This window comes from Haliotis rufescens, unplaced genomic scaffold (genome assembly GCF_023055435.1).
Source record: "Haliotis rufescens isolate VD_foot unplaced genomic scaffold, xgHalRufe1.0.p SCAF_62, whole genome shotgun sequence".
Classification (NCBI taxonomy): Eukaryota; Metazoa; Mollusca; class Gastropoda; order Lepetellida; family Haliotidae; genus Haliotis; species Haliotis rufescens.
Genome location: NW_025964353.1, coordinates 2014542 through 2126179, shown reverse-complemented (window position 1 = coordinate 2126179; position 111638 = coordinate 2014542). Strand labels below are relative to the sequence as shown.

The 111638-nt window shown below is 42.4% G+C and overlaps 3 protein-coding genes across 4 annotated transcripts in view; 1 reads left to right on the top strand and 2 right to left on the bottom strand.

The window, feature by feature from the left end:
• The first annotated feature begins 587 nt into the window (after positions 1 to 587).
• On the top strand, positions 588 to 50889 carry LOC124110810 (DNA-directed RNA polymerase III subunit RPC1-like). The gene is made up of 37 exons (XM_048386920.1): positions 588 to 746; positions 4718 to 4853; positions 5586 to 5735; positions 6319 to 6478; positions 7929 to 8083; positions 8754 to 8807; positions 9312 to 9433; positions 10194 to 10293; positions 11456 to 11533; positions 16535 to 16672; positions 17752 to 17903; positions 18101 to 18242; positions 18994 to 19134; positions 20097 to 20166; positions 21018 to 21145; positions 21459 to 21594; positions 21941 to 22105; positions 22523 to 22607; positions 23354 to 23441; positions 23632 to 23743; positions 25718 to 25831; positions 26589 to 26746; positions 27429 to 27584; positions 27959 to 28086; positions 28762 to 28844; positions 29238 to 29330; positions 30981 to 31076; positions 37414 to 37565; positions 39687 to 39773; positions 39916 to 39981; positions 40570 to 40686; positions 46215 to 46320; positions 47563 to 47735; positions 48066 to 48134; positions 48711 to 48774; positions 49471 to 49540; positions 50342 to 50889. The coding sequence occupies exons 1-37, from the start codon at positions 703 to 705 to the stop codon at positions 50427 to 50429; spliced, it is 4176 nt and encodes a 1391-aa protein (XP_048242877.1). The 5' UTR covers positions 588 to 702; the 3' UTR covers positions 50430 to 50889.
• Positions 50890 to 58053: 7164 nt separating this feature from the next.
• Positions 58054 to 67949, bottom strand: LOC124110859 (alanine racemase-like). Its single transcript, XM_046470325.2, has 10 exons — positions 67890 to 67949; positions 67471 to 67624; positions 65253 to 65411; positions 64953 to 65083; positions 64563 to 64652; positions 62767 to 62888; positions 62253 to 62362; positions 61063 to 61192; positions 60664 to 60761; positions 58054 to 58548 (listed from the first exon to the last, which is right to left on the bottom strand). The coding sequence occupies exons 2-10, from the start codon at positions 67601 to 67603 to the stop codon at positions 58304 to 58306; spliced, it is 1218 nt and encodes a 405-aa protein (XP_046326281.2). The 5' UTR covers positions 67604 to 67624; positions 67890 to 67949; the 3' UTR covers positions 58054 to 58303.
• Positions 67950 to 106394: 38445 nt separating this feature from the next.
• Positions 106395 to 111638, bottom strand: part of LOC124110813 (alanine racemase-like) — a 7521-nt gene continuing 2277 nt past the window's right edge. Inside the window, exons 2-9 of one of the 2 annotated variants that reach the window (XM_046470234.2) lie at positions 110822 to 110983; positions 110171 to 110355; positions 109931 to 110020; positions 109536 to 109657; positions 108714 to 108823; positions 107485 to 107614; positions 107032 to 107120; positions 106395 to 106710 (exon numbers count right to left, since the gene is read on the bottom strand). In XM_046470234.2, the coding sequence (XP_046326190.2) occupies positions 106448 to 106710; positions 107032 to 107120; positions 107485 to 107614; positions 108714 to 108823; positions 109536 to 109657; positions 109931 to 110020; positions 110171 to 110355; positions 110822 to 110983 (1151 nt within the window). In that variant the 3' untranslated portion in view covers positions 106395 to 106447. The remainder of the gene's footprint in view (positions 106711 to 107031; positions 107121 to 107484; positions 107615 to 108713; positions 108824 to 109535; positions 109658 to 109930; positions 110021 to 110170; positions 110356 to 110821; positions 110984 to 111638) is intronic. The other variant, XM_046470235.2, reaches the window with a different exon arrangement.

Sequence of the window (111638 nt, the reverse complement as noted above, 5' to 3'; positions counted from 1 at the left end):
TAAGGTTTTGTAAGGATGACATATATGGATGAACAACTACTTTATAATATTACAATTAGGAGCGACGTTTAGATGTAGGTTCTTACACCGAAACCTCGGTCCGAATTGTAATAAGATTTTTCTGTGTCCCCATAAGATTATCCCCATGTGTTAATAATATGTGAAACAACTGATCAGAATCGATTATTGCCCAAATGAATGGTAGAATTCACTATTACTCTATCTAAAAGTATAACACACTTAAATTCTTTAAAAATATCTTACTTTAAAATATAAAACTAGAAATGAAAGCATAATTTGACGATTGTCCAATTTAATTAAAATCAGATCTTAGTTCTCGCTACCGCTTAACAGAGATCTTTGTTTATCGTAGCGAGAACGAAGATCTGATTTTAATGAGATTGACGATTGCCGAGTATGATTGTACTTTCTTCTTTGATTTTGTTTTAAACGTGTCTCTTGTCCGTTTTGAGTTAAATTCTCTTGCCATTTCGCTGCAATGCTGTTTTGGCCGGTTCCTTCGTTATCTGACTGGTGCCTGTCTAGTTGCGATATTTTAGCGCAAATCTTCAATCGGAAAGCATACACGGATATAGGTCAAATGGAAAATGACGAAAACATGTGCAAAGTCTTAGAAACAGGAGTACTTGTCGAAATATTGTGATGCTACCAAAACAAGTGGGCTGACAAAACTAAACAACAATGGTGAAGGAACAATTCAGAGAGGCCGATGTGGCCAAGAAAATGTAAGACATACTTCAAGACATCTAGGCGTAGATCTACCAAGTGACACGAGAAACTATTCATCTCGGGAACATTTGCAATTCCAAAAGCGTTCTTGAGAAAGTGAATTCGCAAATTAAATATATGAAAGGATGTATTATGTTAAGAATAAAGGACTCTTTTTTCACCGTAATTTTATACAATGATCCCGTATTTATAACCAAGTCAAGATTCAGTCACATTTTGAAAATCTATCTTGATAATCTTCAAACAATCCCAAGGTTTCTAATACCGTTCTCTGTCAGTTGGTCATCACTTGTTGTGAAGCTTCAACACTTCCGGATGCAATGACATATAACAAGTATTGACGTTAATTAAATAGTATTTCTGGATTTGTTTTTGGCATTGCAATCTCTACGAACATATGGTCGTTAGTATGCCTACTCCGATATATTATAAGGGTAACGCTGTTTTTCAGGGCATTATCATTTGCAGAAGCCCGAGTTCTTTCATTAACTGCCCGACGAAGGAGTGCAGTTGAAAAGACCGAGGGCTTCTGCAAATGATAATGCCCTGAAAAATAGCATTACCGTTATTATAGCCAAAATGGATGGAATTTGTTATCAAATAAAAAGAAACAACAATATCGGTTTTGAAACATTTACTGCAATCAACACGAATGTCACTGACCCACTTTTACAAATATGGAAACGTCATAGAACAAACCATATGACGTCACTACTGAACGTGACGTCACCTATCCCTATCCTATGACGTCACCTAACAATGGGCGTGATAATGGCCCGTAGTCAAGCAATATGAGGGCATTATCAAGTTACAGTTGCCCGCTCATTTCTGATAAAATGCGGGCGGTTTAATGATAATTCTATCCATTTTAGCTATAATTTATCTAAACAAATTTGTGGATGTCACTTTGTCACACAAAAGTGTTGTTAAAATCTGAATGGATACCATTTGCTCTGGAGCTGGGATATAGATGCAAGCCATTTCAACCCTATTAGCAAAGTTTTATGTATTTTAAATTCCATAACTCACTTAAAATAGAACCTTGGAATGGCAATGACATAATTAACATGTGCATAGTCCCTGACAGTAGATGATCATGCTTGGACAGTCATTACCTGATTGTTATTAGACGGACATAGGACAAATGCATAGGCAGCTCAAGGGCCAGTAATTTCAAAATTGAAGTGAATAGAATAGTTCACAATTTGAAATGTCAGTTTACCTTTTATTAAAATGTAATTTAACTAAATTGTATCCATATGAACTGAACGGTGAAGCATGCAATCTGAATGTATCAGTTTAAAGCACTTTAATTCCTGAAAATAATGTTGGGCAGTTGGCCAATAGAATAGTTCACAATTTGAAATGTCAGTTTACCTTTTATTAAAATGTAATTTAACTAAATTGTATCCATATGAACTGAACGGTGAAGCATGCAATCTGAATGTATCAGTTTAAAGCACTTTAATTCCTGAAAATAATGTTGGGCAGTTGGCCAATAGAATAGTTCACAATTTGAAATGTCAGTTTACCTTTTATTAAAATGTAATTTAACTAAATTGTATCCATATGAACTGAACGGTGAAGCATGCAATCGGAATGTATCAGTTTAAAGCACTTTAATTCCTGAAAATAATGTTGGGCAGTTGGCCAATAGAATAGTTCACAATTTGAAATGTCAGTTTACCCTTTATTAAAATGTAATTTAACTAAATTGTATCCATATGAACTGAACGGTGAAGCATGCAATCGGAATGTATCAGTTTAAAGCACTTTAATTCCTGAAAATAATGTTGGGCAGTTGGCCAGTAAGTTATCTGTAGGACCACTAGTGTGTATATGTTATAACATGTATTAGTGAAACACACCCATACATGTATACCAATGTGAATGATTTACTTATGTGAGGGATAAAACACGACTTGTAGGTTTTGGTGGAAACAGTAAGACCTGAAGGCAGCAGTGACGGAGCTAGTAAAATTGAGGGTGTTAACACTTTACTAGCCAGGGCCCACTTGCGCAAAGCGATCTTAGCACTACAACTATAGTAAGACTATGTTAAAGTATTGGAGTTACGATCATCTTAGCGCTAAGATCGCTTTGTGCAAGTGGGCCCAGGTCTCTGACTCATGTTTTACTATGTCAACCAAAACCGACGAGTTGTGTTTTATCGGACTTATGATCTGTAAGAACAATATAAATTAATATTTGTTTAATATTATGTATGAAAGTGTGTCATGACAGTCAAATGAAATGCTCATAAATATATATGGCCAGGAAATATACACTCAACATGGCACCTTCTGTTTAACCACCTGTCTTCTACCAGCTCTGTAGTCTAAAGGTTGGAGTGCCTGACTGCTGACCAGGAGGTTGTGGGTTCGATCCTGTCATCCATAATGAAGTTTCAACACTGAGGCCAAACTTTATCTGCTACTCAGCTCATCAAGTCTTACTTGGAAAAAGTAAAACCTCAAAGCCAGTCCTACTAGGAAAAAGGAAAACCTCAAAGCCAGTCCTACTAGGAAAAAGTAAAACCTCAAAGCCAGTCATACTATGAAAAAGTAAAACCTCAAAGCCAGTCATACTAGGAAAAAGTAAAACCTCAAAGCCGTCATACTAGGAAAAGGTAAAACATCAAAGCTATTCGTACTAGGGAAACGTAAAACATCAAAGCCAGTCATACTTGGAAAAAGTAAAACCTCAAAGCTATTCGTACTATGAAAACGTAAAACATCAAAGCCAGTCATACTAGGAAAATGTAAAACATCAAAGCCAGTCATACTAGGAAAACGTAAAACATCAAAGCCAGTCATACTAAGAAAGTGTAAAACATCAAAGCCAGTCATACAAGGAAAACGTAAAACATCAAAGCCAGTCATACTAGGAAAAAGTAAAACATCAAAGCCAGTCATACTAGGCAAAAGTAAAACCTCAAAACTATTCATACCAAGAAAACGTAAAACCTCAGAGCTCTTAGTAGGAAAAAGTAAAACCTCCTAAAACTAAGAGGTTATTATGAAGAAACAAGTAGTGTCCAAACCAACAGTGAACATCTATGAAAGGTTTATAAGCAGAGAAGTCACAGGTGCAAGCCAACTACACGTTTGTTATTTATGATACCCAATTTTCCACATGTTAGACATGAGCTCATATGTGCATCATTTTAACCATTGTTTATTATGGTTTCCTCTTCATTTGTCTTCTCATGACACTGCAGTAGAGTGGTAGGGTAGGTTAGGGGTTAAAGTATTAACTTGTCACACCACATGTCCGATGCTGAAGCCCCCTCTTGGTGTCCCTGCCTTGATTTGGCTGGAATATTGTTGAAAGTAGGTGTTACAATAGGTATCTTGTATCAGCTGTATATTGCAGCATGCATATCGTGATGCTTTCTTGTGTTTGCCTCCCCTTTCATTGGGATGAGGGTGGAGAACAGGTGCCCATGTCCCATGCTGTTTGTAAGAGCTGCTGAAGAAGATCGGGTGACCAAGTGTCATCATGCCAGAATGGTGTGACCCACTGCTAAAGCTTTCAGTCAATTGTTTGCCTGGTCCAGACTTGATTGTTTACAGGTCCATGTAATATATCTGGAATAATGCCAAGGATTTATATAGGATTCCAAACTAAGTGACCTTGGCAGGTAAATTGGAAAAAGAAATAATTATTTTGATCCAAATTGGGATGTTAAAACAAATTTGCTTTTAACATTTCATTCAATGTAATTATTAAGCGTAAAGTCTCTTCCTTTTTATTGGTCCTGTTATCAGTGAAAAGTCAACTTAATAAATTCATAACATGTATTGGGAATATCTTTATTCCAATTTGGTTTATTCCAATTTGGTTTATTCCAATTTGCTGCCGACTTGGGTCTGAATATTGGCCATGGAGCAGAATTACATAAATCCCTGATTGCTGACTGTGGTGTTGAACAACATGAGTTACTGTCACTGTGTCACTGTTCCAGCTCCCACGTCACGTTTGGGATGATGACTCCCCAGGAGATGCAGCAAGTCGCCCACATACAGGTGACCTGCAAGAACCTCTACAATCAGGACGGAAGCAGGAAACCTGTCTCTTTCGGGGTCCTCGATCACAAAATGGTGGGCGTCATACAAGTTGTCATGTTTTTACTGAACTACCATTTGGACATGCTTCAAAAGCTTAAATACCTTTTGCAAGATTTGTCACTATGGACAGGCTAGAGAATTGCACAGTGCTAGAATTGCCTAAATCATCCTAATATAGATCTTGTATGATTACTTTACATAAGATGCTACGTGATAAATCGCAAAGAACAATGAAGAATGAAGCGTTGTTTATTCAACGATATAAAATTGTTCTACCATACATCATTTCTGGAGATTTGAACATAAGCTTGAACTTGCTGGTGTCGTAGATTTGACGATGGTTTTTTTTAGAGGGAGATATAATTTATTCTCCTTGCAGTGTCTTATCGATGATAAACAACAACCACGAGTTGTTTATTTCTTTAAAGCATCTCTATTAGCTAATGTTCTATACAGACATAACATCATGTGTTACCACGACCTAATGGACCAGACCTGTGAATTGGTTCATTGCATGTTGTCATGACCTGATGGCTGGGTTATTGCTCATTATAGCAATCTCTGGATTGTCTGGCCCAGACTTCATTATTTACTGGCCAACTTATATCGGGAGTATTGCCGAGTGTGGTGTTACACTACAACAAAACAAAAACAAACATAATACAGGCAATATCATAAGTGATATTTGTAATCAGATCATTTTTTTATGTCTCCAGTGCATTTGTTTTATTTGTATTTCGCTTCAGTAAATCTTTGTTCTTACAGGGGACCAGTGAGAAGGACAACACATGTGACACGTGTGGCAAAGGCCTGGCAGACTGTACTGGTCACTATGGCTTTGTAGAACTGGAACTCCCTGTTTTCCATATTGGATTTTTCCGGACAACTATAACAGTATTACAAATGATTTGTAAGGTAGGGAGACAAATAGCATCTTACCTCGTCTGGCCACATTCGGTTTGGTGTGGTTTATCCCATCATGCACCTCTGTCACATCTAATCCGTGGGGATTCCGGGAAATAATATAGTTCCCCAGAAAGATATGCTTGCTGTAAGGTGACTAAATGGATTGGGTGGGAAGGCTGGTTGATGCAGGTCATTGTATCCCCATTGTGTTCCATGCCCGAATCAGCAGAAGTTTGAAATTTTTTTGTAAGTAGACATAGCAGACAAGTGAAAACTTTGCCATCAACTAAAATGAAATGTATATACACAATGGTATTTGAGTTGCATCACTTAGCTTTCCCAGATAGTTGATAAATGGCATGCTGATTCTGCAAATGTGGCACTGTCGGTGACCTGTGTCATTTAGGGATTTCTTTCGACATTAAAGTGAGTGAGTATAGTTTTACGCCGCTTTTAGCAATATTCCAGCAATATCACGGCGCGGGACACCAGAAATGGGCTTTCGGCATTAAAATGGCACTGATATGTTTAGTCTGAAACCACTCACTTCATAGTCATTTCTTCATGATAATAATCCATTGATTTCTCTCAGAATTGCAGCCACCTACTGCTGCATGCTGCTGATAAGAAGTCCTTCCTGGAGTCTCTGAAGAGGCCAGGGATGACCTACCTTCAGAAGAAAGCTATGAGGAAGAAGATCTACGATGCTGCCAGGAAGGTGCCAATATGTCGTTCCTGTGGAACATATAATGGTGAGATGTTATGGCTTTCTGGAACAAGTAACTTTCGAGTCCAACATTTCCATATCCCCCTCAAGTTTGCCTGCGGCTGGATTATTTACAGATAGTTGAATACAGCTGGATTAATGCTGACTGCAGCATAAAACAGCGTTCAATCATTTATTCCTTTATTTTTTGTGTTTTTGTGTCAGAGGAACAGGTGTTTATTGATCAAGGCACCCCAATTTGCTGTGCAGTGTTGCATCCCTTAGCTGTGTCAGGATTTGCTGTACCTGAGTTTGATTTCAAATTTTGCCTTAATCATGATCCTTGGTTTGTCAGTGACATGCTCGTGGTATTCTACATGAGTCAAGGCACTTAAGACATTATTCAGACTGTCTCCGTGGTTTAGGGGATAGAGCTTCTGCCCAGAGGGTGAAAGGTTGGTGGTTCCAACCCCGGCCGTATCATGTCAAAAGACGTTAAAAGATGTTACTTGTTGTTACCCTGCTCAGAACTTGGCAATAAGGTCGCTCGGAGTCAGTATACCGTGTCTGACTGAAGTATCCATGTTAAACTGTGGCATGGTATATCTGTGTGCTAGCCGGTATTAATCTCGACTAGTACAAGCTGGACCACACTCACGTGCATGCATGTCACTATATAAGTATGATAATCTTATACACCACGTTAAACCCCTTGACACAAGGACATACGGTGAGGTCCTGGGCCCACTTCCACAAAGCAATCTTAGCGCTGCGATGATCATAAGCCTATTTTAGTGCGTGGGTGTCACGATCACCTTAGTGGTAAGATTGTTTTGTGGAACGTGTGCTGTAACCTCGGGGCTGGCATTTCCACCTGAGAATGCCCTCTGAGATAAACCAGGGTAAAGGCTGTGTTTTCAATCTCAACTACATATCAGCCTCCAAGTCTGTATCCTAGGAACAGCCACTGAATCACACAGCCACTGAATCACAGAGCCACTGAATCACAGAGCCACTGGATCACACAGCCACTGGATCACAGAGCCACTGGATCACACAGCCACTGGATCACAGAGCCACTGGATCACACAGCCACTGGATCACACAGCCACTGGATCACAGAGCCACTGGATCACACAGCCACTGGATCACACAGCCACTGGATCACAGAGCCACTGGATCACACAGCCACTGAATCACAGAGCCACTGGATCACACGGCCACTGGATCACACAGCCACTGGATCACACAGCCACTGGATCACAGAGCCACTGGATCACACAGCCACTGGATCACACGGCCACTGGATCACACAGCCACTGGATCACACAGCCACAACGTCACACGGCCACAAGGTCACCCAGACAATGGAGTTCCTGTGGTTTGCTGCTGTAGTGTTTGAATCTAAGGATGCCAACTTTTGTAACATTTAACAATGGTTCTGACAAGGACCCTTGGCTTAATTTGAACACTGCTTTATCTGGTTACTCTTACAGGAATGGTGAAGAAATGCGGCCTCTTAAAGATTATACATGACCGTTACAAACAAAACAGAAAAGGAGGAGAGCCTGTTTTTACGGAGTTCGTTGGTTCGTTTCAAAGTGCCAATGAAAGCAATAAGGAACTTGAAGGACTCTTGCCTAAAACACAGGTGAACTATTTACTTAGTTGGGTTATGATTCTTGTCATTTCTTAAACATGGTAAATACTGTATTCGACGTAATAAGCGCCCGGGGCGTCTCAAAATTAGGAATAGGGGGCTCTTATTAGAATATAAGTTTGGTAAGAAATAAACAGAGTTGAAAGGTTGTAAATTTTGTAGTTTATGCTGACAGTCTGAAAGGATACAAAAGAAAAGTCTGTGTTTATTATACACGACATATATTTTCCAGAATTTAATTGCCCATAATTAAGGGTGCATATAACACACGAGTGCGTATTATACACGAACAAATAAGCCTTGTGTACATTGATCAATCGAAAGGGGTGCTAACTGGGATTGTTCACTAGCCAATATATTAGGAAATATCGCCGTGGGCGCTTATTACGTTGAATTCTGTACTTTAATGTGATCAGATAGGAAACTATTTTACGGAATCATCATATTTTCTTTTCGTAGATTTTGAAGTTGAAATATTTCCATATTTTGGGAGTTTTAACATGGAGTTTTTCCTCACCGTGTCCTTTTCGTGTTAATCACACAAGGTTTAACCCTTCTTGTGTTTTTATCTCAGGTCAGCCTTTCTTTTGTTTTAATCTCAGGTCAGCCTTTCTTGTCCTCCTGTAACATTAAAGAAGTATAATATTGTATTGGCTTGCAGGAGGTGCTCAATCCATTGTCAGTGCTTCATCTGTTTGAGCGTATACGAGATGAGGTAAGCTTGCGTTCACTGAATGGGGAGAGCATCTTTATACCAGAAGGAGGGGTAGCCGAGTGGTTAAAGTGCTTGCTTGTCATGCTGAGGGTCCTGGTTTGATTCCACACATGGTGTCCACAGATGTAATATTTCTGGGATATTGTTAAAAGCTGCTTAAAGCTATACTCACTTAGACAGAAGGATGTATGTATCACAGGGAGACTGAGAACTTCAACTGTATACTGACACAGCTGACATTGTAAGAATCTGCGAACAATATACTTCACTTCCGATTCACCTGGGGGGTGGGGTAGCCTAGTGGTTAAAGCGTTCGCTAGTCACGCTGAAGGCTAGGGTTTGATTTACCACTTGGATACGACGTGTGAAGCCCCATTTCTGGTGTCCCCTACCGTGATATTGCAGAAATATTGCTTAAAGCGGTGTAAAATCCAAATCAATCAATCAATCAATCAATCAATCAATCAATCTGTAGTTTTGTGACTGTTGGTGTGTTTGTTACAGGATATTCCCCTGTTGTTGATGAACCCAACAGTGGGAAGGCCAGAAAACCTCATCCTCACTCGCATCCTTGTCCCACCCATCTGCATACGGCCTTCCGTTGTCTCGGACCTCAAGTCGGGCACGTGAGTAACAATGTTGTCCCTCACACATACTGATGCCACCCAAACTATTGTGACCCCTCTCTTGTTGATTATCCGACATACTGGCAGTCAGCTTTACCAAACTGTCCAACTGTAATCATGGTAATACGTAGGAGATATTTCTTGTGTTCAAGTGGCAATAAATGCTGTGATGCATTAGTACTGTGTTGGGGAAAGAATTCTGTTTCTGTATATATGTCTGTTAGTTTAGCCACGATGACGTCATACACTCGTGTGGCCGCTTTCTAATGGATGGCCTGTTTCTTGCTTCGAACAAGGCCGTAGCATGTCTTGTTTGTTGTTTAATGCTGCACTCAGTATATTCAAGCAATATGACAATTTCTGTAATATGAGTCTGGACCCTACAATCTAGTGATTGACGTCGCGAAAATCATCTTAATTAAGATACGATGAGATGCATCAACCAAGTCAGCCAGTCTGACCACGTGTTAGTCGCTTCTTATGACAAGCATGGGTTGCTGAAGACCAATTCTAAGCCAGATATTCAGTCATGATATTACCAGTGCATGTGAAAACCTTTTGAGTATTATCCCAGACTTGTATTTTGACATTAGTTTGACTGTTTTATACTTTAAGTTCATGGACTTATGAAGTTATTTTACTAGACTCTGGACTGGTGTTTTTATTACAAAAGTATGTTTGGCGATTGTCTTGAACCTGTAAGCTGGACTGTCACGGGGAGGGACAATATGTCATCCACTTTCAACATTGTATGTTGCAGGAATGAAGATGATATTACAATGAAGCTGACCGAAATCATTTTCCTGAATGATGTGATTCAGAAACATCGTGCTACTGGGGCCAAGATGCAGATGATTATGGTAAGAATGTCCTGGTCTTGTAGTGCCCTGCACAGGCACTGCTTTGTTCAATTCACCTGCGTCATGGTAAGAATGTCCTGGTCTTGTAGTGCCCTGCACAGGCACTGCTTTGTTCAGTTCACCCGCGTCATGGTGAGAATGTCCTGGTCTTGTAGTGCCCTGCACAGGCACTGCTTTGTTCAGTTCACCCGCATCATGGTGAGAATGTCCTGGTCTTGTAGTGACCTGCACAGGCACTGCTTTGTTCAGTTCACCTGCATCATGGTGAGAATGTCCTGGTCTTGTAGTGCCTGCACAGGCACTGCTTTGTTCAGTTCACCTGCATCATGGTGAGAATGTCCTGGTCTTGTAGCGCCCTGCACAGGCACTGCTTTGTTCAGTTCACCTGCATCATGGTAAGAATGTCCTGGTCTTGTAGTGCCCTGCACAGGCACTGCTTTGTTCAGTTCACCCGCGTCATGGTGAGAATGTCCTGGTTGTAGTGACCTGCACAGGCACTGCTTTGTTCAGTTCACCCGCGTCATGGTGAGAATGTCCTGGTCTTGTAGTGACCTGCACAGGCACTGCTTTGTTCAGTTCACCCGCGTCATGGTGAGAATGTCCTGGTCTTGAAGTGAACCAGGCACTGCTTTGTTCAGTTCACCTGCGTCATGGTGAGAATGTCCTGGTCTTGTAGTGACCTGCACAGGCACTGCTTTGTTCAGTTCACCCGCGTCATGGTGAGAATGTCCTGGTCTTGTAGTGACCTGCACAGGCACTGCTTTGTTCAGTTCACCTGTGTCATGGTGAGAATGTCCTGGTCTTGTAGTGCCTGCACAGGCACTGCTTTGTTCAGTTCACCTGCGTCTTGAACTGCTTAAGATATATATACTATGACAACAACTTGCACGTCGAGTCAACACATGGGATATATGATGTCTTTATTCATTCTTCGTCAACAATATCAGCGTCAGTTGCAGTTAATGTCAGTCAGTTGGTGTTGCTATAAATGAGTTGGTGGGATTGCTTCAAATAGAGTTTGGCGTAAAATGATACAGATTTAAATGAATACAGTACTTACATTACTGAAATTAAATAAATATATCTCTGCTGCAACATAACGACTTATGATGGGACATCATCACCGCTCACTGAGTTCCTGACGTGATGCCTTCGTTTGCAGGAAGACTGGGATTTCCTGCAGCTGCAGGTGGCGCTGCTATACAACAGTGAGACGTCCGGCATCCCCCTCCACATGCAGGTGAGTAATTAGGGGCAGGTACAGTGAATAGGACCAGTCCAAACTAGGCCTGCCTTGTTGTGTGAGACAACTAGGCCTACCTTGTTGTGTGAGACAACTAGGCCTACCTTGTTGTGTGAGACAACTAGGCCTACCTTGCTGTGTGAGACAACTAGGCCTACCTTGCTGTGTGAGACAACTAGGCCTACCTTGCTGTGTGAGACAACTAGGCCTACCTTGCTGTGTGAGACAACTAGGCCTACCTTGCTGTGTGAGACAACTAGGTCTACCTTGCTGTGTAAGACAACTAGGTCTACCTTGCTGTGTCAGACAACTAGGTCTAGCTTGCTGTGTGAGACAACTAGGTCTAGCTTGCTGTGTGAGACACTTAGGCCTAGTTGCTGTGTGAGACAATTAGGTCTAGCTTGCTGTGTGAGACAACTAGGTCTAGCTTGCTGTGTGAGACAACTAGGCCTACCTTGCTGTGTGAGACAACTAGGTCTAGCTTGCTGTGTGAGACAACTAGGTCTAGCTTGCTGTGTGAGACAATTAGGCCTACCTTGCTGTGTGAGACGACTAGGTCTACCTTGCTGTGTGAGACGACTAGGTCTACCTTGCTGTGTGAGACAACTAGGCCTACCTTGCTGTGTGAGACAACTAGGTCTAGCTTGCTGTGTGAGACAACTAGGCCTACCTTGCTGTGTGAGACAACTAGGTCTACCTTGATGTGTGAGACACCTAGGCCCAGCTTGCTGTGTGAGACAACTAGGCCTAGCTTGCTGTGTGAGACAACTAGGCCTACCTTGCTGTGTGAGACAACTAGGCCTACCTTGCTGTGTGAGACAACTAGGCCTACCTTGCTGTGTGAGACAACTTGGCCTACCTTGCTGTGTGAGACAACTAGGTCCAGCTTGCTGTGTGAGATAACTAGGCCCAGCTTGCTGTGTGAGACAACTAGGTCTACCTTGCTGTGTGAGACAACTAGGCCAACCTTGCTGTGTGAGACAACTAGGCCTACCTTGCTGTGTGAGACAACTTGGCCTACCTTGCTGTGTGAGACAACTAGGTCCAGCTTGCTGTGTGAGACACCTAGGCCCAGTTTGCTGTGTGAGACAACTAGGTCTACCTTGCTGTGTGAGACAACTAGGCCTAGCTTGCTGTGTGAGACACCTAGGCCCAGCTTGCTGTGTGAGACACCTAGGCCTTGCTTGTTGTGTAAGACAACTAGGCCTAGCTTGCTGTGTGAGACACCTAGGCCCAGCTTGCTGTGTGAGACACCTAGGCCTAGCTTGTTGTGTTAGACAACTAGGCCTTGCTTGCTGTGTGAGACACCTAGGCCTAGCTTGTTGTGTGAGACAACTAGGCCTACCTTGCTGTGTGAGACACCTAGGCCCAGCTTGCTGTGTGAGACACCTAGGCCTAGCTTGCTGTGTGAGACACCTAGGCCCAGCTTGCTGTGTGAGACAACTAGGCCTACCTTGCTGTGTGAGACAACTAGGTCCAGCTTCCTGTGTGAGACACCTAGGCCCAGCTTGCTGTGTGAGACAACAAGGCCTACCTTGCTGTGTGAGACAACTAGGCCTACCTTGCTGTGTGAGACACCTAGGCCTACCTTGCTGTGTGAGACACCTAGGCCTACCTTGCTGTGTGAGGCATCTAGGCCTACCTTGCTGTGTGAGACACCTAGGCCTACCTTGCTGTGTGAGACACCTAGGCCTACCTTGCTGTGTGAGACACCTAGGCCTACCTTGCTGTGTGAGACACCTAGGCCTACCTTGCTGTGTGAGACAACTAGGTCCAGCTTGCTGTGTGAGACACCTAGGCCCAGCTTGCTGTGTGAGACACCTAGGCCCAGCTTGCTGTGTGAGACAACTAGGCCCAGCTTGCTGTGTGAGACAACTAGGCCCAGCTTGCTGTGTGAGACAACTAGGTCTACCTTGCTGTGTGAGACACCTAGGCCCAGCTTGCTGTGTGAGACACCTAAGCCCAGCTTGCTGTGTGAGACAACTAGGCCTAGCTTGCTGTGTGAGACAACTAGGCCCAGCTTGCTGTGTGAGACACCTAGGCCCAGCTTGCTGTGTGAGACAACTAGGCCCAGCTTGCTGTGTGAGACACCTAGGCCTACCTTGCTGTGTGAGACACCTAGGCCCAGCTTGCTGTGTGAGACAACTAGGCCCAGCTTGCTGTGTGAGACAACTAGGCCTAGCTTGCTGTGTGAGACAACTAGGCCTACCTTGCTGTGTGAGACACCTAGGCCCAGCTTATTGTGTGAGACAACTAGGCCTAGCTTGCTGTGTGAGACAACTAGGTCTACCTTGCTGTGTGAGACAACAAGGCCTACCTTGCTATTTGAGACACTTAGGCCTAGCTTGTTGTGTGGGACAACTAGGTCTACCTTGCTGTGTGAGACAACTTGGCCTACCTTGCTATTTGAGACAACTAGGCCTAGCTTGCTATTTGAGACACTTAGGTCTAGCTAGCTGTGTGAGACAACTAGGTCTAGCTTGCTGTGTGAGACAACTAGGCCTACCTTGCTGTGTGAGACAACTTGGCCTACCTTGCTATTTGAGACAACTTGGCCTACCTTGCTATTTGAGACACTTAGGTCTAGCTAGCTGTGTGAGACAACTAGGTCTTGCTTGCTGTGTGAGACAACTAGGCCTACCTTGCTGTGTGAGACAACTAGCTCTACCTTGCTGTGTGAGACAACTAGGTCTAGCTTGCTGTGTGAGACAACTAGGTCTAGCTTCCTGTGTGAGACAATTAGGCCTACCTTGCTTTGTAAGACGACTAGGTCTACCTTGCTGTGTGAGACAACTAGGCCTACCTTGCTGTGTGAGACAACTAGGTCTAGCTTGCTGTGTGAGACAACAAGGCCTACCTTGCTGTGTGAGACAACTAGGTCTACCTTGCTGTGTGAGACACCAAGGCCTACCTTGCTGTGTGAGACAACTAGGCCTACCTTGCTGTGTGAGACAACTAGGCCAATCTTGCTGTGTGAGACAACTAGGCCTACCTTGCTGTTGAGACAACTAGGCCTACCTTGCTGTGTGAGACAACTTGGCCTACCTTGCTGTGTGAGACAACTAGGTCCAGCTTGCTGTGTGAGATAACTAGGCCCAGCTTGCTGTGTGAGACAACTAGGTCTACCTTGCTGTGTGAGACAACTAGGTCCAGCTTGCTGTGTGAGACACCTAGGCCAAGCTTGCTGTGTGAGACAACAAGGCCTACCTTGCTGTGTGAGACAACTAGGCCTACCTTGCAGTGTGAGACAACTAGGCCTACCTTGCTGTGTGAGACAACTAGGTCTAGCTTGCTGTGTGAGACAACTAGGCCTACCTTGCTGTGTGAGACAACTAGGTCTACCTTGCTGTGTGAGACACCAAGGCCTACCTTGCTGTGTGAGACAACTAGGCCTACCTTGCTGTGTGAGACAACTAGGCCAATCTTGCTGTGTGAGACAACTAGGCCTACCTTGCTGTTGAGACAACTAGGCCTACCTTGCTGTGTGAGACAACTTGGCCTACCTTGCTGTGTGAGACAACTAGGTCCAGCTTGCTGTGTGAGATAACTAGGCCCAGCTTGCTGTGTGAGACAACTAGGTCTACCTTGCTGTGTGAGACAACTAGGTCCAGCTTGCTGTGTGAGACACCTAGGCCAAGCTTGCTGTGTGAGACAACAAGGCCTACCTTGCTGTGTGAGACAACTAGGCCTACCTTGCTGTGTGAGACAACTAGGTCTACCTTGCTGTGTGAGACAACTAGGCCTACCTTGCTGTGTGAGACAACTAGCTCTACCTTGCTGTGTGAGACAACTAGGTCTAGCTTGCTGTGTGAGACAACTAGGTCTAGCTTGCTGTGTGAGACAATTAGGCCTACCTTGCTTTGTAAGACGACTAGGTCTACCTTGCTGTGTGAGACAACTAGGCCTACCTTGCTGTGTGAGACAACTAGGTCTAGCTTGCTGTGTGAGACAACTAGGCCTACCTTGCTGTGTGAGACAACTAGGTCTACCTTGCTGTGTGAGACACCAATGCCTACCTTGCTGTGTGAGACAACTAGGCCTACCTTGCTGTGTGAGACAACTAGGCCAATCTTGCTGTGTGAGACAACTAGGCCTACCTTGCTGTTGAGACAACTAGGCCTACCTTGCTGTGTGAGACAACTTGGCCTACCTTGCTGTGTGAGACAACTAGGTCCAGCTTGCTGTGTGAGATAACTAGGCCCAGCTTGCTGTGTGAGACAACTAGGTCTACCTTGCTGTGTGAGACAACTAGGTCCAGCTTGCTGTGTGAGACACCTAGGCCAAGCTTGCTGTGTGAGACAACAAGGCCTACCTTGCTGTGTGAGACAACTAGGCCTACCTTGCTGTGTGAGACAACTAGGTCTACCTTGCTGTGTGAGACAACTAGGCCTACCTTGCTATTTGAGACACTTAGGCCTAGCTTGTTGTGTGAGACAACTAGGCCTAGCTTGCTGTGTGAGACAACTAGGTCTACCTTGCTGTGTGAGACAACTAGGCCTACCTTGCTATTCGAGACACTTAGGCCTAGCTTGTTGTGTGAGACAACTAGGTCTAGCTTGCTGTGTGAGACACTTAGGCCTAGTTGCTGTGTGAGACACTTAGGCCTAGCTTGTTGTGTGGGACAACTAGGCCTACCTTGCTGTGTGAGACAACTAGGTCTAGCTTGCTGTGTGAGACAACTAGGTCTAGCTTGCTGTGTGAGACAACTAGGCCTAGCTTGCTGTGTGAGACAACTAGGCCTAGCTTGCTGTGTGAGACAACTAGGTCTAGCTTGCTGTGTGGATATCAGGAAACAGAAATGATGTTTTCAGGCTAATCTGTTAAACTACAATATTCAGTCATACATGTACATGGTGATGTAAACAATAACATCTTTATTAGATTGTTTCTGATAAGAATTGAGTTCAACTTGATGAAAAAAATTAATCAAGATATTAGAAAATAAGCTGTGATATTTTAATTCATTAACTTGCAGCAGTAATTTTTCTGTCAATTTAGCCAAAGAAGTCGATGCGAGGGTTTGTACAGAGGTTAAAGGGCAAACAGGGTCGTTTCCGTGGAAACCTGTCAGGAAAACGTGTTGATTATTCTGGAAGAACTGTGATCTCTCCTGACCCCAACATGAGAATAGATCAGGTAGGTGACCGAGAAAACGTGTCATACAGTCTCTCAAGGGAGTCGCGTAGGGGACATCTGAATGTTGTAGATGTTGTTACACAGTTAAAGTGTGGTGAGAGCCATGTCACTTCCTGTTTGTTTGTTGTTTGTTTGTTTGTTTGTTTGTTTGTTTGTTGCTTAATGCCACACTCAGCAATGTTCCAGCAAATGATGGAGGTCTGTAAATAATCAAGTCGGACCATCCGTTAGTCACCTCTTACAACATTGGTTGCTAAAGACAAGTTCTAACCTACATCTTTACATGATTCAGATTAGATAACTACCCACCCCTTGTTTTACCTCGGGGGTTGCAGGGCATCATCTGCATGTCATGGGTTCCCAGTCGCAGATTTACCCAAATTACGATCCTCGGGTTCTATGCACCATCATGTATTCATGGGTTTAAAAAAAGTGGCACCTGGGTAAACGTCACATTAAGCTGACATGATGTGACTAAGTACAGTTTTAGCAGAGTTAACCAGAACTCCTCCCGCCACAGATACTCGGATCCCATGGGGAATCTGAGTTAGAACTGGTCCCCAGCAACCGGTGCTGCGGCCAAGTGGTCAAACTTGGTGACTTGATTAATACCGTGTCCTCGTAACCCTGATGTTGTTCACAATATCAATAACTGGAGTGTCTGGTCCAGATTACTCACAGGCTGCCGTCATATAGTAGGAATAGTGCGGAGTGTGGCATGAAACAACAACAAACAAACATTAACGAAGAGACCCCTGACTTCTGTTTGGGGCTCAGGTGACTCCGTGGTCTCAATCTTCCCAACTAAAACTCATTTCAATCCGTGTTAAACCCAACTGAAACATGTTTTAAACAGTGTAAAACCCAACTGAAACATATCTTAAACACTGTTAAACCCAACTGAAACATGTTTTAAACACTGTTAAACCCAACTGAAACATGTCTTAAACACTGTTAAACCCAACTGAAACATGTTTTAAACACTGTTAAACCAAACTGAAACATGTCTTAAACAGTGTTAAACCCAACTGAAACATGTTTTAAACAGTGTTAAACCCAACGGACTGACTGTTTTGTAGGTAGCAGTGCCAGAGCATGTGGCCAAGATCCTGACTTACCCAGAAAAGGTGAACAGAGCTAACATCAAGCTGATGAAGCAGCTAGTGCTCAACGGCTGTGAGGTCCATCCAGGAGCCAACTTCATCCAACAGAGGGACAACAACATCAAGAGGTATGAGACAAGACATTGTGATAGGTTTTCAGGACCAGAGAAGTGCACTTTAAATAGCCAAGTAGTTGTAACAATAGTCATAATATTTTTTAACTTCAGATGCCACTCGGAGCAAAATGAGTGTCTCGTATCTTTTCATTTCCTTCCAAGCAAGAATAGTATTTTGCAATATCTATAGAAATATATGACCCTTTCAGGTTTTTGAAGTACGGAAACCGCCAGAAAATAGCCAGCAGTTTGAAGTTTGGTGACACTGTGGAGAGGCATCTAATGGATGGCGATGTGGTTCTGTTCAACAGGCAGCCGTCCCTGCATAAACTCAGCATACAGGCTTTTTATGTGAGTTGACAGGCTTAGCCAATTAATGAGGCTCCTTAGTTGTTGTTTTAGTGTTACATGGATAACTTGACTTAACATGTGACCAGTTTTTTGTGACCCACAATTGAATGACGTGTCTCTGTTGAGGCAGTCTCATTAAAATCAAATCTTACTTCTCGCTACCGCTAAACAAAGATCTGAGGACATCTCATTACAGGTCATGTAATCGTCACCTACAAGACCAGGAAAGTGACAGTCGGATTGTGTTTTCAAATCATGCAACCTCAAAACATTTAACACAGGGTATATGCTACAGGCTTTATGACTAAATCCATACAATCTAGGACGTCTATTAGCTATTCCAGGATGTCCTTTTGTTCGGTTTTCAAATTTTTAATTGAGAACTTGTCAAAATATGTTTTGAAGCGTAGTCGCCAGTTTGAAACTAGTGCCTTAAAGCTTGAGAAAGCTGCCTTCTGATTGGCAAATGTCGACTTCTTGCAAGTCATTCCATTGGTCAGGTCACGAAAGGTCAGTCTGACATTACCCATAATGGGATGTCCTCAGATCTTTGTCCGGCGGTAGCAATAACTAAGATCTGATTTTAATGAGATTGCTGTTGAGGATAATTCCATATCTTCATGATCTTTACTTCACAGTTTATTTTCATTTCAATTGAAGCGTGAAGTGAAAAAAACGGTTTTACTGTCATTTACACACCTATCAATGTGTTCGCCAAACGAGGTGTGAATGGCTGTCCCCTTTCCTGCAGGCCAAGGTCATGCCAAATCGGACATTCCGTTTCAATGAATGCTGCTGTGGCCCCTTCAACGCCGACTTTGACGGAGACGAGATGAACCTCCATCTTCCCCAGACAGAGGAGGCAAAGGCAGAGGCAATCACACTGATGGGGGTAAGGTGTCCTAGGGAGACGGTCTGATTTCAGTTATGATTTTAGTATTTAAAATTGTGGACATTTTATTGTGAACCCTGGAAGTTGAACGTTGTTGGCTAGTGCTGTGTGTGTCCAAGTTTATGTGTTGGATGTCATGCAGAAGAAACTGGTTCGATCAGAACATGAACCATTGATTGTCTCCTTGTCCTGATAAGTGTCCCATTAGTAAACTCACCATGTGTAGAAATAGGTTGTTAGTCATATAGGGGGCATGAGGGTCCCCGTTGTCTGAGGTGCCTCAATCTAGAAAGTTGCCCCCCTTAGGCATGCTAGGAACATTGTGTGTGTGGTCTTGAATCCCATATCCAGGCTTGTATCTCGGTTGTTACCATCACTTGTGCTTGTGGTTCCACCAAAGTGGTAAGCCTCTAAGACCTGCATCATTTCGGGCTTTCCTTGCATATCAAACTGACATTCTTTGTTATGGCTGAAAAACATGCCCTGTACTGTTGTTGGAAACACAAATCAGTCAAGGTTGGAATATAACGATATATAGATTGTCATGTTGCATGTAGTATCTACGTGAAGGTCCAGGCCATTGTTCCCTGAAATAATATTACCAAGTGTTTTAGGTCTTTAACTATGACCCGTGAAGATCCGGGGTAGAGTAGGTCTTCATCAACCCATGCTTGCCATAACAGGCGACTATGCTTGTCGATCGGGTGGTCAGGCTCACTGACTTGGTTGATGCATGTCATCGTATCCCAATTGCGTGGATTGATGCTGGAATGTCTGGTCCAAACTCGACTGTTTACAGACCGCCGCGTATAGCTGGAATATTGCTGAGTGCGGCGTAAAACAACTAACCAACTAACCAACCAACTTTAACATGTCTAATACTTAAACATCGAAGTAGCACTAAGAAAGGTTTGTGGAAAGTGTCCCCAGTCTTATACTTTCTACTCACGTCTCCACTTCAGTCTAAATCCAACATCATCACACCCAGGAATGGAGAGCCACTGATTGCAGCTATACAGGATTTCATCACAGGTGAGTTATATTTTACAATTTGTAGCAAAGCTTAATGTTCTCATCTTCACTTCAAGACCTGATCTGTGGGATTTAGAAAACAATAGGGATTTGGGGAAACCCTGTGAGAACTGTCTGTGATGGACTAGCTGTCTTTGTTTGTGAGTGGATGTTCTGACAGCCTGTGTTTCTGCAGGTGCTTGCCTCGTGACCCTGTGATGTGATGGACTAGCTGTCTGTGTCTGTGAGTGGATGTTCTGACAGCCCATGTTTCTGCAGGTGCTCACCTCATGACCCTGTTTGTGATGGACTAGCTGTCTGTGTCTGTGAGTGGATGTTCTGACAGCCTGTGTTTCTGCAGGTGCTTACCTCGTGGCCCTGTGAGCACTGACTGTGATGGACTAGCTGTCTGTGCCTGTGAGTGGATGTACTGACAGCCTGTGTTTCTGCAGGTGCTCACCTCATGACCCTGTGAGAACTGTTTGTGATGGACTAGCTGTCTATGTTTGTGAGTGGATGTACTGACAGCCTGTGTTTCTGCAGGTGCTCACCTCATGACCCTGTGATGTGATGGAGTAGCTGTCTGTGTCTGTGAGTGGATGTTCTGACAGCCTATGTTTCTGCAGGTGCTCACCTCATGACCCTGTTTGTGATGGACTAGCTGTCTGTGTCTGTGAGTGGATGTACTGACAGCCTGTGTTTCTGCAGCTGCTTACCTCATGACCCTGTTTGTGATGGACTAGCTGTCTGTGTCTGTGAGTGGATGTACTGACAGCCTGTGTTTCTGCAGGTGCTCACCTCATGACCCTGTTTGTGATGGACTAGCTGTCTGTGTCTGTAAGTGGATGTACTGACAGCCTGTGTTTCTGCAGGTGCTTACCTCGTGACCCAGAAGGACGTCTTCTTTGACCGAAGCCGTGCCTGTCAACTTGTGTCCTCCATGTTGGCTGCCAAAGACATGAAAATCAAAATTGACCTGCCTCCCCCGGCGATCTGGAAGGTAAGTCGTCATCCTTCAGTGTCTCCAAGCAGTTTTGTTCCACTATGTTGAACATGTTTACTAGCACACATGGGGTTGTTGGGTAGCCTAGTGGTTAAAGCGTTCACTCGTCACCCAGAAGAGCCAGGTTCGATTCCTAACATGGGTACAATGTGTGGAGCCCATTTCTGGTGTCCCCGGCGTGATATTGCTTGAATATTGCTTAAAGCGGCATAAAACCATACTCAATCACAGCTAGCACACATATACTCAGAGTTTGGTTGACATGTAAGTTACTGATTCGTTGACCCAATTTCAACTTTTGTCCCTGCAGCCATGCAAGCTGTGGACAGGGAAGCAGATCTTCAGTCTGCTGATGCGGCCCAATAGGTCGTGTCCTGTGAAGGCCAACCTGAGGACCAAGGGCAAGAACTACACCCAGGACGAGGACCTGTGCACAAACGATTCATGTGAGTCTGTTTGGGAAGACATCCTTCAGTCTGATCTAGTACCAGATCCCCTTGATGCTGAAAATTTTCATACTACTTTCCAACAACTTTCACTTAGACCGTATTTTTTTTAATATAATAAAAAATAAAATAATAGTAGTGTCAGCTGTCATATAGCAGGAACATTGCTGAGTGCAACAAACAAAAAGAACAAATATCAAAGATATAAACAAACTTGCTGATGTTTTTTTGTGAGCATTACCTAAATGTTGACTACTATACAACACAACTTAGTTCACTATGTGTGTTTCATCTTGATTATGGTAAGTAAGTTTCAATATGGTGTTTCTGAATGCTTGGTTTTTAGGGGTGGTGATCCGAAACAGCGAGCTTCTGTGTGGATCCATGGACAAGGCCACCTTGGGATCCGGCTCCAAGAACAACATCTTCTACATCATTCTGCGAGACTACGGCCAGGAATATGCAGCTGACGCCATGTCCAGACTCGCTCGACTTTGTCCGGCCTACCTCTGTCAGTATTAATCTCAGTACATATAGTCCAAACATATAGTTACGTCCTATCTTAATGAGGGGCAGCTTCAGTACCCATTGGTTGATATTTTAATTTCCCAGTGGGAGAAACTGATTGTGTATTTCCCCTGATTGTCACCAACGGGATATTTCTTCTAGCGCCCTAAGGCAGCCCGGGTTGTATACTCCCAAGGGAGTTGAGAATGATAACTGGAATGCGAATGGGTCCACCTGCCAGGAAACAAATATAACTGCTTTTGAGCAGATACTAGTTGTTGGATACCTGCGGAATAATAATAATAAAAATTGACAATTATAACAAACCATTTAACATGTTTAGGAGTATATACTCTCTACCATGTTTAGTCCTAACTTTGATGCATTCTGTTAGGGTCAGTTTTTATTATCCGTCTTGCAGCCAACCGAGGGTTTTCTATCGGCATTGGTGATGTCACACCCGGTCTAGGTTTGATCAAGGCCAAGAACGCGCTCCTGGATGATGGGTAAGGCTCACATTGTTATTGGGATGTAACCTACATGTAGAGAATCTCTCGCTTGTGTCTCTTGGTAGCAAGTATATCCACACAAGTCGAGAAAAGTTTAAACCTCTGAGGCTTGTCGTAGATTTTTAAACTTTTATCAACTCGTGTGGCTAAATTTGGTCACAAAAGACACTCGGGTAAGATTCTATTTATCATCCTAAATCATTCTTCCCGCCTTTTGAGTTTGTTAACAGTAATAACCAGTGTCTTGAGTGTAAAAGTAGATCTCACCAGCCTCAGTGGCAGAGAGATTACTGATGTCATTTGATTATGTCACCATGGTAACCGATGATGTCACAATGGCAAAAAGCATTGCAATTACATCTTGTAGGAGATATGGCTTGATCACACTGAAGACATATCTCCTGTGGAAGTCAGTTGTGGATGATAAATCGTGATCTTTGACTGTCTTCTCTAAATATTGATAAGTTATACTTACATTGTTTTGCTGTCTGGTGATTCTTGACCCACTCGTGCCTCTGGTCCGGACCATCTTTGTCAGGTGCTGCGATAGAGCTGTGTTATTGCTGACTGTGATGTAACATTTACACATGTATGTAACGTTGTGCAGCCGATACATGAAATGAAATATGTTCCAATTGTTTTCATAGATTTTACATTCCAATCAGCTGAAAACATTGTATAATAATACCGACAGTGTCAGTGATTGCCAGACTCTGTGTGTGAATGTCTCCGTCTGACTGCAGGTACAGTAACTGTGACAGCTACATCCGAGACCTGGAGGACGGCAAGCTCCAGACACAGCCAGGATGCTCGGAGGAGGAAACACTCGAGGTTCGTGTTTCTGTCATGATCTGGAGGATAATTCCCTACAATGAAATGATCCTCTGTCAGTGATTTCATAAACATATTAATAGGCTTTATGACCTCACAGGAAGTACTTTCGTATTATTTTGTTATATGTTTCCCTCATTGAATCATGCTCCTATGGCAACTCCATGCATGCCCACCTTCCATGCTACAGGCCATGATCCTGAAGGAGTTGTCTGTGATCCGAGACCATGCGGGGAAGGCCTGTCTCCGGGAGCTGCACAAGAGCAACAGCCCCCTCACCATGGCCATCTGCGGCTCCAAGGGTAAGAATACACAGCCATCTGCGGCTCCAAGGGTAAGAATACATAGCCAACTGTGACTCCAAGGGTAAGAATACACAGCCAACTGTGGCTCCAAGGGTAAGAATACACAGCCAACTGTGGCTCCAAGGGTAAGAATACACAGAGCCATCTGCGGCTCCAAGGGTAAGAATACACAGCCAACTGCAGCTCCAAGGGTCAGAATACACAGACAACTGTGGCTCCAAGGGTCAGAATACACAGTCAACTGAGCCTCCAAGGGTAAGAATACACAGCCAACTGCGGCTCCAAGGGTCAGAATACACAGACAACTGTGGCTCCAAGGGTCAGAATACACAGACAACTGTGGCTCCAAGGGTCAGAATACACAGACAACTGTGGCTCCAAGGGTAAGAATACACAGACAACTGTGGCTCCAAGGGTCAGAATACACAGTCAACTGCGGTTCCAAGGGTAAGAATATACAGCCAACTGTGGCTCCAAGGGTAAGAATACACAGCCAACTGTGGCTCCAAGGGTCAGAATACACAGCCAACTGTGGCTCCAAGGATAAGAATACACAGCCAACTGTGGCTCCAAGGATAAGAATACATTGTAACTGTGGCTCCAAGGGTAAGAATACATGGTAACTGTGGCTCCAAGGGTAAGAATACATTGTAACTGTGGCTCCAAGGATAAGAATACACAGAGCCAACTGTGGCTCCAAGGATAAGAATACACAGCCAACTGTGGCTCCAAGGATAAGAATACACAGCCAACTGTGGCTCCAAGGATAAGAATACACAGCCAACTGTGGCTCCAAGGGTCAGAATACACAGCCAACTGTGGCTCCAAGGGTAAGAATACACAGCCAACTGTGGCTCCAAGGGTAAGAATACATTGTAACTGTGGCTCCAAGGATAAGAATACACAGCCAACTGTGGCTCCAAGGGTCAGAATACACAGAGCCAACTGTGGCTCCGAGGGTAAGAAGAGGCAAAGCCAACTCTGGCTCCAAGGGTTAGAATACATTGTAACTGTGGCTCCAAGGATAAGAATACACAGAGCCAACTGTGGCTCCAAGGATAAGAATACACAGCCAACTGTGGCTCCAAGGATAAGAATACACAGCCAACTTTGGCTCCAAGGGTCAGAATACACAGCCAACTGTGGCTCCAAGGGTAAGAATACACAGCCAACTGTGGCTCCAAGGGTAAGAATACATTGTAACTGTGGCTCCAAGGATAAGAATACACAGCCAACTGTGGCTCCAAGGGTCAGAATACACAGAGCCAACTGTGGCTCCAAGGGTAAGAAGAGGCAAAGCCAACTCTGGCTCCAAGGGTTAGAATACATTGTAACTGTGGCTCCAAGGATAAGAATACACAGAGCCATCTGCTGCTCCAAGAGTCAGAATACATGGTAGATGCAGCTCCAAGGGTTAGAATACATGGTAACTGTGGCTCCAAGGGTCAGAATTCATTGTAACTGTGGCTCCAAGGGTCAGAATACACAGCCAACTGTGGCTCCAAGGATCAGAATACACAGCCAACTGTGGCTCCAAGGGTCAGAATACACAGAGCTAACTGTGGCTCCAAGGGTTAGAATACACAGCCAACTGCGGCTCCAAGGGTAAGAATACACAGCCAACTGTGGCTCCAAGGGTCAGAATACATTGTAACTGTGGCTCCAAGGGTAAGAATACATTGTAACTGTGGCTCCAAGGGTCAGAATACATGGTAACTGTGGCTCCAAGGGTCAGAATACATTGTAACTGTGGCTCCAAGGGTCAGAATACACAGAACATCTGTGGCTCCAAGGATAAGAAAAGACAGCAATCTGTGGTTGCAGCTCCAAGGTTAAGAATGGACATGTCTATATATGGCTCCAAAGTGTGGTAAGGTTACATTTCAGTGAATGTATGGCTGTGGCTTAGAGCACTGTCTGGATCATGTGACAGTCTGGCACTAACCACCATGCTTCGTGTGTATGTTCCAGGATCCTTCATCAACATTTCCCAGATGATTGCCTGTGTCGGCCAGCAAGCCATCAGTGGCAAACGGGTGCCCAATGGATTCGAGGACAGGGCTCTGCCGCACTTCGAGAGACATGGTGAGTAACCCTTGGCAGATCTGTGTTCTGTTGAACTACCATAGACATTCAGTGAGTGAGTGCGTGTGTATGGTTTTACACCGCTTTTAGCAATATTTCAGCAATATCATGGCGGGGGACGCCAGAAATGGGCTTAACACATTGTACCCATGTAGGGGGTTGAACCCTGGTCTTCGCCGTGAAGGGCAAACGCTTTAACCACTAGGCTATACTTAATACATGGTGCCATGGCCAATTGTGTTTTTGCCAACAACCCTTCTATTTCTTAAATACAAGTACAGTCAAATCCTGTTAATCCAACATGGTTGGCTGCATATGATTATGTCTGATTAACAAGTATGTTGGAAAAACGAAATTAAGTTGTATCAACTTTAAAGCATTTATTATTTATTGTTAAGCCGTTTAATTGTTAAACTGTTATGCAGCTACAAGCTGACTCGTATCACATGAAAACACGGGTTGTGTACTGGTGGGCAGATGACAGCGGAAAACGCTGATCACTGTGTCGGTTTAACAAGACTGATTAATGAGTAATTTCGGTAATTCGTTGAAAATTAGTGGTGTCAGAGTCTGCGTGCGAGACTGTCGGATTAACTGGTCGAAATAGCACTGATCTAATCGGTTACCATCAGTAGTGTCGGATAAAGCCGATTGTCGGATTAATGAGTGTTGGATTAACGAGACTTGACTGTATGTTGTGTGAAGAACAGATGCTCATGTGTAGGAAAGTATAAACAAATCTCTACTTCCACTTCAGCCAAGGAGCCTGCAGCGCGAGGGTTTGTATCCAACAGTTTCTACACCGGGCTGACTCCAACCGAGTTCTTCTTCCACACCATGGCCGGCCGGGAGGGCCTTGTGGACACTGCGGTCAAGACAGCCGAGACTGGCTACATGCAGAGGCGACTGGTCAAGGTAGGACCATGTGTGCCCTTCTGTTCTGTGTGACCTGTTCCATGTGTGACCTTCTTTTCCAGGTATGACCTTCTGTTACGTGTGACCTTCTGTTCTGTGTGACCTTCTGTTCCATGTGTGACCTTCTTTTCCATGTATGACCTTCTGTTACGTGTGACCTTCTGTTCTGTGTGTGACCTTCTGTTCTGTGTGTGACCTTTCTATTCCTAGTGTGACCTTTCACTTCCTATTGTAGCCTTCTGTCCCTAGTGTGACCTTTCACTTCCTATTGTAGCCTTCTGTCCCTAGTGTGACCTTTCACTTCCTATTGTAGCCTTCTGTCCCTAGTGTGACCTTTCACTTCCTATTGTAGCCTTCTGTCCCTAGTGTGACCTTTCACTCCCTATTGTAGCCTTCTGTTCCATTTTGTACAATGTGTGAAGCCCATTTCTGGTGTCCCCACCATGATATTGCTGGAATATTGCTGAAAGCTGTGTCAAAACCATACTCACTCACTCCAAGTGTAACCTTTCTATTCCTTGTGTGACTTTTCTATTCCTCGTGTTATATTTCTCTTCAGAAGCATTGAGTAGCATTGAGAGCTTTTAATACTCACTCTTGTGACAGAAGAAGTGTTTCCATTAGATTCGGTACTGATGGTGCAGTGTGTTGCTACTGTGACATAGTGCTGCTACTGTTTCAGTCGCTGGAGGACCTGTGCCTGCAGTATGACCTGACAGTCAGGTCATCCACCGGGGAGGTGGTGCAGTTTGTGTATGGAGGAGACAGCCTTGACCCCGCCTCCATGGAGGGCAACGAGAAGCCCATGGTCTTCAAGAGAGTCATGGATCATGTCAGGGTACGGGGAATCACTTGGGGAATCAGAGTCTGTTACTGACAGCTGGACAGTGGTGGAAGTTGAGCTGGCAGTCAAATGGTGTTGGTTGTAACACTGGCTCTTGATGTTTTCATTTATGGGGTACCTAGATTAAAATACTACAGCAGCACACCTGAAAGACGTTGGACCCTAATTTTCTATCATTTTCCTGATCTGGTTAGTGGCGCTCTGATTAGTGAAAGGTCTTTCTGACCCATAATGGGATGTCCTCTGATGTTTATTGAGAGGTAGCCAGAACTAGGATTGATTTTAATTAGATTGTGGGATTGCCACAGTGAGATGTTTGTTGTGTTTCCGAGAGTGTGAGACAGTGACATGTTTGTTGTGTTTCCCAGAGCGTGAGTATGTGGGACTGCCACAGTGAGCCGTCACTGACGGGGAAGCAGTTGCGTGACCTCACCGACTTGATCCTTGAGGAGGAAGCGTGGCACGAGGTCAGCAAGGAGTTCCGGGAGGAGGTCAAGTAAGTGGCGTCAGCAGGGATTTCTCATCTTTTGTTTCCAGTTGTAACTGAACCTTAACATAGTGACCCCATAGACATGCTGGGTTTGTGTAGGTCCCAGCAAACCATGCAGATCTCTAAGAGGGCACTCGATGGATCAGGTGGTCAGACTCGGGGACGTGGTAGATTGCATGTAATAGTAACCTGATGGTGCTTGATAGTTGGTCATACCTTATTGCGAATGTCGCAATCTTGGTATGTATACTCCTAAGGGAGCTGAGAATAAGATATACCTTCTGATAAGTCAACTGGTCTATGAATGCATCATGCCCTCTTTGTGGTGGTAAGATAGGAATGATGTGATAGTGTGAGACAATGACATCCTATAGTAGGGAAGTCATCACATATCGGGATGTCGATGTCTCGATAAATTGTTAACATTGATACTGTATTGATATAAATTTATGAATATCTTGAATGAAGTTATTGACGGCCACAGACACGTTTACATTTATTTACATTACCTTGGGAAAGATGGACAATAAGAACGCATTAAATTCAAATTTGAACATTTAATGGATAATCCTAGTTCATATTTACCATTAAGTTTTTAAGTTGAAGGCCTACATATGTAGATTATATCTAAACACATACAAAATAATACAGTTTTTTTATTATATTATGTTTTCGTCTCAGGAAATATATGGAGAATTATGCTGAGAAGATCGACAAAACCCGGAGCAAACTGGTGACAAAGCAGAAGTCTAAGAAAGGAAATGGTTAGATTCCTACTATGAGTGTTATGATTGTAAACTATTGGTAATATTATATATGTTACAGTCAGTGTCTATAATCAGGCCATATTCATATTGCCTGAAAAATGAGATTGGATTTTAGACACATTGACTGAAATGAATTAGACTCCTTAAATTAATTTCCTCATTTTAATTTTGATCTCTTTTGAATTAAATATGTTTCCACAATGAATTGATTGGTTCGTCAAACATGAAAGAATACGAGAGTCTTTTTTTATGTTACTTATCTTTATTGACATAACATGCAGTTCAGCTACCGAAGATACAGGGTTTATTGTGAACATATCGCTTTAAGGTTGTGTTTTGTATTGCCTCAGGAGACGGAGTGTTCAGGTGTGGTGTGTTCCTATGTTGTAGTTGTGTACCAGGTGGAGCGGATCACCAAGGTGCAGGTCAAGAAGATGCTGGAGACCTGTCTGGACAAATACATGAGGGCCCTCATAGAGCCAGGTAGACCATCCAGCAGCCTCCGCAACACACGACACTGTCGCGCTTGTCTCCGCAACACAAGTCACTGTCACACCAGTCTCAGCAACACACGACACTGTCACTCCAGTCTCCGCAACACACGACACTGTCACACCAGTCTCTGCAACACACGACACTGTCCGCCAGTCTCCGCAACACACGACACTGTCGCGCCAGTCTCCGCAACACACGACACTGTCGCGCCAGTCTTCCCAACACACGACACTGTCGTGCCAGTCCCCGCAGCACACGACACTGTCGCGCCAGTTTCCGTAGCACACGACACTGTCGCGCCAGTCTCCGCAACACACGACACTGTCGTGCCAGTCTACGCAACACACGACACTGTCGCGCCAGTCTTGCCAACACACGACACTGTCGCGCCAGTCCCCGCAGCACACGACACTGTCGCGCCAGTCTCCGTAGCACACGACACTGTCGCGCCAGTCTCCACAACACATGACACTGTCGCGCCAGTCTCCACAACACACGACACTGTCAAGCCAGTCTCCCCAACACCGGACACTGTCAAGCCAGTCTCAGCAACACACGACACTGTCCGCCAGTCTCAGCAACACACGACACTGTCGCATCAGTCTCCGCAACCCACGACACTGTCGCGTCAGTCTCCGCAACACACGACACACGACACTGTCACGCCAGTCTTCGCAACACACGACACTGTCACGCCAGTCTCCGCAACACACGACACTGTCACGCCAGTCTCCGCAAAACACGACACTGTCACGCCAGTCTCCGCAACACACGACACTGTCACGCCAGTCTCCGCAACACAAGACACAGTCACGCCAGTCTCCGCAACTCACGACACTGTCCGCCAGTCTCCGCAACACACGACACTGTCACGCCAGTCTCAGCAACAGACGACACTGTCACTCTAGTCTCAGTAGCCACAACACTGTCACGTCAGTCTCAGCAACACACGACACTGTCACGCCAGTCTCAGTAACACAGGACACTGTCACGAGTCTCAGTAACACACAACACCTTCACACATAGACAAAGTGACACAATACAGTGTATCATGGTATAAAAGGAATCCGCTCCAAGAGTGTGAGAAAGAACGCGTGCAGCATGGACTAGCTGGAGTCATGCCATGATAAACTTAACAACGCATCACTTGCCCTGGTAGCTCAGTGGGAAAACAGTGGGTTACAAAACTTAACACGATATGTGAAGTTGCAGGTTCGATTCACGTCATGGAATTTTCATTTTAAAAAACAAATTGTGACTTTTAACCAGTCATCCACTATGACCTCATGCAATGTGAAGGATGTGATGTTTGTTTGTTGTGTAGACTCAGCAATATTCCAGCTATATGACGGCTGTCTGTAAATAATCGAGTCTGGACCAGACAATCCAGTGATTGATATCATAGGCATCGATCCACACAATTGGGATACGATAACATGGATCAACCAAGTCAGCGAGTCTGACCACCCGATGCCATTAGTCGCCTCTTACGACAAGCATATTTGCCTCTTGCCGCAAGCATGGGTTGCTGAAGACCTTTTCTAACCCGTGACCTTCACACGTCGAAGGATGTGATGAGGTCTGCAGTATGGTTTGTGTGTTGTGTGCCTGTACTGTGGAACTTGTCTCCCCTCACAGGGACTGCAGTAGGAGCTGTCTGTGCCCAGTCCATCGGGGAGCCCGGCACACAGATGACCCTCAAAACCTTTCACTTCGCAGGGGTGGCGTCCATGAGTATCCTCATTTTCTGTTCAAGATTTGAAACAGTGTCGGCTTAAAAAATATAAAAGAATAGGTTCTCAAGCAATGACTTTTGAAAATATAGTGCTCACGGGCGGTGTTTTTTTGTTTTTTTATGTTGTTCAAACTAGTAGGTAGGCAAGTAAACAGTTGTGTACAATCAACCTGGGAAAGGGTCTCCCAATAAAAAGAATTACTTGATGAATAAAATACTGGAATACAGTATTTGACTACCGTTGGGACTACCAGTGTGTGCATAATACACACATACAATGAGCTTTGATTTTATTTCACTACGCGAAGACGTAACCCTGAGCACACAAGTAACAGTAACTGAACAGTATTCATGTAATAGTGCATCAGCTTGTTGTGGGAAGAGAGCCCAAATTGGAGCAGGTCAGTCATTTACGCTTTGTTGTAACCCAAGAACATAAATGCTGTGAGGCCACAATTGGAGGGATTCCGCAGTTCAAACCTACAATCAGGTTAAGGTACACAACTCTGCACAGTGACCTGTTGTTCCTTGTATAGCACACTGGGCCAACTAGCCCTTTCTGTTTGGACACGTGAAATAGTGTTAGACCCAGTAAACAACTTGATGTGAATCAACATTTAATTACATTAAGTAATACGTTACCACTGTTATACCAAGGCTGTTGTCTCCCACAACTGCTGCTATAGCGAAATCTACCACAGAGATCTCAATTACCTCATGCAGCAATTGCGTAGCCACCTAGCTGCCATGTGACACCCTTCACTCTTGTCTCCTTCGTCTGCTTAGCAAGACGTGTTTTCTCCTGCTGAAGCGTTCCTTGAAGATTTGGTGATATTTATTATAGTTTATTCTCTAATAAACTGTGCTTTTATGGGTCGTTGCGGTAGCTACGCTTGGTTATAATTTTCCCGCCAAACGGAAATTTTTTCCCGCCCTTTTTTCTATATACTTGCGGGGTTCGCGTATGCACGTTGTGTTTTACGTTTCCCCTGTTCTTGTATGTTTTGGGGGTTAACATAACTTATTTCTTTAATAAAAGTTATATGTGTATGTTATATGTTCACATTGCTCGTTTATTTTCTTGTGAAAATGTTCGTTTGTGAATCATTGTGGTGCGTGCGTTGTAACCATGTTTTGTTCTTTGTTTATAGCAAACAATCAATGTCTGACATGGATATGTCCCCAGTATCCACCCCCTCTACCCCAGCTCCTCGGAGTTGTGGGGTGTGCAGAAAGTTTTTGTCGTCCCGGGATCCCCACGATCGTTGCCCGCGGTGCAGGGTTCCTTGCGGGGACACCCGGTGCATCCTGTGCGAAGGATCTCTTGGCGGCCCGTGTGCTGTCCGGGGATTCCGTCGCTGCATTACTTGCATAACTTGTGGACTCCAAGCTGGCGGCCTTATCTCAGGATAGGCCGCTGGCTGTTCCGTCCCCGGCCACTTCGGTGGCCGCGGGGTCCACCGGTACGGCGGCGGCTCCCGTGGTCACCGGTCTTTCCCCCGAACCGTTGCTCCCGCTATCAGTTTAGGACCGCGTGGCCATGGTTTATGACCTCTTTGAGGACATGCCCCGGCCGGTACCGCGGGGAATCCACGACTGTGGGTTCCTCCGAGGTATACGATGAGTCTTCCGACACGGCTTTCCCCGCATCGACCTTGCTGCGCGGTTTCAAGCCTTCCTTGGAGAACGCCTTCGCAGCGGCCTCCGGTCGGGGTCTCCCATTGCCTCCGACGTCGTGGAGAAAGGGTTTATTCCCGGTACATGACCTTGCCTTTCCCGAGGCTGGTCCTAGCGCGGAGGCCCATGTTGAGCGGTTGGGTGTCCGTGCCCCAAAGGCTGCTACGGTAACGCAAGCTACCTTGCACCAGCTGGACGCCCTCGCTCGGCACTCCATGTCTCACGGAGACACTTACTTGGCTGCAGCGGCCCGTCTGGTCGAAGGTTCTCCCACGGACCGTGACCAGCGCATTTACAACTGCCTGCTCAGTTTCAATGCTTCCCTGGAGTACGTTGCCGAGGACTCTCGGCACACACTTGCTCTTGTTGGGTCCCTGCATAGGCGCCTGGGTGCCGCTCCTAACCGGAGCGCGCCCCAGGCTGCTGCGGCCTGTAGGTCTAAGGGGTCGGGTTCTTCTTCCTCTGGGAAGTAGCCCCGCCCTGAGGGCTCCGGTATGGGCAATCAGCTGCCCTTTCTCGGGAAGACGGGGAACTGGGGGAAGCCCAAGTCGTCGCCGGACAGCAAGGGCCCCTCCAGGTGACTCTCATTGGAGGGGTTCGTATGCCGACAGCGCCAACTTCGGTTGGCCCTTAGGCGAACCCGAGTCACTTGGCCCTGGACAGTTGCGCCTGCCGCAACCTGTCAGGGCCCCCTCTCCTTCCCCAGTGGGAGCCAGACTCCAGACTTACTGGGAGAATTGGGAACAAGTGTTCGACGACCCGTGGGTGGTCAACACGATTCGGTACGGCTATCGGCTTGATCTCAAAGCGAATCCGCCGCTCACCGTTGCCCCATTGGCAGGTTTTGATTCGGAAACCGATCTTCCCTTCCTTGCCGATGCCATCGGCAGGTTGGTGGAGAAGGGGCAGTACGGGAGTTAGCTCTACCAGAAATAACACCGGGGTTTTACTCCAGGATATTTCTCGTTCCCAAGTAGGACAGTGCCGAACTCAGAATGATTCACACGTCCGCTCCCTGGCTGTTCACCCGGTTAACCACCCCCATAGTGGGGTTCCTCCACAGGAGGGGTGTCCGGTACTTCGCGTACCTGGACGACTCGCTAGTAGCAAATCGAATGACGGACACCCTGTCACGCCATCTCGATTTCGCACGTCGGCTCTTGGAGCAATTTGGGTGGATTATCAATCTCCCCAAGAGCGAGTTAACCCCTTCTCAGAACTTGCTGTTCATCAGAGGTCGGTTCAACACGGTGTCCCATCGCCTCTTTGTCCCCCCAGACCGGTGGCACAAAATTCAGGCGATGATTGCCAAAGTCTTAGCGGTGCATCAGACTGTTCACTTTTGGGAACAGCTGTTAGGGCTACTTGTATCAGCCCAGGACTGCACCGCACGGGGTCGTCTCCAACTCCGCCCGCTGCAACGGTTTTTAATCCAGTTGTTAGCAAAGGAGGTGAACAGTGCGACCGTCGCCCTCCCGGATCGGCTCCGACCGCATCTGGAGTGGTGGACGGTCCCTTACATTGTCTTATCAGGAGTCTCTATGCGGCCCTACCGGGCCACGTTGACCCTGTATACAGACGCCTCTCTAGTGGGCTGGGGCGCCCATCTAAAGGGGGAGGTGAGCTCGGGGCTGTGGTGCGTAGACAAACTAGGTCTTCACATCACTTGTCTCGAGTTCAAGGCAGTGATCAACGCAGTCAATCACTGGAAGCATCGTCTCGTCAACGCCCGGCTCATGCTGGCGACCGACAACACGACGGTAGTGTCCTATGTGAACAAACTGGGGGGAACCCACAGTCACTCGCTACTCGATCTCACGTTCGAGTTTTACGCTCTGGTGGACAGTGTCCCGTGCCAGATACGCGCCCGTCACATCCCAGGTGTGCGGAACGTACTGGCCGATGCTCTATCGAGGCCTCAGGATCCGAGCCCCACAGAGTGGATGCTGAACCCAGTAGTGTTTCAGTGGCTGTGCGAACGTTTGGGTCGTCCGATGGTTGACCTGTTCGCAACGCGGTTCAACAATCAACTCCCGTTGTTTGTATCACCAGTCCCGGACCCGAGGGCCATCGATCACAATGCTCTCGCGTTAGACTGGACGGGCTTGGTCGCTTATGCTTACCCGCCGACAGCGTTGATACCACACATTCTAAGCCGGCTCCGAGGAGTTCGCTGTCGAATGTTACTGATCGCGCCCATGTGGCCGAACAGATCGTGGTACCCCGACTTGCTGACCCAGGTCACGCAGTCGCCACTTCCACTGCCTGTGAGACCGGATCTCTTGATCCACCCTCACACCCGTCAGCTTCATCCAAACGCAGGGCAGTTCAATCTGCACACGTGGATGTTGTCACCGAGCGTCTGAGGAGTAAAGGTTTTTCTCGCCGGGCGTCTCGGGCATACGTTAGTATGCATCGTGATTCTACCCAGAAGGTGTATAATGCACGTTGGGTTATTTTCATGAAGTGGTGTTGTAAACATCACATTCATTCGCCAGATAAGGTATCTGTGCAGGATATTGCTCGTTTCATGTCTCACTTGCGAGAGACCGGGAAACTCTCCGGGGGTTCCATTGCCAACTATGTCTCATCCGTTGCTACGGTACGGGACGTTGCTATGGGTACCAGTCTCTCCAAAGAGCCGGTGATACGGGGTATTATCAAGGGTTTCAAACAGCACGATCTTAAGAAGGGCCGCCTTCGGGCACCGGCCTGGGATCTTTCCCTAGTGTTGCAATCACTTACGGAAGCTCCGTATGAACCCTTGCATAGTGCTTCGTTCCGGCATGTGACTTGGAAAACAGCATTTCTCCTCTCCTTTGCCACGGCGGCACGTGTATCCGAAATTCATGCACTCGATGTCGCCAAGGTACGATTCGATAGGGGTGACGAAGGAGCGGTCCGCCTGGGCCTGCTCATGGGCTTCGTCGCCAAGAATCAGAGAGTCGGGCAAACGGAGAGAGAATTCACTGTAAGATCACTCAAAGAAATCTTACATCCTGCTGATACTGAGGACAGAGCGCTGTGTCCGGTTAGGGCCCTTAAGTATTATCTTAAGGCTTCGAATGAACGTAGACAAGGGCGTGACCGTCTGTTCATATCGTGTAACCATAATCGCACGGTTGACATAACTCGCAACTCGATTGCATTGTGGCTTCGTTCTGTCATCAATCTGGCGTACCGGTCTCGGGGGTTACCGGTAGCGGGGTCAAACCGCACGAGATCAGGGCGCTAGCGGCAACATTTGCCCTACACTCGAATATCTCTGTTCGCAGAATATTACGAGGTTGTTACTGGCGTTCTGACTCGGTTTTTGCCAATCATTACCTCAAACAGGTCGCTGATGCCGTCGTGGAGAGTGTGCACCGTCTTGGCCCGCGGATCGCGGCGCAAGCGGGCACCTAAGGGGTGTGCCCAGCGCAATTCCGAACTCCTCAGGCGTCTGACCTTGCACGGTGGTCAATCTGGGTCGACTCCAATGTTCCCACTGCCGTGGGTACAGGAGTTGGGGTCCCGCAAACCAGCGCACTCACACCACAGGTGAGGGCGGCTTTTTGTGTGCTTTGTCCTTATTTGTATTTTGACAATTATGTCTTTAATTGTCTGTCGTGTATCCCAACCTTGTGATGCATGCTTACAAATACTGGAATTAGGTCACGCGCCTAATGCATACTTTAAGTAGGCTTGCTCTGGGATATACGGTCTGAAGGAAATTAATTTCCCTCTTTTCGACTGTTTAACCTGATCTAAGATTAAGCTCACGCGGATACAGTGTTCTCATCCGCTGCGGCGATGAAATACCTATCCAGTGGGGCCGTTTGGAGTCACCAATCGTTTTGGCAATGACGATTGAGCCTTACGGTATGCGCTTGACAGTGCTTTGGTATTCCTATAGGGTAACGCCTAGCTAGGTGCATGCGCATCGAGTGCTTCCGCCTTGGTGTTTACTTCCGCTGGTCGGAAGGAACGCTAGCAGTCAGGATTCGGGTTGTAGGTGCTCCCCACCGCCTACTGTGGTAGTCAGCCTCGGTATAACAGTGGTAACGTATTACTTAATGTAATTTGTAGAATTTTCCTATTCGGAATATTCTATAAGTAATACGTTACCACTGGGCTGCTGCCCGCCCGTCCGTCCCCCGAGCACTTGCTCTCGCAGGAGACAAGAGTGAAGGGTGTCACATGGCAGCTAGGTGGCTATGCACGTGCTGCATGAGGTAATTGAGATCTCTGGTAGATTTCGCTATAGCAGCAGTTGTGGGAGACAACAGCCTCGGTATAACAGTGGTAACGTATTACTTATAGAATATTCCGAATAGGAAAATTCTACAAATTTGTTTGATTGATACTGCACTCGATCATATCCCAGCTCTATGACAGTGCCCTGTAAATAATAAATTCTCTGAATAAGTGATTGATATGTTGAGCAACAATCCACACCATTAAGGTAAAATGACATGCAATCAACCAAGGTACAAAGCCTGGCCTCTCTATCCAGGCATAGGTGCTGGGGAACAGTTCTAACCAGGAATGCCCAGGGTTAAAGATAGGCCATAGCGATTGTTTATCCTGGTGGCATGTGTTTTGGAGGAAACCGTCTTTATTTTTACATCCTTCTAAATGTTACTGAAAGACCTTGAAATGAGTCCTTGACGGTACAAGACATCACACTCGGTGTGCCAAGGATCAAGGAGATCATAAACGCCTCCAAGACCATCAGCACCCCCATCATCAGCGCCATGCTGGAGGTCAGCGACAACGCAGAGTTCGCCAGGGTTGTCAAGGGCCGCATCGAGAAGACTGTGCTGGGAGAGGTGGGTAGACATGACAGGATGAGTGGTGGGAGAGGTGGGTAGACATGACAGGATGAGTGGTGGGAGAGGTGGGTAGACGTATGACAAGAGAAGTGCTGGGAGAGGTGGGAAAACGTATAACAGGATAAGTGCTGGGAGAGGTGGGTAGACGTATGACAGGATGAGTGGTGGGAGAGGTGGGAAAACATATAACAGGATAAGTGCTGGGAGAGGTTGGTAGACGTACGACAGAATAAGTGCTGGGAGAGGTGGGTAGACGTATAACAGGATAAGTGCTGGGAGAGGTGGGTAGACGTATGACAGGATAAGTGCTGGGAGAGGTGGGAAAACATATAATAGGATAAGTGCTGGGAGAGGTTGGTAGACGTACTACAGAATAAGTGCTGGGAGAGGTGGGTAGATGTGTGACAGAATAAGTGCTTGGAGAGGTGGGTAGACGTATGACAGAATAAGTGCTGGGAGAGGTGTGTATATGTGTGACAGGATAAGAGCTGGGAGAGGTGGGTAGACGTATGACATGATAAGAGCTGGGAGAGGTGGAAAGACGTATGACAAGTTGAGTGCTGGGAGAGGTGGGTAGACGTATGACAGGATGAGTGGTGGGTAGACGTATGACAGGATAAGTGCTGGGAGAGGTGGAAAGACGTATGACAAGATAAGTGCTGGGAGAGGTGGGTAGACGTATGACAGGATAAGTGCTGGGAGAGGTGGGTAGACGTATGACAGGATGAGTGGTGGGAGAGGTGGGTAGACGTATGACAGGATAAGAGCTGGGAGAGGTGGGAAGACATATGACAAGATAAGTGCTGGGAGAGGTGGGTAGACATATGACAGGATAAGTGCTGGGAGAGGTGGGAAGACATATGACAAGATAAGAGCTGGGAGAGGTGGGTAGACATATGACAGGATAAGTGCTGGGAGAGGTGGGTAGACGTATGACAGGATGAGTGCTGGGAGAGGTGGGAAGACATATGACAGGATGAGTGGTGGGAGAGATGGGTAGACATGACAGGATAAGAGCTGGAAGAGGTGGGTAGACATATGACAAGATAAGTGCTGGGAGAGGTGGGTAGACATATGACAGGATGAGTGGTGGGAGAGATGGGTAGACATGACAGGATAAGAGCTGGAAGAGGTGGGTAGACGTATGACAGGATGAGTGGTGGGAGAGGTGGGTAGACATGACAGGATGAGTGGTGGGAGAGATGGGTAGACATGACAGGATAAGAGCTGGAAGAGGTGGGTAGACGTATGACAGGATGAGTGGTGGGAGAGGTGGGTAGACATATGACAGGATGAGTGGTGGGAGAGATGGGTAGACATGACAGGATAAGAGCTGGAAGAGGTGGGTAGACGTATGACAGGATAAGTGCTGGGAGAGGTGGGTAGACATGACAGGATAAGTGCTGGGAGAGGTGGGAAGACATATGACAGGATGAGTGCTGGGAGAGGTGGGTAGACGTATGACAGGATAAGAGGTGGGTAGACGTATGACAGGATGAGTGGTGGGAGAGGTGGGTAGACATATGACAGGATGAGTGGTGGGAGAGATGGGTAGACATGACAGGATAAGAGCTGGAAGAGGTGGGTAGACGTATGACAGGATGAGTGGTGGGAGAGGTGGGTAGACGTATGACAGGATAAGTGCTGGGAGAGGTGGGAAGACATATGACAGGATGAGTGCTGGGAGAGGTGGGTAGACATATGACAGGATAAGTGCTGGGAGAGGTGGGTAGACATGACAGGATAAGAGGTGTGTAGACGTATGACAGGATAAGAGGTGGGTAGACGTATGACAGGATAAGTGCTGGGAGAGGTGGGTAGACATGACAGGATAAGTGGTGGGAGAGGTGGGTAGACGTATGACAGGATAAGTGCTGGGAGAGGTGGGTAGACATGACAGGATAAGTGCTGGGAGAGGTGGGTAGACATGACAGGATTATTTCTGTCCTTGTTGGAATCTGCTACATTTATTAAGCTTGGTAATAACAATATCTTGTAACACTGTTATGTTAGGAACATAGAACTTACTGACATTTCTAAAAGTAAAGTAAAGTGGTGAATGAGGCTGATGCTGCCTCACTGATTGTTGGTGTGTTTTGAGAGGGTCTCCTGTTTCAGGTATCGGAGTACATTGAGGAAGTATTTCTACCAGATGACTGTTTCATACTCATCAAACTTGACATGGACAGAATCAAACTGCTCAAGGTAAGTCATCTCTTGTGTCCACTTGTTTTGTTTTCATCTTTAACAAGAATATATTTTCAATTTGACATTGATTAATTTCATTCCATGTGGCATGGAGGATAAAGAGAAGTAAGATGTTGATGTGAAGGTGTTATTGCTTCAGTTGGAGGTGACCGCAGACAGTATCCGAGATTCGTTGACGAAATCCAAACTGGGCATCAAGTTCCCTGTAAGTATTTGCAGTGACTGTCAATTCAACAAATGTTTCTGGTTTTATTTTTATATATTTAATATAGAACTGTATCAGTACCATGTAGATTGTTGCATAAGGTTGAAATTCATATATTTTTGCCTTTTTTCTCTTTCACCTGATCTGTAATAATGTCATTTAGAAGTGTTCACTGAATACTGATTTCACTTCAGTCATAGCTACCATGAACAATAAATGTGTCATTTTGACTCCAAGTGTCAATAAACAATACCCCTGTGGGGTGAGAGGACAGGGGTGGCTCAGTCATCTTGCTCTGCAAATTGGTCTGCTTCAGACACGCAAGAAGCCTATTATCATTGGAATGAATGCCAAATTCAGATTGATATAGCTAGGTTTGTCGACAACATACCTGTGCTTGTGGGTTTCATGAAAGCAGTAAACATTGAAGACATCAATCACCCTGGGGGTTCTTCCCATTAAGCTGTAGTGATAAAACTGAAATACTGTTCAAAGTGGTGTAAACTCCCTCCCTCCCTCACTCACTTACTCCACTGGGAAAGTTCATGATATGGTTCTGCCAGCCAATGTTACTTTGATTTGTTCCAGGATGTCCACATCTACAACAGTGACCTGCTGTCGGTGTCTGCACACGAGACGTCCAAGTCGTCCATGTACTATGTGCTGCAGAACCTCAAGAAACACCTGCCTCGTGTCATGATCAAGGTGAGACACTGTGCAGGGTTCTGTCATCCCAGGCACTGCCTGGCGTCATGATCAAGGTGAGACACTGTGCTGGGTTCTGTCTTCCCTGGTACTGCCTGGCATCATGATCAAGGTGAGACACTGTGCTGGGTTCTGTCATCCCTGGCACTGCCTGGAGTCATGATCAAGGTGAGACACTGTGCTGGGTTCTGTCATCCCTGGCACTGCCTGGCGTCATGATCAAGGTGAGACACTGTGCAGGGTTCTGTCATCCCTGGCACTGCCTGGAGTCATGATCAAGGTGAGACACTGTGCCGGGTTCTGTCATCCCTGGCACTGCCTGGCGTCATGATCAAGGTGAGACACTGTGCAGGGTTCTGTCATCCCTGGCACTGCCTGGAGTCATGATCAAGGTGAGACACTGTGCCGGGTTCTGTCATCCCTGGCACTGCCTGGCGTCATGATCAAGGTGAGACACTGTGCAGGGTTCTGTCATCCCTGGCACTGCCTGGCGTCATGATCAAGGTGAGACACTGTGCTGGGTTCTGTCATCCCTGGCACTGCCTGGAGTCATGATCAAGGTGAGACACTGTGCTGGGTTCTGTCATCCCTGGCACTGCCTGGAGTCATGATCAAGGTGAGACACTGTGCCGGGTTCTGTCATCCCTGGCACTGCCTGGAGTCATGATCAAGGTGAGACACTGTGCTGGGTTCTGTCATCCCTGGCACTGCCTGGCGTCATGATCAAGGTGAGACACTGTGCTGGGTTCTGTCATCCCTGGCACTGCATGGAGTCATGATCAAGGTGAGACACTGTGCAGGGTTCTGTCATCCCTGGCGCTGCATGGAGTCATGATCAAGGTGAGACACTGTGCAGGGTTCTGTCATCCCTGGCGCTGCATGGAGTCATGATCAAGGTGAGACACTGTGCTGGGTTCTGTCATCCCTGGCACTGCCTGGAGTCATGATCAAGGTGAGACACTGTGCTGGGTTCTGTCATCCCTGGCACTGCCTGGAGTCATGATCAAGGTGAGACACTGTGCAGGGTTCTGTCATCCCTGGCGCTGCCTGGCGTCATGATCAAGGTGAGACACTGTGCTGGGTTCTGTCATCCCTGGCACTGCCTGGAGTCATGATCAAGGTGAGACACTGTGCTAGGTTCTGTCATCCCTGGCACTGCCTGGAGTCATGATCAAGGTGACACTGTGCTGGGTTCTGTCATCCCTGGCACTGCCTGGAGTCATGATCAAGGTGAGACACTGTGCAGGGTTCTGTCATCCCTGGCACTGCCTGGAGTCATGATCAAGGTGAGACACTGTGCTGGGTTCTGTCATCCCTGGCACTGCCTGGCGTCATGATCAAGGTGAGACACTGTGCCGGGTTCTGTCATCCCTGGCACTGCCTGGAGTCATGATCAAGGTGAGACACTGTGCTGGGTTCTGTCATCCCTGGCACTGCATGGAGTCATGATCAAGGTGAGACACTGTGCTGGGTTCTGTCATCCCTGGCACTGCCTGGAGTCATGATCAAGGTGAGACACTGTGCTGGGTTCTGTCATCCCTGGCACTGCCTGGAGTCATGATCAAGGTGAGACACTGTGCAGGGTTCTGTCATCCCTGGCGCTGCCTGGCGTCATGATCAAGGTGAGACACTGTGCTGGGTTCTGTCATCCCTGGCACTGCCTGGAGTCATGATCAAGGTGAGACACTGTGCTAGGTTCTGTCATCCCTGGCACTGCCTGGCGTCATGATCAAGGTGAGACACTGTGCTGGGTTCTGTCGTCCCTGGCACTGCCTGGTGTCATGATCACGGTGAGACACTGTGTAGGGTTCTGTCATCCGTGGCACTGCCTGGAGTCATGATCAAGGTGAGACACTGTGCTGGGTTCTGTCATCCCTGGCACTGCCTGGAGTCATGATCAAGGTGAGACTGTGCTGGGTTCTGTCATCCCTGGCACTGCCTGGAGTCATGATCAAGGTGAGACACTGTGCTGGGTTCTGTCATCCCTGGCACTGCCTGGAGTCATGATCAAGGTGAGACACTGTGCAGGGTTCTGTCATCCCTGGCGCTGCCTGGAGTCATGATCAAGGTGACACTGTGCTGGGTTCTGTCATCCCTGGCACTGCCTGGAGTCATGATCAAGGTGAGACACTGTGCAGGGTTCTGTCATCCCTGGCACTGCCTGGAGTCATGATCAAGGTGAGACACTGTGCTGGGTTCTGTCATCCCTGGCACTGCCTGGCGTCATGATCAAGGTGAGACACTGTGCCGGGTTCTGTCATCCCTGGCACTGCCTGGCGTCATGATCAAGGTGAGACTGTGCTGGGTTCTGTCATCCCTGGCACTGCTTGGAGTCATGATCAAGGTGAGACTGTGCCGGGTTCTGTCATCCCTGGCACTGCCTGGAGTCATGATCAAGGTGAGAGACTGTGCTGGGTTCTGTCATCCCTGGCACTGCTTGGAGTCATGATCAAGGTGAGACTGTGCTGGGTTCTGTCATCCCTGGGACTGCCTGGTGTCATGATCAAGGTGAGACACTGTGCAGGGTTCTGTCATCCCTGGCACTGCCTGGCGTCATGATCAAGGTGAGACACTGTGCTGGGTTCTGTCATCCCTGGCACTGCCTGGCGTCATGATCAAGGTGAGACACTGTGCTGGGTTCTGTCATCCCTGGCACTGCCTGGAGTCATGATCAAGGTGAGACACTGTGCTGGGTTCTGTCATCCCTGGCGCTGCCTGGAGTCATGATCAAGGTGAGACTGTGCTGGGTTCTGTCATCCCTGGCACTGCCTGGTGTCATGATCAAGGTGAGACTGTGCTGGGTTCTGTCATCCCTGGCACTGCCTGGCGTCATGATCAAGGTGAGACACTGTGCAGGGTTCTGTCATCCCTGGCGCTGCCTGGAGTCATGATCAAGGTGAGACACTGTGCTGGGTTCTGTCATCCCTGGCACTGCCTGGCATCATGATCAAGGTGAGACACTGTGCTGGGTTCTGTCATCCCTGGCGCTGCCTGGAGTCATGATCAAGGTGAGACTGTGCTGGGTTCTGTCATCCCTGGCACTGCCTGGAGTCATGATCAGGGTGAGACACTGTGCTGGGTTCTGTCATCCCTGGCACTGCCTGGCGTCATGATCAAGGTGAGACTGTGCTGGGTTCTGTCATCCCTGGCACTGCTTGGAGTCATGATCAAGGTGAGACTGTGCCGGGTTCTGTCATCCCTGGCACTGCCTGGAGTCATGATCAAGGTGAGAGACTGTGCTGGGTTCTGTCATCCCTGGCACTGCTTGGAGTCATGATCAAGGTGAGACTGTGCTGGGTTCTGTCATCCCTGGGACTGCCTGGTGTCATGATCAAGGTGAGACACTGTGCAGGGTTCTGTCATCCCTGGCACTGCCTGGCGTCATGATCAAGGTGAGACACTGTGCTGGGTTCTGTCATCCCTGGCACTGCCTGGCGTCATGATCAAGGTGAGACACTGTGCTGGGTTCTGTCATCCCTGGCACTGCCTGGAGTCATGATCAAGGTGAGACACTGTGCTGGGTTCTGTCATCCCTGGCGCTGCCTGGAGTCATGATCAAGGTGAGACTGTGCTGGGTTCTGTCATCCCTGGCACTGCCTGGTGTCATGATCAAGGTGAGACTGTGCTGGGTTCTGTCATCCCTGGCACTGCCTGGCGTCATGATCAAGGTGAGACACTGTGCAGGGTTCTGTCATCCCTGGCGCTGCCTGGAGTCATGATCAAGGTGAGACACTGTGCTGGGTTCTGTCATCCCTGGCACTGCCTGGCATCATGATCAAGGTGAGACACTGTGCTGGGTTCTGTCATCCCTGGCGCTGCCTGGAGTCATGATCAAGGTGAGACTGTGCTGGGTTCTGTCATCCCTGGCACTGCCTGGAGTCATGATCAAGGTGAGACACTGTGCCGGGTTCTGTCATCCCTGGCACTGCCTGGAGTCATGATCAAGGTGAGACACTGTGCTGGGTTCTGTCATCCCTGCCACTGCCTGGCATCATGATCAAGGTGAGACACTGTGCTGGGTTCTGTCATCCCTGGCACTGCCTGGCATCATGATCAAGGTGAGACACTGTGCTGGGTTCTGTCATCCCTGGCGCTGCCTGGAGTCATGATCAAGGTGAGACACTGTGCTGGGTTCTGTCATCCCTGGCACTGCCTGGAGTCATGATCAAGGTGAGACACTGTGCTGGGTTCTGTCATCCCTGGCGCTGCCTGGAGTCATGATCAAGGTGAGACACTGTGCTGGGTTCTGTCATCCCTGGCACTGCCTGGAGTCATGATCAAGGTGAGACTGTGCTGGGTTCTGTCATCCCTGGCACTGCATGGTGTCATGATCAAGGTGAGACACTGTGCTAGGTTCTGTCATCCCTGGCACTGCCTGGAGTCATGATCAAGGTGAGACACTGTGCAGGGTTCTGTCATCCCTGGCACTGCATGGTGTCATGATCAAGGTGAGACACTGTGCAGGGTTCTGTCATCCCTGGCACTGCCTGGAGTCATGATCAAGGTGAGACACTGTGCTGGGTTCTGTCATCCCTGGCACTGCCTGGCGTCATGATCAAGGTGAGACTGTGCTGGGTTCTGTCATCCCTGGCACTGCCTGGAGTCATGATCAAGGTGAGACTGTGCTGGGTTCTGTCATCCCTGGCACTGCCTGGCGTCATGATCAAGGTGAGACACTGTGCTGGGTTCTGTCATCCCTGGCACTGCCTGGAGTCATGATCAAGGTGAGACTGTGCTGGGTTCTGTCATCCCTGGCACTGCATGGCGTCATGATCAAGGTGAGACTGTGCTGGGTTCTGTCATCCCTGGCACTGCCTGGAGTCATGATCAAGGTGAGACTGTGCTGGGTTCTGTCATCCGTGGCACTGCCTGGAGTCATGATCAAGGTGACACTGTGCTGGGTTCTGTCATCCCTGGCACTGCCTGGAGTCATGATCAAGGTGAGACACTGTGCAGGGTTCTGTCATCCCTGGCACTGCCTGGAGTCATGATCAAGGTGAGACACTGTGCTGGGTTCTGTCATCCCTGGCACTGCCTGGAGTCATGATCAAGGTGAGACTGTGCTGGGTTCTGTCATCCCTGGCACTGCATGGAGTCATGATCAAGGTGAGACACTGTGCTGGGTTCTGTCATCCCTGGCACTGCCTGGAGTCATGATCAAGGTGAGACACTGTGCAGGTGTTGGTTACCATACAGATGTATCACATACTTGCGGGGGCAAGGGTGGCCCAGTTGTCTAAGTCGCCACAATTCGCTGTGCAGAGTTGCGTCCCTTCGGCACATCAGAAACCTATGATTGTTCGAATCCCGGTTCGCCCCGAATATGTTTTTAGGTTTGTCAGCACCATACCTGTGCTCGTGGGTTTCACCGAAGTGGTAAACATTTGAGATCTGCATCACTTCGGGTTATCCTCCCACATTAAGCTGACACGCCGTGATATAACTGGAATACTGTTAAACCCAACTCACTCACTCACTCACAGATTTGAGACTTTGTGTATTGGTTTATATGATGGCCTGTGTTTCAGGGCATCCCCACGGTGACGCGTGCTGTGATACATATCGACGAGAAGTCTGACGCCCTCACGCTGCTGGTGGAGGGAGACAATTTGTTGGAGGTTATTGCCACTCAAGGTGGGTACAGCAATGGGTCATCTCAGATCTGTGTAGAAGTGGTAGGAGGTGGTGTCAGATCTGTGTAGAAGTGGTAGGAGGTGGTGTCAGATCTGTGTGGGAGTGGTAGGAGGTGGTGTCAGATCTGTGTGGGAGTGGTAGGAGGTGGTGTCAGATCTGTGTAGAAGTGGTAGGAGGTGGTGTCAGATCTGTGTGGGAGTGATAGGAGGTGGTGTCAGATCTGTGTAGAAGTGGTAGGAGGTGGTATCAGATCTGTGTGGGAGTGGTAGGAGGTGGTGTCAGATCTGTGTAGAAGTGGTAGGAGGTGGTGTCAGATCTGTGTGGGAGTGATAGGAGGTGGTGTCAGATCTGTGTAGAAGTGGTAGGATGTGGTGTCAGATCTGTGTTGGAGTGGTAGGAGGTGGTGTCAGATCTGTGTAGGAGGTGGTGTCAGATCTGTGTAGAAGTGGTAGGAGGTGGTGTCAGATCTGTGTAGAAGTGGTAGGAGGTGGTGTCAGATCTGTGTGGGAGTGATAGGAGGTGGTATCAGATCTGTGTAGAAGTGGTAGGAGGTGGTGTCAGATCTGTGTGGGAGTGATAGGAGGTGGTGTCAGATCTGTGTAGAAGTGGTAGGAGGTGGTATCAGATCTGTGTGGGAGTGGTAGGAGGTGGTGTCAGATCTGTGTGGGAGTGGTAGGAGGTGGTGTCAGATCTGTGGTCTGATTTGAACAACATTTACTCACTCGACACTGATTGTCAGTGGTTTATGGCACTGAACGTGTACATGTGCAGAGTTGCCTCCCTTAGCTTCTGTGGCGTGCCTGCTGGTGTTTAGAGTCCCAGATTCACTGTGATAATGTAATGTGAGCAATGTCTTCTTACCTGTATCACTTTCCTCCAACACTGAGTTTACTTCACTGGTTTCATCCATCACTTTCATTCTTACAATTTGATTCCCACTACACTGCAGTCATGATATGGCTGAAATACTGCTGATGTGACTTTAAGTTTTAACTCACTCACTGCACTGCAGTCATGATATGGCTGAAATACTGCTGATGTGACTTTAAGTTTTAACTCACTCACTGCGCTGCAGTCATGATATGGCTGAAATACTGCTGATGTGACTTTAAGTTTTAACTCACTCACTGCGCTGCAGTCATGATATGGCTGAAATACTGCTGATGTGACTTTGAATTTTAACTCACTCACTACACTGCTAGAGTTCCTGACTGAAAAATATGATGAATTGCTTTGTTTCAGGTGTGAAAGGCACTGATACAACATCTAACAATACATTTGAGGTGATGAAGACACTTGGGGTGGAGGCTGCTCGTACAACCATCATGAACGAGATCGTGTACACCATGGTCAACCATGGCATGAGCATCGACATCAGACATGTCATGTTACTGGCTGACCTTATGACCTTCAAGGTGAATTCAAGTTCATGTTTCCTAAGATCTTATCCAAAAACTGTTGAGCAGTGGTTGACATGGCTTGTGTCACAGTTGTTCAAGCGCAGTAGATATTTTAAGGTGTTATTATGATGTCGTGCAGTTTAAGGAATAGTTTAATATTCAGGAGTAAGATTCTTGAACAAATAGAAAGCAGGGAATTATGATTATAGTTCTTCGTTACAAAGACAAGTTCGGGAATGCATTTTGGGGGAATGAAATAATGTTTTTTATGTTAAAAAATTCTGAAATTCTCAAAATATGAAAGTTTAAAATGTTTAATGTTTTCTGGACATGATTATTTTCAAGGGAGAAGTTCTTGGAATCACCAGATTTGGGCTGGCCAAGATGAAAGACAGTGTGTTGATGCTGGCGTCTGTAAGTATGGCAGTTGTGTGATATCTCATCATCAAGCAGTGTGTAGAGTCAGCACTTTCACCGGCTCACTGCATGGTGTAGACTAGCATATAGCCTTGAATAATATATTTCTCTTTTTAAATTTTGTTTTTCTAATGCTGATTGCTGGACTAGGCTGTTTTTATCATCCTGACTGGGTTTCATAGTCTGATGGATGCCCAGGATTACATCGTATTTAGTTTTGATGACGTGAAATGTTTTCCAGTCTGACAATATGACACTTGTGGAGGCTAACAGATTAATGAACACTATGACTGCTTCGCGATCTGGTGGATAGAGCGTCTGCCGGGAGAGTGGAATGTTGATGGTTTGATCCCCGGCCTCGTCACACCAAAAGACATTACAATATGGTACTTGTTGTTTCTCTGTCTGGTGCTTGGCACTAAGGAGATAAAACAAGGATCGCTACAAGCAGCCACAAACACACACATTGCTGTATGTGCGATAATCTTGACCGTGAAACGCTGTTTCACCTTACCTATGAACAATCACTGTGTTTGTTATGACCGCCCTGACAGAACACGTTCTTTGTTTCAGTTTGAGAAGACTGCGGACCATCTGTTTGACGCGGCGTACTATGGACAGACAGACTCCATCAATGGTGCGTCTGGGATACACATGACCCATTTGTTTTTTTGCATAAAATACTTCAACATCAACAGAATAAAGTATTTCAATTGCATTTTCACGCTGGAATATGGCTGGAATATTGCTGAGAGTGATGGATAAAACCATGCCTGCTCACCTACTCACTCACTCACTCCAGGGGGTTTTAGTACTTGATGATCCCCTTTGAAAATTTAATACATTGCCTTCAAGATTTATACATTGCATATATTAGTTAACACATGAGCTGATATATAGACATTTATCATCCAAACCAGTCATCCTAGGAGATATCACTTGTGTGATGATGAAATTGCATAACCCTGCTCTGCAGACTTGTAGTGACATCACTGGTCTCTCTGCCTCTGAAGCTGGTTAGCTGTATCTTTTACACCCAAGACACTGGTCATTACTGATCGCAAACTGAAAAAGTTGAAAAAAACATTTTGGATGATGATTAGAATCTCACCACATGTCATTTGAAATCAAATATATCTACACTCGATTATGAAATTTATGACGTTTAAGCCACAGAGTTTACGACGTTTTCGATTCATGTTGATATATTTGCTATGGAAAGACATACGGGTGAGATTCTTAATGTCTCACTTTGCATCCCTTTGGAGTTTTGTCTGAAGAACTCGGCTTCTTCCCTTTTTTTGTGTGTGAAATATTTGTGTTTGTATTTCAGGTGTGAGTGAGTGCATTATCATGGGAATCCCGATGACAATAGGCACTGGCCTCTTCAAGCTGCTCTACAGATATCCTTTTTGAAACTCACATAATAAAGTTTTGTACAGGACATGCTCCTCATAACACATCCACTGAAATGGCCTCACGTAGGTTCTGCACTCTCTCTTAAAGCAGCATCTCCTGGTGATAGGGTAACTATTGTTGTTCCTGTATATTGATTTCCTGCTGATACGGTAACACGTGAATATTGTAAGTTGATACTGTGCATCTTCTTGGGTACCATACACACTTGAGTATAATAAACCAATCAGTAATGAGCTTCTAAATTGTCGGAATAAAACAAGCAAAGCATTCAGGCAGCATACTGGTACCTGACCTCTGTATTTCTAAAAGGGACTGATAGGGCAGTTCTGAATGTAAATAATATAGGCAGTACTGTTATGTTGTGGATATTGTATGCACCCTGTCGTTTCTGGGCACCATGGTATGTACACACAAAAGAGAGTATAGCTGAAGGAATATTTGTGTTCTGTTGGGATTTACTGTTGTTAAGTCCCTGAATCAAGCTGGATAAGAAATGAAGCCAAATCATTGGGAAAGCTGACATCTGATTTAGATGCATCGTTAATTTAGACTGGATGGTCAAAAGTTCACCTGACGCGACCTTGGATGGAGAGGTTGTCAGATCTTCACGCAGAGAGGTAAAAACTCTGATATGGTTGAGATCGGCACAAGACAAACCAGGGCTTGATATGATATGTGTGAAGGATTTTGATGACTGAATGAAAAATGAATATTATGACGTATATTTTTGATAATGCATATTGATAGCCAAGTTTTATGACATACATTGTCCTTAACGTGTGCACAGCCGAGAGGAAGCCAGAATTAACGAAACGTCCACTCATCTTTGACAACGATGACTTCCACATCCCCGAAGCATCTGCAGCAACGTGACATTGATCTCTCCTACTACCTGTGTGTCAGTGTGAGAGATGTGATGTACGTAGTTGTTCTTCATGATTCACCATATTCCAGTTTCCTGACAGACTTATTTCAGTTCCAAGATGGGTAGGAACACATTCACTCAGCATGTGCTCATGATAAGTACTAACAAGCATATTTGGAGAAAATGTAAATCAAAAGGAATATGCTTCTCTGATTCTTAAAGAACAAATCATATTGACATTGAAACTGGAAACAGTTACACTTTGGCAAGGCACCAATGGATCTACAATTGGAACCCTTTAATACAGTATAATAATTACAGTCACGGTGTCGGTGTGTGATGCATGTCATGACTCCCATCAGTTGAATGTACAGTACCTGGTGATAGCATTGTGAATCGGAGAAACGGTAAAATGTGTACAGAGTATATATCAACATGGAGGAATGAAACAAGTTATATGAATGGAAATGTCTTGTTTGTCTTTGATATTGTCGGGAGATTGAACGTTTCTATGTTGCACAGTTACACGGAGGAGATACAAACAGGAAGAATTTCATTGACGATGACGAATCTGTGTGAACCAACCCACATTTGAGTCTATCATCAAAAACCATTTTCATTAATAGCTGCATGGCACTATGTGTTCGATAAAACAGATCTGAGGTTTTTATAAGATTTTAAACCCAAATCCGAGGTTTTAAATCTCATAAAAATACGGGGGAACGTGTCTTGTCAAACATATTAACCAAGATAATAATCTGTAACAATCAACATTCTTTTTGTTTCCAACATACATTACATGAGCCTAAATAAACGGACGTAAAATATCTCGTGCAGGCGTACGTTGTCTGAAAAAAGACATCCTGAAAAGCATTGTGGTTTGTCAGCACCCTGTGTCCTAGTGGTTCACTCACTAGTCTACAGATATGAAGGCTGCAAGTTCGATGCACTGAAATATGAAGAAAATATTTGTCATTTGAATTTACACGATTCTGCACATTTCCTTGATTGCGTTCAAATGCAAAATGCCTCTAGCGAGGAACACACGTTATATTATCGCTTGAACTTGTACATATATAATCCACGGGACATTATATAAAAAGCGTCCTGGGGATATTAAAAGATCTCCGTCTTTAGGCATGCTCTGGGATCCAGGGTTCTTGCCTTGGCAGAAATGCAATGAGTCAGTTGTTATATTTTATCCAACACATGTTCAATGGTGTTAAGGTACGAATGTTTAGATGCTCAACATCGTGACGTTCCTAACAAACTCCAATGACAAAGGAGCTGTGTGGGGGTGGGCATTATCCTGCTGAAATTCAAATTGACGGTGACTCCTACGCGCAAAGGGAACCATGGATGGCCTCAAAACCCCAGAAGAAAACGAACCCCTGTGGCTTGACAATCAATCTCTGAAAAGACAAATGAATAAGTTGTCATCGTCTCCCAATTGCGAAGATTGATGTTCATGATGTCAATCACTGGATTGTCTGGTCCATACTAATTTTTGTACAGTTTTACAGATGCCGTCATATAGCTGTAATATAGCTGAGAGTGGCGTTAACCAGCAAACAAAATAACATAGATCCTCGCCGAGGCCTTAAATAGGAGTGAGTATGGTTTTACGCCGCTTTTAGCAATATTTCAGCAATATCACGGCGGGGGACACCAGAAATGGGCTTCACTCATTGTACCCATGTCGGGAATCGAACCCGGGTCTTCGGCGTGACGAGCGAACGCTTTAACCACTAGGCTACCCGATCGCCCCCTTTTCTATTGATATGACTCACGTATGCATGCATTGAGCGACTTATACCCTCGATTCAATTTTATGTCAGCATGAATATTATTTGTCTAAGCTACTTACCTCTTAACAACAACAAAACATTCTTCCTCAAACACAAATCTAATAACGTTCGGCAAAAGAACTTTAAAAGCAACACCGCCATCATTAAAGCATCATGAACATTCAACACATTTCAAATCTCACCTTAAAATTCATCTCTTCAATAGATCCATAGCTTGACTAAATATCTTTGAAATCTATATGTTTATAATTTTGATGTAGCTCTTTGTGCACGTTTCAAAGGATGGATTTAGTCCCTTCTATACACATTATTATTCAACTGAATGTAAAGGTTTCGATAGAAGAGAGTGTCTCGCTTGAAATGTTTAAACTTTGAACTTCACATAAAATCACTTTGAATAGGGGACCGCCTCCGTGGTATAGTGGAGGGGAAGGTCAGGGGTTCGATCCCCGGCCCCGTCATACCAAAAGACGTTAAAAGATGGTACTTGTTGTCACCCTGTCTGGCGCTCGGCATGAAGGGGCTAAAACAATGACTGGTCGGCTCGGAATCAGTTAACTGTGTGTGAGTGGGGTATTCATGTTAAACTGCGGCATGGTATCTCAGTGAGCTAGCACTATAAATCGGCATCAGTCCGGACTAGTACAAGCAGCCACACACACACACACCTGCATGCACGTCGCTATATAAGTGCAATAATCTTGGCCGCGACGTTAAACCCCATTTCACCTCACCTCAACACATTGAATAGGAAGTTTACCTCACTCTGAAACAGGAACATACACCATACCTGTTTGCAGATACAGAGTTAATATTAAGGAACGGGCTACGAGGAATTATATGTATATATATAATTATATGGCCTTGGGACCCGAGTTTCGAGTGACTTATTTATATTTTTACTTAACTTCATCCTCTGTGGTCATATCTTACAAATCGTATCAGTGTTCGTCAACTGTAAGGGAGAAGACCCTTCAGATATCACAAGGGTCAGCGTGTAAAACGTCATTTCTATTGCACAGCGAGGCCGATTGATTATTAGTCCTCCAAATATTTCAATCGCAAATAAACAAAACACAGAACTGTTATTTTTTTACCATTCAATAGACAAACACACGCTCATCTACACATGATGTATGTTTGCATTTTCACACATTTTTAAGTCTAAAAATTCCCTAACTGGATATGTAAATATTTAAAACTAATAACTTGATGATGGGGAACTAATAGGCAAAATTTGGCAAAACATATTGGATATGCGCATTTGGCGAAAAGGTCAATGGCATGTAAACTAATGTCCAAAAGAAACGATACCAACTATTTTTTAAAGTATTTTTGTTATAAGTGATTCATTTTATATGAAAACATACTTAAACATATCCCACGTACCAAGCCAAATGTAATCGGCGGGAAAATTTGACAATTTGTGTAGAAAACGAGCACTTTGCAAAAACGTTGTCAAGTGCCGTAGGCACCTAAATGTACGTGCAGATAGATCTACTGTATAAAATTGCTGACCCAACACGATAGGAACACAACACCACCAAGCACAAAGAGAGGGAGAGAGCCGTTGGAATGGCCCAACAGGGAGCGACGCATGCCGTCATTGCCAGAACGTTTGGATGCGCCCGTATAACCGTTACAAGGTTGATGCAATGGTTAAGTCAGACGGGCCGGATAACAGACATGCTTTCGTAACAAAAATGTTATGTACAGTTTGCTTATATTTTTTTTTCTTATAAGTCAGTATTTATTTTGACATTTTGGAATTTAAAATTTATTGTATCTGTTTTGTAATGAAATAATGACTCTAATATGTAAGATAAAGAAAACTTCAGTTCATGTCACACCTTACTTTAAATAGTGGATTCATAATGACAGGTATGTTGATCCATTTCCAGTTTCTAACTTTTTGTGACTCAAATTTACATTGAGATAGCATTAAACCCGTCAAAAACAGGTGCAATACATGTTCTTTCTGTCATTTATGTGACAAGGTGTGCATGAACAACGACATTCTTTCATATGAGTAAATATTCAGTAAGATCCAGATCTACTAGGGCAGTGACCAAACTTCACCAAAGAGATTCACTAAAGTTATAATATTTTGTCAGTGTGGTCTACTCATCTTGAATATGATGATGTTGGCTGATAAAAGTACATGACATCAGTTTTTGTGACCACCCTTGACGTCTGGCTTGAAAAGGACAAGCCGTCATTTGATTTGACAACACAACACAACAGCCATGGTCAAATTCACCAAAGGGACATTACTGTCATCAGAAATGTTTTCTGACAACTTATTTCATTTATAACTTCGGAATAAGGGCTTCTGATACCAAACTTTTGGAAGGCATAAAAACATCATTTAAGAATTATACATCCTATTATTCCTTTAAACAGTATGGCTGTAGTAGCTGATCACACAAGCAAACCTTTTCTAGCTGATGGGGTGAGGTTTTTTTCACATATCCAGGTTGCTGGACTTGTTAGTAAAGTCGGATATATTATATAAGATTGCTTTTAGATGTTTGTTATATGGCAGTGTAATATTTGTTAAACAATAATTGGAACTGTATCAAATTGTTTCTGTTGAGACTCGGTTGAAGCTCGTTGCATTGTATTTAGGCAATGATTAGGTGTCAGGAATGGAGTACTATTTAATGTAAGCGGTGCTGAGGAATTTACTATATTTAGATGCTAGTGTGATTTGCAAACTTCCGGATTACCATGGTCTGAGATAGAGTGTTATGGAAACATATGGAGTATTTTTGACGTGATGGCACTGTGTGGGAATTTCCAGAAGCTAGTTAGACTGTATATAAGGGCACAAGAACGTGCCTCTCGTATCTCTCACACATCATCTCACATTTCATCGCACCAAGACCAGCTTTCGTGTGAAGATCACTTATCACCCTGGATTCCCTGTCTAGGCCTATCTCGGAAGCTTGACCACTGTCGCCGCTGGGTGAATATATCATTATCACTGACTTTTGCTGTCACCACTATTTTTATATTTGATACTGACTACTGCCGTCATATACATATACTAGAATATATACTGTCTATACCATTGAATATTGCGCTACCACTCTTTTGTATACTGTCATTGTAATGTCTGTGCAGTAATTTGTATTGATTTGTAAACAGGGTTGATTTTGTAATACAGTTGTTGATTGTATACGACTTGTTTGTTGTTCACACAAAATGATTTAAGGTACAGATGTCTGGGTTAACATATTGTTTGAATTCAGGAATCGACACATAACACTTTGTCCTATCAGCCATTCAGACTTTAATCTGTTAGGAATATAGTTCATGCAACAGCATTATGTGGATATATGCCTACCCATGAGATGCATGGTAAATTGTGCTCTCCTTTGGAAGGTTTATATGGTTTCATTATGGGTTGTACAACATTAGATGACTTCCTTTTAGGAGGTCGGATGAATACATATGAATATGAAAAGGAGGGGGGGGGGGGGGGGTTGGAGAGAGCTTGGGACCCATGTAACACACGAAAACAGCTATACCATGAACAAAGATTACGTCGTGGAGGGGAGTCTGGGGGCATGATGCATCTTTACGGGTCGTTATTGCAATTAATTGGCTTCCCTGGAGTTATGGCCCTACCTGTTAACTACTCTCAGTATCGTCAGTCAGTCTGACACTCTTGCTGGCACTATTTTAGTTTATACATAGATGCAATGCTTGTGTAGCAGGTTTTTGCTGATGTGCTTAAGGAGGCCTGTTGATGCGAATTCTGGTATGTTGTAGGTGTGTGGTCCTCTGCTTTGTTTAGGTTACCCAGTAACTTTGGGTGGACACACACTACAGCTGTTGTTCTTGTTTTTTGTTCTAATGGTTGGCATAATAACCTTGAATGACACCACACTGTTTCCATCACGTTAACCCTTCAAAACCTTTTCACCCCTTGAGTTACTTATGATCTGTGGGTAACAAAGCGATGGTAACATTCTATTGTGTACTGAATTTACGGAACTCCTGTCAGTAATATTTTTAATTTCATAATATTAGTACGACACTCACGTGTGTTATCGTTATATGTTCACAGCATCTTTGCTCATTGTTGGGCGACTTAATCAACTTTTCCTTTATGTCAAGCAATATTCAAGATGCTCCATCCTTTGGTGTCTACATTCCACATCTTTGGAGGTACAATCGAGCATACTCTTTCTAACAGATTTCAAAGAGCGGCATACGTTTTTTGCTGAAAAGTTGTTTGATCAGACCACCTTCAAGTAAAGCTTTTAATATATTTATGGAAGAGGTGGATGACATTTCCAAATATGACGCATCAGTGACAGAATGATGCATTTTCTTTCTTGGCTTTGTTATATGGCAGTGCATTTTATTGGTAAACAATGATTGTAACTGTATTATATTGATTCAGTAGAAGCTCATTGCATTATATTTGGATAATGATTAGTTGTCAGGAATGTAGTCCTATTAAATGTAAGCAGTCGTGAGGAAGTTACTATATTTAGATGTGTGTGATGTGTAAATTTCAGGAATAGCATGGATGGATGTCAAGCGTTAAAGAAATATGTGGAATATTCTGTGATGTTCTTGTGACACTAAACTGGTCTGGCACTGTGTGGAAAGTTCTGGAAGCTTGTTGGACTATATAAGTGGAGCGGATGCATGCCTGTCTCTCATCTCACACATATCCTCTCACATCTAATTACACCAAGACCAGCTTTCTTGTGAAGATCACTTATCACTCTGGATTCCAAGCCTAGGCAAATCTCGGAAGCCGGACCACTGAATATATTATTATCACTGACTTTTGCAATCACCACCGTTTCCATGTTTGACACTGACCACTGTCATCATATTATATATTGCCACTGAATACTGTACTACCATGCTCTTGCGTACTGCCATTGTAATTGCTGTGCAATAATTTGTATTGATTTGTAAACTTAGTTAATTTTGTGATATAAATATTGTTGAGTGTATACCATTTGTTGGTTGTCTGTTGGTTTCGCACTAAGTTCTTTTACGTATAGATTTCTGGGTTAACATATTTTTCAAACCAAAAGACGTTAAAAGATGGTACTTGTTGATGTCACCATGTCTGGCGCTCGGCATAAAGGGGCTAATACAAGGACTGGTCGGCTAGGTGTCAGTATACTGTGTCTGAGTGGGGTATTCATGTTAAACTGGTCGGCTCGGAGTCAGCATACTGTGTCTGAGTGGGGTATTCGTGTTAAACTGGTCGGCTCGGTGTCAGTATACTGTGTCCGAGTGGGGTATTCATGTTAAACTGCGGCATGGTATCTCAGTGGGCTACCACTATAAATCGGCACCAGTCCGGACTAGTACACGCAGCCACACACATACACACACGCACCTGCATGCACGTCGCTATATAAGTGCAATAATCTTGGACGCGACGTTGAACCAAATTTCACCTCACACAAATGATGTCCGATGCAATTCCTTATTCTGATTTGTAAAAGGTGTTCCCGTGTTTTTTCAGGTGAACAATTGGCTTGCCCTTGAATGTGTTTGTGACGAGTGCCACCGGTGGGGCAGGATACGCTCATCTTTTCGCGAACACCTTGTATCATCACTATTTGATGGTGATTCATGTGCTCATGATGTAGTCGGAATGGTACAATCGACTCTGGTTTTGGCAGAGATTTCTCATGAATATGGAAAGGGTTTTGTGGCTTGTATTTATTTGTTATGATGGCGGGGACCACGATTAGCCAAAGTTGGTGATGTGTCAAACAATCTTTTAGAAACCATACTCTGTGACAATGGCATGTTGTTAAACACTGCAATATTCCAGCTATATGACTGCGGACTGTAAACAATCGAGCCATGACCTGACAATCAAGTGATTGACAAGGCAACTCAGTGACGGGATAGCACGTTTACTGATTTTGTTGAAACATGTTAATTTTGAATTACGTCTGCTGTGTACAGGTGCAGAGACTCTGCTGCTCACAAGTAAAGAAAAACGTTTAACAAATAGGTTGACCCTCCTTGCTGAGATGCATGAGACGATGGACATCTGGCAGGTTTCATAAAGAATCTGTGATCTACAACTTCGTAACAGCTGCAATAAGCCCGTCAAATACAAAGACCCGTGGTAGTCTGGCAGCTAGATTTGCTGTCACCTGGCCTGTAACGGTGCGGAGTTTGGCGGCCATCTGAGTCACACTGTTGGGGGAGGTGAAATCGTCTGCGATGATGTTGAACGTCGTGGATGAAGGTCTTGGCCCATCCAAGCGTGACGTGATGGCATCCATGGATACTTTTCCTACCACTGGACATTGCACACCATCTGAAAAACAACGAAGTACTCAATAGATTAGAGGTGTAACTGATCATTCTTCTTTCAGATTAAGTCATGCCGTTAATTACTTTATGTTGGCGAGACACAACAAGAATTATCTACAACAGAAATATTTCCAATCGTATATACCAACTTTTGACAATAATTAAAAAGAATTCCAACGTTTGCTTGGAAGTTATGATATAAGAGAGAATGAACCATCAATGTAATAACCATGTGTACAGTCGATCGTAGGGGATGTCAATAGAAAGTTATTGGATTAAACTGGTGTGTACAGCAATGCGGATGTGAAGAAATAAAACAAACGACTCAAGCAACATTTGCTGAGGAATGGGATGGACTCCACTAAATATAAAAGAATGCATGTTCCTGCTATTTGCAAACAAGGGAATTAATGTATTATCCTCAGATAAAAACAGTTTCCCTTGGTGTCCAGCAATATTTCAAATTTCAGGATTTGTTCAGTTAAAGGAATGTGTTGCAGAACGTGGACTTGGCTGGGATTTTCTATTGAGACACATTGCATCAATCTCATTTTGGTGGTAGACAACTCCTTTTAAAAATAAATAAATATGAATAATCTTTCTTTTTCGTAGCGTAGTGGTTGAAGCGTTCGTTCGTCACGCCAAAGACCCGGGTTCGATTCCCCACTTGGGTACAATGTGTGAAGCCCATTCCTGGTGCCCTCCTACGTGATATTGCTGGAATATGGCTAAAAGCGATTACACACTCACTCATAATGACTTCAACTTTGAAATAGTCAACTTTCCCATCAATATTCCAGCAACTCCAGTTTTTGGTGCCTTCATTTCACAACTTTTGAGGTATAATCGACTATGCTCTTTCTACGAATATTTCAAAGATGGCTCTTGTTCAAAAGTTGATAAGGGTTACAACATTCAAGGCTTGGGTAAAGCTTTCGAAATGTTTTTTGGCAGACCTGGTGAGGAAATTTACCAAATTTGCATCAGTGCCAAAATTGATGAATGACATTATGAGTTGTACCAACTGATCCCGTGTATTTTCTGGTGAACAGTGTTATGTATGTAACTTGATATTGTAACATGTGATGTCGCTAGAGATTTGCTTTGCATTTGAACACAATCTTCATGTAGAAATGATTTTAAATCAAACAACAGATGTTTCCTTTATGTGATAGATCAGTGGGTCGAAATTGGAACCTTCGTATCTGTACCAATGAGTGAACCACAAGGCTACAGAGATGCTGATACACCACAATGCTTTCAAAAACGTGTTTTCCAAGTTAGTGTACACAAGCAAGAGATATTTCCCGATGTTCAAGGAAAGTAGGTTTGAAACATAACATAGTTCATTAATATTCCGTCAGGTTATGAGCAAGATAAAACACTCTTGGATGTTATGAGATTTGAAACCCTTGAATGTGATTTCTGGTGATTATGGAAAGGAGTTTGTCGCGATATTTCGGCTCTGGTAATAGTAGATAATGATTATTATTATCGAGGACATTAAGACTCGTTGAATTCGAAGATTAGTTGAAGTTTGTTGTGTCGTAATAGGTGATTTGGAAGCCTATACATATCCGTACCCAAGGGACAAAATGTTAGGTATTCCATTTATTTAGGATGAAGGACAGCAAGAATGGGTTTATTACGTTTCACCAGCTTGGAGAATCAAACGCGGACCACATGTGCGACAAACGAATGCAGCATCGTCAAAAGGTTCAGTTCATTGTTCCAATGTCGCCAGTGAAGTAAAATAACGATCATTGTTCCAATGTCGCCAGTGAAGTAAAATAACGATCATAAAGATCGAAATACAAATTCATTGACATGTTGATCGTAGCGCACTCCTTGCAGTGTTGTGTTGAAACACATTGTACTTATTGCAGAACGATGTGAAAGTGTATTTTCGTATCGCGGACCAATGAACTTATGTCACTATTACAAATATGTCTAACACTTCATTTTAGAAACACATTCTTGCAAAGACCTTGCTTTTACTTGCCATGTCAGCAGATCTACTTTAAATGTGAATGCCTTCAGGACATCTTTACTTTCTAAGATATGGACATCATCATTAGACAGGAATATCTCGTGGAATGTCATATAATCTGTACCCTACCTTTCTCCAGAGAAACCACACATTTCCCAGAGTGGAGCACGCTGAAGCCGTCTCCAAAGCCAAGACCGAAGGTCGCTATTGTCTCCTTCCCGTGTGTCCTAATAAATGATAATTTCAGAGTTCCAGACCTCAAAGGTGGGTTCTAGGATGCTATGTAACTGCTGGACAGGAATTAACAAGATATAAGCACCGATCGGATTCCTGGTTAGAATACAATTTAATTCCTAGCAATCTATGCTTGTTGTACAAGGCGACATGTAAGTGGATCAGTTGCTTCACGATACATACGTTTCTTCTCTGCAACGCACAATATTTCACTCGGGTGTAAAACGATATCAATTTTTTCTATTTCTTTTTTAAAAATCCCCCAAACCTTCCCATCCCCAACACCAGAATTACATGTATGTGTTGTCATATCCGACGACCCTGCCCTGGGGTAGTTGTTTGATGAGGGTGGGGCGGGCTCGCCACGAGAGAACGGGTCTGAGGCCCTGGGACTCCACCAACTCAGTATTCTCTATGCTGCCATCTGAAGACACAGAACATGCAATAAACACACTGCCATGGAACCACGGAGGGCGCTACTGAGTCAACCAATTGCTTGCATGAAACCATAAAATCATTTGTTTAATATATTTTCACCCAGTTTACATAGTCATTGAACTTACGGATGTCTGGAATAATGATGCACTGTATGCATTTTAAAACATTCATGTTACATTGTATTTATTTGATTAAATTCAACAGAAGGTCCTTTGAAACTCGTCTTGATTTTTAAAAATATACTTTTATTAATTTTATTGGTGCTTTAATTCGTATTGATTTTTAAAAAATATATCTGTTTCATTATATCATTACCATCTGTTGTAATTCTGTAGAAGGTCTTTTGAAAGTCATTCATGTATAAAAGTTGTTATTCAAGTATTACAAACCATTGACATGGCCATTTGTTGATGTTAGGAAGATAGGATTGTTATATTCTGTAACAAATGTTCTATTTGGGATTACACTTTCTCAGTAAAGTACAAATTCTAGAACATCTATGCTGGCGATTAGGTGCCTCTCTCTGAGAGTGTTGGTTCGTATCCCGGATAGTGTTCAAGCATCAGAAAAGTATCAGTAAAGTATAATAATTCATTTTCGCTTTATCTTATCGACATATTATCATAATTGTGCACTAGCAAATTGTATGTATTATTTTTATTGATACTTTAATTGATTTTTAAAAATATATCCTTTTCATTATATCATTACCATCTGTTGTAATTCTGTATTGCTTCACTCATTGTTTCCTATCATAATTATTTGGAAGTTTTTGTACTCAACAGGCAGGATTGAACCTGATCTATTCACGCGTGATGGAACACAGGGCATTATTAAAGTCTCAAGTACCATGTGGTCGCTTTATTGTCCCATAATGCCTCACAGGCGGAATTATACACCGGAAGTGTCAGGGAATGATCCTTATATCGTAATGTAGCAATTACAATACCTTCAGCGTACTTACGTACACTACAAAGATTATTATTCGATTCCATTTCTGGGTTAATAACTCACAAGTGACTCTATGCTCCATGCGAATGACTCACCCGGAGGCAGACCGTAGAGCAGAGTTCCAAAACGGATGAAATCCAGATCTGTTCCATACCCATGTGCAATCCCTGACGAGCTGGCAACGTGCAGTTTCAGGCCATGCTTCCTGGCAAGTGTAAGTGGGTTGATGTGGTTGAAAGTATATCTGTATCATATTTAATGTATGTTGGATTTATCCTCTTATTTGAAGTGTATGATAGAAGTCAGAAAATGCTTGTGCCCACAGACTCGCCATTTCTATGTTAAAGAAATACCCACAGACGCAATAGATACGCTGAATAACGCACAGCTGCTCAGTCGTAAACTATTTTAGGGCTTCATCGTGGGGTGTCTGGGGACACAGTGAAACGATGTTATGCAAAGCTGTAAATACATTTCCGCCAACTGATCCTTAGATTGTGTTCAGACAATAGGCAATACTACAACAATGTGTATATTAGATTTGGTTATCGTGGGAAGTTGTCCATGTGACATCTGCCAACACTATGTGCGGCTTATTGTTGCGTGTACCTGTAAGGTTCGGTCAGGGACATGAATGTATTGAACTGGTGCTTGGTGAAGTCTGGATTGTCCCAACCCTGGTTAAAATGCGTCATCACACTGTGGACATCCAGGTCATTCTCCAGGCAATACTGGAACGACAAATGAACCATCTACCAAAGTGTTCTCCGTTTGGCAAACACGTACATTCTCTCCTCAAATATGAAAAATATGACATTTGACTGGGTGCAGCAAGACCCGATATCGTGGGTCGTTGCTCACAATATCAACCACTGGCTTGGTTTATGCCATCTATTTTTTCTCAGCAAAGGTTTCAATGAAAATCAGGGTCTTTATCATTTTAAAAATGTGAGGTCAATAAATGCTGTTTAGTGTTAGTTTTAGAGATATATACCCAACAAACATTGTTTTGATAGAAAAGAAATTAAACGATTTGTGTCTTTTCTGCTTTTCAAGATCAAGAAAACACCTTCTCGTACCTAATTTGTCTTAGTGAGTACATGTTTATGGGTGGGCAGACAGAAAATGGCTAAAATATGGTAAGACCCCAATCACCATCACATCAATATCGTAAATATGATAGCTATTCAAACTCGGAATATCTATTCATTTTTAACTAAGCTTGTGCAGTTTTAGATGGGGCCGATGTGGTAGTGTTTGCCAAAAACCCTAGTTCGATCCCCAACCTGGGTAAAATTTGTTATGTCCTTTGTTGTGTTTGGGATATGTGAGTTACATTGTCATAAGGGTTTATTACGATTTCTTGAACCACCGAGGCCCAACAGTGCATGAAATAACTGTGGCGAACTTGCCATACATCCAAGATCTTGAGTAGCTTTTTGCCGAACAGGTAGACAAGTCGATTTGTATGTGTTTTCACAAGACGGCAAAACTATTCAATTAGATATCTTGATTCTATGACGAATAATGATAAAATGGCACACAATGTTGAAGTTGGCTTGTGAATTCATTCTGCCCGACCGTCACCTCTTCATTATATATTGCAGCAAAGGTTCATGCTTTGACGGTTCTACCCTGGTTACAGCAAAAGTATGATTTTGAAATTAGACTGAACACATCAAGCATATGGTTACAGTTTAAAGGGTGAGGTGAAATGGGGTTTAACGTCGCGGCCAAGATTATTGCACTCTTATAGCGACGTGCATGAAGGTGTGTGTGTGTGGCTGCTTGTACTAGTCCGGACTGATGCCGATTTATAGTGCTAGCTCACTGAGATACCATGCCGCAGTTTAACATGAATACCCCACTCACACGCAGTATACTGACTCCGAGCCGACCAGTCCTTGTTTTAGCCCCTTAATGCCGAGCGCCAGACAGGGTAACAACAAGGACCATCTTTTAACGTCTTTTGGTTTGACGCGGCCGGGATTGGACCCCGAACCTTCCGCTCTCCGGGCGGACGCTCTACCACTAGACCACGGAGCAGTTTAAAGGGACATACATGTATCATGAAATCAGAATAACAGTGCAGTTATTATTGCATCTCATCATTTTTTGTTCACTAACATAACTCAAAATAAGGGATATTTATCACATGACTTCTGATCTATACTAAGTCTAATACAACGTTATCGAGTACACATGCGCTTACGCCTTGTTCATGAGTGACCTTGACCTCCAATCACATGTCCTAAAAAATCGACAGGGGTATACAGTTTGTTAAATACGTCATAAGCCCATGGCTGAGAAAGCCAATTGGAGTTCAGATTGGACCAACCACATTAAGCGAGGTTGTTTAGTAATCTTATGTAGTCAACAGCTACCTCTAAAGTAATCGACCCCACCTGTATAAGTGAGGGGAAGTCCTGAGTCTGACACCCATTCCTGGACATCCCCGTGTCTATCTTCAGCACCAGCTGGTGTCTCTTCCTAGCCTGAAACACGAAAAACATGTCACGACGATATTTAAACTTACTATGAAATGTCGAATGAATAAACATGAAGATGTGAATGAGATTGAGTGAATAAATGTTATTTTACGACGCACTCAGCAATATGCCAGCTGTATTACGGTGGCCTGTGAATAGTCTGGGCAATGCATAATGTCACTGAAAACATAGGCAAAGATCCAAGCAAGGAGCCAAGTCAGCCACTCTGACCCTTTTTAGACGTTTCCCACGACAGGCTTGGGTATTTGGGCCCTATTCTTCCCAAGAATTGAATGGTTCACCCACCTGACTCCCGTTCCTGGTGTTCATTGCAGAAGTGACAGTCCGAGACCATTCCTGGAGGAAATTTAATTCTGCCACCGTCGGTGTCAATCTATACTTCACCAGGATGGGGATGTCCTCCTCGACAGCGTTACCTGCGACAAAGACGTTCATGAAGTTTCACTATTTTAGATATACTACAATAGAACATTAATCCAATTATGACGATATAACCTGTGTAATTCAAATATTAGAGGCGATGACATGACACAACAGGGCATAACCTGCAGCTGAGGTACGTTGAGAAGACCAAATAACGTATACCGAAGACCTGTATGTGTCCCTTTATGCCTGCCTGCCTCAGCTGAGCGCCTTCCTCGGGGATGGCGACGGCGAAATGCCCGACCCCCCGGGACTCCAGATATCTGGATATCTCCACACTGCCGTGACCGTAAGCGTTGCCTTTCACCACTGCTATAATGTCTGTTGACAAAAGAGCTAACATTGGTTTCTGGTTTTATTGTCGTAACTATCAACTGAGTCTTATAGTAAATCTGTATTTGCCGAGTGGTTAGATATTTGAATGACTACTTTTGTAACCAGTTATCTGTATGGATAAACTGATGTACAAAAGTAAAATGGTTTTCTTTAAAGCTTTGGACAAAGACTTAACAAAAGTTACTTTCTTAAGTGATATCGAAATATTTCGGCCAAAATACTGAGAGAAAAATAATCAACATTAGATTCCAGGTTTTAAAACAAAATAGGATTTCATCATAAGGAGATATATAGATACATGCCAAAATTCAGCTTCCTCAATCTGGCAATTTCAGAGGAGAAGACTTTTCGGAGGAACCAAAAAGAACACTACAGAACATTATATTTTGAATACACATTGCTGAAAAATGTCCAGTAAAGGGTGTATCTATATTTCTGTGGCAGCTATATTGAAGTTAGAATTCAAACCTCTTGGGATGCCATAAAAAACACCATGACGCTTAAGCTTCATGGGTAGATCATGTTAACAAAGAAATGCATTTCCATCGAATTCAAGAGCATGGTCCAAACGGAAAAGTCATATCTTGGTCAAACTAAGTCCCTTAACATATACCACATTCTTACAGTCTGAACAAGATGGCCGAGTAATGTTAGGGAATGTTGCGTTTTTTTCAATATAGCTGCCGTTGCGGCCATATTTCTTTGGTAACTTCTCCTAATTGTCGTAGTTCTTTGCGTAGAATTTTCAGTGGTCCATTCATATATTTTTAACAGCAAATTTACTTTCACGCCAAATTGAATGTGTTTCGCTCTAGACTGGACATTCTCTTGCATTGACAATTCAAATTTGTCAACTGAAACCACTCGCTTGTATTTCTTTGCTACGGTTTAGGCCAAATGTTTCCACTGTATCTTCTGAAGGTATAGGGACGGTCGGGTAGCCTAGTAGTTAAAGCGTTCGCTCGTCGCGCCAAAGACCCGGGTTCGATTCCCGACATGGGTACAATGTATGAAGTCCATTTCTGGTGTCCCCCGCCGTGATATTGCTGGAATATTGCTAAAAGCGGTGAAAAACCACACTCACTCACTCACTCACTCAATCTGAAGGTATCATCCTGGGTTACATTTCGCATAGATAACTGGTCAATTGGTTCCTGGATATTTTCAGTCATGTCAGCTTCTGATCCGGTGCCAACATTCAGGCTACACGTTAAGCGGAAAGCTATGAAGTGTATCATTTGAAATGGACCCAAAACTAATCCCAATAGTGCGGGCGACATGCATTACTGTAACACGTCAGTCAGCCATTAACCATGCGGTGGACAGCCTCAACTTGAGTTTAAGACTCTAGTAGTACCAGAACAAAGGTCAGCTCCTGTGCTATTCTCCCAAGTATAAATTCAGCATCATATATCTTTGAGGCCACGACCCTTTTGATTTACCCTCATACATGTTCCTCATGTTAAGTGTTGTTATGGACCGCCATAGAGGTAGAGCGTCCGCCCGGAGAGCGGCAGAGCATTTTACGGGAAGGAAAAGGTCGAATCCGATTTAATGTCATCAGGTATTTATGTGAAGGATATGTATTGTTTGTGCTATGTGACAGTATGTATTGTAAACTATATCATTGTGACAGTAGATGGGGGAGCTCGTAAAATATCGAACTTTGTACTAGGTAGATGTTTTCTTTTAGCGGCCCACGGCAGCTCGTCGTAAACGTTGGTGGAACCTATAACCACCTGGTATGTAGAGTATCCGATTTACCCGTCCCAGCCCTACTCGTGTGGTCTTGACACACCAACGGTCATAACCGGGACGAATCTTGGGTTCAAACTCACGACAAACACTTCACACTGCGGCTGAAAATGTCAACTGTCGACGAAGAAATGATTTCTAAATTGAATCCATTCCAACTTAAAGGGGGGGATTAATTTGAAATATATTTAAAGTATTCGGAGTTGATTACAACCAGGTAACTTACACACGAAAAACGTTATATAAATTATCAGTGTCAGTTCCTTGTATATGGATGTGCTACAGGTACCTGTCTGTGGTGAACACTGGCGTCTGAGAATGGCGAGATTCTTGTCAAGGACGTTGAGATCTATACGGAGGTACGTCCGGCGTCCCACCAATGTATATATCTGTGCGTCTATGGCCTTGAACTTGCCTTCCATGTTCTTTGTCGTAGATGGTTCCTAATGGTGTTACACGTAGTATGTCAAACCTGGTATGTCCATTTCCGATATTTGTCAAAACTTGTTTTAACAAGTACCATTTTCGACTGATCATACGCCAATATATATATAAGTCCAAATAATGTTAATTAAATGTACGTTTACAGCTGCGATGACGTTAACGATTGTCAGGATGCTGGAATAACTCTGAAGATCGTCCAGTGACCATATCCCACTTTGGGTATTGACAAAAAGAAATATACATGACATTCTAGGTAAAACATACCTTGATACGGTGTCGGCAAAGCTTTCTCAGGCAGCAGTTGATGGCAAATCGATAAGGCAGTCTGAAATAGAATAAAACAAAACACATTGAAGCAAATTAGCTTGATATAACTACAGGTAATAGATAAGGAAACATACGCCACACAGCAACTGATTGATTAGCATGGAAATGTTTTATTGAAAAACAATAAAAGTGAAACTTCTCTAAATAAATGAACACAGATATGATTCGTAGACAAAAATGATCCGTTTAACCGTAAAAAAAACTGTTGTTTATCGTAAGCCGTCTTCACCGTCTTCACCGCTTCACCATTTAACAAGTTCACTTCACACAGGCGATAGGTAATTACCATATGATGACGTGCGGTTCCTACTTCAGCCAACTCTCTTGTGTCAGGTTTATGTTTCGGATAGCTGAGAACATGGACGTCCGGTTCCTACTTCAGCCAACTCTCTTGTGTTAGGTTTATGTTTCGGATAGCTGAGAACATGGATGTCCGGTTTCCTACTTTAGCCAACTCTCTTGTGTTAGGTTTATGTTTCGGATAGCTGAGAACATGGAAGTCCGGTTCCTACTTCAGCCAACTCTCTTGTGTTAGGTTTATGTTTCGGATAGCTGAGAACATGGACGTCCGGTTCCTACTTCAGCCAACTCTATTGTGTTAGGTTTATGTTGCGGATAGCTGAGAACATGGACGTCCGGTTCCTACTTCAGCAAACTCTCTTGTGTCAGGTTTATGTTTCGGATAGCTGAGAACATGGACGTCCGGTTCCTACTTCAGCCATCTCTCTTGTGTTAGGTTTATGTTTCAGATAGCTGAGAACATGGATGTCCGGTTCCTACTTCAGCCAACTCTCTTGTGTCAGGTTTATGTTTCAGATAGCTGAGAACATGGATGTCCGGTTCCTACTTCAGCCAACTCTCTTGTGTCAGGTTTATGTTTCAGATAGCTGAGAACATGGACGTCCGGTTCCTACTTCAGCCAACTCTCTTGTGTCAGGTTTATGTTTCGGATAGCTGAGAACATGGATGTCCTGTTCCTACTTCAGCCAACTCTCTTGTGTTAGGTTTATGTTTCGGATAGCTGAGAACATTGACGTGCGGTGCCTACTTCAGCCAACTCTCTTGTGTCAGGTTTATGTTTCGGATAGCTGAGAACATGGACGTCCGGTTCCTACTTCAGCCAACTCTCTTGTGTTAGGTTTATGTTTCAGATAGCTGAGAACATGTGGAGAAAGGGCACTTATGTCTATGGGTCCAAATTGATCAAGAAGGTACTTTTGTGTTTTTAATGTTCAAATCCTGTCATCCTACGACCAAGGTCATCAAATTAACTATGCAGAATAACTCAAAAATAGTATGTGGCAGTGTAGTCTGTTGTTAAAAATTGTTATAATTGTATTATATTATAATATGTATGTAAGCAGTGGTGTGGATGTTCCTATATTAAGATGCTTTTGGAGTCAGTTGTAATTTGGAATCTTCTAGAATAGCTAGACTATCCCAGCACTGTTTAAATCTTATAGGAGGTATTTAGACCTAATAAAGGGGAAAGAATGTGGTTCCCTCATCTCACATTACATCTCTCATTATATCAAGACCAACGGTAGTGTGAAGATAATTGTTTTCACTCTGGATATCATGCCTATGCCTACTTTGGAAGCATGACCAGTGTTGCTGTGTGGTGAATATTATTACCACTGCTATTATATTTTTTACTGTCATTGTTATTGTACTGCCAATGAGGCTCGTGAGGATCAATGTTACAGTTGCAATCATGCAACTAAAGAGATGGCCACTGATTAACACACTATTAGATGAAACCAAGAAACCAAGATGTGAGATGAGGTGAAATGGAGTTGGGTACCATGTGTGAAGCTCATTTATGGTGTGATATTGCTGGAATAATTCTTAAAGCGGCGTAAAACCATTGTCACACACTCAAGATTATTGCGACTGCAATGTACTACTCCACAATAATGCTGGTTTTACGCTGAGACACCATGCCGCACAGTATACTGATTCCGTGCCGATCAGTCTTAGTTTTATCCCCAAAATACCTGGCACCAGATCAGGCAACAACAAATAACATATTTTGACGTCTTTTTAGTATGACGCGGGCGGAATTCGAACCACCGACCTTCCGCTCTCTGGGCAGAGCCTCTATCCACTAGGTCACGGAGGCAGTTGCTAACATGGGATGACTCATGTTCGACGTAGTTTTCCGAGCCTGACATCTGAATGGATGAACGTGAACTGTCATATAAACTAGAGCTACACCTACTTTATCACATATAAAAAGTCAGCGCCAGAGAATAAGTCTCGAGTACCTGCCGAAACATATACATATGTACGGTCCCTCACTTTTCACACCCCTTACCGGACCATATATTGTCCAATGAAATTGTCCGTTTTTTTTTATTTCGACATCAAACACTGAGTAAGCAAAATCAAAATTATAACCATCTAAGCTTTAACATCGCGTAATTCAGTGTTATATTATAGAGTGCTACGGGTGGTGACATATGGTGAGATCAATAAAGTGGTTGTGGTGCTTCTCGTAATTGTTCTGCCATGTTTGAATTTCAAGCGAATGATAATTTTGACTATGCACTCATCTCGCATTCACGTAATTATGTTAGTATCGGCCAATTTGAAAATGAAATCAGATCAGACTGTTTAGAAAGATTTACTTGTCTCCAAGAGTTACTTTTGATCTACCTGATCCTGTGAATGAATTACCCTAACCGTTTCACATTTTGTTGCAAAAGTGGATTTTGTGCGGCCACAACATCTAAACGTGAGTCAATCTTCATTAACAGTACTGAAAAGCCATAGGCATATAGTACATATATGCATACAGTAGCAATGGGTGCAATAGGAATAAATATACCGGAGATAATATCACATCTATAATACAGAAGATCTGTTGTACATTGTATGGTATATATACATTGCAAGATATTGGATGACTGTATTATTTTCACATGACATGAGGATATAAAATGTGTCTATTCGAGGATTCAAGTAAAAATATTTCTTTATCTATTCTTTCTGATATCTGCATACAATGGACAAAGAAGCAAACAAATGGAACTCATCTTCTATCTCCTGACAAAAACAATATTAACACAATCGGATTTTCCTTGATATCTCGTAATGTCTACCTTTTTCAATTAGAAGGTCATGAGAACTACATCTGAACCAGGATAATGCTGTTCAAAATGTCTTAATATTTATGTCTTAAAGATATTTTTAATAAGAATGAATACTTTAAAACACGAATAATTATTGTGTAAACATAGTGAAGAGTAACACTTTTGAAAATACGTATCTATTGGCCTTTGTCTTAAATTAAATATGAAATGATCTAACGCTGTTACATGTTGTTCTATCCAAATGTCATCATACCCACAAGATTGGAGTTATGTTTACCTCCACTATCGTAAAGAATCAACATGTTTTGGAATTTCTTTGGGATTCTTGTACTTGGCCTTTTAAGCAATTGTATCTAATATTCTACCATGACATTGATGAATGCTTGATTCTGATTGGTTAAAAAGAGGTTTCCGTTTTGCTACGGAAACCCCTTTCAAATATATTAAGCTTTTTAATAAAAAACGTGCGCATGAATATATAGAAAGCCTACATATCGATTCATAAAAAAATGGCTGCCGATCGATCACCCCCATATAAACTGTAAAACGAATCTTTATTTTCTCTTATCCACGCTGGGTCTCTAATACCAGCCAGCTCTCTAATACACGCCGAGTCAAGGGCTCTCGCGAAATTAATAGACGGCGTAGCGTCAAATAGAGGAAATGCGGTAGTTTGATATCGGATGTTTGGGGCGTTCTAGGCCGCAACCCTGACTGCTTCGATGATGACATATAAAAAGATTTAACAAAGCCATATCTATAAAATGAAATGTTTATGGAACTGTTAGAGAAATGTTTTATGGTGACCAGAATCGGAACAATTTAAGCTATTTCCTCATTGAAACAACTGACAATGAAAGTAAAATATAACATTATAAAAATTGTTTGAATAAAACTTTATTCATGACAACATGTTGTTTACAAACCTTTTTCTGATAGATATTCGTTGCTATATCCGTCAACCACCACCGTTAGAATTTGGCAGGAGGGGATTTTAAAGTCCATCAGAAAACATTACCCTTCGAAAGTCCACGAAAACAATGTCCCAGCTGAAGTGACAGCTTATCAAACTTGATAAAATTCATTTCAGAACACGCACAATTAAGAAAATCATACAGTATCCACTATTTCTGAGACGCAAATGTCTAAGTTCTGTCACTATTTGGCTTTGGATCCGTGAAATCTTGAAATTGACAGGTCAGACGGCTCGCCTGCAGCCTAAAAAGTCACATTGGTAATCATATGGATGTACCAGCAGGCTTGATCAATCCCAGATAATCTACATGTTAATGTTGAACCACATCATAGATCGGGATTGTCATCTTGCTTCATTCTATAACTCGTTACGGAGAATGTAAACACAAGATTGTCAGCCATTGACAGCTGTGAGATGTGAGTAACCGTGATGTAGGTCAAGTTCTGCCACATCCAGGTTTGGGGTGGAGAGGCATTTATCTTGATTTTATTATTGTTTACTGGGGGTAATTGCTAACTAACTAATAACACTTACACATGTTAAATATATTATAGAATGTTAATTCATAAAGTTTGTTGTAGAAATATACATTTAGCATTTTAAAACCTTTTTCTTTAACCCGTCACCCCTTCAGTAGAAATGATGGCATGTTCGATTTCCAAGAAATGACCTCTCTCGCAAAATTCCGAGAAATGACAGTCAGTCCACACTGTACAGCAGTGTACAACAGTTTGGTAGAAATTAAAACATCTCTCTTTGGGCTAAGTTTGAAGTGTTATTTGTCAACTTCTTTTGAAAAACTATGTGTTTTGAACACTTATCATGAGCTACTCATGACTATGGTGTTTTTAATCTTGAACTTTAGTAATAATTGTTACTTAATTTCAAAATTGTTATTTAATTGTTAGTTAATTTCAAAACACAGTAGGTTTATCTTCTAATTTTATTACTTTTATGTAACTAAATACATACAAATGGTATTGCCCACATTCTTCATAAACTGTAACATTTGGAGTGTTGGAATTTACGACTAAAATCTTTTAGAAGCATGAAGATGTACCTTCTCTATTGTATCATAGTTTTCTAGACCCCATACTTCAGCAAAATAGAGTAGAATTTCAGTGTCGAAATCCTTAAAACAGTGTAACTGCTAATGTTTCCAAGGGGTAAAATGACAATTAAAATCGTTTGGGCTTGCAGTGAGGCTTTGTTGCAATGCAGTCAACAAGTTAGTCGATTTGTTATATGTACACCTAAATATTTGTAACTTCTTACAACCTCAAGTATTTCACCTTTATAGAACCATTTTTTATAGTTTTGATGATTTCCCTCCCTTTTTTGAAAACTGTGAACGTTGTCTTATTGATATTGACATTCAATTTTTATTTATTACAATAGCATTTAAGTTCATTTATAAACTTTTGAAGTCCAGGTACTGTGCTCGATAACAGAACTACATCATCAGCAAAAATAAGTAGAAAAAGTTAAACAGTTGGATGCCCTCGTTACAATTTTCATATATCTTTAGCGAAAGTTCATTTATGAAATACGAAAAACAGAAGTGGACTTAGAATACATCATTGTCTTACCCCAATATTACAGTGGAAACAGACAAGGTGTTATTGTTTCGAACACAAAACTTCACATTGTGATATGTGCATCATAATAATTTACAAATTTAAGTACCGATACCTTGAGATGTACAAAGGTACCAGCATGTTTCTTTTAACAGAGCCAAACAATTTGTCAAAATCTACATATGTGGCATACATTTTTTCTCCTTTTTGTGCAAAATATCTCTGCACAAGTGTAGGCAATAAAATGCCTTATCATTTAACTTAAGCATTTATCCATGACATAAGCTTATGACATAAAAACATGTATGTCATACCCCAATGACATAAGTATGCAAATTAGATATGCAAATTAGATAACCGGAAGAGCGAGCGGTTTGATTTGAAACTATATATTATAAGTGAAGTTACACCAGGGATATAATCAGATTACACAGAATCGTTGTTGTTACCGTTATTAAAGTTTCAATTATTCTGCAAAAGTCTGTTCAAGTATTTTGTTTAAAATAATCCGAGGAACTTTTTATCTCAGCGAATTGTTTATTTTGGTTTACATGGCTATGGAAAACATAAATCTATACGTAAGATTTCGACAAGTTGCTGATGTTAATGTTTAATGCAACTATTCCTTAATTTGGAAGCAAAAATGTGAAAATGATAAATAGAATTCATCACTCGTGTTTTTTGATATGGGAAATATCAACCTCGTCCCGTTAATCGGTATTTGCCTCGCCAGAGGCTCGGCAAATACCGATTAACTAAGACTCGGTTGATATTTCCCATATTAAAAAACACGAGTGATGAATCGTCTATTTATCAATTGTGTCAAGGTCAAGGTCGATTTCACATGTGGCCCTCGATTAAACACGCATTATAACATAATACAACTACTGAAAATATCAACTTCACTTCTAAAATGATGACAGCAATACCTTTGTTTTTTCCTTTCACTGAAACTGTGGATAGTGGCGCTATTATTTGTTTGCTGAAATAGTATTTTCCGTGTGTGTTATGTAAATGGAACGAGCAGTAATTGTTCGAGGTAACTGATAACTAATTATGTATTTATTTATGTTCGGAAAATGGAATATGTTATAATAACAAGATGGGGTTTGTATTTCCAACATTTTGGAATAGATATTAGATGTAATGATACCAGATTTACACATTAATCATGTGAACTGCACTCTCGATTATCGTATCGCAAGTCTTTAGCTTCTACTTGTTCTGCTATTTGTGGTGTCAGCAATGAGTAAACGCTTTGGGTTTTTTTTTCAATTAAAGATCTGCAATTATATTTGCGTAGGCTTATAGACGGTCGGTGATTTCCCTCTTGTATCACATGGCGCCCGCGTTATACGCGATTGAAAATAGGTTTGTTGAATAAATTTGCTGCCAAAGAAAACGTTTTACCGAATTTTATTGAATCTACGTGTACTTACTCTTGGGTGATATTACGTTGAATAATCTTGTTTATCATTAAGAAATAATAATGATGTTTGAGATAGAGCAGTCAATTTGAGGATTGTTTGGGCTATTTAGCCATCTTTTACTTTTTGTCCTTTGCCAATGTCCGATGGCAATTACCCCAAAGTTGTTTTTATCATAATTAAAAGAGCACTGGAACTAACACCTATATGGGCCATTTTTTTCATCAATATATAATCAAAACTGTAATTCGTATTGTAACATGATCTTGGAAACAGCTGCGCCTTGACATCAAAACACTGACAATTTCGTCGGGATTTTTTATTGGTAAATAGAGCGCACAGATAATTCTCAATCATTGTTGACTTTGACATGAGTGTCATGTGTTTATCATCGTTGGTGCATCTATCTAAAATTCAAACAAGGGCGCTTTCTTGACTTAACTTGCCACATGCGCATGCTTCCATATTACGAGAAACTTACAAGCTTAGAATACCGGCACTTTCACCGATGACTTGGCAATGCATATGCCTTTTTCATTTGCTGAATTTAGATGTTGTTACAACTCAAAGTAACTGTTTTACTATTTGGTATCACTATGTGCAGAAATATAATCGTTGTAACACTTTTTATACAACGTATAGGATTTTGACCGCGACGTCATGACAGTGCGGCACTGAGAGGTATACAAAGCCAGCTGACAGCCAGCCACCATATGATTCATTAATAAAGAAATAAGAGCAGGGAGAGTGTTGTGTGAATCAATATCCTCCTATATATAATCTCAAGGTATCACCGAAAGGCATCGTACCTAAAACGAATCAGGTCCGTTTGGAATAATACACCATGTTATGTGCTCAGATCAGTTAAAATCACACTGAGGATAAGTCACCATCAATGAAGTATTCTAGTTTGACAGTGCAGGTGAAATGGTTCAAACTTTGCGTAAAGGCTGCCGGTTAGCAAAGTTGGATGCAAAGATATAAACAAAGATATAAACATTACCTGGATGACTTCCTGTTTGGAGGTGAGTGGAATACGTATGAATGCAAAATTGCACCAGAAACCTATTGGTGCCTGGAAATTGTTGCAGAGGAGATATGTTAGTCAGGACTGCGGCATATACAATAGCTAAATGTCTGGATCTACTCTATGAAATTATGCAGTGACTCATTGACACCTTAATGTTGATTCCTCAGATCCCTCTTTTCTCCAGATGACATCTCTCGAAGAGCTTGTGTACTTACTGTCGAGTCTGATTTTTCTCAAAATCCCTCAAGGCACATCTATCTCAGATGTATAAGCGGCATAAGTCTCACCTACTGTAGCTTGTATACCGCACATATGTGCTAGGTTGTTATAATCAGCACACGCATGCATCAACATTTATGTATGAGTGTGAGTATCTGTTATATATCTCTTAATCACCATATGTGATTCGTTGTTTATTACTTACTTACTTACCTACTAACCCTGAACTGTCGGTTAATCACGCCCATATGTCCAATTTTCCAAAGCAACGTCATTGTCTCTTTGTCTGTCCATTGTTGTTCATTACTATATATGTGCTACCATTACATGATGTTGGTTAAACTTAAAATACCCAAAATACCCTTAAAATACACAACACTAGCTAGCCAAATAAATAAACAAACCGACCAAAACATAGCTAAAACCACCACACTAGCATACATACACGAAAATTTGCCAAATTGGTGTCACATTTACACGGACGGATCTTCAGATCCGACCTCCAAACACACAGGTTTCGGAATCCATAACACACAACCAACTAAAACCACACAATCCTTCCGACTCCCAAACAAGCAATCAATATTCACGGCAGAACTAATGGGCATGGCCTCAGCCCTCCATAATCAAGAATCCAAAAACCACCAAAAAAATCCTAATACTTACCGACTCCCTAAGTGGACTGCATGCCCTCCAAAACAAAAATACCCAAAACCGACCTAAATTAATAAATCAAATACTTAAAAGCTCCAACGACCTAACTGAGGCAGACAAACAAATAACCTTCTTGTGGATACCCGCCCACGTAGGAATATACGGTAATGAAAACGCCGATAAAGCAGCTAAACTATCCCTCAAAATCCCAGAAATAAGCTTAAACTTACCCATCTCAAAATCAGAAATTAAAAGTGTAAACAAGCAAAAAATCACAAACAAATGGCATAACCTATATCTAAACTCAAATAGCCAAATAAAAAAAGTACTCAGCAAACCACTAACCAAACCAAAAATTCTCCATCCATCAAAAAAAATCGACAGAGTAATCACTAAACTCCAAACAGGACACACCAACCTAAATAACCACCTAATTTTTTTTTAAAAAAACATACTACAGGTTACTGCCCACACTGCAAACAACAAGAAACCCTAGAACACGCACCCTCCACATGACCAGAGGGATGACTTCAACTGTCCAACAACGTTTCTGCACCTCCAGCCTGTGGATTTTCAACTTTGGAGGTACAATCGAGCATGCTCTTTCTACAAAGATTTCAGAGAGCGTCGTGTGTCTCTCGCTCACATGTTGTTTGATCCAGATTACAACATTCAAGGCCTCGGTGAAGCTTTCAAAACCTTTTTTCGTACTCACGTGGAGGACACTTAAAAACATTGACGCATTTTAAAATCGGTGACACAAATTATGTCCGAAGCAATTTACTATTTTGACACAATTCACCGTGTTTTTTCAGGTGAACAATAGACCTGCTTTTGAATGTGTTTGCGGGGCAGGATACGCTCATCTTTTCACTATTTGGTAGTAATTCATAAACACATGCTCATGATATGGTCGGAATCGTACAATTCGTATTTGTATCTCGTCAAATCTGGGCACGACTGTCATTCGGAAAAAAATGAAAGTAGTTCTGGTATTGGATTGGTGAATGACTTGGGTTTATCACAGCTTGCAAGATTTTTAACAGCGTTTAGGGTTAATGTGAGAGAAAATCGCAGTGATGCAGGTTTTTGACACTTTGATGAACCCAACTGGGGAAGCTGGATGGGTGACCGTGTTCGGAAGCTCAACACTTGATGTTCCTAGGGCGCCGGTCCTTTCCCCACACTGAAACAGGTTACAGGTTACATGTGGTGCCTTATTAGGGCAGTGACAATAGTGAATGGGTACCCGGTAGGATGAGATGGTTAAGTGACTGTTAACCTTTTAACGCCTCACAGGCAGCTTGTGGTGTTTACTTCTTCCCAGAGCCTGAGAATGAAATATAATTCAAAATTGGCCAGGGTAATAATTATTCATGATCTCAAGCATGGAAATATTATGCATATGAGGTAACTTACCATTAATTGAACATTTTATCTAGCATATAACATAGGCGTGTGAAACGTTTGAGTTCAACGACATTGTTAATTATATAATGATTTATGCATAAATACGATGTGAGTTATTTTGTCATAAAATATAACAGCATCTGTTGTGCATTAATTTAACTAGAAACATTAAGTGGCCACACATGGCACAAGACAGCATGTATCTGGTTTTCATAAATAGTTCACTTCACAGCAAGGGATTATCTCCAAAGTTTTTTCGGTTACTACACAAAGGGTCACGTTAGGTTCCTGATTTTGATTCCTTGGTATTTAGTTGACCGAGACTGCGTGTTCAAGATGTGACGTCACACCGGCATTGTTTCTTTCACTCATATAGCGATCACAGTCAAGTTCTACTCCAGTTGATTCTAAAGATACTTTTGGATTTTCGTCGGGGCCTATTTAATAATTGTAAATATTGCCGTAAGCCAGGGTGTAGCCAGAGTGTAGAAAGCTCGCTTTTAAGAACAGTCATTCTTCCCCGAATGTTTTTTTGTGAATGACAGGTCACAGCCTTTTTGTGGCTCTGCTCATGAGGAGTTAGCTATTGTAGATTAGTAATCAAAGTCTGTTGTTGTGAGCGAGGAGTACTTACCTTTCGTTAGTAAAGCTTTTGTGTCAGTTTAAGGTGATAGTTCCAGTGTGAAGCCCATTACCATTTTGGCGGATACTGTTGCTCTTCAAACCCCAAACTGCTTCTGGATGATCTGATCTATAATGAAAAGAGAAGGGGACATAAATTGCTACCTTGACGTACTCCACTGAGAGAGTCAAAATACTTTGAAATAGCAGATCTTGATAATTAAATAACACCTGTTTAATACATATCCCATAAGATATTAAACAGATAACTATGAATATTACTGGATAAAATAACATACCAAAAAAGATATGTTAACTGAATCAAAGGTTTTATGGAAATTGACAAATAAAAAATGAAAACGACCTTTTCATTTGGACATAAACATTTGTTTAATAATTTGCAATGAAAATATAATGTCAATGGTGGAGTATCCTTTGCGAAAACCACCCTTACACTCAGGGTACATATCATATTACTCGACAAACTGTTGCAAACGTTTATTTAGAATACGAGTAAAGACTTTTTCACACACATCTATGAGAGATATTCAACGCTAATTGTCTAAATCATGCAGGTTACCCTTTTTGTGTGAAGGAAATATTATACTTCTTGACAATTGTTTCAAAATACAATTAACTAATATGCATAGATAAGAGGGAAAGGGCCTGGCTATCATATTTAAACATTAACGCCAAAAGGACCAGGAATTTTCTTAAGTTTGCGTTCAGTGAACGAGGATTCAATCTCTATCAAACTTATATCCCTGTTTTAAACATTATTAAAGTCATTATTACAGATATCACAAATTGCAGCCCTTACTTAGTGAGTAGCAATGAATTCCTTTGCGAAGCTAACAAAGTCATCATTCTCAATTGTATTTTGAATATTCAAGACAGTCTTAAAATAGACTGGCGATTAAAATACCTGACATGGGACAAGAGGGCATTTGCACTATTACTTTTAGAATAATCTGCTTAAATGTCAGGAGTCACATGTTCATTAGATATACTCGAAAAGGGAAATGCAAAAGTGATTTTAGATGTATATTTTATATATCATATAAATAATCAACAGTTGGTAATCGATTGTTCAAAAATAGCACACATCATTGTCATCGACACAGGTTCCATATGGAAATATAGCGACAAAATCCTTTCTATATCCAATAGAAATCTCTGCATACAGCAGTGTCGACTGTACAATTCAGACTATATCATGACCATGTGTTTATGAGTCACTATCAAATAGTAATGATACCAGGTGTTCGTGAAAAGGTGAGCGTATCCTGACCCACACATGCAAAGACAAGTCAATTGTTCACCTGAAAAAATACGGGAACATATGGTACAAGTCAAAATAGGGAATTGCATCAAATTCGTCAATTTTCGAAATGTCCTCACCATGTCTACCATAAAAACTTTTGAAAGCTTTGCTGAGGCCTTGAATGTTGTAACCATGATCAAACAACTTCTGAGCAAGTTTCGAATAAAGCTGTTTGAAATATTGGTAGAAAGTGCATGCTCGATTGTATCTAAAATGTTGTGAAATGTAAAAAACAAAAGGCTGGAGCTTCTGGAGATACTGCACGACAGGAAGGAAAAGTTGACTATTGGAAAGTTGAAGTCACCCCTCTTGTCATACAGTCTTGTGAAAAATATTTTGTTACTCTGAATCTTTATGCATCGATCTAAATATGAAACAGATGAGGCGGTCTCATTAGTCTCATTTATCTCTAGTTCAGGTGGGTAAATCAGTCGAAGGGAATTGGCTATTTGATTGTTATTGAACGATCATCAGATCATCGATATACCAGAAGCTTAAGTTAAATTTCTTGGCCAAATTACCTCGTTTCAACTTTGACTAATCCGAACGGAAATTCCGATTCGTATGCATAAAGAAACAAATGCGCAAAATTGATTTGTTGTTTTACGCCTCCCTCAGCAATATTCCAACTATATGACGGCTGTCTGTAAATAATCGAGTCTCGAACAGACAATCTCGTGATTGATATCATGAGCATCGATCCACGCAATTGGGATCGATGACATGCTTCAACCAGGTCAGCGGGCCTGACCACACCACCCGATCCCGTTAGTCACCTTTTACGACAAGCATAGTCGCCGTTTACGGCAAGAATGGCTTGCTGAAGACCTATTCTATCCCGGATCTTCACGGGTCCGGATCCGCAAGAAGGGAAGCACATGGAACAGTAGATTATCAAGGTGAAGGTCATCTGTTCTCAATATCTTGTATGGCCACCAAAATTGACTGTCGTGCCATGGAATCAATCAGATCCCGAATTGTGGCCTGAGGAATGTTCAACCACTCTACCTGCGCTGCTCTCGCAGTCGTTGATCCAGTGCATCCCATAAATGTTCGATTTAGTTTAAAACTGGAGACATGAAGGGCCATGGCAGGACGTGGATCTTGTGATTCCTGAAAAAGAATGTTGTCAGTCTTGCCGTATGAGATCGTGTGCTATCTTGTTGGAAAATGACGTTCGCTTGTTGCATAATTGGAAGGACGTGTGGCCGAAGAATCTCACCCGTGTGACGTTGTGCCGTTAAATTCCCCAGAACTTGCAGTAAGTCTGTTCTACCAGTGTTGAAGGCTTCCCACATCATCACACTATCCACACCAAATCGTTCGACTTTTGTATTTTAATGTAATAATTTGCTATGGATTTCAACATTCCTTCATATATTTACTATGTTACTACTTTTGCGTTTCTTTTTTGCAGAGTATATGTTACAAACCTGTTATAATGCCTTTGTAATATTCGGACTGAAATCTGGTGGAAATGAATACATAGTATTTCAGTTAGATCACGGCGGAACAGTTTACCACTTTGTTGATGAAACTCATTGGCAAAGGTATGGCGCTGACGGACCAAGGATCATTATCGGGGCGAATTCCGACCACGAAAACTGCAGAGCGAATTCGGGCACCTTGAATCCACAATATCCCCTGCGTCCCACCATATATCAACAAATTATGGGAAAACGAGGTAACATAAATAGTGACGCAGTTACTATTGATATCTCTCTCTACCGCTTTTCTACATTTGAGCGTTATGATGTCTAAGGAAGGGAATTTATGGATGTCAACTTCTTTATGATGAGGAACACGAGGTTTTAGAGTACATGTATATACTTAGGTGATTAGCAATGGACAATTGGAAGCCAGTACCTAAATATTACTATTTGGTAATAGGCAATGGACACTGGACAAACGGGAGGCAGGGGGCAATTAGCACTGATATAAGGGTAACGCTATTTTTTCAGGGCATTATCATTTGCAGAAGCCCGAGGTCTTCCATTAACTGCCCGACGAAGACGGGCAGTTGAAAAGACCTAGGGCTTCTGCAAATGATAATGCCCTGAACAAATAGCGTTGCCGTTATTATAGCTGATAATGGATAGAATTTATTAAATAATAATAATATGTTGAATAAAAATAAACAACAATATCTCTTTTGAAACAATTATTGCAATCAACAAAAGTCCTGTCTACCAACAACAGCTGGCGACAGAAATTACGAAAACCCACCACCATTCAACTTTGGAAGTCATATGAAATGATTCATCGATCACTAGTCCCTTGTTTGTGTTTTATGAACATATGTTTGTGTGAAAATTAACTCCCGTCCTCTGTGACGTCACGTCGACAGAATTCCTGATTGGTCTGTCACAAAATAAAAATCCATAATGTTTCAGGCGTTATATTCCTTTCTTCCAATTTTAAGTAGGTTAAGTGCTGGTGCTTGGTGGAGTGGTGGATGTCCCAGGTTTGAGTTCATAACACTGTGGGTAGTTAGACCGGGTGTCTGGCAGAACTGAAGAAAGGCAGACACTATTTTTTCCCGCCCGAGATTCCCAGAGGTGTCGTTTATTCTCAAAAATAAAATTATCTTGCTGGGGGATAAAAAATGTCAAATGAAATAAAAAAAATTGTTATGTAAAGCTCTTCCTTCGTGATAAGGAATAGCACAAACCCATCCCGCTTCGACAACGTACGGTCATCACAGTTAAGGATTAAGCTTGTTCCACACTGACCCTTTCAGACATACACATTTCATGTACAAACATATCACACACTATGTAGAAAAGCATACTTGAATACCTGTATAAATGAGAGAAACCTTTTCCTGGACAACCCGCGAAGGTCCGGGGTAGAATAGGTCTTTAGCAACCAATGCTTGTCGAAAAAGGCGACTAACGGGATCGGGTGGTCAGACTCACTGACATGGTTGATGCATGTCTTCGTATCCCAATTGCTCATGACGCCAATCACTGGATATCCTGTCCAGACTCGATTATTTACAGACCGCCGTCATACAGCTGAAATATTGCTGAGTGAGGCGTTTAACAACAAACAATTCAAACTTTCCTGGACATCCCCGTGTCTATCTTCAGTACAAGCTGGTGTCTCATCCTGGCCTAGAAATACTCCATACCGTCAATTTTCAACCTTCACTACGTACCAAACATTCGTTATTCGTGACTATTAATATGAAAAGAAGTAACAGGAAATTCAATACCAATATGGAACCACGATTACTTCATCTGGACGATTTCAATCGGAACAATATCGTACGGATTAACAGGATCGCCTGATAGCATCACAGACATGTTTTTGTAATGTAAATTATGACGAGAAACAAAATTTCGTTAATGCTGCCTGCCTACGCTGAGCGCCTTCCGTAGGTGTTGGCTTTCAGTACTGCTACGATGTCTGTCAAAAAGAGGAACAATATCGGGAATATGTGTCTGGTATACTCTTTGACTAATAAACAAGTATAGTTCAGGATAGGCAGGGTGATGCCAATAGGCCATAGTTTCGATAAGGGCTCTAATGGGACCATACAGTGTTCACTGTTTTATTTAAGCCCATTTACATTTTAATCGCATCGTACGAGGATGATAAACAAAAGTTCTCTCCCATAAGGGATTTAAATTGTTCAAAGCCTTTTAACAACATTACTCAAACCACTATTTCTTGTAACTAGGCAAAATACAATTTGCTAAGAGTACCATGATCGGAGATGGTATGTTATTATCTAAACCTGTATGTAGTGAACGCCCCTCCTTGAGGATGGAGATGTTATTGTAGAGGACATCGTGCTTTGTACGGAGGTAGGTGCTGCACCTACCCCGGGGTAGATCTCAGCGTCTGGAAGAAGGGGTTCCGTCTCGTCGTCACGGGACATGGTACTGAACAGGACATATAACCGGATGCTCCGTCAACGTTCAGTTGGTTTGCACTGCATGCATATATAATAGTCTCAATTAACCCTGAAAAGGATGAACTACAACAGCCTGAAGTTCACGTTTTTTATTCGCCAATAATCAGTTTTATCTTGCAAACATCAATGCATTCATGAGAAGATATCTATTGATAAATGAATTTTTGTAGGCATCCCTAATGGGTACCAACTGTGCTGCCCTTCTTGCCGATATGTTTCTTTATGCATATGAATCGGAATTTCTGCTCGGATTGGCAAAGTCAAAACAAGGTAATTTGGCCAAGAAGTTTAACTACAGCTTCAGGTTTATCGATGATCAGATATCATATAATAACCATCAAACAGCCAATTCCCTTCCACTGATTAACTCGCCTGAAATAGAATGAAGGAGATCAGTGAGACCTCATCATCTAGATCTATACTCAACAACAAAAGTTCCTGTGACACCAATACTTTAGTGTATTTTTCAAACAAGTAAAGTTTGGTTTTTCAATATTGTAGTACATGTATGGAATCAAGTCACAAAAACGCAACTGCTACAGTAAAGCATGCATTCCATGCAAAAGTTGACTTTTATGCAAGCCCCATGCATTTCATTACCCCAGAATGGGTATAACATATGCATTGTTTAGTATCGTGCTGACAACAACCACTCAGAAAAACAACAAAATTACGCAATTATTCAACATTACGAAATGCCACGCCTGTCCGAAAATGAGCGTCTGCGAGCCATTGGTATGCTTGAAGCAGACGGGAGTCAACGTGATGTTGCAAGACAAATTAACGTCCACAGAAACACCATTTGGTGTTTATGGCAACGTTGGCATTAGACGAATGCAGTCAGAGACCATCCTTGGAGTGGCAGGCCACGCGTAACCAATAATCGACAAGACAACTGGATTCGAACAACACACCTACGAAATCGATTCCAGCCAGCAACAGTAACTGCAAGAAGCATCCCAGGCCTTCGAAGAATATCTTCACAAACCGTACGTCGTCGCCTCAGATGTGCAGGGATTGTCGCCAGAAGACCCGCCAGACGTCCCATTTTGACAGGAAACCACCGTCAAGCACGCCTACAGTGGTGCAGACAGCGTCTACACTTGACTGCCATGCAGTGAGGACAAGTTCTATTCACTGACGAGTCTCGTTTTCACCTCAGCCACAGCGATAGACGGATTCGAGTGTACCGACGTCGAGGTGAACGTTACGTCAATCATTGTGTCATGGAAGAAGATCGGTTCGGGGGCAGCAGCGTTATGGTATGGGTTGGGATTACAGCAAGACAGTAGATCCGTTATATATGGTAGAGGGAAATCTCAATGGACAGCGCTACCGCGACGAGATCATCGGCCCTGTTGTTCTGCCGTTTTTTTGCGTCGTCATGGCCCAGGCATTACCTTTCAACATGACAACGCCCGGCCTCATATTGCTCGTCTTGTTCAGGATTCTCTTCAACAAAACAACGTGAATGTCATCCCCTGGCCGACTCGCTCCCCTGATCTCTCACCATTCGAGCACATGTGGGATGAAATGGATCGGCGCCTTCGACGTCAACCACATGTTCCACAGACACTCCAGGAACTTCGAAACATGCTCCAGCAGATATGGACAGATATCCCACAGGACTTTGTGCCTGGTCCATTTCATGAGACGAAGATGTGTTGCTTGCATCGCAACCAGAGGTGGACACACACGCTATTGATTTGTAAATTGACATTTTGGCATGTTCATGTTTTTTTATGAAATCACGCATTTTCTGATGTCAGTATGGCAAATAAAACCATTTGAACACTACGGGAGTCTTTTATCTGTTGCAAACCGAAATTGTTTCAGATTTGGTGAAAAACATAACTTTGCATTAAATCTTATTCAATGTCACAGGAACTTTTGTTGTTCAGTATATTTCATATTTAGATGTTTGCATGACGACTCAGTGACAAAACACTCTCCGCGTGACTGCATGACACGAGGGATCACTTCAACTTTCCCTTTATGTCGAGCAATATTCCAGCGGCTCCAGCCTTTAGTGCTTACATTTCACAACTTTTGAGGTACAATCGAGCATACTCTTTCTTCAAAGATTTCAGAGCTCGTCATACGAGTCTTGCTCAGAAGTTGTTTGATCAAGGTTACAACATTCAAGGCCTCAGTAAGGCTTTCAAAACGTCTTATGGTGGACATGTGGAGGAAATTTCCAAATTTGACGCCTCGGTGACAAAAATTATGTCCGCCGCAATTCCCTATTTTGACTTGTACCATATGTTCCCATGTTTTTTTCAGGTGAACATTTGACATAGCTTTGCATGTGTTTGCATGTGGGACAGGAAACACTCACCTTTTCGCGAACAGCTGGTATCCCGATTTGATATTAATTCATAAACACATGCTCGTGACCTAGTCGGAATCGTACCGTCGGCTCTAGTGGTTATGGAAAGGGTACCGTCACCCTATTATCCTGACATGATGTATAAGCACAAATAGGATCAGGACATCAATAGGAGTGCAATGTGGGGAATTGTCTTTCTTTACCGTATTCTACTTTTAAGAGGTCGCGTTCTGCTTGGGCAATTACGGCTAACCTGTTCCTTTTGGGACTCACTTGAATGGTGAGGGTTTGGATTTTAGATAAGATTTCTGGTTTCATGCTGATGTGATTTTTTGTTTTAAGAAATGGATTTCTTTGGCTGCTGTGATACTTTAGAGTTAGTCTGGCCTTTACTACTGCATTTCCTAGCTCTAGGAGGTCTGTAGGTCAGGAGAATAGAGTTAGTCTGGCCTTCACTACTGCATTTTCTGGCTCTAGGAGGTCTGTAGGTCAGGAGAATAGAGTTAGTCTGGCCTTCACTACTGCATTTCCTGGCTCTAGGAGGTCTGTAGGCCAGGAGAATAGAGTTAGTCTGGCCTTCACTACTGCATTTCCTGGCTCTAGAAGGTCTGTAGGTCAGGAGAATAGAGTTAGTCTGGCCTTCACTACTGCATTTCCTGGCTCTAGGAGGTCTGTAGGCCAGGAGAATAGAGTTAGTCTGGCCTTCACTACTGCATTTCCTGGCTCTAGAAGGTCTGTAGGTCAGGAGAATAGAGTTAGTCTGGCCTTCAGTACTGCATTTCCTGGCTCTAGGAGGTCTGTAGGCCAGGAGAATAGAGTTAGTCTGGCCTTCACTACTGCATTTCCTGGCTCTAGAAGGTCTGTAGGTCAGGAGAATAGAGTTAGTCTGGCCTTCACTACTGCATTTCCTGGCTCTAGAAGGTCTGTAGGTCAGGAGAATAGAGTTAGTCTGGCCTTCAGTACTGCATTTCCTGGCTCTAGGAGGTCTGTAGGCCAGGAGAATAGAGTTAGTCTGGCCTTCACTACTGCATTTCCTGGCTCTAGAAGGTCTGTAGGTCAGGAGAATAGAGTTAGTCTGGCCTTCACTACTGCATTTCCTGGCTCTAGAAGGTCTGTAGGTCAGGAGAATAGAGTTAATTGGACCTTCTCCTGGCTCTATAGTGTTTCATGTCGCTTCCCAAATAGAAACAATATGTTAACCCAGAAATCTGTACGTAAAAGAACTTAGTGCGAAACCAACAGACAAAGATCGAACAAATGATACACAATAGAAAATTGTATTACACAATTAACTAGGTTTACGAATCAACACAAATTCCTGCACAGCCATTACACTGGCGGTACACCATGGAGTGGCAGTACAATATTCTATATTCAATATATAACATGATGGCAGTGGTCAGTATCAAATACAAAAACAACAGCGTTGATAGCTAAAGTATCAGATAATAATATTGTAGTATAAGGGGAGGTAACTTGTGTTACCTTACATAGCCAAGCTCCTTCCCAGCGCGTGACACCTTTGTTACACTCTCTGTTACATTGCTGCTACCAGTGTGGGCGCGGCAATAACAAGAATTTTGAAATTTGAAAACTCCTAATGTAGTAACGTTTATACTATTGTTTATGTCTTTGGTAATGCCATCATAGATCATTTTGAACAGATTTACGACTGACCATGTTTTCCAGATGTATTTATTTTTTGTGTTTAATCAGATTGGTTCGAGATTGCAGACTAACGGAAAAATAACCGTTATATTCTTACTATACCAATTACATGATAGTTGGAATGAAATAGAAATTCAAATTTACAAACAAAGGAATTAATTAAGCTGGGGTAAAAATATTCGACAGTCATTACTTCTTTGTAAACACAAGGGTCAGTCGGTTGCGAGTTCAACTCCATGCATGGTTGTGGTCACCTATCACAGTGGGGAGTTTTGACAGGTGGCATCGTTAGAGCGTTCCGCGAACGGGATATCGTTGTGAGGAGCTTGATACATGGCCAAGCTCCTCACAGCGATAGCCCGTTCGCGGAGCTCTCTATACTACCGAGAGTGGAACGAAGGTGTCACGCACTGGGAAGGAATATGGCGGACGAAGGGGGTGCGTTGCTAGGTGAGCGGGTGCACGGTAAGAATAGAAGGAAGGAGAAGTTAGACCGTCAGGACAGTTGGATTTGTAGAGTAATGGAATAAAGACGTGTGTTGACTGTAGCAGTGACCTGCGTGGTTTCTCTGAGAACGTTTGATGATTACAAAATATTCACACAGCGGCTATGCTGGTCAAGCTTCCGAGGTGGGCCTAGGCAGGGAATCTTGGATGATGAGTGATCTTCACACGAAAGCTGATCTTGATGTAATTAAATATGTGCGAGGTACGAGAGGCACGCTCTTTTACCCTTATATACAGTCTAACTAGCTACTGGAATTTTCCAAACAGTGCCCTCACAACAGAATATTCTACATGTTTCTATAACATTATAACAGTCCACGGTATTCCGGATGTTTACACATGACATAAGCATCTAAATATAGTAACTTCCCCAAAACTGCTTATATTAAACAGCACTACATACCTGACAACCAATCACTGTCAAAATAGAATGCAATGAGTTTCTACCGAATGTCAACAGAAACAATGTAATTACAACCATTGTTGAACAATAAAAACAAAGAGCAATAGGCCAGGAGTTAGTTTGGCCTCCACGACTGTAGGAGGTCTAAGACACACAGCGGGTCTAACTACATCCGTTTTAACCCGGGATTGGTCTTGACATTCTCGTCACAAATGAGCGATGGATTCCGGCTTATATACTAAGTTAGATATTTATATACCAGCTTATATACTAAACTTGAGGCAGCCACAGTTCCAAAAGCTTGAATCACTATATTTCGTTATCCATTTGTTAAATTAAGAATATATTACTATGTTTTACAATTTGACCTAATTCACGGCGGTAACCCTCCTTAATTGAAAGGGTGCTGCTGCTTGGCTCATTTCCACATGTATAGTAGTAGTTAACACTTGACTAAACGGGGAGTGACAGCTTCATTACAAACTCTGTTTGCATGACCTGCTTGAACATGCTAAGTGAATGATTGTGAATATCCCGTATGAGAAACCTGGTCAGCTGAACAAATATCACTTCTCACAGCTGTAAGGTGCTGCATAGACACAATTTGCAAATTTATCACGGAAGAATATAACAAAATATTATTATATTCCTCTGGTCTAAATAGCTTTTGTCCTCGGCATATTGGCTGTTGAAACATAATGTATAACCGATGTAGAATAATTGCTTGAGTTCTACAACTTGGAAAAGAGTTGTTTTAAAAACACTGTAACAATTTTTAATACCTGACACAAATATTTGCAACAGAAGGCTGAGTAAGAATACATCTAACTTGCCGTAACTGAAATATCATGATTTGATGTGATGGACAATTGTTGTTTTGTCATCTTTTGAGTAAAGTGAATCCGGTCAACTTTTTCGTAGTTAGATATTCTGACATTTTTATCAATCATGAACCTTACCAAATAATTAAAGAAATAAAAATTAAAAATTACAATGCTCCCCCACGCACTACAACAAGGAGTAGTAATGTAACCCACGCAATAGTATTTCTGCCCCGACAAATGTTTAAGTCCCTGTTCTATCCCATTATCGTACGACAAATACACCAGGTCATGTTCATTCCCGCAATGGTCCTGTTCAATCCTGCACGATGCAAGCCGACATGTGAACTACAGGACAAAAGAAAGCATGCACTTGAAATTTGGATTTGACCAAAACATTACAAACGCTGTCAAAACGTTGCCAGGCTAAAGCAGTCGCCGAAACACTGCAAACTTAAGGTGCATTCTCCTTATCCCCTACATATTTAATCAAGACACAACACCATTAACATGGGAATACGCTGTGTGATACACGGCCGTTTTATTTGCGTATAGTATAAGACAAAGATATTCATTTATACACATTTGTATATGCATTTTCAGCAATCTGCTATGAATATTTATATTTTGCTGAAGCCCGACACGTAAAACCAGATATAAAAACTTTTATAAGAAAACATCTGGAACCGTGTTACCTCAACGGATGCAGCAGCAAATACTGGAGGGTATACAGTATACTCATGACATGTATATGCAAGTCCAAACAGAAATTCTAACAATTCATGAACATATGTTACAAATGAATTTTATAATTTATTATATACAGTGCAACTCGCATAGTATATGCAGTATTATCAAAAGCTCTTCAGCTTAGTATATATGGTCTTATTTTGAAGATATATGATATAAGGGCTCTGCAGCAGAATGATAGTTTTAACAGATGTACAAATTACACATCATGCATAAAGCAACGTTGTATTATAAAGGCTCGCCAGCTAAGCGATATCATTGCATCCAACAATGCACGTTTTCACAATAAAGCAACGTTGTATTATAAAGGCTCGCCAGCCAAGCGATATCATTGCATCCAACAATGCACACTTTCACAATAAAACAACGCTGTATTATAAAGGCCCGCCGGCCAAGCAACATCACTGCATCCAACAATGCACACTTTCACAATAAAACAACGCTGTATTATAAAGGCCCTCCGGCCAAGCAATATCATTCCATCCAACAATGCACACTTTCACAATAAAACAACGCTGTATTATAAAGGCCCGCCGGCCAAGCAACATCACTGCATCCAACTATGGACTTTCTCAATGAAGCAACCCTGTATTGTAAAGACTGGCCAGCCAAGCAATGGCATCACTTACAACAGTACACATTACCCTCAAATGTGCATTCCATTTCCACGACTATCTGCAACACATGAACTCATTAAATCATAAAATGAAGAACAATTTTAATATACATGTTCATCAAATAATTATAAGAAACAAGTGTGAGGCCGTGCATGCACAGATAGCAAGAGAGAACAATTCAAAATTGTACTACCCCTTATATACTCCCTTAATCACGCCACCTAGGGGCACATAATCACCTTGATTGACATACCTATAGGAGAAAATAATTTCTATCTTATTCATTCTTCAAACGAGAGAAACATTATTTCTCCTTATCCCCTACATACTTAATCAAGACACAAGACCATTAACATGGGAATACGCTGTGTGATACACGGCCGAGATGAACAAAGAAAGTTATGGGCCTAAGGAAAGTGATACTTTCATTCTGTTATCAAAACTATCTTTGATGTAACCATCTTTAGCGTTTTCGCTTCTCCAACGACCATGTCGTTTGAACATGCGATCTGGTATACCATTATTTGCAGCTGCAGTAGCACCACCACTGCGTAAGCTATGCAGACCATACTTCTTGATGTTGTCAACAAAGGGAGTTAAAGCATCAATAAATAGTTCCCTCAACCTGGTATAAGACAGTGGAGCATTGTCCTTTCTAACAACATAGCCTGAACGACATTTGCTTACATTCCTGAATATGTACTGATCACAATCTGGATGAATAGATGCAGCTTGTAAATATCTCTCCACACAGGCTACTGGACACAGCTTGGAATCTGTCCTACTAATAACAAGTCATGCGCCATCCCTGTATATATCTGTCTTTGACTTTTCAATAAAAACGACTATGTGTGACTTATAAAATAAATTATCAGGACGAAATATATGAATTAATTCTGTAGATCTTAAAAATCCGGCAAAAGCTAATAAACACATAGATACTGTTCGCAGATCCATTAAAGATGCATTGATCATTTTTTAATCATACAACCGTTCAAGTATATCAACTGTGATTGGCTCCTTTTTAACCACTGGCTCCTTCCAAAACATTCTTGATGAGGCTATTTTCAGTGGGACTCTCTAGTCCAATGTTATAATGAGCATGCCTTAAACTATAAAATGCCGTTAACACTGGTGATATTGTTTCACTCTGTTGCACAATAGAAAACAGATAAATAGCACAATGCAAATGTGAAACGGGCAACTGATCACACATATTGTAAGCGTTTGCCCACCTTTCCCAAGCAGCAAATCCATTGCTATATTTTTTATCAGTAGAATCTGCCCTGGACCATGCCAACAAACCTGGTAGCTGTCAAGCTAACTGGCGCACATTCAAAGGGAGTTCATCAAGTTCATCACTATAGGCATTCCGAAGGCTATATCTGTAAATACACAGCAAAATATTATCTAAAATCCACATAAAGTGCAATCATATCAAAATGCAAATCGTGTTCACCGAACAAACCAACTTTGATTCTGCTTGCAACAAAAGCTTCTTTGGCCCTAGGCAAATATTTGATCTTTGATTTGCAAAATACGCTCAGAATTCACATATAACAGTGGCCAAAAGCACGCTGAATGCCACTCTGGGACGACCAACGTTCCAACTGCATGACACTCTGCCATGTGTTTGATTACTCGCGGTATCAAACAAATAGGGGGAACAGCCCAACTAATTGTACCTCTCCAGTTAACAGTGAAACAGTCCACTGCCTGGTATCCAGGATTATTGAAACGAGAGTTAAATTGGACAACTTTTGTGTTATAATATGAAGCCAGCCTATCAACTTGATGAGGTCCCCATTTCTCATCTATTTCCTGAAAAATATTTTTTGAAATACAGTAGAACACGGATATAACGAACTACAAGGGACCAGAGAAATCAGTTTGTTATATCCATTGTTCGTTACACACGTTTTCGCTCGGACGCGTCCGCCATCTTGGATAAGACAAAACACAATACACGTAATTGCAGTATCCTCTACGTCTTGGTGATTGGCAGCTCGTAAAATTTATATGTTTAATGTTTGTTTTACAGACAAGATTACATGTACAGGTAAGATTAACACAATGCAAATTTAACACCGTTGATCCGTCACCACTGATTGTATTGATTCGCCGCCATTGTGTTGATTCGCCGCTGATTGCGTACAGCCAATTGTCAGTGACACAAAGATACAAATTGAATACGCCATGTTATGTGTTATTTAGACCGTATTGGGCAATCCCACTGACAATGATACATACTGAATACACCATATTAGGTGTTATTTAGACTGTATCAGGTAATCCCACTGACAATGATACATACTGAATACGCTATGTTAGGTGTTATTTAGACTGTATCAGGTATTCCCACTGACAATGATACATACTGAATACGCCATATTAGGTGTTATTTAGACTGTATCAGGTAATCCAATTGACAATGATACATACTGAATACGCCATGTTAGATGTTATTTAGAATGTATCAGGTAATCCCACTGACAATGATACATACTGAATACGCCATATTAGGTGTTATTTAGACTGTATCAGGTAATCCCACTGGCAATGATACATACTGAATACGCCAGGTTAGGTGTTATTTAGACTGTATCAGGTAATCCCACTGACAATGATACATACTGAATACGCCATGTTAGATGTTATTTAGACTGTATCAGGTAATCCCACTGACAATGATACATACTGAATACGCCATGTTAGATGTTATTTAGACTGTATCAGGTAATCCCACTGACAATGATACATACTGAATACGCCATATTAGGTGTTATTTAGACTGTATCAGGTAATCCCACTGACAATGATACATACTGAATACGCCATGTTAGGTGTTATTTAGACTGTATCAGGTAATCCCACTGACAAAGATACAAATTGAATACACCATGTTAGGTGTTATTTAGACTGTATCAGGTAATCCCACTGACAATGATACATACTGAATACGCCATATTAGGTGTTATTTAGACTGTATCAGGTAATCCGGTTGACAAAGATACAAATTGAATACACCATGTTATGTGTTATTTAGACTGTATCAGGTAATCCCACTGACAATGATACATACTGAATACGCCATATTAGGTGTTATTTAGACTGTATCAGGTAATCCCATTGACAAAGATACAAATTGAATACACCATGTTAGGTGTTATTTAGACTGTATCAGGTAATCCCACTGACAATGATACATACTGAATACGCCATATTAGGTGTTATTTAGACTGTATCAGGTAATCCCACTGACAATGATACATACTGAATACGCCGTGTTAGATGTTATTTAGACTGTATCAGGTAATCCCACTGACAATGAGACATACTGAATACGCCATATTAGGTGTTATTTAGACTGTATCAGGTAATCCCACTGACAATGATACATACTGAATACGCCATATTAGGTGTTATTTAGACTGTATCAGGTAATCCCACTGACAATGATACATACTGAATACGCCATATTAGGTGTTATTTAGACTGTATCAGGTAATCCCACTGACAATGATACAAACTGAATACGCCATGTTAGGTGTTATTTAGACTGTATCAGGTAATCCCACTGACAATGATACATACTGAATACGCCATATTAGGTGTTATTTAGACTGTATCAGGTAATCCCACTGACAATGATACATACTGAATACGCCATGTTAGATGTTATTTAGACTGTATCAGGTAATCCCACTGACAATGATAAATACTGAATACGCCATATTAGGTGTTATTTAGACTGTATCAGGTAATCCCACTGACAATGATACATACTGAATACGCCATGTTAGGTGTTATTTAGACTGTATAAGGTAATCCCACTGACAATGATACATACTGAATACGCTATATTAGGTGTTATTTAGACTGTATCAGGTAATCCCACTGACAATGATACATACTGAATACGCCATGTTAGATGTTATTTAGACTGTATCAGGTAATCCCACTGACAATGGTACATACTGAATACACCATGTTAGGTGTTATTTAGACTGTATCAGGTAATCCCACTGACAATGATACATACTGAATACGCCGTGTTAAGTGTTATTTAGACTGTATCAGGTAATCCCACTGACAATGATACATACTGAATACGCCATGTTAGGTGTTATTTAGACTGTATCAGGTAATCCCATTGACAAAGATACAAATTGAATACGCCATGTTAGGTGTTATTTAGACTGTATCAGGTAATCCCACTGACAATGATACATACTGAATACGCCATATTAGGTGTTATTTAGACTGTATCAGGTAATCCCATTGACAAAGATACAAATTGAATACACCATGTTAGGTGTTATTTAGACTGTATCAGGTAATCCCACTGACAATGATACATACTGAATACGCCATATTAGGTGTTATTTAGACTGTATCAGGTAATCCCACTGACAATGATACATACTGAATACGCCGTGTTATGTGTTATTTAGACTGTATCAGGTAATCCCACTGACAATGATACATACTGAATACGCCATGTTAGGTGTTATTTAGACTGTATCAGGTAATCCCACTGACAATGATACATACTGAATACGCCATATTAGGTGTTATTTAGACTGTATCAGGTAATCCAACTGACAATGATACATACTGAATACGCCATATTAGGTGTTATTTAGAATGTATCAGGTAATCCCACTGACAATGATACATACTGAATACGCCATGTTAGGTGTTATTTAGACTGTATCAGGTAATCCCACTGACAATGATACATACTGAATACGCCATATTAGGTGTTATTTAGACTGTATCAGGTAATCCAACTGACAATGATACATACTGAATACGCCGTGTTAGATGTTATTTAGACTGTATCAGGTAATCCCACTGACAATGATACATACTGAATACGCCATGTTAGATGTTATTTAGACTGTATCAGGTAATCCCACTGACAATGATACACACTGAATACGCCATATTAGGTGTTATTTAGACTGTATCAGGTAATCCCACTGACAATGATACATACTGAATACGCCATGTTAGGTGTTATTTAGACTGTTTCAGGTAATCCCACTGACAATGATACATACTGAATACGCCATGTTAGATGTTATTTAGACTGTATCAGGTAATCCCACTGACAATGATACATACTGAATACGCCGTGTTATGTGTAATTTAGACTGTATCAGGTAATCCCACTGACAATGATACAAACTGAATACGCCATGTTAGGTGTTATTTAGACTGTATCAGGTAATCCCACTGACAATGATACATACTGAATACGCCATATTAGGTGTTATTTAGACTGTATCAGGTAATCCCACTGACAATGATACATACTGAATACGCCATGTTAGATGTTATTTAGACTGTATCAGGTAATCCCACTGACAATGATACATACTGAATACGCCATATTAGGTGTTATTTAGACTGTATCAGGTAATCCCACTGACAATGATACAAACTGAATAATCAAACTGAAACTGCCATTTATGTGAGATGTCAGAGGTTTGACTGTAAAGATACGATAGTTTATTTTATAAATTTTGAATATTGTTTTTATATTTTGATATGAATTATTAAGCAATTTTGCGCACTATAACAATACCCCTCTGTCTCGAGAAGCTTTTGTCCTCAAAAGCAAAAATAATGATCTATGAGAATATTGTTCACAAAAATACATATAAAGATACAATTATTGTCTTGAACCATCTTGATGAGGTTCTCACATGTAAAAATTACAAATACAAGGAACATATTGAATCATATTAATGATGAAGGTAGTCCTCCATAGGAAGGGCCTCATACGAACCATGATGAGAGATGAGGATGTTTGTTGCAAAAGGTTGAGAGAGTATGACGTTTATACATCTTGCCATAAATGGTGAAATGGTAAAGATTCTAACTGAAAGCGGAATTTTTAATGATTGCTGGGTAAGCTTGTTAGAAATTCTGAATTTTGGCCAGGTAACGTTGAGAGTAGGTCTAATAGTCAGTTGGCCAGGGGTGAAAAACAAGATTTTCGTTCCCACATTTTCCTGTATACCTTAAACCTTTTCTATTGCATAAAGGAGGTATCTGTACACAATTTTCATTGGGTAGTAAGCTTGCAAGTGTGTGCAAGAATTTTCAGGAAGTCAAAATTGCATAAATTGAAGGGAAAATGCATAATTTAACAAAATTGGCTGTAACACTTTTATTAAGTCATTAAACTATCCAAATTATGTCTTTGATTACAGGTAATGTGTTCGCTTATCTGAATTTGGCAAACATTTGTTTCATATAACTATTATTCTAATTCTCAGTGGAAAAAATTGATAAAAATCATGTTTTTATACTTCATTTTCAAATATTGTAAGTAGGTAAAACACTAATTCCATTGAATTGTGACAATAAAACCACTATACCTGGGTATCAAAATCTGCCTGAACCGTTGTACTATCCTATACATAAAACAAAATGAAAATATATTACCTAGGGGCTGAGATATTGTATACAATGTTACCCCACCCCCCAAAAAAAACAATTTTGACGAAAATTGCTTATTGAGATATGGTGGTAGATTATGTTAATGTAGTGGATGAGCGGGATAATTGCAACAATGCTTAAAAACACCAAACTAGTAAACTCAGAAAGAAAAATGATGTTTCAAGTCTTTCTGTGAACATCTACGACAACACTCTTGAATTTCAAGATGGCCACCATTTTTACCTGGTTTAAAAATCAAGATCTAATGTAGTTCTTCAACATGGTCATGTAATATATCACATGAAAGCTTTTTACATTGTCTTTTCAATGATGTACATTATTCACTGACGTCTGTGGTGAATTGATCCCCAACAATGAATAAAAATAAAAATTGAAAGCTAATTTCTCTAGCGACTTCAACCCATACCCAAATTTAGATTTAAATTAAAAAGGACATATTTTTACTCAAAATTGTAGATGTACTGCACTTTTGTGTGAACATTTCACTAGTTTATCATTTGAGTGAAGAAACAAACATGAGAATACTTGTAGTATTATGAAGTATTAAAAATAAAATATGAAATAATGTCACTACTAGTCACCGTGATCTGGAGAGATAGGTAAGTTGTTTCTGTTAAGGCATGACATAGCACAACTGCATCCAAGGGAACATCCCATGTTGTTCTTGGCACAGCTACACCTGGATGAGGAACATCTGCCTGTTGTGCATTTACAGGTGAGCAATCCTAGACACAGTGCTGGCATTTGTTCCTGGGTCATTGGGATGGGTTCTATGACAGACGTCCACCTATACTCTTCTGGTGGTGGAATGTCAGCCTTTCCTTTGTGTGCAGAACACCACGTGATGCAAATGTGCTGACATCTGAGTAGAATTTGTGTGGTGGGAGTTCCTCTAGGTCTCCAACTCTGTGGAACATGTCAGGTGTAAGTGTATTAATGCTAGTTGCAGTCGATGCTGGATTGTACACTTTGATGACAAGTGAGTCTGTCTCTTTCATGTCGAAGGCACCAGTTTCTTCTGTTAGTTGCAACAAATATGGTTGTGCGATAAATATGTTCCAGGTCTACAACCTGTGACTGCATGGAATACTGGTAGAGCTGCTACAACATCTGAGAGAATGAGAGATTGATGTACATCACCAACTGATATGCACCCATCCATATCTGAGCAGAAAACCAATGTTTATGATGTGTCAACTGTACTAACACATCAGTGTCTCGGCTGTGAATGACAATGTGGTCGTATCCACTGCAGGTCCACAACCTGTGACTGCATGGAATACTGGTAGAGCTGCTACAACATCTGAGAGAATGAGAGATTGATGTACATCACCAACTGATATGCACCCATCCATATCTGAGCAGAAAACCAATGTTTATGATGTGTCTACTGTACTAACACATCAGTGTCTCGGCTGTGAGTGTGGTTGTATCAATTTCAGGAGGCATCCATGACATTGATCATCATTTGTGTATCTGCCTCTTTATGTGTTGACAGTTGATTTGGCATTGCTTCACATTGATCTATGGAAGATACTGCTGTATCTGGGCTGCTTAATCCACCTGCAATGATGATGATTTGATGGTTATGATGGAGATGTTGTGCCTGTGCGTGCAATTCTGTGGTCAAGAATTGAATCAAATTTTGCTTGTTCTCATTCATTCCAATAAAACTGGACCATGAAGCCGGCAGAAGGATGGCTCATTTATTTATCATTCTTCGAATTTTCTTTGATCGATCACCTCTTTTTGTCCGAGTTGCAGATTTTACTGACTTTGCAACATATTGGTCAAAGAAATCATCGACTTAAGTACAAGTTTCACTGAAGTTCTTCAGCTCATTCCAATTGAAAACATCAGCCAAATCTCCAAAGGTCCTAGCTTTGCTTGGTTTGCCTATAGCCTGTACAAGAGCCATGCTAGCATGAGAATGTGCAAGCAAATGTGGTAATGTTAACGTTGAGAGTAGGTCTAAGGTAGCTTGATATGTACAAATTTTAGACAATGGAAGGTGGGTGAATGCCCCAATATGATGGACATAATGATAGAGACATCATTGGCACTAGTTCGCATAAAGAACCAGTAGTAAGCTCTAACAAGATAAGAGTATGGTTTGATTTCTTGGTGAATACTTTATATAGGATAACCAAAAGCAGTACGAATGATATGGAAATAACTATCATTTGACAGTGTAATGAAGAAGTGCCATAGCACTGAGAAAGTTGGTCCAAACCGAGAGTTGTAGAGTATTGCTGGTTATACGATGTGGCTAAAAAGCGTGGCAGATTTAATAGTTGTGTGGAGTGGCTAGTAGACTCATTTACAGGAACTGGCATTGAAATGATTTTGTACAATTTAAAGGTAGCATCTGATGGAGCCTATGGGAACTTAACAGTTGCATAGAGTTTGCATGATTTAGTCCTGGCATATAGAAATTTAGCATTGTTGTAATAGAATTGTACATCAGTGTGTAACAATTTAAAACCATTGTATTTACTTGACTGATCATTTAGCTAAGGATTGCAGGGGAGATTAAAAGTGGTGAAAGTTTGCCTTTTAGTAGGTCTAAAGTTCCCAGTTTACATTCCTGCAATTTGTGCTCAATAAGTGCAGCTTGTTCAATCTGGTGAAGCAAAACTGACGATAAGGACACATAAGCATTTTGAAGATTATCATATGAAGCTTTAATGCTTGCTGTAGCATATCTGATTGCTTCATGATTGATTTTTATGCCTTTAAGAGCATTTGAAAGTCGAGTATCTTCATTTGCCATCATTGATGTTAATTTGTGCTCATGCTCTGTTAGTGCATTGTTGCAGTGCCAAACAATGACTTTGATGGTTGACCAATAAAACCTAATAGTGCCTGCTTGGATCTTTGTCCTTCGAGAAATGATGAGATTGGTAGTATTTGATTTATTTGAAATACTGTTTCTCCAAGTAGCCAGGTAGCCAAATGTTACTTCTAAATACTCACCTGTCTTCAATTAATGAAGGGTTGCTGATTTGCTGAGACTATACATGGACATTCATCAGTATTTGCTGGTTTCGTTTGTTCTGGATATTGTCTTCTGGAGAGAGCATCAGCATTTTGATTTGACTTACCTGCACGATGAAAAACTTCAAAGTCATATTCCTGGAGGATCAGAGACCAACATGCAAGACTGTTTCATTGTGCTTGCACGTCTGAATGTAGGCTAGAGCTTTGTGGTCTGTATAGATTTTGAACTTACTGTCAGCTAAGTATGGTCTGAAAGTTCTTATGCCTTCTAACATAGCAAGACTTTCTTGCTCAGTAACTGACCATTTCTTTTCACATGGATGTAACGATCTACCTCCATATGCTATGACTTGTTCTTGACCAGCATCATTAAGCTGACCAAGAATATAACCAAGAGCTTCACCGCTTGCATCGGTGGTGAGGATAAAGGACTTGGTTAAGTCAGGGTCGGCAAGTATTGGAGCTCTATTTAAAGCTGATTTTAATTGGTCAAATACTTTCTGACAAGCTTGGGTCCAATCAAATTGTGATTCTTTTTGTAACAGCCTTGTGAGTGGAACAGCAATTTTTGAATAATTTGGAACAAATTTCCAATAGTAATATGCTAATCCAAGGAATTGGCGCACTTTTTGCTGAAAAGTTGGGACTAGGAATGATTGGACAGCTTCCGTTTTGTCCGTATCAACAGCAATACCATCCTTTGAAAATATGTGCCTGAGGTAATTTACCTTTTTGGCTTCAAATTTGCATTCAGTTGGTTTCAAGGTGAGACCTGCTTCTCTTAATTTGGAAAAAAACGGCTTTGAGCTGGTTGAGATGTTCTGAGAATGTTTTGGAGTAGATGATCAAATCATCTATGTATATTTATACAAACTTCCAATTAATTGCTCTGAGAGCTTGAGCCAAAGTAGATTAAAAAGCCATTGGTGCATTCTTTAAGCCAAAGGGTAACTGATTAAACTAAAAAACACCTTCTTGTGTGATAAAGGCTGATTTATTTTTAGAATTTGGATGTAATGATATTTGCCAGAATCCACTTGCACAATCCAAAACGATAAATAGTTTTGCTTTGGATTGGCCAATTGTATCAATTACATCATTAAATCTTGGGAGGGGATAGTATACAGATTTTGTAATGGCATTTAATTTCCGATAATCCACAGCAAATCTAAAGAACCCATCTTTCTTTTTAAGCATAAGTACTGGTGAGCGCCACTGAGACTCACATGGCTGAATAATACCTACATTTGCTCTACCTGCTTTGCACATTCCTGTCTAACCTGTACAGACTGTCTGTAGAATGGCATCCTGACGGGATCAGCATTACCAGTGTCTATTTCATGATAATTAAGTTTGGTCTTACCTAACTCCTTCCAGTCTGTGGCAAAGACATCGCTTTGGGTTTGCAGGAACTGATGCAGTTGCAGTCCTCCAGTGTCAGAAAGGTCAGATTCACTGAGATCAAACTGAATTGGATTTTTAGCACTTCTCTCTGGGGTTACAGTGTTGATATTTGGAATGTCACCTGACTGCTTGGAATCAGTCAATGTGTGAACTTCATGTTCTTGAATATGGGACACTGTCGTTAGCACTCTATTTCTTGGTATGAAAACTTCCTCTTCTGATGGGTAAAAAATACACATTCTTGTCTTCTTGCCACGAAGGTGAACTAAACATTTAGCTCCTAGCACTTTGGATGAAGGTTTTGAAACAGGTTCAAGTAAACAAATACTCTCAGATTGAGTACGAGAAAGGATGACAGGGATATGACATTCTTGGTTAGGTGCAAGTTTTCGAGACTTAAGAGACCTAGCAAGGCCTGAGTTAGTTTCTACTAGGTTACGAGGTTTTCACAAAGTGAAAATGTGCGTTGGCCCAGGTCAATGTGGGCTTTGTTGATTTCCATGAAATCAAGACCTTAGATAAGTGCATGGTGAAGGTTAGAAAAGACACGAAAATTATGCTCAAACGTGACATGTGCTAATCTAACAGGCAATGTAATGGTACCTAACACAGGATGCAATGCTTCTGAGAATAACCAGCTTTCTGAAGGTAGCTAAGCTTTACACATGATATGGATGCTCCAGTATCTACCAATGCCTTAATCTTTGCTGAATTGATAGATGCTAAAATGGTATTTTTGTCTATTGGGGCAACTAAATGAACCTCTTCATATTGCCTGACCTCACCTGGATGAGAATCAGGTGCCTTATCCTATCGGTTATAATCACCACAAAGTTTGGTGTGATTGCCTGATTTTGAACACTTTTGACAAACAATGTCTATATAGGGGCATGTTTTTTGGGGGTTACACTTTTCAACCTTTCCACAACCACTGCATGAGTCATCATCGCATCCCATCTGTTTGTTGCCATATCGCCTGTTGCCTCTCTTGTCATGGAAGTCTTTTCCATGGTGGTATCTTTGCCATTGATGGGCAGGTGGCTGTTGGGGATGTTGTCGTTCGGGACGCTGATCGTAGGATAACTGTAGGGAATGTGGTCGGTCATACTGGCGATGGTGGGCCTGTTCTTGGGGGAATGGTTGGTGGTTCAGATGATGGTAGTTTTGATAATGGTAGTGCTGCCCCTGGTTAGGTGGTTGGTAGTCCTGGTGATGACGGTAGTTGTGCCCTTGGGAAGATAGTTGATACTGTTTATGCTTTTGTTGCTCTTTTAATCGTTCCTGTTGATATGTATGGACTGCCAGTGCTGAAACAACGATATTATCAACTTCTTCTTTGGAGGCTCCTGGTGGGGTTATGGTGTGGTGTTGTTCGACAAACTTAGCATGTTGTCGAATCTCATTCAGAGATTGAGGATCTTTACCTCTCACCCACAGATGGTATGAAGGATACAGGCCTTTGATAACGTGGGATACAAGGATGTCCTTTTAGATATGGACTCCCAGAATGCGTCTTTGGACCCTGTCGAGGTACTGATTCACTGTCTCCGTATTTCCCTGTTATCAAAGTATTTTGATGTGGAAAACCTGTTTTCCAGTAGTTGTAGGAAGTCTGCTAACGGGGTATCCTCAAAGCCTTCTGAGAGAGAGTCAAAAAACAATTTTGCTTCACCATCCAAATGTGAATGGAGAAGTATTTTCTCATTGAGGTCATCTAATTTGTTAGCTTCAAATGTTGCCTTTAGCCTGTGTACCCATACATTAAAACTCTCTCCGAAACCACCAGAGAACTTGAGCTTGGTTGTCTGGTTCACGAGGAAGATCTGCAACTTCAACGTTGATGGGGATGGTTCGGTGATTTGCTGGGATAGAGTTTTCACCTTCCGAGCTTGAATGGATAGTCCGCCGGCCGTAGGGGAACACTGTAGGTGTAGCTCCTTTGTTTTGGCCATGCATTTGAAGGTTGGGATCTTTTGATTCTCCACTAGCTGAGAACGTGATGTATCACGGTAATTTTTCCTTAAAATAGAATGGAAGAATTGAGAATAAATGATGACACTTTAGAGTTGCTTCTGTTCCAAGATTTATTCAGGTGCAGTGTGTAATAAACATTTCAATTCAATTAATCACATAATCATATCTTATAATCATAAATTATATCATGACAAATAATTGTCATAACGTCGTGGTTTCTTATGACATAACTACTCAGAATATAAATTAATAAGCATTTCGCTTCAATCTTATAACATATCAAATAATCACCATTACATTATACACAAATAGATCAGGATGGAACTTTAAATAATGGCACAATAACAAAGACAACACATATGATTCACAATGCCAATGTCAGCTGAAATAATGCAACATTAATGATAGACGTATTTGTAGATGTATTACGGTAATGCAGTTTCGCGCATTACTGTAGTTCTTCTAATACAAGTGTTATTTAGCTACTTTATGCAGAGCTCGCATACAAGCATTGTGCATTCAAATATTAACATCAGTTACAGGTATTTCATTTCCTATCAAGAACAAAGCTGACTGACTATTAACTAAGTCCAGCATTACTGCTGGCAATGAATCTACACATAATGACGACATGACACATTTTACTTTACGATGTTGTTGATACTTGTACTAGATTTCTTATTTATCAAACGGTTATCAAGATGTTGATCAGGAATAATTAATTGGTGATCGAAAATTACTACAACCTACATAAGTGATACCTAAAGTGGCATAGTGCGCCTTACTTAATGTTGAAAACTTTCCTAATTGTTATAGACGATTCAAAATATATTAAACAATAACTTAACAATGAACCAACGCATGTAATTGAAAATATACAATGTTCAAGAAATCTATGACAATAATCATGAAATACATTCAACATATTTGAAAACAACAATTGAAACAATTTGAGACAATAATCATAATACACATTCAACATTAATGAAAACAACCATTGAAACAACGCATGAAATAGACCTTAAAATAGAATGGAAGAATTGAGAATAAATGATGACATCGGAGTTGCTAGTGTTCCAAGATTTATTCAGGTGCAGTGTGACTTGGCAGTCAAACTGCAACTACTTATATAGTGGAGGGACGCATAGCAAACTCTGATTGGTTTAGTTTTGAAAACATTATTTTAATTTATTGTCTACATTACTTCCTTTGTTATTTCATGTGTTGTTCCGGATTGATACAATATTCTCATAGATTACCTAACTAAAGTCTGCCCATAGTGGATTAAGGTAATAAAAAAACAAAGGCTGGCGTTTAGTTGAGCTGCCGGCATTTTAGACTGACCGCCAACTTGTCAAGGGGATTACCGTTATTGGTCAGTGTGTCAATCTTGAATTGACACGCAGCCAGTGACTGTAATGCAAACGAACATCTATTGTCTAAATTATGTCTCGCAGCATGGTTTTACAACCTAAGTGAGTTACTGCCATTTATGTGAGATGTCCGAGGTTTTACTGTAAAGATACGTTAGTTTATTTTATAAATTTTGAAATTATTTTTATATTTTGATATGAATTATTAAGCAAGTTTGCGCTCTATAACATACTTTTTGAAAATTAAATTAAAACCTTTAGGGACGTTACACAACCTCTTGTAATTGCAACTTAAAAAGTAGTAGAGTGTATTCTTGAAATCTACCAGACTGCGAAAGAATACATGCTTGTCAAGAAACAAAAAACATGTTTTGCGAAACGAACAGTCTCGATAGACGAGTTAAGTTTACAGTTTATAACAAAACACTTTCAAGAGAAAAAAAATCGGCAAGAAGGGATATTAACTTGAACATCTGTCACAACTTTGCTATGTCATTGGGGAATGCTTAAATAGAAAGTATGTGTACGGGCGAGACTCTTACGGTAAAGCTATATAATTTGTGGAGATGTAACTCTTGAAAGACAGTAGTTCCGTCAGAGTGTTTTGTTCACTGCAGTGAATTGTCTAGTGTTATGTTCACTGCAATGAAAATATCACTTTTTTTAACTTCAGAAAAGTCAGTCTTCACACTTAAGTATGTAATAAAACGTTTCATTTTAGTAAAATCCACAAGCTCGTTCACGATAATGGACACATCTCAGCACAACATGGGCAATGGTTCGGTGGTCAAGAAAATTCTGTACACAATCCAGAATATATGGAATATAATCTGTCATCTGTCCTGAAGACTCTCGGGCACCACAAGGGACTTAACTCTGCTCAAGACACCCTTGCTTCTATACTATACTATGCTTCTATATTATCTCTCATCTGTCATCAACGACTTCGTGACAGCTACAATATGTCCACCAGACATAAACACGCGTGGTAGTCTGGCAGCTAGACTCGTCGTCACCTCATAGGGGATTGTGCCGAGAATGGCAGCCATCTTTGTCACGCTGTTTGGGGAGGTGAAGTCATCCGTGATGATGTTGAACGTCGTGTGCGAAGGCCTTGGTTGATCCAAGCGAACTGTGATGGCGTCCATGGACACTCTACCAACAACTGGACACCGGACATCATCTGAAATGATGAGTAAATTGTGTTTGTGAGTAATTTGGGTTTAACACTGCATGCTTTGAAGCGTACGTCAAATTGAAGATCAAGACCAGTGGGCCCTGATAAGGAAGCAACTGTGAAGAGATGCTTAAAGACCTGGTTTCTTCCAACAACTGGTGAAACAAAACTTATGTGATGGGCATTTATGTTTTCCTGAGGTACTTCTCAAGCAGTGTCATGTAAGGTAACGGAGGCAAGGACTAGTTTTTGGAATTCTATTGGATGCTACACTTCCCGTATTTGTAATAATTAATGACCAAACACATTACAGATGAATGGTCTCACCTTCATCCAGAGATACCACAGACATCAGCCTGTTGTACCCATCTGCAAAACCCAAACTAAAGGTCGCAATGATCTCTATATCACGTGTCCTGAAAGAAGGAAGAACTATCTGTCATCCTCTGATTCCATATATCTTTAGCAAAGATTCTTTATAACCAATCCTGTCTGTTTCAGTATCTATGACACTCGGAGATCTATGTTATCCTCCCCTCTGAAACTGCCTTTCTTAATGAGTCGGTGAATATTACTCTGAAATAGTTATATGTATCACGACGACCTGTACATAGTCGGGTCTGATGTATGTCGGGTCTGACGGCTAGACAAACCAGTGGTTAAGCAAGAAATATGACCATTGCTATCGGCCAAGCCGCACATTGCTATCGATCTTGGAGAACGATTCCTCCCTATATGCATGACGAGTTAGTACCACTATATCTTGCTATTTCTGCTTACATGTATGTGTTGTCATATCCCACGACCCTACCCTGGGGTAGTGTTTTGATGAGGGTGGGGCGAGCGCACCACGAGAGAACGGGTCTGAGTCCCAGGGACTCCACCAACTCAGCAGTCTCAGTGCTGGCATCTACACACAATGAAACAGTTAGTTGTTTCCCTTGTTGCAACAATTCCTCTTGAAATCACTTTAATGAAACAGGCTATCTGCAATCCCCAGCATGCACAGGACATGATGAAACGGTTTGTTGTTGACTTACTAAAGCCTTCCTGCATTTTACCTAATATCAAACCAAACAACAACCTCATCAGGCAGTTTAACGTTTTCACCTTCCCCTGTTACACTAATTCTTCTTGAAAACACATCCCACCCCTGTGGGGATTCCATGAAAGGTCGTCGTGACGAGCGACCAGTTTAACCAAATAGGCTACCCTACCCCGAGTATACTTTGAAAGATATAAGAAATGAATTATTCATTGCTACCCTCTCTACCTGGTCGTTATAACACATGGTTGCAGGTTGATTAACCCCTGGATTGACAAACATGCATTTGTCAGAATCAGTCTGTGCCACATCAGCAGAATTACAAAACAACAATTGCCTTATTTCCACTGAGGAATGGACATGTTTCATGCTCAACTTAAGATTTTTCCAGAATCTTGAATAGGACGCTTCAATTCCGTCTCTAATTTGAAATATGAAATGCGGGTGGTGGCTTGGCGGTGTGGTGGGGTTATGATGTGGTTGGTAAGAAAAGATGGTGGTGTGGTATGGTGATGTGGCAGTGTGGTGCAGATGTGATAGTTGTGTGGAGGAATACAGTGATGTGGTGGGGTTATGGTGGGGTTGGTTAGAAGAGATGGTGGTGTGGTGTGGTGATGTGGCAGTGTGATGGAGATGTGATAGGTGTGTGGAGGAATACAGTGATGTGGTGGGGTTATGGTGGGGCTGGTTAGAAGAGATGGTGGTGTGGTGTGGTGATGTGGCAGTGTGATGGAGATGTGATAGTTGTGTGGAGGAATACAGTGATGTGGTGGAGTTATGGTGTGGTTGGTTAGAAGAGATGGTGGTGTGGTGTGGTGATGTGGCAGTGTGATGGAGATGTGATAGTTGTGTGGAGGAACACAGTGATGTGGTGGAGTTATGGTGTGGTTGGTTAGAAGAGATGGTGGTGTAGTGTATAGAAATTTGAAAGACCATTGAGTCCTGTTCCCGACACATGCCTGACCTGGAGGAAGCCCGTACATGCAGATCCCAGGCCTGATAAAGTCCAGCTGTGTCCCAAACCCTCTGATGATGGTGGCGGAGCTGGCGACGTGAACCTTCACTCCACTTGCTCTGAGAAGAAAACAAGTCACCAAGTCGCCTGTTTCAACATGGCTATACATTTAGCGAACATTTCACACTTTCATATTGAAGTTGTGACTGGCAGGCAGGCTGCGTCACCAAACAGAGGCATGTATGTACTAGAGATACACCGTGTAGTTCATGGATGAAATGAAGATGCTCATATGTTTAAGTTGGCATTGCACGTGTAACAGTTTCTAATAATTTTATTTATATTTTTTTGTACCCACTGGCTTTTTTTTCCAGATTATATTATACATTTACTCATTCATACAAAATAAACGTTTTACTGTTTAATGACCTGCAATATACCTGAGCGGTTCTAGCACACAGCATGTCAGTAAACCTAATGGTAATGTTTCACAGAGAGGCCAGGGGGTGTGAGGTATACCTGTGTGGTTCTAGCACACAGCATGTCAATACACCTACTGGTAATGTTTCACAGACTAGTCAGGGTGTACGAGTATACCTGAGCGGTTCTAGCACACAGCATGTTAGTCAACCAACTGGGAATGTTTCACAGACTAGTCAGGGTGTACGAGTATACCTGAGCGGTTCTATCACACAGCATGTTAGTAAACCAACTGGGAATGTTTCACAGACTAGTCAGGGTGTACGAGTATACCTGAGCGGTTCTATCACACAGCATGTTAGTAAACCAACTGGTAATGTTTCACAGACTAGTCAGGGTGTACGAGTATACCTGAGCGGTTCTACCAGCGCCATAAAGGTGTTCAGCTGCTGCTTGGTTAAGTGGGGGTTGTCCCAGGCCTGAGAAAAGTGCGTCATGACACTGTGGACAGTTAGACCCTGTGTCTGGCAGAACTGCAAGGGGACAATTCTCAAAATATAGCGAATCAATCTTGATAAATATGCATTCACTGCAAGATGAAAAACAAAAATCTCAATGAGACAATTACACCGTGCGGCTTATCATGCATTCATGACCGCCACAATGTGCACGTCTGCAATGACAGGTGTCTGTTCAGCTATGTATTATATGCAAATATTTGATATGCAGAAATATACACATTATGTGCAACAGCAGCAACTATATAACCATCTCAACGTTGCTTTCAGAATAACACTCGTACCCACCTGTATAAGTGAGGGGAAGTCCTGAGTCTGACACCCATTCCTGGACAACCCCGTGTCTATCTTCAGCACCAGCTGGAGTCTCTTCCTAACCTGGAAATACCCGATACCTTCTTAATTCACACATGATGCAACACATACACTTTGTTTATCCAAGTTCCGTACGAATAAACAGGGTAAAAATGTAACCGTATTGCCTCGAAATAATGAGCATATAGGAAATCACATTGAGTTTTAAGTTACCCTCTCCTGTAAAGCGTGGCTGTCGGTGACTTTGTTGCTACTGATGGTGTCGTTATCGGCATTGTTGCTACTGACGGGGTCTGCTGTGAAAGCCCTAGACCATTCCTGAAGGAATTTTAGTTCTGCCACCGTCGGTGTCAACCTATACTTCACCAGTGTCGGGATGTCCTCCTCGACGGCGTTACCTGTGATAGATAAAGAATATACATGAAGACGTTTGCTGTTTTATTTTAAAGAAAACATATCCCTTTCTTTGAAAAAGAGTGAGTCGGGATTTGCTGTACACAGGAAGTGAGTCAGATGGATTTCACGCCACTTTGAAAAGTATTTCAGTTACATCAGGCTAATGTGGGACAACACCGATCTGAAACTGGTCATAGGCTGGAAAGTTCCCACTTTGACTCAAACGAGCACGAATATGATGGCAACACCCCACGAATCATATCGAGGCGAATATGGAATTAGAATCAACGAACTAAGGATCCTGGCACAGCTAAGGGACGTTACTCTGAAAATGAAGATGCAGCGCCACAGACCAACACACCCTGATGTCCACAAAGGGGAAAAGGGTAGAAAATACCATACGAAATCATCTTTGCAAAGAACACATATCAAACGGAAAGAAGTACCACGTAACTTGGAGGTATATACCTAATATCTGTATGTGTCCCTTTATCCCTGCCTGCCTGAGCTGAGCGCCTTCCTCGGGGGTAGCGACGGCAAAGTGCCCGACCCCCCGGGACTCCAGATACCTGGATATCTCCACACTGCCGTGACCGTAGGCGTTGGCTTTCATCACTGCAATGACGTCTGCTTGAAAGAAAGGCTTCACAAATAGACCCATGGTATGTTCATTGCACATGACATATCCGCAGTTCTAGACAAGCGCAGCTGTGATATTAGACTATAGGGTCGATAAAGATTTTAATGTGACCATAAAGATATACACTCTTCAAAAAAAGGACCGCACAGGTAGTATGTAGTTCATTGAACCTGACTACACAAAAACTCTGGTATATAAATTGGACATATGTATTGGAAAATGTTGGTGGCCTGATATTCGACAAATAGTGCGTCAAAACGAGGCCATTGTCGATTTGCAATGTCTTAAACTACATTGTAACTCATGGTAGTGGCTATAAAAAGGCAAGCATAAGCAAATAATTTGTCATTCAATTGTCAACATTTTTCAAGCTCGAAAATGTCGAGACTCAGCGCTGCCGATTGGAACATCTCCATAGGAGGCATCCAAAGAGGGGAACCGTCTTCTGTTGCACGCCACTTCAACGTCAAACACAGCACCATTTGCCGCCTTTGTGAGAGATACGACAGTTCAATTCCACTGCAGACCGTCCGAGAACCGGCCGACCAAGAGTTACAACCCCTGTATAGGATCGCTACATTCGACTGGTCCGCCTACGTCATCGCAATGCCACAGCTACGGAGACTGCAGGACGCATCCCTGGTT

Coding starts and splice junctions, on each gene's coding strand:
- LOC124110810 (XM_048386920.1), top strand. CDS start 703: ATGGTGAAGGAACAATTCAGAGAGGCCGATGTGGCCAAGAAAAT. Junction 27,585..27,958: donor GAGTCATGGATCATGTCAGG/GTACGGGGAATC, acceptor TGTGTTTCCCAG/AGCGTGAGTATGTGGGACTG. Junction 40,687..46,214: donor TGCCTCGTGTCATGATCAAG/GTGAGACACTGT, acceptor CCTGTGTTTCAG/GGCATCCCCACGGTGACGCG.
- LOC124110859 (XM_046470325.2), bottom strand. CDS start 67,603: ATGGAAGGCAAGTTCAAGGCCATAGACGCACAGATATATACATTGGTG. Junction 65,412..67,470: donor CCAGTGTTCACCACAGACAG/GTACCTGTAGCA, acceptor TTTTGTCAACAG/ACATTATAGCAGTGGTGAAA. Junction 60,762..61,062: donor GGATATGACAACACATACAT/GTAATTCTGGTG, acceptor ATCATTTATTAG/GACACACGGGAAGGAGACAA.